The sequence below is a fragment of the Hyperoodon ampullatus genome, assembly GCF_949752795.1.
Source record: "Hyperoodon ampullatus genome assembly, chromosome: X".
Classification (NCBI taxonomy): Eukaryota; Metazoa; Chordata; class Mammalia; order Artiodactyla; family Ziphiidae; genus Hyperoodon; species Hyperoodon ampullatus.
Window position 1 is genome coordinate 40,124,576 of NC_136913.1, and position 137,546 is coordinate 40,262,121.

The 137,546-nt window shown below is 41.9% G+C and overlaps 1 protein-coding gene across 1 annotated transcript; it reads left to right on the plus strand.

Moving 5' to 3' along the window:
• Positions 1-47,621: 47,621 nt before the first annotated feature.
• MAOA (monoamine oxidase A) lies at positions 47,622-121,317 on the plus strand (the record flags this gene model as incomplete). The annotated part of the gene is made up of 15 exons (XM_079728000.1): positions 47,622-47,694; positions 66,532-66,626; positions 76,289-76,426; positions 95,812-95,916; positions 96,835-96,926; positions 103,812-103,953; positions 106,916-107,065; positions 107,496-107,655; positions 108,525-108,621; positions 112,244-112,297; positions 116,475-116,532; positions 118,042-118,139; positions 120,615-120,726; positions 120,929-120,991; positions 121,171-121,317. 15 exons carry the CDS (start codon positions 47,622-47,624, stop codon positions 121,315-121,317), a joined length of 1,584 nt encoding a protein of 527 aa, XP_079584126.1.
• Positions 121,318-137,546: the final 16,229 nt, after the last annotated feature.

Consider the following 137,546-nt stretch of genomic DNA (forward strand, 5'->3'; position numbering starts at 1 on the left):
GAGTCAAGGTCCTTGCAGGTCAAGTCAAGCCCCTAACGCCTTAAAGGATATGACTTGACTTAATGCCTTTAGGCTCAATTTTTCTCCACAGCTAGCTGCTTAGGTATTTTAGAATAACATATCTGAGTTTAAGATGTGGAAGAAGTCACTTGTGGGTAAAAAGTAAAGTCTGCATCAGAGACTTAATGGAGAATAAGTAATTAAATTTTCTAGTTTGTTTCCCTCATTTGCAGACCTAAGATGAGAAATAAGTATAACAGAGATAGAAAACCGAAGGGACTGCCAGCCATTAACTTCAGCTTTTTTTTTTTTTTTTTTTTTTTTTTGCGGTACGCGGGCCTCTCACTGTTGTGGCCTCTCCCGTTGCGGAGCACAGGCTCTGGACGCGCAGGCTCAGTGGCCATGGCTCACGGGCCCAGCCGCTCCACGGCATGTGGGATCTTCCCGGACCGGGGCACGAACCCGTGTCCCCTGCATCGTCAGGCGGACTCTCAACCACTGCACCACCAGGGAAGCCCAACTTTAGCTTTTTAACATTCACAGGAATGAGACACAAGTGACGTCTGGCCAAGGAAAGATTGTTTAGTCTCAAGTCAGGCCAGGCTGCTTTTCGTAAGTGAAGTTGTCCCTACGAAGATGAACTCATTTGGTTACTGAAGATTCTCACCAGGTTGCAGCAAAGACTGAGAAGTTTGTTGAAGAATGCCATTCTCCAAGAGAAACTGCTGTCTAGAAGCCAGCATAAAGGTATCTGAATTTCTTCCTTATTCTCAACTGTAAGATTGAGCTGGTCGTGCAAGGGCAACAGGGGAGGGGGATTGGCTGCACACCAAGGGTAATACTGCTTGCAGATGACACTGAGGCCCTGCTGAGCTACATTTTGGCCAAAATCTTGGCCATAAGCAACTTACAAAACAACCCCGAACAGCCAAAATCTGACAGGCTCAGTTCCCTTTCCTTCAGAAAGAGTCTTGCCCTGGTGCTTTTTGAGCGAACAATTTTTTCCTAGAAAACCAACCACCCACTGGCCATCTGTTTTAGTTCAATCAGCCTCAAAAGACCATAGACAAACCTGTAGTCTGACAGAGTCAGGTTTGTTGACTCACTGCAATAAGTAAGAATGAACAACAGAGGAGTCATGGGGCATCTCCCACCAAAGGAAATGGTAGTTCTTGCAGGATTGGGGGAGTGGGGGAGTGGAACTTAGGTAAATGATGGGCTCCAAAGGAAAGCAGGGCCGTGTGTAAACACATCAACATCAGGTCTGCACTGCTGTGTGGTCCCAAGCTCCTGTGTCCTTAGGGATAACAAAATTAATATAGATGTGGAATGTTGTATCCTGAAACCCCTTATCTGCACCTGGGTTGGAAATCCAGACTGCTTCACTCTGTCGTAGAGACTCAGACATTCCAGGCTAGAGTGGGGAGTTTCATCTTACTGAGCTAATTTCAAAAAGTTAAGTTTCTGATAGTCTATGATCTTACAGAACAAAGTTTCTCACTGAGTAAGAAAGAAGTCGTCAAAGAAGGAGGTTTGGGCTATATTTTATCAAGTGCCTTTTTAGTACATGTTGTTATAATCATTTGATTATCTTTCCTTTAATTTGCTGCTTTAATAGATTGCGTTGATAGATTTCCTGATCTCAAGCCACACTGGTCCCTTAGTCATACTGTATCTTTCTTTTGATATGTTGCCGGAGCCTATTTTCAGTTGTGATATTGTTCTATAGCTTTATTTCTCCCTCTTTTCTCCCTTCCGCTCTCCCTTCTTTCCTTCCTTCTTTTCATATTATCATCATCAGGTTTCCATATTAATGGTACTGTCATAAAATAAACTGGAGCAATGTCCATGTTTTGCTTTAAGAAAAAATAGCATGTTCTTATGATACTTTACAGCTGTGATGACCTGGAGAGAAATGTTTCCTGATAATTTACAACTTACTTAATCTGTTATCTCAACTTGATGAATGGCAAGGCAGATTTTTCCCTTCTCAATCTATGCTAATTTTTACTGTATCATATCCAAGCAGGGCCTATCCATCTCCCATGATTTGTCTGCCAAGTGTTTTCATGAAATTAAGTCTTTGTCCAACTCTGATTAGGTCTTAAAAGTTCTAATGGTATTAAGAGCAGGAAAAGCTGAGGTCATAGTGCTTTGCAAATGAGGAAACCCAAGATAAAAAAGCTTTCACTTGAGTCCTAACAATGTTAGAAAGGCAAACTCATACATGAACAAAAGTTAGACCAGGGGAGAGTCATCAAGGCAAGAGTCTAGAAAAGGCAAGGTCAGTAACACCAGAACAGAACTAGATTTTCTAGTTATTCTATAGCAGCAAAAACTTCCACTGGAAACAGCTAAAGTAATAAAAAGAGATAACCCCTGCTGACAATTTGAGAAAGCCCTTTATTACTGCCTCTCTTATGATTTGATTAAACAAAGAAAGCTCCATGTTATTAGATTAGTTTTGGCCAACTGATTTCAGAGCCAAAGACAAATTACATTTGAAAGTCACTGACATTTGAACATTATTGAAATTTGAGGCCACTTCTACTGTGAGAGAAGAGCAAGCACACAAAGACTCCTGCAGCATGGAGGGCAGCACTACAGTGTCTAAGGTTTGTTTGGAGTTAAGACCAAGAATTTGCTTGGCTAGGAAAAAGAAATACACCTAGAGTCTCATCCCAACTCAGTCACTTAATAACTCTGGATCCTTGGGCAACTACACATCCAAAGCTCCAGTTGTTTGAGTTATGAAGTACAGATGCCACTGAGATGCCTAAAGACAAAATGAGAACAAAAGTAGAAAAGCGTTGTGAGCTATAGAGCACTGCACACTGTAAAGTTATTATTGCTGATGGGCCAAGACCCTGATTCATTTGAGGCAAGTCTTAATGCCAAGAAGGAAGTCTGGTAGTGCCAATTTCAAGATAAGTCCTACCATGACAGGGATAATCCACACATAGTAATAAATCGGTTTTAGAATTTGTTGAAGGGTTTTCTGAGAAATCCTCTTGTTTAAACTCACAGCTCCAGCACTGAAAGTTAACTGTATTCAGAAGAGAATTTACATGTGAAGGAACAAAAAAGAGAGATGAACAAGAATCTAAAAGGTGTCTCAAATCACTGATCTATGGTTGTCCCATGCAGTGATGGTCTCTAAAAAACAAATTACCTCGAATCAAATTTTAATGTCTGGTTTCTTACCTGTCCCAAGCAATGAAGTATCAGGCCGAACTTTCTAGTTTAGAACTTAATGGCAGACACCAGATTTAAATGTAGAAACTTAATTTCATTTAAGAATAAGAAGTTTAGAGCTGGAAAAATCAAAAGTGCCTGGATTAAGTGCTGTCTCTATTAAATCATTCTATTAGCACTTACTTTCAGTTGTTTGCTACAATTCCCACACACGGCTGCACTTAGAAATTTATGTTTCATCTTAATTTAGGACAAAGTAAAATTGGCCCTCTGCTCTAATTCACTGTTAACAAACCACTTTGTTACTCACTTGGACCACTAATTACCAAAGACCAGAGACTGACAGGAGAAGAAAACAGCAGAGAGAGTTAACTAGAGAAAGAGCTATAGTGCCTAAAGAAAAGACCAACATAACTAAGAAGTGAGAAGTATGTATCCTGACAACATTCAGAAAACTTAAATGATGCTTGGCTGCTCTCTTTATCTAGACTGGCTTCCTGACCCACTAGTTGAATACCGACACCTGAGTCTCATTTTTGACTTTATCAAACATGTACTCCCTTTTATCTTTTTTTAAAATAAATTTATTTATTTATTTATTTATTTATTTATTTATTTATTTTTGGCTGTATTGGGTCTTCGCTGCATGTGGGCTTTCTCAAGTTGCAGTGAGCCGGGGCTACTCTTCGTTGTGGTGCATGGGCTTCTCATTGTGGTGGCTTCTCTTGTTGCGGAGCACCGGTTCTAGGCACACAGGCTTCAGTAGTTGTGGCTTGCAGGCTCTAGAGTGCAGGCTCAGTAGTTGTGGTGCATGGGCTCAATAGTTGTGGCTCACGGGCTCAGTAGTTGTGGTTCATGGGCTTAGTTGCTCCATGGCATGTGGGATCTTCCTGGACCAAGGCTCGAACCTGTGTCCCCTGCATTGGCAGGCGGATTCCTAACCACTGCGCCACCAGGGAAGCCCCCCTTTTATTTTTTGACTCAAAGGTATTCCTGTTTGGAAATCATAGCCATCAATAGCCTATTGTGGGAAAAACTGATGAAATCCTAATAAAGTCTTTAGTTACTAGGATTATACCAATGTTGATTTCTTAGTTTTGATAACCACACATGGTTATGTAAGATGTTAACATTAGGGGTAGCGAGGCAAAGAGAATACAGGGACTCTCTGTATTATCTTCCAACTCTTCTCTAAATCCAAAATTATTTCAAGGGCTTCCCTGGTGGTGCAGTGTCTTGAGAGTCCGCCTGCCGATGCAGGGGACACGGGTTTGTGCCCCGATCCGGGAAGATCCCACATGCCGCGGAGCGGATGGGCCCATGAGCCATGGCCACTGAGCCTGCGTGTCTGGAGCCTGTGCTCCGCAACGGGAGAGGCCACAACAGCGAGAGGCCCGCGTACCGCAAAAAAATAAAAATAAAATAAAATAAAATAATTTCAAAATTAAAAAAAATATTAACCAAAAAAGCCTGATGTGTGCCAGCACTGTGCTCCACAAGGCTGTGGTTGGCACTGCCAACAGCTGGATATGCCCTTACTCTGTCAACTGTACAGCCTCTACAATTCAGGAATATAAGGGAACATCCAACCCACCCTGCACTTGTGCTCTGGAAACTGACTCCTCTGATGAGGAGGAGGGATATTTCTAGGAGCAGAGTTCTGTCCACAGTGGGAGGAACAAAGAATTCTGAGAGACTCGTCACTGCCTGTCTCACCCCCACCCCCCTCCAGCATCAACTGGATCCTGGAGTTATCTAGAGGGTCTCAGAAGGAATGTGACTGTCACAGAAACCTTTACTACAGAACAGACTGTTACCACTTTCTCTCCTCTTACAAATGCTCCTTGAAGGAAAGCTCATCTGCTACTCCACTGGCATGTGGGACACACGCTGCCATGTTGATCTGCAGGCAGAGCTCTCCACTGACACACGTTGGCAGTCTGTTTTGATGACTGGAGTTTCTGCTCAGGCAGACCTAGGGGATGCTTAGCAATATCCTTAGCACCCTTGTATTGAAGCACTCCTGCTAAGGATTCATGATAATAATCTAATGAGATGAACCCTGTAAAAGACCTTAGTGGTGGGACTTCCCCGGTGGTCCAGGAGGCAGGAAAGACTCCACGCTTCCACTCCAGGGGGCACAGGTTCGATACCTGGTCGGGGAACTAAGATCCCACATGCCGTGCAGTGTGACCAAAAATTTTTAAAAATTTTTTTAATTTTTAAAAAGACCTTAGTGGGTATTTTACTAGGTAGGGGTATTATGTGCTAGATGATTTTTTAGCTAATTACTTCCTTAAGACAGTAGATTATTTACCCTCTCTTTGTCATAGGGTTCTTGACTCAAGTTTGGGATGTATTAAAGCTAACATTCTCTGCTCCCCTTCCTCAATATATCCTGTAGCCTTTCTTAATATTTAAAGGAGTTTTAAAGCCTCTTGGTTAAGCTGTATTTATTTGCAAGCTCCATTACTGAGCGGTCCAGGAGACTCAGTAAAAGCTTTTTACTGAAAAGGCAAATCACACAGACTAAATCAATCAACTGTTTGTTCTCAATTTATCCAAAACTTTATATTATTCTTTATCCATCAGCTATAGATGGAAGGAAGGTAATATGAAGATTATTGAAGAGTAAAAAAGGAGGGACAAGCTAATGTTTTTTATTATTCACCATAAGATGCAAGGAGCACTGGGAAAATAATGATGAATGAGACAAGCACCCTGCCTTCATGCAGCTTACATGGTTGCAGGGGAGAGAGATAAAAATTAATTAAACATAGACATCAGTAAAATAAGTCATCATAGATACTATGCAGGAGAGAAATAAGGGGCTGATATAGGGAAGAAGGTAGAAGGAAAGGGAAATCTACTTTGGAATGGACTGTCAGGGGAGGCTTCTCTGGGAAGATGACATCGGAGCTGAGACCTAAAGTAAGAAGGAAGCAGCTCCACAAAGATCAAAGATCAGAGGGGAAGAGCATGGCAGGAGCTTATTCAAATCCCTGGGGTGGAAAAGCTGGGCATGTCGGAGCAAGTGAAAATGAGTGGGGCTGCAGCACATCAAGCAGGGGCAAGTGGTCTACGACTGGGTTGGAGAAATGAGCAGGGACAAGTGATGCAGGGCCTTGTAGGTCATGGGATGGAGGTCTGCTTTTGTTCCAGATACAGAGAGAAGCCAAGGAAGAGCTTTGAGCTATGGGGTGACATGATTGGTTTCAGACTTTAAGAAGATTACTTTTGCTGCTACTTGGAAGGAGGCATTAAAGCAGATCAAGAGTGGAAAAGGAAAGCCAGTTCGAGGCTGCTGCAGTGCTCCATACCTGGACTAGGATGGTGCCAAGGGTGAGTGACAAAAGAGGGCAGATGCAGGATATATCTTGAAGAAAGTACTAGACTCTCCTGTGGATTAGATGTATGGGCTGAGGAAAGAAAGTATTATTGATATAATTAATAAAATAATAATACCTAAATCCAATAAATATCCCCTGAGAAACACTGCAGTAGGCACCATGAAATATTCTGGAGCATGCATGGGTGGAAGGCATGGGTGATGGATGGCCCAGAGTGACGAATAAAGGTGGAAAAGGAAAGAGTGTCTACCGTGTGACAGATTGTTAGCATACAGTACTTCACTGAGCCCTTACAAGGCCACAGTGAGACTAAAATCCTTGTGTTCATCTTAGTGAGGAGGAAACCAAAGCTCAAGGACATTATGTACCGTGCCTGAGTCATGCTGCTGGTAAGCAGTAGAGCCAGCATTTAGGCCCACGTCTGTCTGGTTCTAAAGCCTGTCTGTGCTTTCTTCTTTGTTCCAAACAGCCCACAAGGAATTTACAAACCAGTGAGGGCATTTGAAGCTTAGGACAAAAATGTATATGTATATTTATGCCACAAAGTTTTATAAGTACTATAAAATGTAGAAACAAATTTCTAAAACAATTCCAATTGTGTGGGTGTACTGGTACAGAAAATCAAGGCATACAGTCGTCTCTCAAGATTTTCCTGCTAATCCTTGATGGAAAGGTAAGACTGTAAAAGAGTTGCTAAAAGCCAAACTATTTCTGTCTCCCAACATTTTGGACCATTTATCAAGTCCACCAGAAAACAATAAGACTTTGGCATGACCACAAGATATACAGGCCATGGTAACAAGAAGTGCATAAACTCGATTGTGTTGTGAAGTAAATCTGCTGCAGGACTGCAAATCAGTTTTGCTGCAAGTACTGAATCTTCGAGGTTCCCTGAAGTTTGATCTAAGCCTAATACTAAATTAAGTAAACATATTTTTTCTATGGGGTAGGTTTGGTTTTTGACACGTTAAATACAACTTTAGGTTAAATACAAATTTGAGGAGCAATGATAAGGCATGAAATCCACATGAGGTTTTTGCCTCTGACGAGGCGTTGACTCCCTTAGAGAGATCATTCATCACTCAAACACAGAAAGGGCAAAGAAAATTATTCCAAGTTTTTTAATATCATGAAGGTGGCACAGACTCATGAAAATTAAACAATTTTAAATGCAGAGTTTCCTGCAATTCTTTCCACAAAACCTAGAGATGTTGTTTTTCATTCTCTATAGATTGCTGGTTTCACTGCTCTCTGTGTGTCACAAGATAAAGTCAAAATTTTGGAAGGAAATAAAAGACCCTTTTCCCATGAATATTCATATGTAAGAAGCCCTCACGCTCAGCTACCCATCATAGTGGGTTATTGCATTAGTTACCCATGGCTGAGTAACAACTTACCCCAAAATTTGCCTAAAACAACAAATATTTACCCAACACTTTCTGTGGGTCGAAAATTTGAGTGGCTTAGTGGGTGGTTCTGATCCAGGGTCTGCTGTGAGGTCATAATCAAAATGTTGGCCAGGACAAAAGTCATCCTACACTCAAAGAGAAGGAAAGCCTGGGGCTGGGGGGATCCAACTCCAAGCTCACTCATATGACTGTTCGCCAGAGGCCTTAGTTCCTCACCAGACTGGTCATACCATAGGGCTGCTTGAGTGTCCTCAAAACATGGCAGTTGGTTTCCCTAAGAGGAAATGATCCAAGACAGAGTAAAGCAAGGAGGAAGCCACAGTGCGATTATGACTTAGTCTTGGAAATTATATAGCACCACTTTTGCCATATGCTATTCATTAGAAGTGAGTCTCTTAAATCTAGTGCACACTTAAAGAGAAGGAAATTAAACTCCACATCTTGTCTTGAAAGGAGAAACATCAAAGAATCTGTGAACTTATTTTAAAACCACCATAGTCATTGAAGTAAAAAACTAATGTGCTTCCCCATGAAACAGAAAAAGTTGCTATTAAATATTAGTGGTGCTCTGTTGTGATTGCCTGTTAAGAGCAATGAGTTTCTTAGTAAGAAAACAAAATAATGGTGACCTACTGTATCATGTGGGAAATCATTCTGATACAATGGTAGCCATCATCGATATCAGGCAAGCTATTCCAGAATCCCAGAGGTTACAGAACAGGAAGGTTCACAGATCAAATTATGAAGCAAATAATAAACATATAGTTTATTAAATCTATTTGAAACACAATGAGAAGCAAGAAGGAAAAGATGGGATAGTTTAATACACTTAAGATAAGACAAGCAGGGTGGAAGAACCACACACCTGAATCTTCAGAATGTCCTCTCTCTCTCTCCTTCTCTGCGCGCTCAGCCTTTGCCCACTGATGATGCAGTTAGAAAACTATGTATTGTGGGTTCCAGAGACAGGCACTCCTAGACACAGATGTAGCCTGTCAATAAGCTTGCAGAACAGCTATGAGATTCATTTCTTTTGTTTGGGAAGAGCACGTGTGAAGCCATAATTGTACCCTACAGGATGCCACCAATAGGTGGCCAGTTTAGGGGTGACATAACTGTCAACCAGAAGTAGCATCATCATGATTTGGTCTTGGTTTTTCCATTACTTCCTATCCATAAGAACACTCCTGTCTATTCTATTCCATACTCCATTTATTCTATCTATCTTTTAACATATCTTTTAGGTTACTAACTTACTGTCTAAATTTAAAACCTCTTATATGTTCTGTCTGTCACACAAGCTACATGCTTACTCATTATCTATACTTAACAGATCCTGTGAATTCTGCATATATCTAATGAGCTTCTAACTTATTACTATTTATGCTTAACACTTCTCGTGGCTTTCATCTGTCCCATTTAATTTTCTTTTCCATAGCAGAATTGAATTATTGAATTATAGCAGAAATATCAATGATAGCAGTTGTATTATTCTCAAAATACCAAAAAAAGAGACATATTACACTGTATCTAAAAGCAGAGACAGCTCTTTGCTAATTGAGGGAATATTTTTTCTCAATATGTATTTGGATTATATGATCTCTAAAAGAAATGAGTGATAGCATTTAAAAGACGTGAGTAAGTCACTGAGTTCTGGAGCTGCATAGCTGACAGCTCTCCTGGTCAGTAGTAGATCTCTACCCATACACACAGCCTTCCCCCACCACTGCCTGCAGAACAACTGGTAACAAACATCAAGATCTATCGGGCAAAACGCAGGAGATTTAGTGATGACTTCAGGAACTGGACAGGATCCAGAGAACCTCTTGCAGGTTGAGTTCTCTGGAAGCAGAAGCTGTGATAGAGTCTGGGGTACAAGATGCTTATTAGAGATCAATATGTTTACAAGAAAGGGGAGCAGAGGGAGAAGCTGAGCTACAGTGCAGGCCCAATACAGCCCAGTTCAATCCAGTGAGGATCTCTGAAGATAGGACTGTTCATCAGAGTTGTCTCCTATCAGGACAAAAGAGCAGGACCTTTATACCACTGCCACCCTTAGTCACTGGGTATGGGCTGCCCTGGAAGGGCATGAGCTCCCACAAGGCTGCTTTCTGCAGACAGAGACAGACCCTGAAGGCCAAGCCTTCCTTGAAGAAAGAGCTGGGTGGTGCACCTCTTTGTTGAATACGGAGCCACACCAATCTTCTGTGGGATGGGATGTGGTTCTCCTGATAGGGAGGAGAGACTATTCAGACTGAAAGATTTGAAAGATAGTATTCTTGGGAAGCAGAGGCCAAAACTAAGGAGAGAAAAGCCAATTAGGAATTAGGGGGAGCTGGCGAAGGGTGGCCTTCTCCAAGGGAAGACCTATGGCTCTGGGTGCATCCCTTGGGAGATGGAAAAGAAACTCAAATGAAACAAGAACTTTGATTTATATCTCTACTCTCTGTTCCTCTTTTCTAAAAACACTTTATCCCTTTAGGGACAGGGTAGCCAGAGGGAATCCCCCATATCTCTGAGAGAGAGCACTGTGGCAATTTCCGGCCCTGGAAAGTTTCCCGCAGTTAAGCCAAAGGTAGCAGAAAGCACCAAGCCCCTAAGAGAAATGTTCTGGAGAGAGCATATGCAGAAAATAAGACCAAACCTTTTGGCTATGGTTATAGATAAGCAGATGACACCTCTTAAGAAAGAAGGGAGGGATCCCAGCAAACTCCTAGTTCACTTAGGAACTTCCGACATTGTGGAGTAAAGTAGCTTTTTTCTGAGATGTGTGCCTAGGAACCAGAATATAATTCTAATCTAAATTCTGAATTTTTCAGTTCAGTCACAGGTTCCTATCAAAGGTGGGCAGATTAGTCAGGAAACAATAACAAACCCTAAAAGCTCAGTGGCTTAACCCGACAAAAGATTACTTCTCACTCACATTACACAATCAATACAGTCAATGGGAGACTGTGCTATACACTCAGTCACCCAAGGTATAGAAGCTCCACCATCTTGAAACTATGCCATTTAGAAAACATGTTCTCCACCCACTTCTACATGCCAACTCATTATCCAGAATCCAGTGCCGTGGCTACAACCTCAAGGCAATGGAATTTGGGAATTGTAACCTTCCTGTGTATCCAGACAGTAGAAAATGAAATGGCATTTGGTGAGCACATAGCATTGCCTCTTATGTAATGAGGAACAGATGGCAGTTTGGTTCTGAAGAAAATCCTGATGACCCTTAAAACCCACTTCTCAGTCACTCTTATTTTCATCTGGCTTAAATAATCCCAGATTTGGCACTGCATACCAGCAACGCCAAACAACTGCTTTTGGGAAGAAGACATTAAATTATACTTTTGAGACCAATTGGCATCTAGGAACTATTGTCTTAGCTTATCTATAAACCTTGAAACTGCTGGGGTATTAAAAATGATGAGTAGGAAAAACTATATAAATATGCTCAGGTTCAAATAATATTTTAGAAAAAATCTTCACAATTTTAAGAAAACCGGAATCAATAGAGGACTGATGGTCTGTCAAAAACACCAAGGAGCAAGATAAGCATTCTTCTACACTCTTCCTCAGAAGATAAGATTAGGTAGCTCACTGAGGCTGTTTCTGTGGATCATTTCTTCTAAATATATGAATAAAGAGAATTTTTCCAGAACATTCATGTCATCTAAACTGATAGATAAATATGGCATCTGAATACCTTTTATTCATTCCATCTCTTTCTCAGTTAAATAAAACCATGATAGGTATCGTGGGTTGCCTCCTTGAGATGAGTAGATGATTTACTTCCAAATATGTATTGAACATATATTAAGTGTGAGGCAGTTTCTTCTGAAGACATAACAGTGATCATACAGAAGAATTCTCTGCCCATTTAAAGCTTACATTGTAATGGATAAAGATAGACAAACAAATAATTCAGCGAGATAAACCGTGGGTCAAAATGTTGTAAGTGCTACAGAGAAAAACAAAGCAAGGAAGACAAATGGGAGCTGAGATGGGAGCTGTCATGGGCTTCACGTCACTGTGAGACCATTCCTGGTGCTCTCAAGGCAGATAGTGAGTGGGTAAGAGGGCTTGGACATGGAGGTTTTGCCAGAAACGTGCAGAGCTCTGGTCTCCTTTTCATTCCTGTCAATGGTGATACGGAGACTGAGGAATAGATTATTGTAACTGAGAATGTAGAGTTCTGGAACTCCCTCTGAACTCTTGCTCTCCATTGATTTTTCTGTTTTTCCCATTGAACTGTGAATTCCTTGAAAGCAGGGACTGTACCTACTGGGATTCAATAAATGTTGGATGACTAAGCAAATCTCTATGAGATGCATTTTCAAGCGTTGTGGTATAATTGATTAGCTAGCAATCTATAGGAATGGCTTGGTAATTGTGGTGGCGTTACAACGTGTCAGCTTGGCTAGGCTGAACTACATTTTCCAGAATTCCCTTTCTTGTATGTTTCCAGTTAGGGTCAGCAACAGGGGAGAGTCTTGGGAAATTTGGAGCACAGAAGGGAAGCAGCAGGCATTTTGTAGCTCATACATACTGTTGCTGATCTGTCGACTCACTCATTGGTGTGAGGCAGCAGCTGGACCTGCAACTGTTCTACCTTTCCCCGGATTCTCCTGTAGCATCCCCAATTCCTGAGGCAGGTGTATGTGTGTTTTACTCTTCGAGGAAGCATCACAGCCACACCCACTAAGGTCAGGGTCAACAAAAACTAACATGGATTTCAGTCTGTCCTTGTGGGGTTCTAGCCTGCCTTTTCCCTTCCTCACTTTACAGCCATCTTTCCTTCCTGACTCCCTGCCCTGTGGGCTTCACATTCTAGCATCAGACACAAAGATTTACACACACACACACACACACACACACATCCTCGTCTTCTGCCTCTCTAGTTGAACAATAATGAATATAAATTTTTAATTATTAATGTCCCCAGGGAGTTAAGAGAAAATATGGCATCTGTGAAAAAACACTAGGATACTATAACAAAAGAACATTCAGAAAACAAACAGAGAGGAGCTTCAAAATGGCGGAAGAGTAAGACGCGGAGATCACCTTCCTCCCCACAAATACATCACAAATACATCTACATGTAGAACAACTCCTACAGAACACCTACTGAACGCTGGCAGAAGACCTCAGACTTCCAAAAAGGCAAGGAACTCCCCACATACCTGGGTAGGGCAAAAGAAAAAAGAAAAAACAGAGACAAAAGAATAGGGACGGGACCTGAACCAGTGGGAGGGAGCTGTGAAGGAGGAAAGCTTTCCACACGCTAGGAAGCCCCTTCACGGGCGGAGACGGGGGTGGGCAGTGGGGTGAAGATAAAATAGACTTTAAAATAAAGAATGGGGCTTCCCTGGTGGCGCAGCGGTTGAGAGTCCACCTGCCGATGCAGGGGACGCAGGTTCGTGCCCCGGTCCGGGAGGATCCCACATGCCACGGAGCGGCTGGGCCCGTGAGCCATGGCCACTGAGCCTGCGCGTCCGGAGCCTGTGCTCTGCAATGGGAGAGGCCACAACAGTGAGAGGCCCACATACCGCAAAAAAATAAATAAATAAATAAATAAATAAATAAAAAATAAAGAATGTTACAAGAGACAAGGAGGGACACTACATAATGATCAAGGGATCAATCCAAGAAGAAGATATAACAATTATAAATATATATGCACCCAACATAGGAACACCTCAATACATAAGGCAACTGCTAACAGCTTTAAAACAGGAAATCGACCGTAACACAATACTAGTGGGAGACTTTAACACCTCACTTACACCAAAGGACAGATCATCCAAAATGAAAATAAATAAGGAAACACAAGCTTTAAATGATACATTAAACAAGATGGACTTAATTGATATTTATAGGACATTCCATCCAAAAACAACAGAATACACCTCCTTCTCAAGTGCTCATGGAACATTCTCCAGGATAGACAATATCTTGGGTCACAAATCAAGCCTTGGTAAATTTAAGAAAATTGAAATCTTACCAAGCATCTTTTCCGACAACAACGCTGTGAGACTACATATCAATTACAGGAAAAAATCTGTAAGAAATACAAACACATGGAAGCTAAACAACACACTACTTAATAACCAAGAGATCACTGAAGAAGTCAAAGAGGAAATCAAAAAATACCGAGAAACAAATGACAATGAAAACACGACGACCCAAAACCTATGGGATGCAGCAAAAGCAGTTCTAAGAGGGAAGTTTATAGCAATAAATCCTACCTTAAGAAACAAGAAACATCTCAAATAAACAACCAAACCTTTCAACTAAAGCAATTAGAGAAAGAAGAACAAAAGAACTCCAAAGTTAGCAGAAGGAAAGAAATCATAAAGATCAGATCAGAAATAAATGAAAAAGAAATGAAGGAAAAGATAGCAAAGATCAATAAAACTAAAAGCTGGTTCTTTGAGAAGATAAACAAAATTGACAAACCATTAGCCAGACTCATCAAGAAAAAAAGGGAGAAGACTCAAATCAATAGAATTAGAAATGAAAAAGGAGGGCTTCCCTGGTGGCGCAGTGGTTGGGAGTCCGCCTGCCGATGCAGGGGACATGGGTTTGTGCCCCGGTCCGGGAGGGTCCCGCATGCCGCGGAGCGGCTGGGCCCGTGGGCCATGGCCCCTGAGCCTGCGCGTCCGGAGCCTGTGCTCCGCAACGGGAGAGGCCACAGCAGTGAGAGGCCCGCGTACCGCAAAAAAAAAAAAAAAAAAAAAAGAAATGAAAAAGGAGAAGTAACAACTGACACTGCAGAAATACAAAAGATCATGAGAGATTACTACAAGCAACTCTATGCCAATAAAATGGACAACCTGGAAGAAATGGACAAATTCTTAGAAAGGTATAACCTTCCGAGACTGAACCAGGAAGAAATAGAAAATATGAACAGACCAATCACAAGCACTGAAATTGAAACTGTGATTTAAAATCTTCCAAAAAACAAAAGCCCAGGACCAGATGGCTTCACAGGCAAATTCTATCAAACATTTAGAGAAGAGCTAACACCTATCCTTCTCAAACTCTTCCAAAATATAGCAGAGGGTGGAACACTCCCAAACTCATTCTACAAGGCCACCATCACTCTGATACCAAAACCAGACAAAGATGTCACAAAGAAAAGAAAACTACAGGCCAATATCACTGATGAACATAGATGCAAACATCCTCAACAAAATACTAGCAAACAGAATCCAACAGCACATTAAAAGGATCATACACTATGATCAAGTGGGGTTTCTCCCAAGAATGCAAGGATTCTTCAATATACGCAAATCAATCAATGTGATACACCATATCAACAAACTGAAGGAGAAAAACCATATGATCATCTCAATAGATGCAGACAAAGCTTTTGAGAAAATTCAACACCCATTTATGATAAAAACCCTCCCAAAAGTAGGCATAGAGGGAACTTTCCTCAACATAATAAAGGCCATATATGACAAACCCACAGCCAACATTGTCCTCAATGGTGAAAAACTGAAACCATTTCCACTAAGATCAGGAACAAGACAAGGCTGCCCACTCTCACCACTCTTATTCAACTTAGTTTTGGAAGTTTTAGCCACAGCAATCAGAGAAGAAAAAGAAATAAAAGGAATCCAAATCGGAAAAGAAGAAGTAAAGTTGTCACTGCTTGCAGATGACATGATACTATACATAGAGAATCCTAAAGATGCTACCAGAAAACTACTAGAGCTAATCAACGAATTTGGTAAAGTAGCAGGATACAAAATTAATGCACAGAAATCTCTGGCATTCCTATACACTAATGATGAAAAATCTGAAAGTGAAATTAAGAAAACACTCCCATTTACCACTGCAACAAAAAGAATAAAATAGGAATAAACCTACCTAAGGAGACAAAAGACCTGTATACAGAAAATTATAAGACACTGATGAAAGCAATTAAAGTTGATACAAATAGATGGAGAGACATACCATGTTATTAGACTGGAAGAATCAACATTGTGAAAATGACTCTACTACCCAAAGCAATCTACAGATTCAATGCAATCCCTATCAAACTACCAATGGCATTTTTCACACAACTAGAACAAAAAATTTCACTATTTGTATGGAAACACAAAAGACCCCGAATAGCCAAAGCAATCTTGAGAACGAAAAACGGAGCTGGAGGAATCAGGCTCCCTGACTTCAGACTATACTACAAAGCTACAGTAATCAAGACAGTATGGTACTGGCACAGAAACAGAAAGATAGATCAATGGAACAGGATAGAAAGCCCAGAGACAAACCCACGCACATATGGTCACCTTATCTTTGATAAAGGAGGCAGGAATGTACAGTGGAGAAAGGACAGTCTCTTCAATAAGTGGTGCTGGGAAAACTGGACAGGGACATGTAAAAGTATGAGATTAGATCACTCCCTAACACCATACACAAAGATAAGCTCAAAATGGATTAAAGACCTAAATGTAAGGCCAGACACTATCAAACTCTTAGAGGAAAACATAGGCAGAACACTCTATGACATAAATCACAGCAAGATCCTTTTTGACCCACCTCCTAGAGAAATGGAAATAAAAACAAAAATAAACAAACGGGACCTAATGAAACTTCAAAGCTTTTGCACAGCAAAGGAAACCACAAACAAGATAAAAAGACAACCCTCAGAATGGGAGAAAATATTTGCAAATGAAGCAACTGACAAAGAATTAATCTCCAAAATTTACAAGCAGCTCATGCAGCTCAATATCAAAAAACCAAACAACCCAATCCAAAAATGGGCAGAAGACTTAAACAGACATTTCACCAAAGAAGATATACATATTGCCAACAAACATATGAAAGAATGCTCAACATCACTAATCATTAGAGAAATGCAAATCAAAACTACAATGAGATATCATCTCACACCAGTCAGAATGGCCATCATCAAAAAATCTAGAAACAATAAATGCTGGAGAGGGTGTGGAGAAAAGGGAACCCTCTTGCACTGTCTGTGGGAATGTAAATTGATACAGTCACTATAGAGAACAGTATGGAGGTTCCTTAAAAAACTATAAATAGAACTACCATACGACCCAGCAATCCCACTACTGGGCATATACCCGGAGAAAACCATAATTCAAAAAGAGTCATGTACCAAAATGTTCACTGCAGCTCTATTTACAATAGCCAGGACATGGAAGCAACCTAAGTGTCCATCAACAGATGAATGGATAAAGAAGATGTGGCACATATATACAATGGAATATTACTCAGCCATAAAAAGAAACGAAATTAAGTTATTTGTAGTGAGGTGGATGGACCTAGAGTCTGTCATACAGAGTGAAGTAAGTCAGAAATACAAAAACAAATACCGTATGCTAACCCATATATATGGAATCTAAAAAAAAAATGGTCATGAAGAACCTAGGGGCAAGACGGGAATAAAGACGCAGACCTACTAGAGAATGGACTTGAGGACATGGGGCAGGGGAAGGGTAAGCTGGGATGAAGTGAGAGAGTGGCATGGACATATATATACTACCAAATGTAAAATAGATAGCTAGTGGGAAGCAGCCACATAGCACAGGGAGATCAGCTCAGTGCTTTGTGACCACCTAGAGGGGTGGGATAGGGATGGTGGGAGGGAGGGAGATGCAAGAGGGAAGAGATATGGGAACATATGTATATGTATAACTGATTCACTTTGTTATAAAGCAGAAACTAACACACCATTTTAAAGCAATTATACTCCAGTAAAGATGTTTAAAAAAAGAAAACAATCAAAAGAAGTTATTAGAACTCAAAAACAAGATAGCAGAAGTTTAAAAATTCAATAGATGGTTTGGAAAATATAGATGAGGAAGTCTCCCAGAAATTAGAGCAAAAAGATTGTGACTTCTGCCTTGCTTAGTTTCTCTCTGGCTTTTCTTGCTTGCTTGCCCTGATGAAGCCAGCTGTCAAGTTGTGAGCTGCCCTAAGGAGAGGCTCACGTGACAGGAAACTGAGAATGGCCTCTAGCCAACAGCCAGGGAGGAACTGAGGCCCCCAGTCCAAACAGCCCACAAGGAACTGAATCCTGCCAACAACCACATGAATGAGGTGGGAAGTGGGTCCTCCTCCAGCTGGGCCTTGAGATGACTGTGGCCCCAGCCAAGGCCTTGACTGCAGTCTCATGAGAGGCCCTGAGCCAGCTAAGGAGCACCCAGATTCCTGACCCACAGAAACTGGGAGGTAATAAATGTTTGTTGCTTTCAGCTAACTTTTGGGGTGATTTGTAATGCAGCATTACATAACTAATATACTACTGGTAGGTGATCATTAATCTAAAATTAGTTGATCTGTATTCAGATCTGTTGTAAGTAAAGCATAAGCACTTATTACAGACATATCCTAATTCAATCATGTTCAGGTTAGGTGGAAAGCATTACGGTTTTGGAGTATAATAAATGGTGTAAACTTTGTTCTAGTCTCTCTCCCTGACTAACAGTACCATGGAGTAAACTTGGCAGTGAACAAGACGTTCTCAGAAGAGAAAGACAGGTTTCCATGGGTCTAGGACTAACTCCAGAATTTGGCAAATCTGAGAATCCTGAAGTCTAAGGAAAACAAAAGATGCATTTGTTTGTCAGTGATCAGGCTTTCCTGGGAAGTTTTCCTAAATGAATAACTCATATCCTGATATACCAAGATACCTAACCCTAGATGAAATGTGCAATTATTAAGGTTGTGTTATGCATGTATGTATGCAGAACTGCCTTACTATAAGTTACAAATCACTGAGAAAGGCCAAGGTTATGTAATTTCAGGATTAGTCTTAAACCTGAGATTCTTTTCTTACTCTATGTTTTTAAGGAACTATGTCAATATGCCAAGTTGCGATATATTTATAATGTCAAATATGTATGTTGGTCTCATTTTCCTCTTCCAGACATTTGCACAGTATGTGCACCCATCGTGTGATTAATAACTGTTCTATATTTAGGAAATAAAGTCCATGAAAGCAGTGACAGCTGTGGTATTTAGATAATGGTGCAAGGATTTCTTTATAAAAAAATGTGTGTTACATAAGAGCTGCTTTTGTAGTTTTTAAACAGAGATTTCATATTGCAATGAATCTTTCATACATGTTTAAGGATTTTAAAAATATAGAAAATGAAGAAGATGAAACGAAGCCTACATTGTTGAGCTCTAAAGGAATTAGTAGTCTTAGATTACAACGTTCCTCATGTGATAGTCCACCAATATTATGCAATACTCACTTAGTATTGATTTTTTTAGAATTTCTTTTCTCACTTCAACTCTATGACTTGCTAAGTGAGTAGGAAAAACTCACTTGTCTTGTGTGTCTCTTCTTTATTACTCACAGAGAACACTTCACTTCCCGCCACCAAATGGGGGGGGGTTCCCCCACCAAGCAATTCTCTGAGACACCAGCTGGGTGTCCTATAATTCAATCCAATTTAATTTTGACACTATCTACCTAGAGTTAGCATCAGATCCTACAAGGTCTGAGTTCAGTCCCACAAGACTGCCCCACCCCCACTTCAGATGCCAATTACAAGTCCCAGGTTATCAACTGTACTTCTGACCAACCGGCTATAAATTGAGTTCCCACAACCCCCTCCTTGGGTTGGGTAATCTGCTAGAATGACACAGAACTCAGGGAAACACTACTTACCAGTTTATTATTAAAAGGATAAGACAAAGGGTACAGATGAGCATCCAGATAGAAGAGATGCATAGAGCAAGGTATGTAGGAAAGGGCATAGAGCTTCCAGGATCTCTCCCAGCACCTCCATGTGTTCATCAACCTAGAAGCTCCCTGAGCCCCATACCACTGGAATTTTTATGGAGGCTTCATCATTTAGGCAAGATTCATGATTAACTCAATTTCCAGCCCACCTCCCCTTCCTGGAAGATGGGGGATGAGCCTGAACGTTCCAAGCTCGTAGTCATAGCCTGGTCTTTCTGGTGACCAGTCCCCATCCAGGAGCCCAGCAAGCATTGCTTCATTAGAACAAAAGATGCTTTTAGTACTCTTATCACTTAGGAAATTACAAGGGATTTAAGAGCTCTGTGCCAGGAACCGGGGGCAGAGGCCAATATATATTTTTTCTATTACTTCACACTAAGAGACAGAAGCAAATAAAAATACTTGTAAACTACTATAAGAAAACATCGTAATAAAAACTGACTTTAATAACTTAAAACTCTCTAAACACAGGAGGACTGTCAAATTCACTTTTGATTACGAGACTAGGTTTTGAAAATGGAAGAACTGGCTAGAACAATTAGCAGAATTGCTTATTAAAAGAAAAGCGTATTTTTCCACGAAACTTAGGTTGTCTATTTAATGCTTAACTACTTTGGTAGGCAGTGATGGTTTAAACCAGGATAGCATTTACTTCACTTCAGGCCTGGAACATTTTTTTTAATGAGTATCAGAGGAAGACTGCTGAAGAAATGTCTAACAATATACAGGAAACATCTATGCCTTTTCCTCACCTTCCCTTTAATCACCTAAAAGAAAGTTCATGCACTAAGTCCCATGTAACTTATTCATACGAGACAGCCCCAAACTATCATTCTGAGTTAATTCACAATTCTAACATATTTCATTCATTCATTAAACAAATACTGAACACCTACTATAAATCAGCTCCTTATGCTAGTTGTTGGGATTATGACAACAAAATAGAAACAGTTCCTGCCCTCATGAATCTTGCACTGAACAAATGATTCTAATAAAATAGTAGTATTATAAAGCAAATTTTAAAATGTAGTGTCATTATTGGAGGAGAATTAACGGAACACGTGGCAGGGAGACCTAAACCAGTGAAGGCAATCAGGGAAGGCTGACTTTCCAGCCAGGTAAAAGATGATGTCATTCATTAAGATGATAGAGGAGGGAGAGCAGTGATGGCAGGGAAATGAAGAGTTTTATTCTAGGCCTGTTGAGTGAGCTTATGGTGCCTACACACAAGTTATGATATTTTGGTGGCAGTTGGATGAACCTTGTCTAGAGCTCACAAGAGACGTCTGACTTGGGAGTCTCCACCGTATGGCTGGTAAAGGAAGCCACAGGGGTAAATGAGCTACCCAGTCAGAGGACATGGAATGGAAGAGAGGGTGCCTAGGGCAATATAATGAAAGACAAAAACATCCAGAAAGAGGGAGAAGAAAAAGAGTCGGAGAGAGAGCTACCAGAAAAGTAAATAGAAATCCAAGAGTGTACTGCTCCAGAAGGAAAGGGAAAAGAGTGCCTCAGGGAGGGAGGGAACGCTGAGTGCCAAATTAAATGACAACTGGGGAATGTTAATTAGATTAGTGACAAAACACTTACTGATAAACTTGGCAAAACCAGTTTGAGCAGAGTGGCAGAGACAGAATACAGATTGCTAGAGTGGGAGCTGAATTAGGAGAAACATCAAGTATAGACGATTCATTCTAGAATTTTGGTTGTGCAAGGGAGTTGAGAGAGCTTGGACAGTGAGTGGGCAAGAAAATGAGAATGGATTGAATAAGCAATAGGTGAAGCAGATGGGACAAAAAGAAACTTTTCTGTCTTTCCCCTCTCTCTCTCCCCTTTGGTAACCATAAGTTGTTTTCTATGCCTGTGAAACTAACACAGTATTGTAAATCAACTATACTTCAATTTTTTAAAAGAGAGAGCTTTTTTTCCTTTGTCTTTTGAATGGGAGATATTTGCAGATTTACATTCTGATGGGAAAGAGAGTGTAGAAAAGAAAGGGTTAAAAATAAAAGTGGGGGAGGAAGATGGAGATGAAGAGGAAGAGAAGGAATGACAATGGCCAGAAATAATGAGAATACTAAGGAGAGAGAATTCAGAGCTCAGTTTCTACTGCAACTGGAAGGAATGAGGAAAAGACTGGTGCAAGTGCTGAGAAAGGTTTGTAGATGTAATTGCAGGAAGTTGAGAGGATTTTATTATGGGGTTTCCAGGCCACATAAGATTAAAAATAAGAAATTAAAAGCTGTGGACTTATTAGGGGCAAGTACATTGACCATTATAAAAGTAACAGTTGATCTTAAAGGATATTCAATTCATTTATTTAACAAACATTCACCTAGTACTATAATAGGTTTTATGAGAATACTTTGATGAAAAAAACATTGTCTTAATTTTATGAATCGGTGAAAAAAAACAAGCTTCCCCCCTCACTAAATAGTGACCCCACCATGCCACCATTCATCTAGTCGCTTGGAGGAGAAACCCAGGAGTCAACATGAACTCCTTCCTTTCCTTCACCTACCCTCCGCGCGTGTGCACACACACACACACACAGACACACACACATCCCATATCCAACTCACTGGGAAGCCGTGTCAATTCTATTTCCAAAACAGATCTGGAATTTGTCTGGTATTTCCATCTCCACTGCCTCAATCCTGATCCAAACCACTAGCATCTTTTAGCTAGACTATTGCAGTAGCCTCTATTAAAGAATAAAACTTTAACTGAGTAAATTTTTAAAATCTTATTGGCTTTATTCAGCAATTCATGAATTGGGCAGCATCCAATCCAGCAGGATAGAAAGGAGCTCTGAGGAGTCATGCAAGGTAAAAGATTTTATAGACAGAAGGAAGCATAAACCAGGAAGTTGGACTAAGCAAAAAAGCAGATTGATTATTGCAAGATTACTTTCCTTTAGGGGATGGCAGGGGTTTATCAGTCAGATTACCTAACTAGTGCTGATCAGGAGATTCCTGATTGGCTGGTTTAAGATTCCATTACTGGGAGAGCCGAAACTGTAATTAAATTAAATTTCAGTTTGGTAATGTGGGGCTTAGCATAAGCGACTCCATTTTGAGCCTTTTGTCTAGTCTTTAACACCTTCTAACTTGTCTCTTCCCGATATCCAGCAGCTAGAAGGTAGATCAGATCATTATACTCGCCTATGTAAAACCTTCTAATGGTTTCCAACTGCTCAGAAAATAAAATCCAAAATTATCACCATGCCCTGAAAGACCTTACATGTTTTCCTGACCACCTTTCCACACTTCCCTCATTCAAAACACCTCCTCCAAAAAAAAGAAGTTATCATAACCTTAAAAAAAAAATAAAACCACCTCCTCCACACAGGGACAGGGACATAGGCCCCATCTTAGTTCCTAGAATATGCTAAACTCTTTTTCAACTTGGGGGCTTTGAACTTGCTGTTCCTCTGCCTAGAGCATGCTTCCCCTGGCTTTTGCATGACTGGCTCTTACTCAACCTCAGCGTCACTCCTGAAAAAGACCTTCCTTGATAATTTCACTAAAAGTGTTTCACTTTACCACCTATCATAGCACTTTAGTGATTCCCATCATAACACTAAAGACAATCTGTAGTAATTTTATGTGTTTACTTTTGTTGTTTGTATTTCCCAATAGAATGTAAATTCCATGAGGGCAGGGACTATGAGTGTCTTGTCCCCAATTCCTAGAACAGTGCCTGGCATATAGCAAATATTCAAAAACGTAGCCTGAATAAATGAATTGCTCAAAAACTAACCAATAAACAATGCAGAATGAAAGTATACTGAATTACACATAAGATAAAATCTGTGAGAGCATATAAGAAGAGATGAGAAATTCTCCTTGTTAAATAAATGTAATTACAGTGAGATAGTGTTTAAGGCAAAACTAATCTATGCTACTAGGAGTCAGGATGATGCTTTCTCTTGGAGGGGTGCAGGTTCTGTTTCTTTATTTGAGTGCTAATTACCCAGTTGTGTTCAGTTTGTGCACTTTTCTGGATGTACACTATATTTCAAAAAAAAAGTTAAAATTGAGGAAAAACATAGCTTATATGGACCATATGACATCAAGGTACAACTGATGTTCATAATGGTGGCCTAAGTGATCAAAAAGATTAAGTTATGTTTACTGTGAACTACTTTCCAAAACTTCAAGTGTATAACATAGTTTTTAAAAGATTTCTGCTAAAAATAGTTAATATTATGCCACCGAGGTGGGTCTATTATCTGAAAAAATTGACTTAAGTGGAACACCTTGTACTTCCATGATGCTCAAGAAATAAAGTATTAATACATTAACGCCATTAGAACAACCACAAGAACCAGGCCAGGACTACTGCCCCCATTTTACAGAGGAGAACACTGAGGCTCAGGGTAGTTACCTGATTTCTTTATAGTCGCACATGCAGAAAGCCTAGAGTCAAGTTCCTCTGACTCCAGGAGCAGTTAAATTATGCTTCTCACTACTCTTTGTATGAGTACATGGTAATGTGGAAGAGAAGAGGCAAAGCCAAAGGGGTTGGGCCATCTCAGGGAGAAGGGTCAGATAAGAAGATGGTCTGTGAGTCCTGCCAATCTTCAAGGCAGGACTTAACATCTCCCTTGACTCCTCCTCACCTGCTTTGAGTGGCACTGGCATTTTTTTGAGCAATCAAACTATGATTCTTCATTAGGCATTCACCGTGCCTTACCATAGATATAGCTAGGTTCTGAGCACAGCCATCTTTTATTTCTAGGGGCCTCTGCACATCTGTTCCCTAGTTGTAGATCGTAATATATATTTAAAGAGAAATGACCCTGCAAAACGAATATCCTCTGTTGGGGCCTACAGATTTCACCTCAAAGCTGATTTAAGCATTCAAGCCAATGCCTGGGTAACCGCTCTGTCAACATCTAAGTTCAAGACTGACTGATTTATGAACCAATCAAGGACTATCAAGCCCAGATTGAATGAGAATGTGGGACATTAGAGGAAAAGGAAGAAGTGAGACCCACTTTGGTATATAATGGTCTCAGGGAGTCCAGTTTTCCCAGAATCCTATCAGGTCTGGAGGGCTTGGTGCAGGCCTCTCCTTGGGCCAATAAGGTGAGTATGTGTAATTCAGTTAAAACCTACATAGCCACACAGAAATGGCAGTTCTATGTCCCAGGAGGAGCATGAACCTGATCCAAAGTTCTAAGATAAAGCACTAGATAAGACCCAGAATTGATTGGACTTGAGACCAGATTAGGTTTAACAAAGCCATACTCAACTTCTCAGGCCTATAGAAGACCAGATATGTCAGAGAAGAAGTCAGTCGACCCAAAGAACTGCAAGTCTTGCCAGTGTTTTCAACCCTGTAGCAGATGTTGTGATCCATCAGCCCAAATTCCACCTTGAGAACTGAGACATTCATTATCCCCGTGGCCAGGAATGTTGGCGGCTGATAGTTCTTAGCTAAGTCCCAGTCCAGGAATTGCCAAAAGCCAAAAAAACAGCCAACTGCCACAAGGTCACACTCCCTCTCTAGGAGCAAACTTCATGCAAAGACCAGTTATGCTTGGGGTGGAAAGCCTAGTCCCATTATCTCAGGGCAGGATAACAACTCTGAAGGGCCATCCCAGCTTCAGAGCTTCCTGGGAAATCAGCTGAGACCTTTGCTGTGTCTGCAGCACAGGTATATATACCCCCACCTGGTCCTGCTTCCTTCACTTCCCCGCAGACTGTGATCCTGAGATAAGCTATACACTAAGCTCTGGCTCAGTCAGTTTTCTGGGAACAGGGTTCAAACAAACTGTTACAAAATACAGAAGGTATTATAAGTTTGGGAAACAGAAAGACCATGAGTGCAAATAGCTAAAATACGAACGCAGCAGAAAATATCTTCCTTGGAATATTGTTTTGGCAGCGGTAAACTGAGACACTATGAAAGGAGGTCAAAGTTAAACTGTCACCAGAAAAGCCCATTAACAATGCCAGGGAAATACAAATAGAATTCTGGGTAATAAAGTCTAACCTTTTTCTTTTCCTTTGTGCTTTGTCTAGTTTCGCTTGCTCAGAGGGTGCCGCGTGCAGAGTCCTTGCAGCCAGCACTTAAGACCGGGGCTCCTAGGGCGAAACAGCAGCACCGACACGGGGATTCAAGATGGTGGTGGTGGGTCGTGCGCAGAGATACTGCGCCCCGCCCTGCGATCTGGACTGTGAGCAACACGCCGGCGCCGCCTCGCGAGAACTCCACCCGCCTCCCGCTATACAGATCTCTACAAAGCAGCCCCGCCCACAGCGGGGCTTGGCCAGGAGAGCATGTGCGAGCGCTTCCTTCCCGTCTTTGTTCAAGAATAAAAGCTTCGGGAGGGAGACGCAAGAGGGAAGAGATATGGGAACATATGTATATGTATAACTGATTCACTTTGTTATAAAGCAGAAACTAACACACCATTGTAAAGCAATTATACTCCAATAAAGATGTTAAAAAAAAAAACAGCGCTTCTCTGGTGGCGCAGTGGTTGAGAATCCTCCTGCTGATGCAGGGGATACGGGTTCGTGCCCCGGTCCGGGAAGATCCCACATGCCGCAGAGCGGCTAGGCCCGCGAGCCATGGCCGCTGAGCCTGCGCGTCCAGAGCCTGTGCTCCGCAACGGGAGAGGCCACAACAGTGAGAGGCCCGCGTACCGCAAAAAAAAAAAAAAAAAAAAAAAAAGAATAAAAGCTTCCTTTTGCTTCTGAACTGAGCTCTGTCTCCTTCCATTGGCTCCAAGGACGCCAGGCAGAAGGACCCTTGTTGGGGACCAACTCTGGAGGGTAGGTAACAAAACTGCAGTTAAAAAAAAAGATTTAGCTTAGACTTAGTTTTGGTTTTAGGGATGTTTCAACCTACGGCTATTTTACAACTGGAGACCCAGGCAGAAGTGCTGATTTTTCGTTTGTGGTAAATTGTGCATGGATAGACCAAGGGTTGATATTTTTAATGTCTAAGAAGTTCATATACATCAATAAATAAAAGCATGGATACTTCAAAAGATATAAATGTTTAATGGTATGAGTAGATAATTCAGAAGCAAGCAAATGTTAAGAACAATCTCTAGTAATTTAAAATGCAATTAAAACACAGCAATATTTTCTCTATTAAATTAGCATATATTAAAAAATTATAAAACGCCTAACCCTGGTGAGGTTTCAATGAAACAAGTTCTTACTGCCAGTGGGGTGCAAATTGGAACAATCTTTTTGGGAAGTACTTTAACGTTTGATAGTAAAGCTAAGAGATTAATATCCTTTGTTAAAGTAATTCCATTTCTTGGACTCTATCCTCAAGAAACATTTCCAAATATGGAAAAAGCTTTGTTCTACATATTTTTTTCATCACAACATTAATTCAATTTGCAAAAACATGAAAACAAATGTGAGACATTAAGTCTATATATACATTTGTTGGGCTGTTATGCAATCATAAATGATTACAAGGAGTTCATACAAATTCGGAAAATGCCCATAACTTAATGCTAAGTGAAATTTTAAAAGATACATACATTCTGTATTTCCTCTCTGCTCTTGAGTGGAAAACTTCTCTTCCACCTGATATCGCTTTTGAACAATTATATCCCTCATTTAAAATATTTTTTCTCAGCAATTTAAGATACTGAAAACATATTGTGTATCTCAGTTTTACTTAATTTTAAGATGATCCCTGTTGTCTTGGACATGGCTTCATTCACATCTGTCATCTCTAACAATCAGACAGAATGGTTCACTGAAACTTCGATTGGAACACAATACAATAGAAGGTTAAAACACTGTACCACTGTGGGATGACTTCAAGAATTTTAGGGTTTTTAAATAGTCCAAAACCCTGGATCATTGCTCTAACTGTATTTGCTCTAGCAAATGCAGTGAAAAGATTTTATTTACTGAACTACCAAAGGGAATTTGCCTCAAGGTGACTCAACCCATAAAGCCATCAACAGTAGAGCCCAAGGACTTTCTAGCAGCGAGACTGCATCCTGCTGGTGTTAGCTCTGGCAGGAAGAGTTGATTCATCATTAACTAGTTAGTCCCTGTGTTATTTGAGTGGTGTACAGCCAGAAGTGATAGTAATGGCTTTATGTTTTGTACAAACGTTCCAGAGCAAAATCTACAGTGAGGGACTAGAAACACAGACAAACTTCTATTGCATTTGTCTGCATTTTTCAAACAGTAGTTCTTGAGGGAGGAAATGCTCATCAGATAGCTTGGTCTGTGACTTAATTCCTTAGCATCACTGCCCTGGATGAGTTTAATACATATAAGTCTATTCCTTTACCAGAGCAGTACTTGGCAAATCATTTATGTATTATCAAAAAAAAGCGTTCATCATCAAACAATCTGACTGTTTAATTTTACATTTCAAACCCCAAAAATGTGATGAGAAATGTATCATCTATTTGCAAATATAAATTTGCAAAACTTATTCCTATTCCGCGTGCAGAGTCCTTGCACCCAGCACTTAAGACCGGGGCTCCTAGGGTGAAACAGCAGCACCGACACGGAGAATATGTGTTAAAATACCTTGGCTATGAAATATGAAGTCAATGGTTTTCTTATTTTTTAATACTTGAATTTTATTGTCTTATTTCTTCTCAGTGGGATGTGATTTTCTGTAAGAAGGTAATAGGAACCTGGATTTTAAGAGCAGATAACATTTGTTATAACAGTATGATTATTTGTCTCAACCACAGATTTACATGCACTCCTATACCAAAAACGAAAACAAAGGGAATTCCCTAGTGGTCCAGTGGTTAGGACTCTGCGCTTTCATTGCCAAGGAGGGTCTGGGTTCAGTCCCTGGTCGGGGAAGTGGGATCCCACAAGGTGCGCAGCACAGCCAAAAACAAAAAAACAAAAAACCAACTTTCTCCTTAGGTATAATTAGAGCAAGTCCATGTTGTCAAGACAGCACTCAGTATTCAACAGAATATAGCAAAGACGTGGAGGAACTGGAACTCTTGTACATTGCTGGTAGGGATGTAAAATAGTACAACCACTTGGAAAACTGTTTGACAGTTTCTTAAAAGGTTGAACATGTTCCCACTGTACAATACAGCCATTCTACCTGAAGGTTTTATCCAAGAGAAATGAAAGTATAAAACTATGCAAAATCTTGCACATGAATGTTCATAGCAGCTCCATCTGTAATAACCAAAAACTAGAATCAACCCAAATGTCCATCAGGAGGTGAGTGGATAAGGAAATTGTGGTGTATCTACAATTGTCCAATATCTACAGATACCCCATATCAGCAATAAAGAATGAACTGTTGATACACATAATAACATGGATGAATTTCAAAATAATATGATGAATGGAGCCAGATAAAAAAGAATACATTCTATTTTGAGTCCGTGTATCCAACATTCTAGAAAAAGCAAACTAATCTACAGTGACAGAAGGCAGATCCATGGCTGCCTAAGAATTAGGAGTTGGCAGGGGCAGGAGAGAAGGATGGCAAAGTGGCTCAAGGAAACTTTGGGGGCTGATGGATATGTTCATTTTCTTAAGTGTGGTGATGGTTTCAGGTGTGTATACATATGTGAAAACGCATGAAATTATACTCTTTAAATCCGTGCAGTTTGTTATATGTCAATAATATGTCAATTATATGTCAATAATACCTCCATAAAGCCCCTAAAAATTGGGAGTTCCCTGGTGGTCTTGGTGGTTAGGACTTGGTGCTTTCACTGACGTGCCCCCAGATCCTGCAAGCAGCACAGTGCAGCCAAAAACAAATAAAAATAAATAAGTAATAAAAGGAATAATATTCAGTAGAACAAAGGTTGTAAAAAACAATAAGATATGATGACTGAATTTCTTTCAAAAGGGATATAAAATTTATACATCCTGTCTTTTAAAGAGTTGCTTGGAAAGCTACATAAGGACTAGCAGCAGAGCTGGAAGAATCTTATGGAAGGGACAGTTACTTAGTGACTTTCTAGTCACTGAGTCATCAGCTATGTAATAATACCCCTGGGAGAGATAGAGATATTCTAGTAAAATATCAACAATAACAATCTCTCCCTCAGAGATTTGGGGAGAGCAAAGTAGGACACTGAGCAAATAAAATCCTGGCTCCAATATAATCTAAACTTCCTCCATCCAAGAGAGAGGGATATAAAAAATTAAAAGGCCCCTAGAATACACAGCAGGCACTCACCTAACAAATTGCAGCCTATTCTGTAGGCAAGGAAAGGTGGCTAGGAAGTGAATGTGAGGGCACATATCATCCTGCAGAATCTCTTCTTTTCATAAAACTCCACCCATGGCCAATTTCCCCAAGCATCCATTAGTATTTAAAACTTAAACCCAATTGAAAGATTTTACATTTCACTTGGGTAAGAGCTAAGTAGAGAGAGAGAAAGAATGAGAGAGAGACAGTGATAGCAAAGAAAGGCCAGAAGCCTGGGGGTCTGCTATCCCTGATTTAATGTGCCAGCCAAGGAAGCAGATATCCTAAACAAGTTAGGAATATTGGATCTGTCTTCTTCCTCGAAGCAAGGGATTAATCCTACTGAATATATCTTCCCTCTGAGGCTGCTTTGGAACTGTTGTTTCACCCTAAATATTCTCTGGATCCTTTTGGCAAATGGCTTTGAGATAACATGACGAGAATGAGCTTTGGATCTTGTTTATAATGACAAAACAGAAAGAATAGGTTCACACCTCAAAGTTCTGACATGGATAGTGGCAAGTGTGAAACAGGCAAGAAGATGATGAGAAAGACAAACAATACAAAAAGAAATGAGAGGAAGGGAAGAAAAACCCTAAATTTGATTATTTGGGGGTAGGGGAAAAGAAAGGAAAGTGGATTGCCTAGAAAGGCAGACCCTTGAAGCAAATGGGACTCTACAACATTTACTGATAGATACAGCTTCATAAGGAGATAATGATTAATTCGGCCTAAAAGAACAAATGAGACCATCCAGGCAGAAATTTATACAGAGGGAGAATGGAGCCCAGGATGCAGCACAAACAAAGGGGTGACATTATGAAACATTGTGCTGCTCTTGCTGGTACATAGAATGTATGTGTAGGAGGTGGAGAGTGGGGCTGGTGAGTGGAGGGCCAAACAGGAAATTGACATTGGCAATATGATTAACTAGACTACTGATCTTGCTTGGAATTCACCAAATACCAGTATTTTAAAAATTGAAGTGTTAACATTTCAATAGTGATATGTATATAAGTCAAGGATGATTGCTAATGGCTTGTGTGGACTGTCATTCAGAAATAACTTCAGTGATGATGGTGAGCATGTGCTAACCTATGTAAGTATAATTACTGGCATGAAACTCAGACAGCTCCTGTCATATGGAAGTATGCAATCCCCTTGGGAACCTGAACAATGCAAATAGAAATGAATACACAATCTAAGTTGTTGATAAGAGTTCAAGGTGGAAGCAGTCCTGTTGGAACAACTGGAAACTTGCCTGCAGTGGTAACTCCATGTAGCCCACAGATAATAGGGCAGAAAAAAATTTTTGTCTAAGTATTCAAAGGGCTGCTTGCTGTTTCTGCTGGGACATCAGGTATTTATAAGCAAACCATGACTTTGACCTATCAAACTTGGTAGCTTTGTCCTTTGCTCCTCGATTGCAGGCAAGTGAGCTTTCCAAAATGGTGTAGGGAAAGAAAAGACTCTTTTTCCTCTACCCATCTTGGGTTCTCCAGAGGAGGCCCTATAAAATAGACTAAGACAGATGAATAAGAAAAAACAAGCAGAATTTATTAACATGTGCATCATGCATGCACATGGGAGCACTCAGCAATGAGAAACTCAAGGAGTGGTTAAAACTTGGGCTTATATAGTCCCTTAAGAACAGAACAATAAATTTGCAGAGATTTGACAAGACAAAGAAACAGGGTTTTAGGCTTCCCAGGGTAGCAAACTGTTGGAAGGTAAATACAGGGCAGAAACTAATGGAAGGTAAGGGTTATTTGTGGGGGGTCCATTTTGGTGCTGACTTTCCATCTTCTTCATGGCCATAAAACTCTCCTGGGAGAGGGGATTTATGGCAGTCCTCATTTCTCAGAAGTGTCTGCTTTTATTTAGATAAGGAAAGCTCTGGAAGGCTTCATTTTGCTTCTGTTGATTCCCATTTGCCTCCAGATCAAAATAATCTTTATGCCAAAGTGACATTTTGGTGTGCCATATTCTGCTACCCTTCGATGGTAATGGGAAAAGTAATAGAGAATGGATTTCTCTGTCCCCAGGGACAGTGTCCCTGGGAGCATTATCCATGGAATTTACTCCCTCCTAGACTCAGCAGAAGCCAAACATCTGTTCTGATCATTCAAAAAGTAATGACTGAAGGGCTTCCCTGGTGGTGCAGTGATTAAGAATCCACCTGTCAATGCAGGAGACACGGGTTCGAGCCCTGGTCTAGGAAGATCCCACATGCCTTGGAGCAACTAAGCCCGTGTGCCACAACTACTGAACCTGTACTCTAGAGCCCGAGAGCCACAACTACTGAGCCCGTGTGCCGCAACTACTGAAGCCTGCGTGCCTAGAGCCCATGCTCCGCAACAAGAGAAGCCACCGCAATGAGAAGCCCGAGCACAGCAACAAAGAGTAGCCCCCGCTTGCCGCAACTAGAGAAAGCCCGCGCGCAGCAACAAAGACCTAACGCAGCCAAAAATAAATAAATTTATTTTTTTAAAAAAGGTAATGACTGAAATGGTCGTTGGGACCTAAAAATCAATAGAGACTAGAAAACTTTCAATGACTTCTAAGTCAGAGCTATTGACTAAGGCAGATGATCTTAAAGATTTTTGTGTCGTGGACCTTTTGGCAATCTGGATAATAATCTTTCTAGATTAATAAAGTAAAAGATCTAAGAGTACAAAGGAAACCAATTACATCAAAACACAGTTATCAAAGTATTAAAATTTTTATAATATGGGCAATTCTTTATCAGTGCATTAAATAGCAAGGTCTAGCTGTGGACTTTGTGACTAATTTTGAAGTATTGTAAGTAATGTAAAGGATTTACAAGATAGCTGCAAGAACTACTATATGATATAGCAATGCTTGTGATTCTTGTTGGTGACAAAGTCACAGGTATTGCTAATACTTCTATTGTTTGTTACCCACATTCAAAATTGAAAAAAATGCTAATTTCAGTTAGAGGTTAGTGAAAGTGAAACCGAGCAGGACCCTGTGGGGCTCCTGGGCACATAAGCCTTTCAAACAGTTGATAATCAAGGAAGGGAGGGGATGCAGAGACAACTGAGGAGCAGCCAAGAAAATAGTGCAGCCTTGGGAATTCCCTGGCAGTCCAGTGGTTAAGACTCCATGCTCTATGGCAGCTGTCATAGAAAGAGGGTTTAGATAAGGTATTTATACTACTTAAAAAAAAAAAAAGACTCCATGCTCCCAATGCGGGGGGCAGGGGTTCCATCCCTGGTCAGGGAACCAAGATCCCACATGCCACATGGTGTGGCCAAAAAAAAAAAGGAAAGAAAAGAAAAAGCAAATAGTGCAGCCTTGGGTCAAGGTCATGGTTCCGCCTCAAGTGAAACACATAACTATATCTTTGAGCTCTTTACAGAACTAAAACCCCCAACAAATGGAAGATGTTAGCATCTTCCTGAGGCCAGATTAAAGGAACCAGAGAAGCTCATCAAGGGACTACCTGAGGGCTTCCCTAGTGGTACAGTGGTTAAGAATCCACCTGCCAATGCAGGGGACACGGGTTCAAGCCCTGGTCCAGGAAAATCCCATATGCCTTGGAGCAACTAAGCCCATGCGCCACAACTACTGAGCCTGTGTGCCTAGAGCCCGTGCTCCGCAACAAGAGAAGCCACCGCAATGAGAAGCCCACGCATCGCAACGAAGAGTAGCCCCCGCTCTCCGCAACTAGAGAAAGCCCACGCACAGCAACCAAGACACAGTGCAGCCAAAAATAAATAAATTAAATTAAATTAAACAAAAAAGAGACTACCTGAGGCCACATTAAAGGAGTGCAGGCCCTGCGCATACCCTGATTCTTAACAGCAACTCCATCCTTGAACCATTGCTATAAAACTCCTCATCAAATCCTCCCGGGTTGGGACACACATTTTCGAGGGCAAGAACCCACTGTGTCCCCCTTTGCCTGGCAAAGCAATAAAGCTATTCTTGTCTACTTCACCCAAAACTCTGTCTCCGAGATTCGATGTGGCGCTGGTGTACAGAGGCCGAGTTTTCTTCATCAAAAGTGAAGATGTAAGATTTTCCCTTCTCAAGATTACAGATCTTCCTGAATTCTATTAGTTGACCCACAGTTAAGAACCCCTGTCCTAAAAATCTGTGGTCTTCTTGTATGCTCCCCACACTGGGTCTGCTAGTGTGTACTGAGAAAAATCCCCATTATGTAGCAAACTACATGCTTAGAGACAATACCCAAGGCTCCCTAGAGCCCTCCCCTCTTCAAATCATAGAGAAGTGGTCCGAAGACTATGCAGTGTCTGGCAACTCTGCTATTTGCATAGTTTCTGTTCACAACTTTTTATCCATAACTCTCTCAGCTTGCCCTGTCTCTGATGGCCGTATGAGACTCTCATCATTTTTTTTGTTTTGTTTTTTTTTTGAGACTCTCATCATTTTTTTAAATAAATTATTATAATAATCACCATTTCAGATTTTAGTTCCCTCAGGAAATTTTTAAAAAATTTATCTTAATGTATCACAGATGTAAACTGAAAGGATTTCCGTGGACACAGGTGCTCTGTGCTTGTAACAAGAGCTGTTAACTCCAGTTTTTTTTTTTTAATTTGGAACATGAAGCAATTGAAAATAATGAGGCTGACTCATGCTCATACTTTCACCTCCACGCAAAGGATTGTGGTGACTGATAACAGATATCAGGTCACACCTTCTCTTTTTAAACATTCTTTTCCAGCTCAGCAAATTTAGAATGGTATACTCACCATACATATACACTGGGATTACAACCTCATTTTTGAAATATTTTAAGGCACTCGTTCACAAATAGAACATAGAAGTAAACATAGCTCCAAAGTCTCACTTATCAGAGGGTTATTGATGCAGTTGACTATTAATCAGGATCCTGATCAGAAACACATGACAAACTCAGATGGGATTTTTGAATAGGCTTTTTAAGAAGGGAGCATTTACAAAAGTATGAGCTGGATTAAGGGAACCAACAAGGGATGCTAAAGCATGCAGGGACTAGCAATGATGGAGAGCCATTATTTGGTCTGAATGGGCATGGGGAAGAAACAGGGTTAAGGGGTCCCAGCTGACAGCTGGAGCTGTGAAAGATGGCAGGACAGAAGGGGTTAGAGGGAGGCAACCTTGGCCATGACCTCACACAACTTGCGGGGGGGGGGGGGGCGGGTGGGCAGAGATGTTGATGTTGATGGAATAAACATCCTGAACTTTCTCTCCTGCCTTTCACTCTCTTGGTAACCCCCACTCCTATGGCCCAACCCAACCAGAAGCTAAAAGGCAGGGGTGCCCAGGCCATGTATTCCATGGGAATCAGAGCAGGGCAGAGAAGGGTGGAAAATCACAGTGGATAAGGGAGAAATGGAGAATAACCAGCACATGGCCTCAGCTTTTTTGAACAGTATTTACACAAAAGAACAAGTTGAGGAAATTGAAAGCAGTTATATGGTTTATAATTCAAGTCCCTCTTAAGATGATGCTTCTAAGGAAGTCTTGTTTGCCTGTGGTTCCACGTCCATATTGATCAAATTGTAGAGATAATTGTTTGTTTACCTTACCATTTTACATTGCCTTCCTGGTCCCAGTCAGTGGGAATGCCTGGAGCTGCATCTCTTAAGTGAGGCTGATTTGAGCTTAATTTTTTATCTGCTCAAAGGAGAGCACTGCCTGTTTGTTTGTTGTTATTGTTGTTTTAATCATCTTGTTCAAATTCTGTCTTGAAATATTGAAAGTTAAGGGAATGATTTAAAGAGCCTGGACTTCAAATTGCGTAGAGCCACGTGATTCAGAGGGTTCTCCGACTCTTCGTCTATTTAGGTGAAGGGAAGAGTAAACACGTTTATAAATGTCAGACACAGCCCCTCTAGGGGCTATTGATGCAGACAGCCAGAGACGGCATTAAAAAAATTATCCAAAGGGCTTGATTCAATATCATTGCTGACCAGAAGTCTGGGAAAGAACTGATGTTGATGTGCTTGGAAAGACTTACCTTTCCCTGATCCTCTGCCACTGCACACAAGAACCTTTTTAAAGGGGCCAGCAGCTCTTGTGGTCTGAGTATAGAAACTTAACTTCAGCCCTTGACCAGCTGAGATGACAGTTAGTTCCTATCTCACGGCTCTACATTCAGTGCCCCACTCTGAAGTTAAGTCACCTGTCACTTATTAAGAAACTCAACCACAAACGTTTCTATTTCTTCTTGTATGTGGTACACTCTTCTGAGAATTTCATTCGGCCCACATATGTCCTATCTCAGTGATACCGTCTCTGGTTATTACCATGATAATCAGTGTGGTTCCTTCCCACAGTGGGGCTATAACTCAAAGTATTATTCTGATTGTGTTCTATGATTTTCCCTGCCCCCTCTGCTCTCACTGATACACTCAGGGCCAATTTCACTCCTCCAGTCTACACTGTAGATGAAATAAAGATATATTAAGGGACTTAACTGGTGGTCCAGTGGTATAGAATCCGCCTACAAATGCAGGGGACACGGGTTCGATCCCTGGTCAGGGAACTAAAATCCCACATGCTGCGGGGCAACTAAGCCCACATGCCTCAACAAGAGAGCCCATGTGCCACAAACTACAGAGCCCACGCACCACAACTAGGGAGAAGCTCGCATGCTGCAATGAAAGATGCCTCAACCCAGATCCCTCGTGCCGAAACTAAGACCCGACACAGCCAAATAAATAAACAAAACAAGAAACAAAACAAAACAAAACAAAAAGATACACTAAAAATATTCGGAACTTCCCTGGTGGTCCAGTGGTTAAGAATCCACCTTCCAACGCAGCAGACATGGGTTTGATCCCTGGTCGGGGAACTAAGATCCCACATACCTTGGGGCAACTAAGCCCACGTGCCACAAACTACAGAGCCCATGCGTTCTGGAACCCACACACCCCAACGAAGAGCCCGCCTGCCAAAAGAAGATCCCGAGTGACACAACTAAGACCTGATGCAGCCAAAAATAAATAAATAAATAAAATATTTTAAAAATATATTCAAAGAAACTTCTAACTTTCGTGTCAATGAAGAGTCTCAGAAATGTGTGTACCAGCTTTTCTTCTCCCAGAGATTAGATGAGACAGAGTTTAGGCAAAGTGGAAAGAGATGGCAAAGTAGAGGCTCAAATGGAAGGAGGACTAAAGAATGGGAGGAATGAATTTTTCTGCCACAATAACCAGAGTGCTGAGTAAAAGGAATCCCCCTCCCCCTCGCCTTGCCAACTGATAACCTCCAGACAAACAACTTTCAACAATATTGGATGTTTATAAGTTTCCTTTTCCACCCCATCCTTGATCAAAAGTTGGGGATGGGAGGCAAGAAAGGAGAATCTTTGCCCCTGATAAGGTGGACCTAAACAGAAACAGTTGGGAGTATCCTTTTTGAGCAGGGCAACAGTAGACACATATTTACTGTTCCGCATTCATTTAAAGAACTATATCAGAAGGATTAAACTCAGCTGCTCGTGACTGAAAACTCTAAATAATAATGGCTTAAACAAAAAGAAGTGTATCTCTCACGTAAAGAAGTCTGGAAGGGACTTCCCTGGTGGCACAGTGGTTAAGAATCCTCCTGCCAATGCAAGGGACACAGGTTCAAGCCCTGGTCCAGGAAGATCCCACATGCCGTGGAGCAACTAAGCCCTTGCGCCACAACTACTGAGCCTGCGCCACAACTACTGAGCCTGTGCTCTAGAGCCCACAAGCCACAACTACTGAGCCCACCTGCCACATCTACTGAAGCCCACGCGCCTAGAGCCCATGGTCCGCAACAAGAGAAGCCACTGCCATGAGAAGCCTGTGCACTGCAATGAAAAGTAGCCCCCGCTCACCCCAACTAGAGAAAGCCCATGTGCAGCAACGAAGATCCAGTGCAGCCAAAAATAAATAAATAAAGTACATTTATATTTTAAACAAGTCTAGAAATGTACATACTCCTTACATCTTACTACTCTGCCAGCCTCCTTTTATCTCATGGTCCCAGATAACAATGTGAATTCCAGCCTTCATGTCTGTATTCCAGGTAACAGGAAGGAAAGATGAGGGGACAATCCCTCCCTTTAAGAAAACGTCCTGGGAGTTTCACATGATATTTCCAATTATACCTATTTGCCAGAACTTAGTCACACTTAGCTACAAGGGAGGCCGGGAAATTATAGTCTTTATCCTGGGCAGCAAAAACTGTGGGTTCTATTCCTAAGGAAGAAATGGAAAACAGATATTGGGGGATAACTGTCTCTTCCACAAAGATAATCACAGTGATCTTCTTTCATTTTCTTAAAAACAAGACAACAAGTCCCAAATGGGATCACTTATGCTAAGCCCCACGTCATCATACTGAGACTTAATTACAATTTCAGCTATCCTAGAAATGGAATCTTAAACTAGTCAGTCAGAAGTTGCCTGATAAGCACTAGTTAGGTTAGCTAGATAGACCCCTGTCATCCCCTAAGGAAAAGTAACCTTGCAATCACCATTACGTTTTTTTGCCTAGTATAACTTTCTTTTTCCTGTTCCCTTCTGCCTAAAAAAATCTTTAATTTTGTACAGCGCCTTGGAGATCCTTTCTATTTGCTAGATTGGATGCTGCCTGATTCATGAATAATTGAATAAAGCCAATAAGATCTTAAAAATTTACTCAGTTGAATCTTGTTTTGTAACAATTTACAATGGAATAAGAGATGGGTAGAAAATTAGAGGGAGAAACACAGATAAAATAACAGAAACAATGTATAAATTCTTAGCATTTATTCTTTCTAAGAGTGGAGTACACTAAAAAAAAATCAGAACCCATAATGTGGCAACAGATATATATTTTAATACTTTTATACTGCATGCAGTAGAAGATGTAATGCTCACAATAGGATCAGAAGATAGACATTTATTCAAGATTGGAGCCTGGTCAGGGAGGGCTGTTGTCAGAGCTAGTTTCATAATTCGCATGGCCCAGTGCAAAATGAAAATGCAAAGCCCCTTGTTCAAAAAGGGCATCACTAATGCTACATGCAAATGTGGCGATAAAGAACAGAGAACATGCATTTTGTGCTTATCTCCTCAGTTCACGTGCATGCGCCATTGTCTCCTTGGGCTTCATTTACAAAACACAAGTTCAAAGATAAAATTATTAAGTTTCAAGCCAGTGACAGCAGGATGTTAAAACAATGGCAGGGTCCTTCTGAATGTGGGACTGACCAGGTCACATGCCTAGGAAGCCAGACCTGGGTGCTGTGGCAGACATGTGCCACTCATTTTCCCCTTCAAGAAAGGACCCTCTATAAATAACAAGGTACTACTGTATAGCACAGGGAACTATACTCAATATCTTGTAATAACCTATAACGGAAAAGAATCTGAAAAAGAATATATATATATATAAAATAGAATCACCTGGCTGTCCAATTGAAACTAACACAACATTATAAATTAACTGTACCTCAATAAAAAAATTGTTTTTAATTGACAGAAAGAGAAAAAAAAGAAAGGACCCTCTGCCCAGAAGTGAGGAGTGTGGTTAGCTAATGGGCTCTAGGTGTGATTTTCTTCAGGATCTGCCTCAACTTTACAGCCTCCTTGACAATATTCTTGGGGAAGCACAAGCCAATAATTAAGGAAAAGCAGTCTTCTTAGGGCAACTCCCAGTGATGACTGAGCAAGGTGCTGGTACTCCAGACTGGCCATTCCCACCCAATGTGGGGCTCCTCTAGTGGGCACCCTTTGCTTGGAGCTCCCACTAAGCCAGCAGAGACTGTTAGAGCTGCACTGCTGCCTGCTGGCTCCTGACCTATCCTGCTTCTGCCCTTTTCCTTTTCTAATAAAACTTTTGCATTCCTAGCTCCAACTAAGTTTTGCTTCACAGAGAACACAACCTGTGGCAGCCTCATTTGGGATTTGGTCTAGAAGAATGGATAGAGAATATCCAGGCAAAAATTCATATAGAGGGAGAATGAAGCCCAAGAAGCAGCACAGTAAAAAAAAAAAATTATGAATCATTGTGCTGCTCTTGCTGGTGCATAGAATGTGTGTGTGTATTGGGAGCTGGGGATGGGGAGGGAGAGTGGAGAGGAGAGTGGAGGGCCAAACCAGGAAATTGACATTGACAATACAATTAACTAGACTACATATCTTACTCAGACTATACCTAATAACAGTATTTTAAAAATTAAAGTGTTAGAGACTCCCCTAGTGGTCCAGTGGCTAAGACTCCACGCTCCCAATGCAGGGGTCCTGGGTTTGATCCCTGGTCGGGGAACTAGATCCCACATGCCACAGCTGAGAGTTCGCATGCCACAACTAAAGATCCCGCATGCCGCAAGGAAGGTCCTGAATGCAGCAACGAAGACACAGCACAGCCAAATAAATAAATAAATATTTTAAAAAGTTAAAGTGTTTGTTAGCACTTCAGCAGTGATATGTATATAAATCAAGTCTTATTGCTAAGGGCTTATGAGTACTATCATTCAGAAATAACTTCAGTGCTGCTGGTGAGCATGTACCAACCTTTGTAAATGCATTTCTTGGTTTTGATAATGTACTATGGTTACATAAGATGTTACCATTGGGGGAAGCTGAAAAAAGGGTAGACTGGACCTCTGCACTATTTTTGCAACTTCCCGTGAGTCCATAATTATTTCAAAATAAAACTAAAGGGCTTCCCTGGTGGCGCAGTGGTTGAAAGTCCGCCTGCCGATGAGGGGGATGCGGGTTCGTGCCCTGGTCCGGGAGGATCCCACATGCCGCGGAGCGGCTGGGCCCGTGGGCCATGGCTGCTGAGCCTGCGCGTCCGGAGCCTGTGCTCCGCAAAGGGAGAGGCCACAGCAGTGAGAGGCCCGCGTACCGCAAAAATAAATAAATAAAAATAAAATAAAATAAAATAAAACTAAAATTTTTAGCTTAATGTTTCAGTGATTCTCCACCCTATACATTTTGCTTTATACAATTGAGACCACATGCCATTTACATTTTTATCATGCTTTTCTCACTCAATGTAATATAATAATTTTCAGATGCCATGAAAAAATTCCTTGTAAGCATAATGTTTGAAGACTGCATGATCTCCACTGGCATATTTGTGACATATTACTATGCATTTCCTTATTGTTGCGTGTATAGTTGCTCTGAGTACCAATCCACTCTCCCAAAAGTTAGGTGTGAGATGCCAAATTTGGCCCATGGTAGTTTTGTGAGTCTGAAGGTTTTAGTTGAACCCATGAAGACCCCTAATGGAAGTTGCACTAGAAAAGAATACTCAGAGAAATCTTACTCCATCCCTACCCCCTCCACTGCACTGTCATACATTTCTCCATTTATGATTTATCCTTCCTGTGTTTCTTTTTGCAAATATAAGTTAATGTTTTTCTTACATGAAGGTACAAATACACACATACACACACACACATATATATACACATAAAGATATGTATTTTTTCATACTTTGATTTTATCACTTATATTCTGAAAATCACTCATATCAGTTCCTAGAGACCATCTTCATTCTTTTTTTAAATGGCTGCATAGTGTTTCATTGTGTAGACATATCAAAGTTTATGCAACCAGTTTCCTACATATGGGCATGTAAATTGTTTTGAATATTTTGCTGTTAAAAGTAATTCCACAATAAATTATGTTTTTTTCCTATTTGTGGAAGTGTATCATTATGGTAAATACTTAGATTTAGGACTGATGGTTCAAAGGGTGAAAGCATAAGTGATTTTGTTAGATATTACCAAATTCTTCTCTACAGGGGTTGTACCATTTTGCACTTGAACTAGCAGTGTATGAGAATGCAATCCATATCTGCAGACAGAGAAGAGCCTTTTCAAAAACAGTTGATGCTGAATGCATAAAACTAGATCTCTGTGAAACAAAATTAGGAAGTCAAAAGAAAAAAACTATACTGAGATATACATGGCAAATAGAAAGTGAGTTGGATGAAATAAGAATTTAAATTTTTTTAAAAAAACCTAACTGAAATGGCATAGTCAAAATCTACAGTAGAAACAGTAAAGAATGAATTAGAACTGCAGAAAATTAAATGAGTAATATGAAGGATACATATGATTAGCTCTCTCAGAATTCAGAGGAAACGGACAAAGAGATGACAATAATGATAAAGGACATAGAAGGATGCTCTAATAACATAATTACAGGTGTTTCTCAGGAAGAAACCACTTAAAACAGATGTAGTAATACAAGTTAGAGTAGAAGAATAACTGTCCTAGCGTGGGGATTAATAAAAACCCAAAAGTAAAAATCCACAGATTGAAAGTATTTATACCACACACATATGCGCACACACACTCACACTCTCAGACTCATATTATTCTCACAAAATTGTTTAATTTCAGAGATAAATAAAACAATTTCCTATAAGTATTCTGAAAATAAAGACATCTTTTTAAAAGATGTTAAAAGAGATTGCCAAATATAAATTTCCTAGATCCACGTTTAGGAATAATCATCATCCCAATTAAATTAACCAAAAGAGATTTTTTTTTTTTTAGTATTTATTTTTGGTTGCACTGGGTCTTAGTTGCATCAGGTGGGCTCCTTAGTTGTGGCATGCAAACTCTTAGTTGCAGCATGCATGTGGGATCTAGTTCCCTGACCAGGGATTGAACCCAGGCCCCCTGCATTGGGAGCACGGAGTCTCAACCCCTGTGCCACCAGGGAAGTCCCACCAAAAGAGTTTTTAATTGATGAAATGATTCTAAAATTCATTTAAATATATAAGAATATATTAATAGAAAGAATATATAAGAATATAGTAAATAATTTGTAAGGAAGAGCATTGGGAAGGGATTAATCCTTCCTTCTGGTAAAACCTACTAAAAAGCAACAATAAGTAAATCAATGTGGCATTGATGGCAATGTGACAAAATAAGCAGGTCAATATAACAAAAGAAAGAGTTCAAAATCAGATCTCAGTATATGTGTTATATGAGGTAAAACAAATCAGTGGAGAATGCAAGGATTCTTCAACAGATAGTTTTGTTATGACTGATTAACTATTTGTGTGTTTGTGGGGGGGAGGGGTGTTATTTAGACCCTCACCTTACAGCACATAACAAAATACACACCAATAGATTAGGATTAAATAATTCAGTTTTAAAATATCAAACCGTCAAAAAACCAAAGAAAACATAGATTTTATCCCTTCAGCTCTCTAAGTTTAAAAGCAACGGAAGGGAGTTCCCTGGTGTCCTAGTGGTTAGTATTTGGCACTTTCACTGTCATGGCTGGGGTTCAATTCCGGGTCAGGGAACTGAGATCCTGCAAGCCAGTGGCGTGGCCAAAAATAAATAAGTAAGTAAGTAAGTAAATAAATAAATAAATAAAATTTGTTTAAAAGCAACAGAAGAAGTCACTAAAGAATAGATAGATTCACATACATTTAATATTTTTGCATATGTAAAATGCCATAAACAATACTAAAATATAAGTTGTAAAAGCTATCTGCAGTGAAAATACCAAGCAAGTGGTTAATACGTTATTATATAAAGCACTTACAGAAATCAACTACAGAAAGACAGGAGTTGATCATCTACTACAGAAGAAATTGAAATGGCTATTAAATATGTGAAGAAAGTGTTTTATTAATAACCAAAGAAACACTGATTAGAATAGCAATACCATGTTGACTTTCAACTTTTGAGTTAAAGGTTAAAAAGTTAACTTGCTTAATGTTGGAGTTGAGGTAGTAAGAAGACAGCCATTCTTTGACATTGCTGATGAGGTATAAATCTGGACAATCTCTTGGGCAAGAAATTTGGTAATTTCAATCAAAGAGCTTTAAAGATGCCACCACTCTCTTACCCATAATTCTACTTTTAGGATTCTATCTCAAGGAAATTCTAAGAAATATGTACAATATTTTAGTCACAAAAATGTTCAACCCCATGTTATGTATTATATAAAAAATGGAAAGTACTAAATGCTTAATGTAAGAGGATAATGGTTAAGTAAATAACAGTCCGTGACATGAATATAGTGTAGTTTTTAGAAATTAAAATGTGGGCAAGTATTGACTAATTATCCAGGTATTTTATATTCATTTGCTCATTGAAACCTCACTACAGAGATTCTCTTGGCCCTTCCAGGTGTACCCACCACTTTTCTCTAACCTCTTATGTTCCCTGAAGGCTGACCTGTATGGACTGCATCAACAGGTTTCCTTGCCTTCTAACTTCTGATTGGCTTGGGTCAATGGAGAAGACCAGCAGGAGACTGTTGGAGGGAGGGAGGAGAGGGAGGTTGGGTGTTTATATGTCCTGGCTCCCTCTCTCTGGGTTTCCTGTGGACTGACTGCCTTTCTGAACTAAAGGCCACAGCTAGTGTCAGGTAGCCCTTTCTAAACACCTCTGCCACCAGGTTCTGATTACTGCTCTCTCCCCCTACCCCTTTATAGTCATGCCTTCTTGTTGTCACCAGCCTGCGGGTACTGCACGATTCCTTGTGGTTTCTCTCCATCTTCCCACATCTTTTTATTTTTATTTATTTATTTTTTGGCCACACTGTGCCACTTGTGGGATCTTAGTTCCCCAATCAGGGATTGAACCCGGGCCCTCGGCAGTGAAATCTCGGAGTCCTAACCACTGGACCGCAAGGGAATTCCCTTCCCACATCTTTTAAAATACTTCCTTTGTGCTATTCTCTTCAAATGAGGTGTGCCATTTTCTGCTGGAACCTTGACTGATACAACAACTTAAGAGATTCTATGGTTGAGGAGATAGGCACAGAGAAGTTAAGTAATTTGCCTAAGGCTTCAAAGGGAGGAAATAATACTTGTAGAATATGTCACAATTATTTATATATCTATCTTAAAATAACTTGTACTGTTTTTATTACAAAAGGTAAAACATACAATACAAATAAGTAAAATGAAGAGATAAAATACTCATATTTCTGCCCATCTATTCCATCCATTATTTATTTAATAAGATTCCCACATTTTTATCTCTAGCTGAACTCCTACTGCTTTAGAATACAGACTGAGGATCTCACTTTGGCCCAGCTGATCTCAGCAGCTTTGCCTCCTGCGCTTGTCCCCTTGCCATAGCTCCATGGGTTGCCTTTCAGCTACTCCAATGAACTATGTTTCTTTCTACTACAGGGCCTCCATCCACATTGTTCTCTCTTTCTAGGACATTTTTACATACCCCCCCTCCCAAAGTTAACTTCCAGAATGATCTAGACGCCCGAACACTTTATCACTATGGACCTTTCCAAAATAATATTTATCAGAGTTTGAATTGACACACCAAGCATGTGGTTTATTTCCTCTGTAGCTCCTCTAGTAGGCTGTATGTCACTGAAGGTCTCCAGCTGTCTTGTGTCACATGTGTATCCCAAGTACCTTGCCCTGTGCCTAGCACGTAGTATGAAATCAAATATTTGAATGAAAATAAAGCAATGGGACTAATGAGAAAGTTGGACAGAATCACATTAGAAAGGGCTGAATTCTTTATTATTTCCTCTTTCTTTGCTTCAAAGTCTAAGACAATTTAGTCATAAGTCTCAACCCCTTTGCTAGAAAGTAAAAGCTATTAAAACTGTATAAAGAAAAAACTAAATCTGTATTTCTTTACAGTTTCTTCAACAAGATACTATTTGATACAAATGGAGGGGGGAGGTGGGCAGGTGAGCAAGAGAAATGTTTTTAAGTGGGAATGGATACTAGTTAACTTCCTAGAGTTCTCAACACTTACTCAGAATTCATGTCAAAATTACATCTTTTTGAGGGCTCTAGTGATGACAAATTCAGCTCTAGGAGGATAGGGTGGAAATTTAAGGAAGGGACAAAACTAGCAAGACAAGAGGCTGACTGCACAATAAAATATACGCACTAAATAGTCCTCTTTTCAGTAGGATGGGGAAACACGTGTTAATTTGGTTCTGCACCTTAGTCACCCATTGACCTTCGCTTTTAAACTGCAGGTCCCACTTAATCTGTGATAGCTGAGTTCTTAATTTTCTCGCCTACTTGCTTCGATTTTGGTTAAGAACTTCAGCTTGAAAAACCCCATAGACAACCAATAACTGCAAAGTCTCCCCCTGGGGGCAGTTCGCACCCCAACCCCCTCCCGAGGGAGGGAGTGCGACTGCGCAGACCGCACAGGCTCCTTGTGACGTCACAAAAGAGCCAAACCAGGTGGGGGGGGCGGCCCTGCGACCACTTTTAGGTCCGCTTCCTTCAGTACCCGCTTCCCTAAGCCCACCCCCTACCGCCCCCTCAGTCCTCCTCTTTTAGTTAAAGAATAAAATCACCAGGTTGAAACCCCCATGTGGCCACGCCCACACTCTCGCCAGGCCACACCCCCTATTTCGGTGGCGCCGCCAGGCCACACCTGGCGGGAGGGTTCCCCGCGCGCGCGCGCCGCGTACAGGCGGGGAAAGCGGAGCCAGGCCGCTTCAGCGCCTCGTCTCCCCACCCCGCAGTGGGCCCGGCTCTCGGGGCGGGTCTCCGAGGGTGCGGACCCAGGCCAGCTTGGGCGGGAGAGACGCGCGCCCGTGAGGGAGGGGCGGAGGAGAGCAGAACATCGCCCCCCAGGCCCGCCCCCCGCGCGCGCTCCAGAACAATGAGCGCACACAACTCAGCTGCGGCGGAGGTGGCGGCGGCGGGAGCGGGCGCGAGGCACAGCGCGCTCCCAGAGTCGGGGACCCCGCTGCGCAGATCTCGAACCCGGCCTCCGCCTTGTGCGCGGCCTCGTCCTCTACGCGCATGTAGAGCATCCATTCAGAGTGGCGGACCTTCTCCCGTCAGTTTTCCAACCTCCTGTCGAACGCGTCCGCAGCGGACGCGGGGTGCTCCCGGAGACACAGCGCGCCCTCCCAACTCAGCCACGCTCCTGGCCTAAGAATTGACACAGACACCAAGGTTGGCCTCTGGGGCTTTGGCGCCCGCCTCCAGACCGACCGGATCCCTATGTCTGCGACCCGCTCGACCACCTCGGACGGAGCCGCCCCAGCCTCTAACTCGGACACCAGCAACCCCCGGGCATCTATACAAGGATCTGTCCCGCCCTCAGTATCCCCCCGATTGTCCCGACGTCGGTCCGCCCCACCCTCAGTACCCGACTCCACCCGGGTATCAATACCAGGAACTTCTACAACCAAGAACTCCCTCCGAGGTTCGGTACAAGAATCCATCTCGCCCTCGATGCCCAGCTTCCTCAAAATATAGGTACCAGCACCTCCACAACCCAGTAACACTCCCCAAGTGTCACTACTTGGGTTCACCCCGCCCTCAGTATCCGGCTTCCCCTGGGGTTCGGTACGAGGACCTCCTACACCCAGTAGCTCTCCCCAACTGTCAGTACAAGAGTCCAGCCAGGTCTCCATGCCCGACTCCCCCCGGCTATCTGCACCAAGATCTACCCCGCTCTTGGACTCTTCCCGAGAATCGGTACAAGGGTCTGCCCCGACCTCGGTTCTCAGCCCCCCCGAGAGGTCGGTACGAGGATCTATCCCGCTTTTGGACTCCTCCCGAGTGTCGACACAAGAGTCCACCCAGCTCTCAGAGCTAGGTTACCCCCGAACATCGCTGGAAGAATCGGCTCCGCCCCCGGGTTCCCCGGGAGTACCAGTACCAGGGTCCGCTCCGCCCTCAGCGCCGGGCTCCGCCCGGGTATCGGTGGAGGAATCGGCTCCGCCCTCGGGCTCCCCCCGAGAGTCGGTAGAAAAGTCCGCTCCGCCCTTGGCCGGCCCCACTCCTCTACCCACGACCCCGGAGGGCCTCGACCAGAGCATGGAGGGTCAGGAGAAGGCGAATAGAGCGGGACGCATGTTCGACGTAGTCGTGATAGGAGGCGGCATCTCAGGTCAGTGTGGACCGTAGCGCTATAGCCTGAGGGACCCTGGCCGGCCTGGGGTGAGGGACTTGCAGCCGCAAGGTGGCGTTTGGTGGGGGTCTCTCTTGTGCATGCGAGAGTGCAACGGTGGCCAGCCCAGGATCCTGCGAGGAGGGGGTGGGGTTGAGCCGGGTTTGCTGGTGGTGTGTGAACTGGGGGAGGCAGGCACAATAATTTTACTACTACTATGAAATACTAACATTTAATTAGCTCTTGCCGTGCAGTTATATTTAGCAGTTTACGTGGATTTTCTCAATCCTCAGCTGTCCTGTAAGGTGGGTACTTTATTCGTCCCTATTTTACAAAACCTAGAAACGGAGGTAACTCTGCAGATGTCAAATCACCTAACCGGGGAAGTGGCGATGATTTTCTCCCATTTAAGACCCTCACTCCTAATTCCTGAGGTAGCTGCTTTGCCTTCCTAATTTCATGCCCTTTGCCCTAAACAGAACATCAGTATACGGATTTTGGTAGTATTGAGTGTTATTCCAGTCCTGCTCTTCTCAAAGCGCTTTTCCTTAGAAAATTTGGTAACTGGAGAGGAAGGAGGAAGAATCTTTTAGGAAAAGGTTTTTTTAAAAAAAAAAAAAAAGTGGGGGCGGGGGGAGAGAGGTGGGCTCTTAGTTTTAACCTACTCCAGCCATTTTTTTTTTAGAACTTGCAGAAAGTGTAGGGCATTTATTATCCAAAGGGAATCTCTCTGTGAAGCAGGGGCTGAGGGCAGATAAGGGAATGTCCTGTTTGTGTCTTTCCCCACTGCCTGAATCTTACCCTGTGATGAGCCAGCTGGCAAGCCTGGGTTCCTCTGGTCCTGGCTTGGGTTTGTAGCTGACCAGCTGAGTGATGCATAAGGCTTTCCCATATCTTCCTGGAACCCTCATCATGATTGATATATTAAATTTGTCACATGTTGTCATAATTGGTAAAATGTCTGAAATTTAGGAATTGTGTTTCAGCTCTAACTAGGGTCCCACACTAGTCTGTCCACAACCTGGGAGAATGTTAATCATTTCTGAAATATACCTGAAAGAGGGAAAAATAAGGTGGGAGGGAGTAAGTAGAGTGCCCCAAAGTAGCCATTTTTATGTATAATCCTTCTGAGGAGACTCTTTTGGGTGAAGATAGCTTTTGACTTGGCCTGTTTCGGATAACAGTCCTAATCACCAGAGAAGAGATTGGCATGAGCTGTTGCTTTGACAACTCCAGCCAGTGCCAACAAAAACATGCATGTATGTCGGAGCATCAGGAAAGCAGATCCTTGTGGAGAGTACGAAAAAGAAGTACTTCTCTTGTTTCCCTTCATTCATTTATTAGCTTATTTATTAGCTTATTTATTCATTCAACAAACACTTGTTGACTGCCTGCAATGAAGTGGACTGGTGTTTCTAAAAGCCTAGTTCTTGTATGTGAGCCTCCTAGAAGCAATGGGATTGTTCATCACTGGAAAATAACTATGATGATAATGTGTTGTGTAAATTGATTAGGAGTTCTGTCTCTATTCCCATCTCTATACCATTCATATTTCACTATTCAGGGTTCTTTCTGGGACTTTATTCTTGTCTTTTTCTTGTTCTGTGTTCCAGTATTCCTTAAGGAGCGTTTTGTCTGTTACTTTTTCTCTGCCTGATGACTGGCTGTCTCTCCCTTTCCACACTTTACTCCAAGTAGTTGATCGTGAGCAGAATTGGATTTACCATGTAGCTGATGATGCTTATGCTCTATGGCCTTACAACTGCAGGTCGCTTCTGGTTCTCATTCTAAATAAATAACCAGTTTCATACTGAATCTTGTATTTGTCTTTTTGCATTCTTTTTTTTTTTCTTGAAGAGGGCACCCAAATTATATAAGCTTCAGGCTCCTCAAAACCTGGATCTTTCCATGGTCACTATTAATTATTAATTTGTTCATTTCCACTTGGGGGAAGAAGAGAGCATTTCTTGCACAGTAGTTCACAGTCCTATTCCAGAACCCAACTTCCACTTCATCAGTGACAGTGGAACAGGCACTGGGATTCCTTTAATATCATCTCTTATCAGTCAGATTTGATTTTAACACCCAAACTGACCAGAAACATTGCTTCCTGGCTGTGGTGTCTTGCCAGATGGTTCACAACTAAAATGAAAGTAGATGCAAGTCTGGCTTAGGATAAACCCTGCACACAGACTGGGTGTTTCACGAGCAGGTGAGAGGCATTACTTCCCAAGGGTTCTCGAGCTCAGAAACACCTCATCTTTGTGTGTGCTTAGCAGTATCCCATGAATTACTTAATAGTCCCCATATCAGTTTTAAATGCTTTTGGATATTTCTTCTGTCAGAACTGGCACATTTTAACATGTTACCCACATACTTATAATATATGGCCAATACTTTGCATCTGCAGTGTTATTCCTATTATATAACAAAATAGCTCCCAGAAGCGTACACATCCTCAATTCCTCAAAAGCAGTCCATATGAACAGAATTACCTTTCATTTTTTTATAACTATCTCTGCACAAAGAATAGCAGCATCTTAATATATCTCCCTTTTGTCATTAAAAATCATGGAACAGCATGTCTTACAGCCACAAAATCCCTTTTTCCTCCCACTCACCAATTAAGTAATTTTATGTACTCTATTAGTAATTGAGAAGGGAAGCCCCCACCCCGCACTCATTTGTAAGTAGTATAATGGTACCTTCAACATGCTCTGGTCCTTATCCATCATCCATCATCTATCACCAAGTCCTTTTTGAAACTTCTTTCATGCCTTCTGTGACACTATTGGATCCTGAATTTTTATCCCACACTGTTTGCTCCTTTTCCGTTCCTTTCATTGTGCCCATATTCTTGCGACCGACCTTCTACTTTTGAAATGACCTCGAGGTTCAGCTATTCATCACTTTGGGGCTCTTATGCACTCCCTCTCTTTTTCATTCTAAGGCCTCACCTTTCCCTTTATCTATAGGAAGCTCTTAAGTCTCTAGTTTGAGTCCTTTACTTTCTCCCAACTCCTGTCCCATAGCTTATCTGCTCTTGGGTATTTCACACTTGACTGTCTTATTCTTACTTCATATTCAACATGTTCAAAAGCCTCCTTGCCCTCCAACCTAGCTTCTCTTCCTCACTTCCTTGACTCTGTTCTTGGTACCACCATCCTTTCCATCATTTTTGACACATCCTTCTGTTTTATCTTATACACCCAGTCAACAGATCCTTCTAACTCCTCCTTTGGGCTGTTTCCTCTCTTGTGTCTTCCCCATCCCCCGGACAGACCCTTAACCCCTTCAACTCACCAGGTTATGACCATCTTCCCAGTGGCCACACTTTGGGCTCTCCCTTCATGTCCATCCCAGACTTGATTGTTTTAAACACTTCTTTCATCACCTTGTTCTGCTCAGGATGTTCAATAGTATATTGCCAGCCTTTCAAGCTCCACCCACCCCTCCACATATCTAGTCCCACCTTGTTGGACCAGTAGCATTTCCCACCATCCCTAACATAGCTTTAGTCACACTGCTCTCTTGTCTCCAGTACTACACCATGTTTATTTTGTCCCTCCATTCCTTCCCTGTTTTTGTTTTTTTCCTAACACGGAAGTGCTTCTCTCTGAACATTTACATCCTATCCATTCTTCAATACCCAATTAGCGCTCTTTTCCTTGATCATTCTGGTTCTCTTGATTTTTCTCTCCTCTTGTGGAGCTTGTAATCTATATCTGACCATTTGAACTTATTTTATGTCCTCTTTCTTGATGTTATTTTTAATATAGCAGTTGAGTCACTGACTTTACATGCTACTTCTTACTCATAAGCTGACACGGATACAACAAGTGACAGAAACCCAGTGGTATAAGATTTTAAAATCTGCTCCTAACTGAGAATTTCTGAATTAGCTCTCTTTAGGAAGAGAGAATAAAAGGAAAAGAGGGGGGGAAAACGCCCACCTCCAGGGGACAGTGCATACTTCAGAGTCTTTGGGCCAAAGGAGTTTTTAAAAGACAGTCTAGTCCAATCACATAAGATTTTAATCCTCTCGACGGCATCTCCTTAGTAATTATCTGGCTGTAGCTTTGAATGCATCTAGGGAAAGGGAATTCTGTACCCCTCAAAGCAGCTCATTATGGGTAGGGGTGGCCCTGGGGCCTGGACTCGTTCAAGCATTTTGGGAGCCTCTACCATATGCCAGGCAGTAGCTAGATCACGGGGCAAGAAGTATATAATGAGGAGTAAGAAGTGTCCTTGACCACAAGGTGCCCCATCCTCTTGCAAGAAGTGATCAAGTGAGAAAATAATTGACATGCATAGAATGAGAGAAATATTAATATTATGAATCTGAAGAAAATGCCAGGGCCTTGAGAGATAAGTATGATTTTAACAGGTAGAGATAAGAGGATGGAAAAAAGACACACCAAACAAGGGAGTATGGAGGAGCACAGATACGGAGTCAGGAAGCCCTAAGTCATACATGAGTAGTGTTTAACTTAAACCCATGACGAGTTCTACTGGAGGAAGACAGTTGCCTACTGTGCCTCTAGCGATGTGATCCTGGTAGTTGCTGAGATTACTCCAGTGTGCCACATCTTCCCCACAGTTAGCCAGGGCACAGTGAAAACGCTTTCATCATAACACCGGATAGTCCTGGGTGATCAGAATTTTTCCATGTTTTTTTGAAATTAAATTCCAAGTGTCTTGGAGAGAGAGCTTTTTCCAAATAGTGACTAAGCAATAGAACCTCCCTATATTTGTATCCACGAGCTGAGCTCCACTAAAAGAACTGAGAGCATAGCCGCCCGGAACACTGTGCTGTGTAAGAGCAGCTGGGATGGAATCTTTCTCATCATCGGAGACAGAAAAGCTATTTCGTAAGAAGATTGACTAATGTTCTGAATCCTGCCAGCAAGTCCACAACATACCACAGTTTCCCTTTTTGCTGAAATACATCACCCTGAAGAATCATTTCTGCTAGGAGTGATTTAGGCATTTTAACTCAGAACTTGGCAACACATACTGTACAGTTTTGTAGTGATTAAGGAAAGCTTACATTAAAAAATATGCCACTTAGTTTCAGTGCCTTGGTTATTTAGGTACTCTGAGGTTCACTGCCAGCTAAGCATGAATTTTCTGCCTTTCAGAACACTTCTTGGCCCTAATTTTGTTTTCTCAAAAAAATAAGCAAGGATTCTTTTTTTTTTTTTTTGCGGTACGCGGACCTCTCAGTGTTGTGGCCTCTCCCGTTGTGGAGCACAGGCTCCAGACGTGCAGGCTAAGCAGCCATGGCTCACGGGCCCAGCCGCTCCGCAGCATGTGGGATCTTCCCAGACCGGGGCACGAACCCGTGTGCCCTGCATCGGCAGGCGGACTCTCAACCACTGTGCCACCAGGGAAGCCCGTGAGGATTCTTTTACTTTATTAACTTTTAATGTTGAAGAAAGAATACAAGAATTACATTTATTTGGGTTCTGATTCTTTGATATCTTCATAGTTGAATGAGCTTTGGGGTTTATCTGACATTTAATGGGCAGTTTTAGCATTTGGCCAATACTAATTGATATGAATCTATACATAATACTCAGCTAATGTGAAAAATATATTTAACAATAGATCTAGGGACTTCTCTGGCAGTCCAGTGGTTAAGACTCCGTGCTTCCACTGCAGGGGGCATGGGTTCTATCCCTGGTCAGGGAACTAAGATCCCGCAGGCCACGTGGTGCAGCCAAAAAAGGAAAACAAAGCAAAACCCAATAGATCTAAGTATAGTATAATTGTATAAGTATAGTATAACTATAGTATAATTGGATCATAGAGACCAATAATTAAGAAAAGGAAATGTGGAAGTCTGTTATTGGCAAATATTGGGTCATACGATCTTTGTACAGGTGTGACATACACATATTTTACATATGATAAATCTTGCCAGTATTTGGATGCAGGTATACCCAAAAAGACTGAGGTAATATTGTAGTTTCATGTCACATACAGGGGTTTGCAAGAGCGTAGACATGCAATGAGCACTGGTTTGAAGACTACATTTGCATGTATGAGATAGATTTCATAATGACAGTTACTTTTCATTTTAAATTTGAGTGATCAGAACTGCACAAAATGAACCAAAAGAAGTCAGTTACATTTTTAAATGTTGTAAGTGTTTGAGACAAGTTGATTGTTAGGACTGCTTTCTCCTTTTGTTTGAAAAATGTTTTACAGCTTTACCAGCAATTTGTGTTCTCCTTCGGGTGATCTGTTCTTTATTATGTTCTCATCTAGTCTTATGAATTAAGGCAGCTTCAAATCTTTGAACCACAGTTCTGTCAGCTGTAAAATGAGAGGTTGGATTACGTTATGTATGATATATCTTCCAGTATCTTTTTCAGTATAGTTGGCTTCTTAAAGGTCTATGTCTTCAGCTTTCTCTTTTGGACCCTCTCCCCAACACTTCTTCCCTCCATGTTGCATTCTGGAAATGGTTTTCATCATCCATCATACTGACATCCTACACTAACTTAAATCAGGATCTGGGTCTGCCTTACAGGTGCTCGTTCACACCTTTCCCATGGCTCCTCTGAGCCTTAGTTTAAAAGCCCTTTTCTAGTTGTTGCCAGGCCAAAGGAAAGAAATCCTACTTTACAGCAATATTCAGTTGATTTATTAGGTAAGACTGTCAATAAGAACATAAAAACCAGGTGATAAGCTTTGAGAGTTGAGTTAATTACATATTCACCATGTTCAAGGGTCACAGAATTGCAGCCTGTAATAGCTCAAAGGGACCAAAACGGAGGCTCAGGAGGGTCAAATGAATTACCAAATGCCACAAAATTCTTAGTGGCATAACTTGACCTTGGAATATACCCCACCTCACTTAGGCTTGCTTTATAGGCTCATTCATAGAACTGCAGTAAACTTTTATTATTGTTTTACTTTGAGGCTTGACGCTCTAAAAACTAGTGGCTTGTTGTTTCACAGTAATTCATGTTTTAGACTATATTACATTGCATGTGACTGCTTCATGAACATTTTTTTTTTTTGGCCGCCTGGCTTGTGGAACCTTAGTTCCCCGACTAGGGATTTAACCTGTGACCCTGCGGTGGAAGCACGGAGTCCTAACCACTGGACCACCAGGAAATTCCCCTGCTTCGTGAACATTTAAATTTTAAAATATTAGGCACCCTATTAGGATGGATGACTTTTATATGAAGAATTTATTTCCTTTTTGAAAAGTCCATTCCTGGTGGTTTTAGGACAATGTATAGCAATTATTTGAATAGTTTAGATCAGTGGTTCTTAACCTTTTGGAGCAAATGTCCCTTTGAATATCTGATGAAAGCTATTGGACCTTTTCACCAAAAATAAAAGCTTTTTTTTTTTTTTTTTTTTTTTTGTGGTACATGGCCCTCTCACTGTTGTGGCCTCTCCCGTTGCAGAGCACAGGCTCCAGACGCTGAGGCCCAGCGGCCATGGCTCACGGGCCCAGCCGCTCTGCGGCATGTGGGATCCTCCCGGACCGGGGCACGAACCCGTGTCTCCTGCATCGGCAGGCGGACTCTCAACCACTGTGCCGCCAGGGAAGCCCTAAAAGCATATTTTTATGCCTAGCCATTTTTTCCCTGCACCAGGCCAACATCTGATATTATGGAAACCTCTTCATTGTCACTGTCCCTATAATATAAAGATTTGGGGCTGATCCTGAGACTCACAGAATGGTGAAAAATAAGAAAAATAAGAATTCAAAGGATTTATTAGGTCATTAGACAGTTACCAGTAATGAATATGTAAATAGACAATAATAAAAACAGTCAAGAAATCTAGGCTGAAAAATAAGGCACCTGCATTTACTACCTTAAGACCATGATAAATATAACAGTGAACCTGCCATGTTTTGAAAAGAAAGAATTTGGGGAGACGATATTGGTGAAGAAAATGGAAGGCTATGGTAGTCGATGTGAGTTTTAAATAGTTTTCTAAGATTGGTGTTTACAGATTTTACGTACTGAATTGAAGCCATCGATATTAAATACACATTTCAATTTAATATGCATTTGTAATTACTTTATAAAGAACATTGGTCATTGAAGGCATCTGACAAAATTCAGGCCCAAATGGAGGAGTTAAGTTCTCTTAATTTATGTTAGTCCATTTGTCTCTCCAGTGACCATGTGAGGCATGGGACCCCTCTATGTAGCAGGGGTTACAACCATGAACCTGAAGTGCCCTTGGTGTTTGAGGTTGGTTCAGGGCTTCAGTGGCGGCACAAAAAGGGAGAAGGAAATGACAGACAGGAAAGGGTTTCATGGAGAAAATAATGCTTGACAGAAGTGCTGTGGATTTTGGATAAATTCTGAAATGTAACAAGGATGACCTTTCAGGTGACTTTTTTTTTTCAGATTAAATGAGTTAGCTGTGAGCTGTGGCTTAAGTGAAAGACCTTTTTCTTGCATGTCTGCATGTATTCTTCATTCATTCATTTATTTATTCATTCAATAAATATTGATCGAGCACTCACTATGTGATTTGAGCAAAATTTATGGGTTTTGCTTTTTTCCTTCTTTGGGAACATTGCTTCTAAAACTTTAGTATGAACTGTTGTTTGACTGTACATTTTATTTTCCTCGGAGTATTCAGTCCAAGAGTCCAAATGTGCAGTTAGGTAAGAATTCTGTTGGTCAGAGATCACTTCACTGAATAATAGAAAATTAACTTAAAATATTTAATATGTGATGTACACTATACACATTCATAGGTGGTGGTGAACGTCAAAGTTGAAGAAAAATACCACTTTAAGAAATAAACAGGAAGAACTAGGAGAGCCAGCAGAACATAAGCCATAGCTACACTAAAACTTTGCTTCAACACTTAGCTTGTGCTCTAGGCGTTGTTCACTTGGGACCTGCCCAGGTGAGTTTATTACTGTAAATATTTGACAGTATTTTAAGAGCTGAAACCAGCTTTCCCAAAGTGCATTTTTTGAGATGTAATTTTTTTTAAGGCAAAAGGTGGAGAAATGCTAAGTTAAACGAATCTCTTCCCTGCAGGACTTATCAGAGCCTTTAATATGCCAGTGTGCACCATACACTTCCCAGAAGGAGAAACAGCATATGTCCCAACTTCCATGAACATTGATACTTTTCCCCAGAGCATCTTGAGGACTAGTATTCCATAAAACATTTTGGAAATTGCTTCCTAACCACAGTGCATCCTAGTGTGCAGCATCTGAGGACAGCAGTGTGGAGTGCCCTTGGTGTATTTTCAGTTTCAGTGAAAGAATGGGGCAAATAATGAATTAAGGAGTAATTGCATTCCCTAAGTCGTGTGAGATCCATTTATCTAAAGTGAAGATGAATGCTGAACAATAATCAAATAAATTAGGACTGTCTAGACAACGAGTCTGTGAATTCAGGGCAAATTGAAGTTAATTGTTAGCTTTTATCTATTTATCATTTGAGACAGTTCTGTCTTTTTAGCTTATCAAAAGGATCAGAAGATTTGGCATTTTCAAAAGCAGGTAATTATTTCTCTGAAAGGAAGCACAAAATACAGATGGATATAGATATAGGTAGATAGATAGATAGGTGATAGATAATAAGAATGGCTGTATTGTATGTATGTAGGTATTGGGGACAAGTTTGTATGCACATTGATATTCTCCATTGTCTTTTGCTAAAAAAGCGTAATACTGGTTCAGAGACCAGAAAATGTACTAGTAGTATTAAGAATCTGCGAATTTACTTGGGCATAAAGGTTTAAATGACCAGACACCCTGTCCTTGTCAGTCTTTCTTAGTTGCTTGAGATAAATATAATCTAAGTAGCATTAGAAACTTCCCCGTTGCCCTCATCCAGGTGAGCATGGTTTTCTTTTCTTGGTATGTGGTTCCTCTGTTCATTGCAATGAGTGTTTGAGCACCTGCAACACGGTAAGCTCTATTCTAGGGATGCAAAGGTGTCTAACACATATAACACACTAGTTAAGAGGCAGATCTCTGGGCAAGAGGTCATGTTGCCTTGGACAAGGGCAAAAGGCCACAAGGGTTTGGACAAGAGTGGCTAAGATTGCAGTGGTTGGAAGCAGCTGATGTATATAGAGTGCCAGGTGGTGATGTGTGCTAAGAAGAAAAATACAGCAGCTTGTGACAGATGATTATATCACTTGTCCGTATTGAAAGTGGGGTCACTGGACATTTTTCATGGGGAATATGCTACATTTCAAGGTTTGTTCTAATCATTTGTTGTAGAAGGAAAATCAATAGTTGAAGGGTAGCACGAGTCAAATGGACAAATTTCTCTTTTTTCATAATGTGAATGTACTTGAAGAAGTAAGGTAAAGGAAAGAGCCCTTGGTGAGGTAGAGAAGGCAGGGGTACAGATTTATAGCCCAGGAAGCAAAGGACCATTTCCTCAAAGCCTTTGTTGCTGATATTAATTCCTTCTCCAGGTGTGCTGTGTGGCTTAAATCATTTCCTATCCCATTTCTGTGGGGATGTAACCATCTCAGGACATTGGAAGCACTGCAGAATCTGTGGAAACACAGTTTCCATGGGCAGTGGCTTTAAGAAGCTGGAGCTTGGTTTGAGGTTGCCATGGCAACAGCACTGCTGGCTGGATACATCATCTCACCCAGGCTCTCCTGATCTAATAACCAGGATTAACAATTGCCTGAACTCTCATATGAGGTGTGCTTTTAGCAGACTTGGTTTTGTTTTTTTTTTAAGCCTCTCTAATAAATCCATTGACCTATTTTATGTTGGTTTCTCTAAAACCCAGATGGTTGAAGAGAGAGAAACCAGAAGAGGAATTATATTGTTGGGTTTTTTAAAATAAATTTATGTATTTTATTTATTTATTTTTGGCTGCATTGGGTCTTCGTTGCTGGGTGCGGGCTTTCTCTAGTTGCAGAGAGCGGGGGCTACTCTTCGTTGCGGTGCGCGGGCTTCTCATTGTGGTGGCTTCTCTTGTTGCGGAGCACAGGCTCTAGGCGTGGTTTTCAGTAGTTGTGGCTCGCGGTATCTAGAGCGCAGGCTCAGTAGTTGTGGCGCACGGGATTAGTTGTTCCGCGGCACGTGGGATCTTCCCGGACCAGGGCTCGAACCCGTGTCCCCTGCACTGGCAAGCGGATTCTTAACCACTGCACCACCAGGGAAGCCCATATTGTTTTAAACTCATTATCCCTATTTAAAATACTTAATTGCAAAGTGATGAAAGTTTCTCTTGTGCCATAATCTGCTATTTTCCCTATTTCAGGATTTTGCATTTTGAAAGTGATCAGATCCTTATATACATAATAGGGGTTTAACAAACTCTGTGCATTTAGCTTCTCCAGGCTCTCTACTGTCACAGAAAACCACAGGACATTTGGGAGTTCGGGGCTCTTTTCCTCCTAATGGGCTCAGTTTGCCATGATTTGGGAGAGGAAGAGCTCTTGGTGCAGGGGCAGGGATATTTTGCCAGTGCCCACTTAGACCTCTTCCTTCAAACACACCCATGGGAGATTCACAGGCTAGACACTAGGGCACTTGAGAGTCTAGGACACCAATGAATCTCATACACTTGCCGATCTAATAGACTCTCTCCCAGACTTGTTTATCCTTCCCCTCTCTGACCTGAGGCCAGGAGTCTATAGGTCTGACAGTGTGTGTTGGAGCCAGCTTCTACTGTCATGAAAGGACTGATCCTGATTGAACACTTCTCTTCCCAGTTTCACGGTCAATGATATCACATTGGTAGTAATCACACTGGTGATTTTGAATCAGCCATGTGGAGAGTGTATATACACCATGGAAATCCAAATGCTGCAAATCAGGAGTCCCCTCCATCCCCTGAGGCCAGGGATGGTTGTTAACCATTTACCAGCATGCCCCTGTGCTAAACCCTTTCCCTGTCTTGGAGGTGGGGAGGGGTGCCAAGAGAGGTGGGTGGGAAGCAGGCTTCTTCTATTGTCCTAGATTCTGTGTGGCCATTAAATGATAGAAAATGAATGACAGGAAGAGCTATAATGCACAATGCTCTAAACTTTGGCTAATCTATATTTCTTTGGAACAAGATGAAATAGGTTTAATATGAGATTTTCTCTTTTCATAACAAATATTTGATTTGAAAGTAAAAAAATATTTGATTATAAAATCTGTTTTTTAGGGCTTCCCTGGTGGCGCAGTGGTTGAGAGTCCGCCTGCCGATGCAGGGGACACGGGTTCGTGCCCCGGTCTGGGAAGATCCCACATGCCGCAGAGCGGCTGGGCCCGTGAGCCATGGCCGCTGAGCCTGCGCGTCCGGAGCCTGTGCTCCGCAAGGGGAGAGGCCACAACAGTGAGAGGCCCGCCTACAGCAAAAAAAAAAAAAAAAAAAAAAAAAAAAAAAAAAAAAATCTGTTTTTTAGTAGCTACATTGTATTTGGTGACTTATCTTCAGACTTAAAAACTTTTTCTTTTCTAACAATTTTATCCCATTTACCAAAAAAAAAAGACAGGCTTTTATTTATTTATTTTGAAATTTATGTCAAAAGCGCTTAAACTAATCTGTGGAGTTGACATACGATTTTTTTTCTATGAGTGATTACTGAATTTTGTAGTGAGGGGAGGGTAGAATGCATAGTGATACACAGAATAATAACAAAAAAGAATTAAGGAATATAATTCAAGATGCCTGCTTCAAGATGTAAGCAGACATTATCTTAGGTTTTTTTTTTTCCATTCGAATCAACAGACAGCCACAGTCAATATATTAGAAAAAGCCTTTCTGGACTGCAAGTGTTTGCCTGTGCTTTATTTATGACTTACTGAGTTATTTATTCAAAATTAGTTATTAGTTATTATTCAAAAATAACTTTTTCTAATGGCATCTTGATTGTATTTCCATATTCTGTATTTTCTAGCTTTAAATTATCATGGAAGTTCCTTATCAGAGTCTTCTTCACAATAAACATGCAAACAGAAACATTACCCCCCCCAATTTATTCAGCATCTTAAAAAAATATTTTTCTAAATGACTTAAATCTTCCCCCTTCAAATTCCAAGACCTTTTGGAAACCATTTTTCTGGAATCCCTTTTAAATGTTTTAAACATGTTCCTTATTTCTCAAACTAAGAGCTTAAACTTTCCTTGCCAAGATAGGGCCAATCATTTTCCTGTAATGCAGAGACAACCATTTTTTTTTCAGCTTTTTGTTTGTTTGTTTGTTATTTTGGGAATTTTTTTTAACATCTTTATTGGAGTATAATTGCTTTACATGGTGTGTTAGTTTCTGCTGTATAACAAAGTGAATCAGCTATATGTAGACATATATCCCCATATCTCCTTCCTCTTGCGTCTCCCTCCCACCCTCCCTATCCCACCCTCCCTATCCCACCCCTTTAGGTGGTCACAAAGCACCGAGCTGATCTCCCTGTGCTATGCAGCTGATTCCCACTATCTATCTACCTTATGTTTGGTAGTGTATATATGTCCATGCCGCTCTCTCACTTCGTCCCAGCTTCCCCTTCCCCTTCCCCGTGTCCTCAAGTCCATTCTCTAAAACGCCTGTGTTTTTACTCCTGTCCTGCCCCTAGGTTCTTCAGAACCATTTTTTTTTTAGAATCCATATATATATATATATATATATGTTAGCATACAGTATTTGTTTTTCTCTTTCTGACTTACTTCACTCTGTATGACAGACTCTAGGTCCATCCACCTTTTTAATTTTTTTTTTTTTTTTTTTTTTTTTTTTTTTTTTTTGCGGTATGCGGGCCTCTCACTGCTGTGGCCTCTCCCATCGCGGAGCACAGGCTCCGGACGCGCAGGCCCAGCGGCCATGCCTCACGGGCCCAGCCGCTCCGCGGCACGTGGGATCCTCCCAGACCGGGGCACGAACCCGCATCCCCTGCATCGGCAGGCGGACTCCCAACCACTGTGCCACCAGGGAAGCCCCTTTAATTTTGTTTATATCCTTAAATGCCAAAGTGCGAAACGACCTTTGTCACTGGTGTGCTCATTTGTCCTGGCTCAGCTAGCCCTGCTTCCCTCTCCTCCTTTAGCCTCTGGAGTAGTGTTTATTTACTATTGGCACTGAACCCCACTCACCAAACTTGTTGAGAATTACACACTAGATTCAATTTTATTAAGGCTGCAGCCTTATAAGTGAGGGTGTAAGAAGTAAAAATTTTCACTTTTCAGGAGACTTTGTTGTGGGCATATCAGGCACTTGGTATCCTTATCTGGAACATGGGGTAATGAAATCTATTCTGAAGAATGGTTGTGAGAGGCAACAGGAAAGGCACCTGAAATTGATCTGTAGGATGTAAAGTGCTAAACCAACTGCCAGGCTGCCTCTGGGGGCTGGACAGCTGCAGGTCCCACTGCGGCTGGAATTCAGAGCCACCTCTGCTTCTCTTTAGAAGAGGAGCTACTAGAGTAATTCTGGCAAACCCAAGGGTGTTTTTATCTATCTAATTGGTTTATGGTTAGATTGACTAAGGGGAACTGGGAAGAAATTCAACTTTTTGCATCTTGAGTTTCTCTGCTTTTAAATATAGAGTGGTGCTTTGAGCCTAAAAATTATTCAAATCTTTTGACCTAGTAATCTGCATTCTAAGACTTAATCCTACAGAAATAGTCAGACATAACAACAAAGATTTATGCATAAACATGTTTTTCATCACACCTTCATCCTTTTTTTTTTATCATGGTCAGCAGAAGAAGCCTTTGGCTGTGTCCCAGAAAACACATTGCACCAAGGTTTGCAGACATTAGTTTGCATTTATTTAAACAGTCACGGGATGCCTTTCTTTGTGAGCAGATTCCAAATATTCGTTGCACACCTAAATCTTGGGTGGATGTCAGCAATGTAAGGGTACACTGTACTTGAAGGAGTCAAACATTAGCAGACAGCAGTGCTGGATATTATGGTTTAGCCTCCCTGCATTTTAGATCTTACAGACCCAAACTCATCCTTGACTCTGGCTATGTATATTTCATACCATTCTGCATATGAACAAAATACTGTTGTCAATCTGGCTTCTCTGAGAGCAGACATCAAGACATAACTAGCCATGTAAGAGGTTTATTGTAGGAAAAGCTGGTGAAGGGTAAAGGGGAGAGAGAGCAGGAGGGGGCAAGTTGTTTTAAAAAGCAAACAAACAGAAAAACCCAGGGTACTCCTGTATAAATCCTATAATCTAGATTTTGTTGATTGCATCCCAGTGGTATTATTTAACATGTTTTTCTGGCCCCTAAGTATCAGATCTAGAGGCTGGATCACATTAGAATTTAGTTTGTTTGCTCCTTCCCTTTCTCCCCACCCTCCCTCCCTTCCTTCCTTCCTTCTTTCTAACTACTTCATACATGGTGGTATGTGCTTCCATTAAGAGGCAAGTAACATCTGGTTACCTCTTTTTTTTGTCATGTTAGCAGCTGTTGACAATCATTGCACCAGATCTATTAATTCATTAGGGGTTGCAAAATGCTGATGTTCTAATTATTCCTGTCTTCACTTATTAGCTAGCATACTTCTATATGGCGAAACCTCCCTTTGTTAGCTATTTGGTTGCTTCAAGGTTTGGTGCAAATAAGTAGGGCAGAATGAATGCCAAATTCTTTTTTTTTTTTTTTTTTTTTTTGCGGGACGCGGGCCTCTAACTGTTGTGGCCTCTCCCATTGCGGAGCACAGGCTCCGGATGCGCAGGCTCAGCGGCCATGGCTCACGGGCCCAGCTGCTCCGCGGCATGTGGGATCTTCCCAGACCAGGGCACGAACCCGTGTCCCCTGCATCGGCAGGCGGACTCTCAACCACTGTGCCACCAGGGAAGCTCCTTTTTTGTTTTTTTTAATGATAAGTTGGTTCCTTAGCATTCTCCAAAGGTGACCAGTGAGAGGTTTTGTTTGTTTGTTTAGTATTATTACGAGCGGATTTAAGCCATTGCCTTTGTTGTTATTTATTTATTTATTTATTTATTTTTGGCAGCGTTTGCTCTTCCTTGCTGCGCGCGGGCTTTCTCTAGTTGCAGCCAGTGGGGGCTCCTCTTTGTTGTGGTGCACGGGATTCTCATTGTGGTGGCTTCTCTTGTTGCAGAGCACGGACTCTAGGCACACGGGCTTCGGTAGCTGTGGCACACGGGCTCTGTAGTTGTGGCTCACGGGCTCTAGAGTGCAGGCTCAGTAGTTGTGGCACAGAGGCTTAGTTCCTCCACAGCATGTGGGATCTTCCCAGACCAGGGCTCCAACCCGAGTCCCCTGCATTGGTAGGCGGATTCTTAACCACTGTGCCACCAGGGAAGTCCCTGTTATTTTTACTTGATACTCAAATTGTTCCACCTCTAGCCAGTGAGAGTTCACCTAGGTAGGTTTCTGAGCCTTTTTGTCACACTCCTCGTGGTCTCTGTTAGCCTCCTTGCTTTCTGGTGACTTGAGATTCCAGACCCATCTTGTACATTTCCTGCCCTAAATTTGCACTTAATTTCATTGCTCTTTCATCTAAATTTCCTGATCTCCAGGCCCAAAACCCTGGATCTCAGTGACAGCAGCCTGATTACTCATTTGCTTTATTCCACATTACATACATAATGGCCTCAAAATAATAGTTCTAATCCTAGCACCCACAAAATGATTACTGAACAAAATGTTTGCAGCTCTTTTTTGTCTTTAGGATATATACCATTAGAACTGTTAAGTTACTGAGTTTTAAAATCACTAAGAATAGTTCCTCTCCTCAACCACTGGTATACATATTTAGGTATCATTTGTATCATTTTACTAAACTTATCCCTGGTGTCATTCTTATTTCTCTTTCACCCTAATATTCTAACTTTTTTTTTCTCCTTGAAGTATATTTATCTGTGTAGTCTGCTTCGTATTTTTTGTAATAGGAGGATAAAGATAACTAGGTATAAGATAGCATTTGAAGTGCAAAAATGTATTGATAGATTTTAAAATGTGTATACAGACATTTATTTCCTTACTCTGTGAGCTGAGCAGTCCCACAAGCAATGATAGCCCAGTAGTGATGGGCACACCTAGAGCCCAGATCTTGCTTTCTTTTTTTTTTTTTTTTTTTTTTTTTTGCGGTACGCGGGCCTCTCACTGTTGTGGCCTCTCCCATTGCGGAGCACAGGCTCCGGACGCCCAGGCTCAGTGGCCATGGCTCACGGGCCCAGCCACTCCACGGCATGTGGGATCTTCCCGGACTGGGGCACGAACCAGCGTCCCCTGCATCGGCAGGCAGACTCTCAACCACTGCGCCACCAGGGAAGCCCCCCAGATCTTGATTTCTAATACTGTTCTCCAATAAAAGGAACCAAGGCTCACTGAAGAAATAGCTGATTGTAGGGCTGGGCAGAGAAAGACAAGATGAGCCTGGAACATCTCTTAATGCCAGAAAGTAAGGAAGTGCTCAAACACACGCATACACACAAAATGATGAAGGCACGTCAAAGGGACACAAGAGCCTCCCAGTGACCAAAGCTGAAACAATTTGAGCAACAAAATAAATAACATAGTATTGGACTATAACCCAAAGTACAAAACAACTATGTATGACTCCATGGGGATATAAGTCAGTGGTTAAATAAATAAATAAATGGGAGAGAAGAAGCAAATCTCCTGTGCAGATGAATTTCAAATCATTTATGTCAATACTCCATCCTCAAGGAAGTAGGACATACCTCCCTACTTCTTAAGTGCAGGCTGTACATAGACTTCCTTCCAAAGAGTATAGCATGGAAGGGGAAAAAAAGAATAACTTTACAGTGGAGAAACCTGGCAAACATTACCTCAGCCAGGTGAGCAAGATTAACATCAGTGATAACTCATGTTGATAGCATGTACCCTTGATATAATGTTAATCCACAACATTTTCCTCTACTTTTCTGGTATTACTATACTTTTGTTTGTTTGTTTTTTGCCTTTTTTTGGCTGTACTGTGTGGCTTGCGGGATCTTAGTTCCCTGACCGGGGAATGAACCACGGCCACGGCAGTGAAAGAACCAAGTCCTAACCGCTGGACTGCCAGGGGATTCCCTTACTATACTGGGTTTAAAAACCTGTCTTTTACGGGCTTCCCGGGTGGCACAGTGGTTGACAGTCTGCCTGCTGATGCAGGGGATGCAGGTTCGTACCCCGGTTCTGGGAAGATCCCACATGCCGTGGAGTGGCTGGGCCCGTGAGCCATGGCCGCTGAGCCTGCGCGTCTGGAGCCTGTGCTTCGCAATGGGAGAGGCCACAACAGTGAGAGGCCCATGTACCACAAAAAAAAAAAAATCTATCTTTTATGAAGGTTTTTGTTTATGAGTGAAAGCCTGTACTCAGCTTTGAGCCAATAAATAAAGTATGAAACATGGTTCCTGCCTTTGGTAACTTTTAATCTAGCGGGGAAAACATGATATAGCAAGCATGTAATCCAGGTATAAATGATAGGAGGTCATTATAGGGGGGTTTTAAATTGAAAAAAGCACAGAGATACTGGGGGCTGGTGTAAGCCAGGGGGAATTTCCAGGAAAACATACTTCTGTTTATACAATCAGGATTTCTAGAAGAGTGGCATGATAAGGGTTGATTTAGGGGTTCAACAAATTCCCTTACATATGATTATCACCAAAACCCCAAAATATATTTTTTAAATTATTACATTTTTTCAACCAACCTTATGATAGATAATAAAATTAACTTATGATACATAATGTAATATATGCTAGATTATAAAATTGGTGGCTCAGTTCATCACAGTGTGCTCAGAATTTATTAGATAGCACAATCAATGAATTGTGTCTGATACCTGCATTTATATTATATGTAGACCTGTTTAAATGTTGAATATTTCACATGTAGGTGTTAGTATGTTCCTCGACTTTGTTTTCCTTTTTTTTCCTTTTAGGATTATCTGCCGCCAAACTCTTAGCAGAACATGAAGTTAATGTTTTGGTTTTAGAAGCCCGGGACAGAGTTGGAGGAAGAACATACACAGTGAGGGTAAATGATTTTAATACTTACATGTAAAATCTCACACAAACTAGAGATGGGGGTCACTGGAAGTCACAGAGCTGGAGGAAATCTCAAGAGTTTATGCAGTTAAGCCGTTGGTCCTCCATAACCCTAAACTACTGCATTAAATAAGTATCTGTTCTTTTCAACAAGCACCCACCGAAGAGTGACAGCTTCTGACCTTCAGTAGCTTACATTCTAGTGAAGAAAACAAACGTGAACAAATAACTTCAATACAGCGTCATCATTTCCATACTAGAGACCTAAATAGAGTATATAGCGTCTCAGGTGAGGTTACGGTTTGGCTGGACTTGAAGTGACTGTACATTCACCACACACACACACACACACACACACACACACACACAGAGACATACACACACAGTATAGGTTCCTTATTTATTTATCCAAGAATCCACAACTTAAAAGAAGTGTGACCACAGTAAGCAGAGGCAAATGTAGCATATTTCTGTGTAGCTTTTTCTTTAGTCCTTGTTCCCTAAGAGCTGTGCTGCTCCGGTGGGGTCAGCTAGACATAAGGAAGCCCAGTTCTTGCTACATCACTGCCTTTTTATACTTGGGCTTACATCACCATTTTGGAAAAATGCATGCCAACTGGTGTTTACTACTATTTGAAGAAATGGTTGCAGGATGTTAAAATCTGGAACTGATGAAAGTACACAGGGAAGGATGTAAAGTAGAAAGGAAGTATGGACAAAGATGGAAGTTTGGGGAACATGCAGATTTAAAGGGGGTGCAGAGGCAGAGGAGCCAGAGAGAAGCAGTGGAGGCTGGGGAGGAAGACCAGATTAGGGCGGTGCCATGAAAATCAGCAGAGGAAAGAGAAGGGATGATAAATCGAATCAGATGCCAGGGGCATTTGACACAGGATGAAGGCTGAATACAGCCCTTGTGTTTGGCATTGAGAAGGTCACTAATGAGCCCCCTTGCTAGAGCACAGAAACAGAGCGCTCAAGGCTGGGGATTGGCAGTAAGGATAAAACCAGACTGTTGAAGTGACTGGAAGGAGAGGAAGCCTCTATCTAATTAGAAGATGTGTCAGATTTATAACAGAATGGCTTATGCAGTGATAATAACAATGGGTTAAGCAATACAAACATTCAGTTATTTTACATAAGAAGTCTGGTGGTAGGTAGTCCAGGCTGGGGCAGGGGTTCAGCTTTGTCATCGGATCTTTAGGCTCTTTCTGTCTTTCTGCTCAGCCATTCTTTTCCTGTTGGCTTATTGCCTAATGGTAACCAGATGGCTGCAGCATCTGTCAGCATCAAGTCCTCATTCAAGGCAGCAAAGAGCGTGAAGAGGCGGGCCCAGTCTTATCTGCAACAAAGCCTTTCCTTTACCAGAAGACCCCAGCAGACATTTGCTTTAGTCTCATTGGCTAGGTCTGGGGCACACAGCTACCCTGAGCTGCTAGGGAGCCTGGGAAAGCAAGTCCTTAACATTTCCAGGCTGCATAATAGAAGCAGGCATGGGAAAGGGGGAATATAAATGGATATGAAATAGCCAACCAACATCTGAACTAGGATATTGTACCAGCCGTTTCAGTCACACCAAGCCAAGCTCCCCTTCTGTCATTCACTTTCTGCCTTTTTAGATGTACAGGGATGTATCATTAGCCTATTTTTACCTTGCTCAGCTCTAAGAGTACCCTACAGCCTTGCTACTCAAAGTAACCTGTGGGCCAGCAGCCTCTGAATCACCCTGGAACTTGATAGAAATGCAGAATCTCAGGTCCTGTCCCAGACCTGCTGAATCTGACTCTGCATTTTGATAAGATCCATAGGGTATGCTACAGAAGTGCGGCTCTTTGGTGTATGCTCGCTTGCTTTAAATTAATGTGAATCCAGATTAATTGCATTTGGAGAATTTGAGTACCTCCTCAGATGTAGTCCTCTGAGAGGCTATTGGTCTGGGAGTGAGGAGACTGGGATTCTGGCCCCTGTACTGGCCCGACACACTGTCATACCTTGGGTAAGTACTATTAGCACTTTACATGTCACTTTTCTCATCTGGGCAGTGAGATATAATCTAAATGTACTTGAAGCTCCCTCCAACTTCAAGTTCTAATTGAAGGCAATGTGTTGTAGTGCAAAAGAAAGATTGCATATTCTGCCTGTACCAGCTTGTTAGATATGCTTCTCCTGTCATTTTCTGAAAAACATTCCTTTATTTTGGAGATAGGTATTAAGTTGTCCCTTTGCCCTACTTTTCTTATCTCTAAAACCGTTTGGTTATTACATAGGAGCATCCGTCGTGTTACGGATTTTTCAGTTAAGAACAAGTTTCTTTGTACAAGGGAAATGAGAATTCCAACATGCTTATCCCCATCTATGTTATTGTTCCAGTCTGCTTTTTCTTGCTACATCATTTATATATGTCAGCACCATACAGGAACTATTGCGTATTAGGCATCATATTAAAATTCCCTTTAGGTATGTGAGAGAGGAACTCTGAAATGCTTAGAAAGTAGGACTTGACATCTATAAGATTTCAAATAAATAAAAGGGAAAAGCGGGGGGGCTTTACAAAGCAGGGACAGAAATGGTATTTAATCAGAAACTGAATTTAATATTCTTACAGTTGCTTCTACTAGCATAATCAATTAGGATTTGGGGAGGAGATGCCATAAAAATTACTCTGGATCTTTAAGTATCGAAATGTCAAATTTGATATTGTCACTTGGCAACTGTTCAGATAGATCTTCTATTTGTTCAGAGCTTCCCAATTTTTCCTAGTGTGATTCCCCCATAATTCTTCAGGACCAAATTAATTAAGTTGAAATGCCTGCAAGGCTACCACAGGGTTGGTGTATTTGTTTCCTAATATAGTTGCGTGTTTGTGGCCTCTTCAAAGACTGAATAATGAGATCAAACGCAAGACCCTAAAGACTGAGGGGCAACATAGCAGAATATGGTATTACAGTTCCAGTATATTCATGCTGAATCTGGGGCACCTCCTTTCAAATGTTTCGACTTTGTAAAGAAGCATTCTGTAAAACGCCTCATGCTTTTTACTACTTCACTTAGGATTATTTACTTTAAATAGTGTCTGTGTTCTAAAGACATCTTTTTTGGAAACTCCCAAGAATTCTATTACTGTCTTTGTTAAATTTTATTAGAATACTGACTTCAGTTTTGTGCTTCCTGTCTTAAAAAGGATGTTGGAGACTAGAGAAGGTTTGGAGCACAACACCAATAGTCAGTAAAAGGGAGAGTTAGGATTATATGAGGGACAGATGAAAGAAGTCAAAGGAACAGATCACTTCTGGTATTATGGCAGAGTGGAAGCCTGATTGACTCTCCCTCTTAAAATAAAATGTGGAATCAAATATACTGTGCTGCCCTGAAGTTAGAAGTTTGCAGATCTCCTGGATGTTGAACAGACATCTCAAACTTCACACATCCAAACTGAATTTCTTTTCTTCTTCATCAAGAACACTATTCTAGGGACTTCCCTGGTGGTCCAGTGGTTAAGACTCTGCACTTCCACTGCAGGGGTCACGGGTTCGATCCCTGGTTGGGGAACTAAGATCCTGCATGCCGTGTGGCATGGCCTAAATAAATAAAATTAAATTAAATTAAAATTAAAAGCTTATCCCCAGCACAAGAAACCATGAACAAAATGAAAGGCAGCCAACTAGTATGGTAGATAATATTTGGAAGCCATCTATCTGATAAGGGGTTAATAACAAATTATAAGGAACTCATACAACTCAATAGCAAAATAAAGCAAAAGAAACAGGGGCTTCCCTGGTGGCGCAGTGGTTAAGGATCTGCCTGCCAATGCAGGGAACATGGGTTCGAGCCCTGGCCCAGGAAGATCCCACATGCCGCGCAGAGCAACTACGCCTGTGTGCCACAACTACTGAGCCTGCGCTCTAGAGCCCACAAGCCACAACTACTGAGCCTGCGTGCCTAGAGCCTGTGTTCTGCAACAAGAGAAGCCACCACAGTGAGAAGCCCACGCACCACAACGAAGAGTAGCCCCCTCCCGCCGCAACTAGAGAAAGCCTGCGTGCAGCAAAGAAGACCCAACACAGCCAAAAATAAACAAACAAATAAGTAAATAAATTTATATTAAAAAAGAAACAAATCCAATAAACTGATTAAAAAAAAAAGAACACTATTCCAGCAGCCTTCCTGGTAAAGGAGGATGGCAACTCCAAAAAAAACTCGGGAGTCATGTTCAACACTGTGAGACCCCACATTCATTCTGTCAGGAAATTCTTTTGGCTCTGCCTTCAAAATATACCCAGAATTCAACCCTTCCCTCTGCTTCCGTGATGCCCACCTGTGGGAGCCACCATGATCTCTAGGGCAGATTATTGCAATAGCCTCTTAAATAATTTCCCTGCTTTTTACCCTTGCCCCTTATAATCTAGCCTTAGTGCGACAGCCAGAATGAGCCTTTCAAACCTAAGTCAGATCTTGGCACTTCTGTGCTCAAAACCTTTCAAAGGCTGCCCTTCTCACTCAGAGTAAAAGCCAGTGTCCTTTCAATGTCTTGTGACGCGTACCATGATCTGCCCCCTTCCCCCCCACCCCCGCCCTGCAACTTCTCTACTCTCATCTCCAGTTCTCTTTTCCTTGCTCACTCTGTTCCAGACACATTGGCCTGTGTTTTTTGAACACACCAGGCAGATTTCTCCCTTAGAATCTTTGCAGTGGCTCTTTCTTCTGCCTGGAATGCTCTTGTCCCAAATATGCACATAGATAACTCCCACGCCTCCTTCAAGTCTTTTACGCAAATATCACCTTTTCTCAGAGGCCTACATGTCCCTTGTATTTGAAGCTGAAATCTTCTGAAACTTCTCTGCAGTTTCAACCTGCCTTGTCCTTCTCTAGTTGTTTTTTTTTTCTTTTTCACTGTTGTTATCAACTTCTAAGATACTTATTTATTATGTTTGTGGTTCATTTTCTGTCTCTTCCGACTAAATGAAAGCCCCTTGAGAGCAGGGATTTTTATTTTGTTCACTGATGTAACAGAAGTTTCTTGAACAGTACCTGGCACCTTGTAGGCACTCAAGATATAGTTGTTGAATGAACTAATGAATCCCCAAAGCAAAGTAAAAACATGAAGCCTAGGGATTAAATGAGCTCAAAATTTGACTTTCACCTTGAATGTCTACTGAACCCTGAAGACTCTGCAATTCCACTGTGATGGCTGTATGGCATGCAGGGAACAGGAAATAAAATCCAGAACCTGTTGAAGGTAGCGAATTTAATAGGAAACACTCCAAATTGGAATCCCCTGTGCTATACTCTGTACATGAAAGTGAAAGAGAAATAAACCTTACCATTCTAAAAGGGAGAAAAATAAAGCTTGCCTTCATCCATGGCTTCAATCTAAATTTACACTACCTATATGGTGTGAAAAACCTTGGACAGAATATTTAAAGTGCCAAGGTGGCTGGCAGAAATAGACTCAAATCATTTCCACCCAGGCCTCAAATAACTTACACAGAAAAAGTTCTAAGGAAAATCAGCAACTCATAGTCAAAAGTGACAGCATACAAGGAAACAAGGCACTAAAGGAAAATAAACAGAAAAAATGATCCAGAAAGATTTTGCAATAGTTGAAGTATACACAGAATAAAAAATTACTGTAGCATGTTTTAAAGAAAAGACGTGCTTAAAATTAGCAGCAGGGAAAAGAAACTTAAAAAAATGATCAAGTAGTTTAAAAATAATTTCTAGAAATGAAAATGTGCTGATTAAAATGAAAAAACTCAGGGACAGATTAAACAGTGTATTAGACACAGCTGAAGTGAATGAGTGAACTAGATCAGAAGGAATTATCTATAATGCAGTTCAGAGATAAAGATTGGAAAATACGTTATGTGGGGCAAGGGCAGGAGCAGCTAAGACATGAAAGATAGTGTTATGATGGTATGAAAAAATAATGGCTGAGGATTTTCCAGCATTGTTGGAAGGTACCAGGAAACCTAACAAATCCACAGCATGAAAAAGGAAAAGAAATTCTCACCCGGACACAGAAGCTGCAGTATACCAAAGAAAAGAGATCTTAAAAAAATTCTTTTAAGTCTAAAAGTAATTTTTTTTAAAAAGAGAAAGACAAATTATGCATACTCTGAAAAAATCAGTAATTAGACTTATGAGTGACCCTTCAACAGCAAAAATAGATGCCAGAAGATAAACAATATCTTCACTGTTCTGAGAAAGAGAAAATAACCAGAATTTGTTACTTGCTAGAACTATCTTTTTATCAGACTGACAAAAATAGAGAGTTTAGGACCCAGATTAGAGGAAATTATAAAGGCTGTGTTTTAAGAAGAAGGAAAATGATAACAAATAAAAGGTCTGAAATTTAAGAGGAGACAATGAGCAAAGATACTGGTAAATATTTAAATAAAATTCAGCAACATCAACAGAATAAAACAAAATAACATCAAATTTGTTGGGAGACAAATAAACCTGAAGCAAGGTACTTTTATGGTTTACAGATTAGAAGAAGGGTGATCACAGTTGATGCATGAAGGTTTTGTATTTTTCAATAGAAAGACAATATATTGATAAACTTTAGAATATATTAAGTATGCATGTTAATATAGCTAGAAAAAAAATAGGCCTGACAGTATAACTTCCAAACAAGTAGAAGAAAAACTTGAAACAAAAGGAAGAAAACCCTTAATCCAAAAGAAGAAAAGAAATCAGGCATGAAACTGTTAAAGTGGGACAAATAGAAAGCCATAATAAAATAAGTAAAGTTAAGACATTTTAAAAGAAATAATAATATAAATGGGCTAGACTTCTCAGTTAAAAGGGGGGAAATGTCAGAATAAAGAAAACTCTAACTGAAAGATAGAAAAAGATAGTATACAAATACTAATCTAAGCTATTTTACCTATATTAATATCAGACAAAATAAGGTTTAAACAAAAAAATGTTTCATTGAATTAAGTTTCAATACATAGTGATAAAAGACCCAGAAGACCGAACAATTCTAAACTTGTATATACTGAATAATGTAGCCTCAAAATATAAAGCAAAATTGACAGGAATCAAAGATAAATGCCCAATAGTGTAGGGGATTTTTAACATACTTTTCTAAGTCAATAATAAATGAAGCAAACAAAGGCTGAGCACAGTTAATCTTTTTCTAATGGACATGTATAAAACATGCATATTACCTAACAGAAGACTATGTTCTTTTCATGCAGAAATGGAAAATTTTGAAAATCAACCATGTGCTAGGTCATAAAGTAAGCCTCAAGGATTGATATCATATAATCCATATTCTTTGACCACAATGCAGTTATGACAGAAAGATAACTAAAAAAATTCCAGTTGTAGAAATTAAAACATGACAAAACTTTTAGAAACATAGATCTAGACAGAAATTGTAATGGAAATTTGAAAATACTTAAAGCCGCACAATAATGGAAATACTAAAATAAAGTTGTGGATGTAGCTAAAACCATATTAGAGGAAGATTCATAGCCTAAATTTTTCTATTAGAAAAGAACAAAAGACTCAATATGAATAAGCTAAGCATGCAAGGAATTAGAAAATTAAGAGTATAAAAAATCCAAAAAAGAGGAAAAAAGAGCATAAATCAATGGTATAGAAAATACTCAATAAAGATGATCAATGAAACAAAGGTTGATTCTTTGAAGAGTCCTATTAAAACTAGACAAGTGTCTGATAAGATTTTTCAAGGAAAAGGAAAAAGAGACATCTCTAAACAATAAAAGGGATGAAAATGAAGATATAACTACTGATACAATAAACAATAAATAAATGAAAAGAAGAGGTCATGAACTTTAAAGCAATAGTTTTGAAACATATGAAATGTATATATGATGAGAAAATATAATTTATAAAAAATAACACTGATTCAAGAAATAGAAAATGTGAGTAGTGCTTTAACCACAAAATAAATTGAACCTGTAAATTAAATTTTTCCCATAATGAAAACACTAAGCCTAGCTAGCTCTACAGGTGTGTTCTACCTAATGTTCAAAGAAGAGATTATTCTATTTATATACGAACGCCTTCTAGAGAATAGAAGAAAGTATGATTTCTAACTCATGAGATTAACAGTACTGTAATACAAGAAAACAGACAAGGGCTGAAGAAGAAAGGAGAATCATGGGGCAATCTCAGTCTCACTTATAAACACGGATATAAAAATTCTAAACAAAATGTTAGCAAAGCATATCTTGCAATGGAAAGATAATATCAGGTTATATTACCCCAGGAAGGCAAGGTTGCATAATTCTAGACAATCGATTTTCTGGAAATAACAGATTAGGTAAATTATCGCAACCCTCCCACTACGTATAAGGAGACTAGACAAATTACACTGTGTACACACACACACACACACACACACACACACACACCTTCAAAGCATCAGAGAGCTAACAAGATAGTGAAGAATCACTAGACCAACATCCAGAAAACATTGACCTGCATTTTCCACTGGGGGTGGAGAGGTGGGAGTTTGCTGACCACTGAAGACGCAAGTGAGAGACTGAGAAGTACTTTTCAAAAGTCTTACAAAGCTAGGGCAACTGAAGGTCAAGTCCAGAGCCCACCAAAGTGTGTGTATATGGAGGGATGTGTTGGTAAACTCCTTGTGCTTTGGGTTGAACTGCATCCTAGCGCTAAGGGTGAACAGCAAAAGGACTAGGCCACGTTGCATTTCAACCTGCCTTCAAATTGTCTCAGGCACACAAAATGCCATAAAGTTATCTAGTATTGTTAGCGTCCCCAGATGCTGGGCAGAAGCAGACATAAATCCTCTCTGAGAAAGACATAATCCTCCCAGGATTCAGATAATTTCTGTATTTTCTCAAATTCAGTCAGTGGGATGCAATAAAAAATAATCAGGCAAACAAGGAGAAACAGCAACGCGAATTAGAACTGGTATAAACAACAAAATAGAAACAGACCCATAAGAAGTTATTACAAACACATGGAGGAATTATTACTCACCAATGCACAATTTTATTTTATTTTATTAATTTTTTTTACAATTTATTGATTAAATCATGGGGAAATGTGTTACTAAAAAAGCTGGGGAAAATGGAAAAGTGCATTTAAGAAGTGGAAAGTAAATTCTGGTTTATGGAGGAAGGTTTGCATATTTATAAAATATTTTTTAGGTATATGAATCTTTTCATACCTTTTGGTACTCTTTTCCTATGATGCATTCTTCCCTGCAAGTGTTTTAAAATAGGATCAGGAGCCCACCAGTGTGGGCTGATTAAAGATTTCATCTGCTGGAAATCAGAGAATTAGGTCTAATAAAACTCTGGGTGACCCCTCCAGCAACAACCCCAAAGAAAAGCATAGAAAATAAAGCTAAATGCTTTGAAAAGGATCTAGATCGGCAGGGCGTACTATAGTGTTCTTTATTCTTTATGCGTGTTATTGCTGAATCAGCATCACCAATAACTCGACAAATGGGATTGCTTAATGATGAATGTACTATAGGGTTTGAGTAGAGGAGAAAGATTTGCTATTTTCAGCGGCACTTTATAAGAGAGATGTAAGGCACATTTAAATTGTAAAAAATAAACAGGGTTATTTTTTATAAGACATAGAAACATTTGTTTTAGAGTTCTAACTAAAGTCTTCTGGACACTTTTTCTGTTTCTACAGAACCAACATGTTGATTACGTAGACGTTGGCGGGGCTTATGTGGGACCAACCCAGAACAGGATCTTACGGTTATCTAAGGAACTGGGTTTAGAAACTTACAAAGTGAACGTAAATGAGCGTCTTGTTCAATATGTCAAGGTAAGCCTGATGTTTTACTCAACTGACCAATAGGGGAGCATTTTATTTGGGAAAGCATTTGGTTTTGCTTTTAGTTGTTTTTTCTCAAAGCAATCATAAAAGTAGGTTCTCAGCTTTAAAGTAGTACTCTGCCTTTCTTTTCTTCTTCTTTTTAAAAAATCCCTTCAGACTCCTGGAATCACTGCAAGTGGTCATGCTTCAGCTTGGTTCTCCTCCACCTCACCCACTGTGGCCCTTGAAGGCTACAGCCCCACCTCTAGTCCAACTGGAGTAGGAGTGGAGGGCTCCTTCCTTCCCCTCCCTCTGGAGGTGGGGGAGGCACCAGAAATAGACACACACACACACACACACACACACACACACACACACACACACACACACACACACACACACACACACACACACACACACACACCCACCCAGAGCCCAGGCAGCCCCTGAGGCACCTATGAGGCAGTTCTAAGGCCCCAAGGAACACAACAGTTTGAGGCCACTTCTTAAGACTTTGAATGGGTCATTCATCCTCATCCTTACCTGACATTTCTTTGCACACTTTGATAATTTTCTCTGCACCTAGCCATGACTCTTGGGAAGTCTAGCTCAGTTGTGCAGTTTCCTACTGTTTAAACAAGAGATTGTTTAAACTCTAAGTGCTGATATCCACTCAAGAAACAGCAGCTGTTGCCCATGTTATTCTTTCTTACTGAAGCCAAACATGGAACAGCTGGAGTCTGGAAATGTGCCTTGAGAAATCAAGTTTCTGATCTGACATTGTAGCCCATTTCCTGGAACTAGAGTCATCAGGACTGGGGTTATTTACTCATTCTAATGCCAGGATTCCCACACCAGTAACCACATCACTCTCAACGGACACATTTAAGCCTCCATTCCACCCCAGCAATCATGTGGGTCTGGCATCTTCAGGGCCTTTCAGAGCAGGGAATGAAGGATACTTGAAGTATATGCACACCGATGTGCAATCAGGGAGATCAGGAATCTTGGGAAACTCTGATAGCTGGTCTGGGTTGGTTTGGGATGCTTGGGAAAGTCTGGCAGTGAGACACATGAAAAAACAAACCAGTAGCCTTTAGAAAAACTAGGTTCAGAGATCAAGGGAGAAATGAAGAAACTACAAAAGAATTATACAAAGTGTTTACGAATGCTGGCTTCAATAGGCCATGATCAAAAAGGAAAAACTCCTTTGCTTCCCCACTTTGTCATCTCTGCACGGCATGTTGTTTACCCGGACTAGTAAGTTATAACAAAGGTAAGAGTAATAGCAACTAACCTTTATGGAGCACTTTTACCTGTATTATCATATTTGATGTAGGGAGAGAAACCAAATCCTTTGCACTCAGTATGCTTTGCTTTTAGTTTAAACTGCTAATTAAACGGTCGTATAAATTCACTGTCTAGTCCAACTGGGAAGAATATGAGTCTGATGATTATCCTGGAATCTGAGCAAACTTATGCTCTACTTTACAGAGGAGAAAACTGAGGTTCAGTGAGGTAACGTGACTTGAACAAAGGTATAAAACTAGTAGTGGTCTGCCTACCCCCTGAGCATATGCTCTTCATGAATTTTAGGATTTACTTACAAATAAGCACATATTTAAGATGCTAAACACTGTTCTTTTCATTTAAGACAATCTCATCTAATAAAAGCGTGGAGAATAGAAATACTATTAGGGAACTCCCTGACAGTCCAGTGGTTAGGACTTGGTGGTTTCACTGCCGTGGCCCAGGTTTGATCCCTGGTTGCAGAAGTAAGATCCCGCAAGCCGTGCAGCGCAGCAAATAAATAAATAAATAAATACTTACCATTAAAACCGTCCTCTCACATACTTTACCCTGCCAAGGAACACATATTTTCACCCAAGGTAGACAGCAAAGTTAAGGTAAAAAAACTAGTGCATCAGTTAGAGGTTAATTTATTTTATCTGAATAAGTGCCTTTCTGCTAGTGTTTCTAATAAATCATATCATTTCTGCCATGAGAAATACTCAGGGTAGTGGATGTTTTTATAATGACCAGGAAACTAGAAAGCGAGGAGGCCAGATTAGGGAAAAAGCAGAAAGATATTCATCTAACTATTCCAGGTAAGACTGATGATAAACTGTATAGCAAAAAATAATTCCACTTATTTAAGAATATCTCAACTCTCACTGTTCTGTTCGCTTCTAGGGAAAAAAAGGACTTTTCCCCCTGGCATGATAGTGGATTGGGTTAATAGTGCAAATTGTCTTTGTGACACTTTCTGCATCAGCTCTCGTGACAACCCCAGCTTCTGTAATCTAATACAGTGTATTCTTTTCTGTAACACTGAAATGAAGTGGGTGAATCACTGGAAGATTGCCACTGTCTAGTTAAACCAAGCCATATTCTTTATGATCCAGATTGCTTCAGCTCTTAAATTTTCCTGATGTGCAACCTTAAAGAATGCCTCCATTGTTTCTTCTGTCAGCAGACTGTAGTGCATCCAGTTTCAACCTACTCTAGGATGATTTTTAGTATTCACCAGAGAACTATTCTTGACCTTTGCTAGATTGTGCTTACAGTGCAAGTTTTGACATGACTATGTGGCATTCCAAGCCTGAGCCTCAGAAGCACTGGGGACAGATGTTAGGTGGTGTTTTCCAACCTGTCCCTTCCCCCAGAGACTAAGTCTATCTGCTTCATTCTTAGAAGGTTCATATGGTTATGCTAAATTCATTCACTGTTTCAGTAAGTCATTACTGGACAATCAACTCTGTACCAGATATTGTTGTAGGCTGGAAATACAGTGGTGGATACATGATCCAAGTTTCTGCTCACATGGAGCTTGCCATCTCAAGGGAGGAGATAAGTAAATAAATAATATTGGCTAACATTTCTGCCTTTATCCTTCATGGATCTTGTGAATAGAATCTCTATTCTAATTCTGGTTTAGTAGATCCTGATTCTCATGTAATAGGGTTCTTGACTGGTTCCTACAGTGAGCAGGTTTTATGAATGTTGTGAATTCAATACGGCTTTATTTCAGAGACTACATCTGATTTGTGACGTTAATATAAATTAATCATGTCTTTAACCTAAAAGGTGGCTTTGAAGTGGTGTCAGCTAGATATGTTTAAAATGTTCTCTATGGATTCTTTTCTTTCGGAAGGTGTAAAGGAAGCAGGTGGACTTGAATGCCTCTTGGATCGATTGATTGATTACTTGCATTAGTAAAGAAGATGCACCATCATTACGATCGTTTTATGAGTTAGTTTCATTGAGTTGTGGAGACTTAAATTTAGCAGTGCCAGGTCTTGGAGAAGAAGAAAGAAATACTTGATTCCTCTTTTTTTTTTTTCTTTCCATGGGTTCCTCCAGATCATAATAATGCAGGTAGGGTGTCAAGAGGGAGAACACTGCCAGAGATGGAGCAAGGCATTTTGCAGGAACTACTTTAAAGGAGACATTGACATTTTCATGCATTCTCACTTTCTCCCTGCTTTTCACATCCTCTCTAAATAAAAATCAAGACTATAAATATAGACCACACATTTGTTTTTAGAGAATGGTGTGATAAAGATTTATTTTAAACAACATAGGCTTTCCTGATAGTAACAGCTCAGCAAGCAATTTTTCCGAGTATTGGTTCTGTTCTTCCCACAGCCATTTACTCCATGTTTCTATGCCAACGACTGAAATCACAGGCTTTTCAGAACGTGTGTGTTCTGGAATACTAAGTAATTTTTTTTGTTGTTGCTAAGAGGTGAACTTTGTTTTAGCCAGTAGGCTGTATTGAAAGCAGAGGATGTATTTTTTATCAGTTTGTCTTAATGCTTCCAGATATAACTGCGTCTTTGACCTCTTGCTTCTAATAGGGTGTTTCCTTTGGATTGGGGACAATATATTTTTAAGCTGCTTTTAACACCTTTCCATACCAACTCATAGAACTCTTTTCTTTTGTCAAAGAAAATTATACTTTCACTTTCAACCCCTCTCAGTAGGAAACTCAAGAAGCCAAAGGTGTTAGGCTCTTGTAGGGATGTTGATTGTCGTGTCTTTTTTTTTTTTTTTTGCGGTATGCAGGCCTCTCACTGTTGTGGCCTCTCCCGTTGCAGAGCACAGGCTCCGGACGCACAGGCCCAGCGGCCATGGCTCACAGGCCCAGCCGCTCCGCGGCATGTGGGATCTTCCCGGACCGGGGCACGAACCCGCGTCCCCTGCATCGGCAGGCAGACTCTCAATCACTGCGCCACCAGGGAAGCCCTCGTGTCTTTCTTTTAATCACCTAAATTCATCCCTCCTGGCTCTATGCATTGGTGTTGCCTTCCATCTGTAATGTGCCTATACCTGTGTTACATTTGAGCTTCCCAATGATCCTTTGAGGTAATAAGCATTATTTCTCCCATCTTACAAATGAGAAAACTGAGACTCAGAGAGATTAGGAGCCAAAGTGAGGCTTTCCATCTCTTGAGCCCAGGTTCTGTGAGTTATAGCACATCGTTCCTTATTCTGTGAGCAGAGTTAACTTGTGAACCCCTTTAATAAACTGCTCCAAGATATGACAACAATCACCTTACCCCAACAGGCTTTGGAGTCCTAAGATGCTACTTTGGCTGTAAGGGCTCCTGTGGACTCCAGCGGTTGGAGGGGAGTGGGTGTGCCTAGGAGTCATATGTGGTACTGTTCACCAGAGTGGCCTCTTCTCTTGTATCCTGAGCCATAAATCTGGTCCCCCTCTGGCCTTCAGTGAGCGATTGACTCCTGAGAAACCCCGAGGCCAGCCCAGTTAGGCTCAGCAGGCTGAAGAAGACGGATTCTATTATTGTGTTAAAATACTAAGGCTAGAGATCTGGGGCATGGCTTGGAATTGTTGGCTGTATATTCTTTTTCATAAGTGACTTATGTAAACTTAATAATCAAAGTATGATCTAGATAAGAGTATTTTATTTTATGCCATTATACTCTGCCTGGTTTAAAAAAGAAAAAAGAGGATTTAAAGTCATTTGTATAAGTCAGAGTAGAAGATGAAGAAAGACAATTAGGTAAGGACAGCCAAGTGGTAATGGGCCTGTGTTCATGATAAAAAATTCTTTGTTGATCATAGAAATGAAGTAATACAAAAGGGATTTTTTTTCTCTAAACTATAATTATACATAGGATTTTAAAAGCAGAGAGACTCAAAATGTTTATATATTTTCACTCTAATCTATCAAGTATTCAGTATAAAGATATATAGACATAGCTTGCAAAAAACAGTTGCTAGTAACTTCCATTCTTTTTTTCCTCTCCATTTTTAAAAGACCTCATTTACTTCCTGTGGATCATAGGAAAGGCTCAAAGGCTCAAAGGCTCCTTTCTTTTTCCTTTAAACTTTCAGGAGTAAATCTCAGATTTAGTTTCTAGAGAATGAAGTTTCTACTCAGTTGAAGTGACAGCCCAATATATAGCAAAGTCAGGTTAATGATTCGATTTTCCCCTTTCATTTATTTTTTTTTAATTGTGATAAAATAGACATAAAAGTTACCATCTTAACCATACTTAGTGGACAATTCAGCGACATTAAGTACATTCATATTGCTGTGCTACCAGCCACAGAATGCTTTTCATCTTCCTTTCATTCATTTTTAATAGGAAGTAATTCACTACAGAAGGCATTTTCTAGCCATTCATTGAGAAGTAGTCTAAAGTCACCCTCCTGCCTTGGACTGGCCTTCACTGGCAGCATAGAAAGGGGATTAGGTCAGACACAAAGCATTTCTCTCACTGAGGCTGTGGAACTTTTCGATCACCTCCTCAAGTGGGGCCCTGGCATTTTGGTTAACGGCAAAAAGAACCCTGTGAATAGAATGAAACATAAAAGCAGCTTCCTCAAGAGAAACTGCTCTAGTCTCTGTGATTACACAACTCCTAGAGGTTCTGACCTTTCAGGTTAGAATGTAGTTGCCAGTTTGAGGTTCATATCTCCCCCAGCCTCCCCCGTCCTTGCTTTCTACTTCCTCCCTCTGTAGCCCCTACTCGCACCTCAGAGCACACACCCAAATACCCCAACCAAAAGGCTTAATCATAAACTTTTGCAGAGTAGCCTTCTAATAGTTGAAACCTTAAAAAACCCCCTAATGTCCTATGAATCTGTTACCAAACGCAAGTTCCAGGGCCCAATGCACGGTGAGGCCAAACAAACTGAAACATCGGAGTTTGGGGCAGAGAAAGGTTGATGGCAGGGCCAAACAAGGAGAATGGTGGCTCATGCTCAAAAATCCCGAACTCCCCAATGGTTTTCGGGTAGAAGCTTTTATAGGCAAAATTTAGAGTGAGGGCTGCAGGGTGTGTGACTTTCTCCCGATCGGTGGGTGGTGAGGTAACAGGGCGGTGCTCCAGGAATCTCGTGCTCAGCCTGAAGTTACCATCCTCCACCTGGGTGGGGACCTTAGTTCCTGCAGAAACACTCAAAGATATTGTTATGTATATTCCTTGAGCAGGAACCAGGACCCTGCTTTCATCGCTGCACTATTGTTTCTTTTTTTTTAACATATGTATAATTTATTTTATTTTTGGCTGCGTTGGGTCTTCGTTGCTGCATGCGGGCTTTCTCTAGTTGCAGCATGCAGGGGCTACTCTTCGTTGTGGTGCGCGGTCTTCTCATTGCGGTGGCTTCTCTTGTTGTGGAGCACGGGCTCTAGGTGCACGGGCTTCAGTAGTTGTGGCACACAGGCTCAGTAGTTGTGGCTCGCGGGCTCTAGAGCGCAGGTTCAGTATGCACTATTGTTTCTTGGCTGCTCCTCCTTTGTTTCTGCATCCCCCTTCCTTCCCTGATTAGCAACTATTTGAATCTGCCCTTTGGAACTTAGGGAAGGTCTAGGAGGCTGAATGAAGCCTATTTCCTACGAAGTAGAAATGGGGCCATGGAAAGGATTTGTTACAGGGAGGACCCCCCACAGGGTCCTGCTCAGTTTCAAATCCCATATCGTGTCCATTCTGGGCCTCCTGAAGAAGGGAAGTTCTCTTGTCCCACTGACCCTGCCAGAAAGTCTTTCCTGTCATTGCCCTGTCCTGCCACTTAAGAAGATCGATGCTACTATATAGCCTTCTGTCTCAGGTGTGGACTCCAAGCTTTTTCACTTGTGTATCAGACTCAATGAATGAATACCTTTTGAAAACCTAGTGGATCTCAGAGTTTTAGGGACAGTTATTCTTACTTTAGAGATAGGAGAAAGTTGTAAGAATGCAAGTATTTGGTTCAAGGTCCTACAGAAGTGAGTGAGACAGAGACAGACAGACAGACGACAGACAGATGTGAAAGCCTAGTTGATAATTAACCTTAGCAGACACAGAACTTGGAACTGAAAAGACAAATAATGGAAATAATGTTGATACTTTATATCTGAACAGCCCAGTATTGTTTTCATAGCACTTCATTTTATTTTTTGCCTTGTGCTTGGGTTTAGTGCAACTAGAAGAAGAAAATTCTAGGTGGAATCACAGAAAATTTAAGTGTTAATTATAGTTAAATGTAATCAACACTTTGATCCCAAAAGCTGCTGAACTGGGTCCTTTTCATTTAAAAGACTTTACTCATATCAGGTTTTTCACACAAAGAAAATAATTACCGAACTATTAGTCTGTTTGCTTTCATTCCCATAGCTCTCATGTAATTTGTCAGACTCAAACGATACACAGTGAACCTCAGGCCGAGATTTAATTTTGTGTGTTTGCCAAAGTACCCAGTGGCCTAGTTTCCACAGCCATATCCAACAGATAAATGTCTCTGAAAAAAGTATCAGGGTTTAGAGACATGGGAGGAAATCACTACTGGCTCGCACTTCCTGACCAGCAGCAGGTGATAAAAGGAAACCCTGAGACACAGACATGGGTGCAGTCACTCGCTAATCTACATAATTATTTGGGCACCCACCCAAGAAGTCCTGAGTATCTGTGACTTTCCCCCAATCTGTAGTGTATTAAAAAAATACTTTTCTGATGTCCAATGTTGGGAAGATTGTGCTAAGAATCTTATGGCTGCTGGTCCACCCTCCCTCCCAGTGCAAGCTCTTATCACATCTCTACCATCGTGATCGCATGAGCCATCACCGAGGTAACTCCATCCAGTAGAGGGGCAGGGCTGCATCTACCCGGTCACTGGGATACACAAAGTGAATGCTCTCAGTTAACAGCCTCTCTGGCAAGAAGTTTGCTTTGCCCTGGACCCTCTCCACCTGCTCTGATGTATTTTTCCTCTGTACTGCCCTGTTCCAAGGGGGCAGAGCCCAGACCTGAGACAGCACAAAGCACTTGCAGTTTTAGCTAGATGTACAAGTGATTTTGTTGCAGGAAGGGGGACTCCTTCCAGGGCCAAAGAGTGGGTTCTTGTCTAACACTCGGAAATGAGTTGTCCAAGGAGACTTATGTGCTGACAAAGCAAGAGACTTTATTGGGAAGGGGCGCCAGGCCAAGAGCAGGAGGGTAAGGGAACCCAGGAGAACTGCTCTGCCACATGGCTCGCAGTCTGGGGTTTTATGGTGATGGGCTTCATTTCCGGTTGTCTCTGGCTAATCATTCTGACTCAGGGTCCTTCCTGGTGGCACGTGCATCACTCAGCCAAGATGGATTCCAGCGAGAAGGATTCTGGGAAGAGGGTAGGCCATGTGGACTGGCATTTCCTCTCTCCTTTTGACCTTTCCCGAATTCTTCTAGTTGGTGGTAGCTTGTTAGTTCTGCGTTCCTTACCAGGACCTCCTGCTGTAAGATAACTCATGCAGGTGGTTACTATGGTGCCTGGCCAGGGCGGGCGGTTTCGGTCAGTGGTTCCCCTAACAACTTCATTTGATTTCTCCTATTTGACTCAGTATTGTGGGATGATGTACCCTTTTGTGCAGGAGAGGTATGTGTGAGAATTTATTCCCATTTGTAGCATTTGGAAAATATTCTGGTTATTGTAGGTCTTCTTTCTAGCCTATGTTTTCCTGTGTTCTCTCAGGCCCCTACCAGTGCTAGCCAGAATATGAAGAAAGCATGCCTAAGGGAATATTTTCCAAGCAATATTAATCCCAAAAGTGCTTTGCAAAAGAGGAGGTTTGTTGGTCAGATAAATTTTGCAAGTGCTCCATATTGTAATCCTGTCTTTGAGAGCCAAGATGTCCATTAGCAAATTAGGAGTCTTATGAGGACCAGCAATTTTTTTTAAAAAAGCTGTTTAACTATAAACCAGGATTCCCCAGATTTATGACCATGGAACTCATTTTCATATAGCACCCAGAAAGATCAGAGTGAGAAATGCAAACATAGAAAATGGTTTTAGGGATTTAGGCTCCCTAAGAAAGTGAGTCTCCCATCTTTCTCTTCCCTTCACACCTTACACATAGTGCATTCTAGTAAATTTGATGGTAATATTGATTATGGCTATTTTAGAAAAGGTATGCCTGTGAATTGATAAGGAAAAATCTGTGCAAAATTGGCATTCATTCGAAGGTCTTGTCTGAGGCGGGAAAAGAGGGGGTCATTTGTGTAGAAAGAGATTGGACCCTTTCTGGGGCCTGGGGGAGCTAGATGTGATACGAGATGGGCTATAAAAAAGCAAGAATTCCACTCTTCTTTTTATTCCTTCATTTAATAAGCATTTCTTAGAACCTTGGTATTTACAAGGCAATGTAGGAAATGAGGCATAGTCCTTCTTCTCAGGTGTGTTGAGACAAGTCCAGAAGGTAAGACATGATCTTAATTTCTTTTAATACATTGTAGAAAATGGCAAAGTGCCATGGGCAATGAACAAAGTGCTCTAGTGCATCAAAGGAAGCGGAAGTGGTTTCCGACCTAGGCAGCTAGGTGAGATCTTTGGGACCATGTCTCTCTCAGATCAATAGTCACTCATGCCTACAACCTCCAGGCCTAGAAGCACATCCTAATAGGCTCTCGATGGAGGATCCAGCTCAGTGGCACTGCAGGTCCAATCTTTCTAACATGGAGACTGAGGCACAGAGGTAGGGGCCGGGGGAGCCTGAACCAAAAGCATGAAGACATGAACTCTGCCTCTGCCAGGTACCAATTGGGTTTAAACAAATTATACACACACACACACACACACACACACACACACACAGGCATACCTCAGAGATATTGCAGGTTCGGTTCTAGACCACTGCAATAAAGTGAGTATCACAATAAAGTGAGCCACATAAATTTGTTTCCCAGTGCATATAAGAGTTATGTTTACACTATACTGTAGTCTATTAAGTGTGCAAGAGCATTTTGTATTAAAAAAAGTATGTACTTTAAAAATATTTTTTTGCTAAAAAGTGCTAGCCATCATCTGACAGCACAGGATTGCCATAAACCTTCAATTTGTAAAAAAAAAAAAAAGAAAAAAATACACAGCATCTGTGAAGTGCAATAAAGTGAAGCATAATAAAACAAAGGTATGCCTACTGTACACCTACATATATATTAAAAACTTAATACATATATAATGTGGACCTCTGAATATCTTCAAAGACATAGTGAACTTGCTAAATTTATCAAAAGCTGTCCAAATGTACCACCCTGTGATGCATCTCACTTATTATGATCACAAGATTTTACCTTGGAGCAGTGAAAAGCAAGAGAAATCAGACATGGAATCCAGGCATAGTAAAATCAAAAATGTAAGGAAGAAGAGTAAAGTAACTAAATGATTTTTTAAGAAAAAGATTTGAGGAAATAAATATTAATGAAGAAAATGGACAACCATAACAAAAATAATCACTTCCTTTGGTCTTTTTTCTTAAGTTTTAAAAAAATATTTATTTATTTATTTGGCTGTGCTGTGTCTTAGTTGCGGCATGTGGGCTCCTTTAGTTGTGGCATGTGGGCTCTGTTAGTTGCGGCATGCAGGCTGTAGTTCCCTGACCAGGGACTGAACCCGGGCCCCCTGCATTGGGAGTGCAGGGTCTTAACCACTGGACCATCAGGGAAGTCCCCATTTCCTTTAGTCTTTTTTGAAGTTTAATAAAGATAAGGATTAAAAAGAAATGGTGTAGGTATTTTTATTTTTACTTTCCTTCATTCAAACAATTTGACAACATGCATAGCTAAATGAATAATAGGAATTTTATACAAACACTATAATGTGATAAGACCCAAGCTTTAGTGAACATTAGGATTGCCTGGGATTTGTTTTATTTATTTTTTTATTAGTTTCTGCTTTATAACAAAGTGAATCAGTTATACATATACATCTGTTCCCACATCCCTTCCCTCATGCATCTCCCTCCCTCCCACCCTCCCCATCCCACCCCTCCAGGCGGTCTGGGATTTGTTAAAAACAGAGATAGCCTGGCCACACACCCCTAATTTAGTAGGCCTGACGGTAGGATCCCTATACCCTGCACCCTGAGTTATTCTGAGGCAACTTCTACAAATCCAGGAATCTTGCAAATGGAAAGGGTAGGATTCCAGAAAAGTTAATGATGCTCACTCACATTTATATGTTACTCTACAGCAGTGTTTCTCAACCAGGGCACTATTGACTTTTGGAACTGGATAATTCTTTGTTGTAATGGGGCTGTCCTGTGCATTGTAGGATATTTAGCAGCATCCAGTTGTGACAATGCAAACTTTCTCCAGACATTGCCAAATATAACCTGGGGAGCAAAATCACTCCTGGTTGAGAACCACTACTCTACCGGGACCAAAGCCCCTTCATTCTCACTAGAGAGTGATACTGATCTTTCTAGATCAAATCTGGTAACAGTGAAGAGTACCTTTCCCTAAAAACTCTAGGTCCCCAAAGAAAAAGTTCTCAAAAGGGTCTGTCCACCTACCCTCTAATGTCTCAGCTATTCCACTCAAGTACTATACACATCAAACACCAATATCAACTTACATAGACTTCAGTATAAGACACATTTCCCCCCAGACTCTCTATAGGAGTGTATATCACTCAGAATATCCAAGGGATCTCAATATAGCACTTTACCAACCTCCAGATATAGAGCCTGAAGACAGTGTTATAGGAGGGAAGGGAATAAATGCCAATAAAGGGTTAATGAGTTGTTACAGCTGTGGGCAACTGAGGCTCAATTCCCCCTAGTTCTCCCTGAGGAACTGTGTGGAATGTGCCAAAGAACTGCCCCATGAAGAACAGAGAAGCTGAGATAATTTATCCTTGTCCCTCACTGGCTGGGGTTGCCCTTGTGTCCCATGTTGAATGCTGACCATTGGGCGTCTGCTGCAGAGTAAGCTTTAATAATCAGGTGCAAGATGATCCATCCTTAGGATAATCAGTCAAAGTTCAGTGAGATAAGCAAAACTATTAAAGGATTTATTATAGGGATTTGGCCTTACCTAATTGTGGGAGTCTTTGTAAGGCTCTTGTCTTTGCATCTGATGCTGGAGCTTGAAGGGCAGGCAGTCAGGAAGGGAAGATAGATGTATGATGGAGGAAAGCAAGAACAAGCTGGAACCCACAAGCGTGAGCTGGAGTCCAGGTCAGTCTTTGTTGCCTCTGATCTTGACACTATGGATGTCTTGCAGAAGCCAGGATCCTTCATCATAGAGCTAAATACATATACCAGGCCTAGGAGTTGTAGAAGCTGAAGGAGGATCCCAGAAGGGTGGAGTAGTTGCAGGCCCAGACGCTATCTCATGTCATGAAAATCAGCAATAATGTGTGTGAACTACAAAATGAGTGGCTGCTTCACTTTTACTCTCTAAATTTCCCGTAAGAATCTCTCTTGTGACCCTAACCAGAAATATATAGGAAAGAAAACTCTGGGAAATCCAGTTCAGCCTGAACAAGTTGACACAGTACAAAGCCATCACACCATCTGTTTCCACTATCACTTGCTCAGTGGGCCCACATACAAAGTGGCCATGGCATCAAGGCCGGAGACAATGTATGGGCTCAACAATATGACCTTCCACTCACCAAGCCAGATTTGACTTTTGGCTATCATTCGTCATCAGGGAAATGCAAGTCCAAACTGCAATGATATACCACTTTGCATCCACCAGGATGACTGGAGTCAGAAAGACAGACAATAACAAGTGTCAACAAGGATATGGAGATATTGGAACCTTCATACATTGCTGGTGGGAATGTAAAAGGGTGGCAGCTGCTTTGCAAAATAGTTTGGCAGTTCTTCGAAATGGGGTAGGAGAGAATGGAGAGTGACTTTTAACGAGTAAGGGTTCCTTCTTGGGGTGATGAAAATGTTCTAAAATTAGCTGTGGTGATGGTTTCACAACTCTGTGAGTATACTAAAAAGCATTGCATTGTACACTTCAAATGGATGGATTATAGAGTATGTGAATGGTATCTTAATAAAGCTGTTAAAGAAAATCAGCCGCTTATCCTCACAGTGTAATATTTTCATCTTTTTTCTAACTGCCTAGTTCTCCTGAGTTAATGACATTTGTGAAAGAGGGAAAATAGTTTTTTTCAATGCCCTCTCAGTTATCTTTACTTACCCAAGAGCATCCAGAAAAACTCATATTATTTCTATATTAAGTGGTTTGTTTGTAATGTTTGTATATACCTGGAGTCCCTTGGGAAAGATGGCATAACAATGCATTTGAAACCTTTTATTCTTGATGTTATGGCATTATTTATACCTGACTGTAATGGTTCTCTTTTTCCAGGGATGGGATTGCACAACTCAAGTGCCTGTTGTTTTAGCTGTACAAGTCCTAAGAGAGGGGACTGAGCATAAGATGAAAATCAGGTCATGAACTTAGGAATGTGCTGCTAGCCCTTGAAGTTGTGTGAGAGGTAGAGGGAGCGGAGGCATGAAAAATGCAAACCATGAGACTGTGCAAATATAATAATAATAAATCCAGATGATGGATGAGTTCCCCAGGGAAATGGGTGGGCCAAGGAAGGCTGAGGATCAGACCCCGGGGGAGTCAGTAGATGAGAGAAGAAAGGGTCTTGCAAAGAAGAACAGAGGAACCAGATGGCCACTTGGGAGAACCAATACATTAAGATAGGATGTGGGATTCCCTGGTAGTCCAATGGTTAGGACTCCGGCACTCTCACTGTGGAGGGCCCAGGTTCAGTCCCTGGTCCCTGGGGAACTAAGATCCCACAAGCCTCGTGACATGGCCAAAAAAAAAGAAAAAAAGATAGGATAGATGTTTCCATGTCGATTATGATGGCTTCTTCTGGGTAAAGTAGCACTATGTATAATGTTTGAAAAGAATTTGTCTACCTGCATATGAAAAGAGGAAGAAGATGATTTTTTTAACTATTAATACAACACGATATTATTTAATGGGTCTCTTTTTAGATTATTTCTTTATTTAAAGCGTTGTTATGAACTATAGAAAATAAACCACCAAAAGATTTCTCTTACAGGCCTGTCACAAAACGGTGGGACTAGAAGGGTGCCAAGGGATTCATATGAGTTGGGCAGACATGTTCCTAAATCAATGCAGAACATATCTGTTTATTTTCAAGATGATTAAAGAAAAATATTTGGCAGCTTTCCTCCTTGGCCTATGATATTCTTTAATACCACTCATTTCCTTTTTTTTTAATATATAAATTTATTTATTTATTTATTTATTTATTTTTGGCTGCGTTGGGTCTTCGTTGCTGCATGTGGGCTTTCTCTAGTTGCGGCGAGCAGGGGCTACTTTTCATTGCGGTGCTCGGGCTTCTCATTGCGGTGGCTTCTCTTGTTGCGGAGCATGGGCTCTAGGCGCACGGGCTTCAGTAGTTGTGGCTTGCGGGCTATAGAGTGCAGGCTCATTAGTTGTGGCGCGTGGGCTTCGTTGCTCCGCGGCATGTGGGATCTTCCCGGACCAGGGCTCAAACCTGTGTCCCCTGCATTGGCAGGTGGATTATTAACCACTGCTCCATCAGGGAAGTCCCAACACTCATTTCCTTTTGTTTAACTAAACTATAAAAGTACAGAGAGCTGAAATTCTCCAACGTGCCAATCGGTGAATGCTACTTGCTGGCTTATCTTATAGGACCAACAATAAAGAATGATGTGGGAGCCACAAACTATCCTCTCTTTATTTTTGAGCTTTATATAAATGGACTCATACTACATGTATTCTTTGACTTGCTTCTTTCACCAACATTTTTTTTTTTGCCACGCTGCATGGCTTGTGGGATCTTAGTCCCCAACCAGGGATTGAACCTGGGGCCCTGGTAGTGACAGTGCCGAGTCCTAACCACTGGATTGCCAGGAAGTTCCTGCACCAACATATTTTAAAGATATCAATACATCCATGTTGATTGGTGTTGTTCACAGTTTATTCATTTTCACTGCTCCACAATGGACATTAGTGTGTGTCTTAGTCCATTTATATAAAGCTGAAAAATAGGCAAAAGAAAACAGTGTATCATCTACGCATGTATACAGGGCAGATGGAAGAAAAGAAAAGGAATGGTAAACACAAAATTCACTACAGTGGCTCCCTCTTGTGCAGAGGGAGCTGGACGTGATGGGGAGAAGCACATGACGTACTAAATTTCTGGTGATATCACGCTTCTCAACTTGGATGGTGTGCACATGGTTGTTCATTTCTATTATTCCTCTTTAAGCTATCTATTTTTTATCATATATGGCATATTTCATAATAAAATGTTAATAACATAAAATAGCTTGCTCAGTAGCATCAGCGCGTTAAGAACGCCCTCCCCCTGCCCTAATTGGGCGGGCGTCCAAGAAATTTAAAAAATTAAATTAAAATAAAACAACTGTCCTCTCCTGGCAATAGTCTCCCTTTATTATGAACACTGGTAGATTGAAGGTGTGGTTTCTCAAAGGAACTTAAGTATTTGGGGCACAATTCCAGGGACACTGTATTCTACTGGACATCAACTTCTGCTGTGTCACAGACATTTTAGAGATTAAAGGCCACTTAGTAAGGGTAGGAAGGTTTCATAGTATAGGCACAAAATGGAACTTGACTTTTACCCAAGATTTTTTTTAATTTTTATTTTTAAAGAGCAGTAGCCATGTAGAAGTATTCCAGGAGATCCTGCCTCACACTCTTAGGTCTTAAAGGCATTTCTTGCTGAGAAGTGGTTTAGGATTGCAAAACAGCTGACACTTTTGTGAGAAAACTATAGAATCACATTTAAGATACTGAGAAGGTCTGTTCACAAGCAGTTCTCACGCAGCCAAGAGCCATCTCCAGGCCCTCCCATTGCCCTACTTTAGAGATTTACACATGCAAAAAGTAGTCTTGAGTTGTTTAGTTTAGACGCAGGCCATGGAGGAAATAAGCATTCCAGGGGCTTGTGAGAAAGGAAGAGGTACGTGCCTGTTCCCACATACATGCATTTCTTTAGCAAATTTAGATTTTTCTGTGGAATGAAAGTAGAGAAGCCAGGGCTTCCCTGGTGGTGCAGTGGTTAAGAATCCGCCTGCCAATGCAGGGGACACGGGCTTGAGCCCTGGTCCGGGAAGATCCCACATGCCGCGGAGCAACTAAGCCCGTGCACCACAACTACTGAGCCTGTGCTCTAGAGCCTGCGAGCCACAACTACTGAGCCCGTTCGCCTAGAGCCCGTGCTCCTCAACAAGAGAAGCCACCAAAGTGAGAAGCCCACGCACCTCAACGAAGAGTAGTCCCCGCTTGCCGCAAATAGAGAAAGCCCACGCAGCAACAAAGACCCAACGTAGCCCCCACACACAAAAAAAAAGAGTAGAAAAACCAAAAACTGCTAAGAGTGAAACACTCATGAAATCCTTTTATCAACTTGGTGCCTCTGTCAATAGCATAAAAATTAATATCATGGTGGGCCTTTATGATCTTCTTTTAAAATATTCCATGGCTCCCATTTCTTAAAAAGATTGCCAGGCTAGACCCTTCTCTTTCCCTGAACTCTTCACCTCTCCTGCCACCTCTCTTTGTTTATCAAAGCTCAGATCATGGGGTCTTTAGGACCTTGTGTGAAATCATATTCTGGTTGGTATCATCCCGTGAAGAAGTTCATTGGGAATGTGGGACACATTTTGTTGAATTTTATTTATAGTACTTAATGTCTCCAGATGATTAAGCATATTGAAGGTTTTTTTAAAACAATTTTTTTCAAAGCAAAGATCAGTTTGGTATGAGACTATTACTTGAACATAAGGAACATATAGATTTTTCCCGATTTCAATTAAGGGAAGAATTATAACAAGAACCAACTGTTCTGAAGGCTGCCCGTGATCTATTACTTAACCCAGTCTCTCTCCTCTCCCTAGTTATTTTTGTGTCTGCCTGTTTCTCTCAGAACATGCTTCTGCATTTTCCAAAGTTGACCCTGATACCCCAGAGCTTCTTAGTTTCCTTGTTTATTCCTTAGAAACATAAAAGATGTGTGGAAGATTTATAAGTTTCACATTTCAAAGTTCTCATTCTTTTAATCAGGAAGTTTAAGATGTCTCTAGGACAAAGGTATCTCAACATTCCATCAACCATATAGGAAGCTGGAAATCTCAAGGTTTATAAACAAGGGTTTTGGGAGCAGGAAATTTCTGTCCTACTGTTTTCTAGATAATATCTCTGGGCTTTAGTTTCCTCATTTATAAAATGGGAATATTAATAGTTCTTGCCTCCAGAGGGTTGGGGTGAGCATTACATGAGATAATGCACATGAAGAGCTTAGGCCAGTACCAGGCATGGAAAAAGATCGCAATAAATGTTAGTAATAATGGCGGTGATGGTGGTAGTGATGATGATAAAGGATTTGGAGTCTTAAAAAGTTATATTGGAGCACTGCAGCATAGCATTTTCAGATAAGAAATCAGGTCACATAATCTGCCAAGGTTATTTGAGTTTGCTACTGTGGAAGAGAAAATTACTTCTTTGTCACTTAATATCTGCCATATATTCTTACTCAGTTGGAGTGTGTGTGTATGAATGTGCGCACATGAATGCAAATGCTCTTATGTCTCATGTCCCTGCCTTGATGGTCAGGAGTTTTGCTTTAGCCCTTTTTTTTTTAAATCCAGCTCTTAATATTGTTCAGTGCACACAGTAGCCTTTCTACAAATATTGAATATGTTTCTATTTGATAAAATCAAAATCTTGTGGAAAATTGTATTAATAGACAATGTTTTCACCTTATGAAGGTTTACAAGATGTTTTAAAGAAAAAGGAATTAAATTAGGAAATAAAGGGAATTCCCTAGCAGTCCAGTGGTTAGAACTCTGTGCTTCCACTGCAGAGGGCAAAGGTTCAATCCCTGGTCAGAGAGCTAAGATCCTGCAAGCTGTGCGGTGCGACCAAAAAAAAAAAAAAAAAAAAAAAAGGGAATAAAGTCTTAGAAACTATCTAGACATGCTCTCTTTTCCTAAGGATTCACCCTCCCCTCACAGTATCACAGTGCCTGTCACACAACTGAAATGAAGTAAATGGCCGCTAATAATTAGCTGTCTTTGTGTTGGAGGTTTTGGTACCAAGCAATAGAAACCAACTCAGGCTCACAAGAGAGGATTTACTGAAAGGATATCAGAGGGCCCACAAAATCAATGGGAGGCTAAAGGGCCACACTTGGGAATGGGCAGAGACCAGGGAAACTCTAGCAGTTTAGGGGCAGGAACCACAACCATGGTCTTTATAGCAGGAAGCATCTGCTCAGCATGCTGCCATGGGGAAGGAGAACCCAGAGTCAACTTTCTTCTGTGCTTGGGTGACCCATTGCAGGGTCAGAGTCCTCTGAGAGTGTGTGATTGGCCAAACTCATATCACAGACTCACAGCCTGGCCGAGGCGGGAGAAAGAACCTAACCCATCACCTTCTGTAATGGGAGATGGTACCCAGGACTGTCCTTTCTACACATCTATTCACAGAGGAGAAGATTCAGTTTCCCAAGAAGAAACCAAAGTGCTTACTAGGAAAGGGGAACAGATGCTGGACAACCCAAAACGGCAAATGCCCATTATTCTACGTTTCTAATATTTTGATTCTTGACTTTGGGCATGGTCCATAGTCTAGTCAGTCTTTATTTAGCCTGTGTGAACCTTAAGACATAGTTTGAGATATTCCACTTTGTTATTCCAGTCCTGTATGTGGTCCAAAGACAGTCCTCCATGTCAGATCCTGCTCTCATCTGAGTGGGAACATCCATTCAAAGAGATTAGATAGGAACTCAGGAGCTGAGAATATTGTGGCATCAATATGAGATACTAGGATGAGCTACCTTTATTTATTTGTTTGTTTGTTTGTTTATTCTATGTAAGTAGAAACAAGTTCAAGGCTATTATTTCCTGTAAATTAAAAACGGGTAATATAACACCAGGGAAATCTTGCTAATCTAATTGAAATTTGGGGTTGTATAGGTCAAATATATTTACTGTCCATCAAAGGTGATCTTTTTGACACAGTAGAGAATCCTGTTTCCTTGAAAATGGCTCTTAGGCTGGTTGGTTTGGGATTTTTTGAATGTCATCCTAATTTAAGGTATTATTCTTTGCTTTTAAATGTTACAGGGGAGAACTTATCCATTTCGGGGTGCCTTCCCTCCAGTGTGGAATCCCATTGCCTATCTGGATTACAACAATCTGTGGCGGACAATGGATAACATGGGAAAGGAGGTAAAGTGTGTGTGCAGCTTGCACATGACCTGTTACTGAAATATCAATAGCAAATGTTTAGTATCCATCCTTCCACAGTGCAGGGAACATTGCTCTGGATGTTGATGCATATCATTTCCAGTGTACCCAACAACTCTGCCAAGCTGTTAGTATTTCTACTTTACAAATGAAGAAAATCAGTGCCAAGGGGTTACATAATTTCCCCAAGACCACACAACAAGGGACAGGATTCAAACCCACATGTCTCTGATACTAATGTGTGTGCCTGTGTTTTCAACCTATGCCACTGAGATTTTTTTTTTTTTTTTTTTTTTTTTTGGCGGTACACGGGCCTCTCATTGTTGTGGCCTCTCCCGTTGCGGAGCACAGGCTCCGGATGCGCAGGCTCAGCGGCCATGGCTCACGGGCCCAGCCACTCCACGGCACGTGGGATCCTCCCAGACCAGGGCACGAACTCGCGTCCCCTGCATCGGCAGGCGGACTCTCAACCACTGTGCCACCAGGGAAGCCCTGCCACTGAGAATTTATGTGACATATTTTTGCCGGGAGTCCTACATATAGTGATCTTATCCATATGTTATGCCACTTGAGATAGTAAAGGAGAGAAGGATTTGTTTCCCCAAAGTTTTAAAATGGGTGTTAGCTTTCACTAATAATTATGATGTTGACCATCATAATTACATATTAACTTATACATATATTTATGTATTATTATTATTATTTTGGCAACAGCATTAAGGCATAGAATCCAAAGAGCTATCCATCCCAAACCCACCGCTATCTATACATAGAATTCTATGCCAATCACAGTCCAACATAGACAGAGAAACCAGTTTTCAGAGGTTCTCCTGAGGGCCTCTTGGCAGGGCAGTGGGCAGTAACCATCAGACCTAAATGTGGGCCCTTCTTTCTCTGCAGATTCCAGCTGATGCACCGTGGGAGGCACCACATGCGGAGGAATGGGATAAGATGACCATGAAAGACCTCATCGAAAAAATCTGCTGGACAAAGTAACCTTGACTATTTAAAACATTTTTTTATCTTCCCTTCAGATCGTTCCTATCCTATCTTGAACTGCAGTGTTTTTCTTCATAAGTTATAGGAAAAAAGTTAAGAGGAAACTTAATGACCTTTCCATCAGTAGCAACTTTGGGGGCCCTTTAGACACTCAGAGCAGGATTGAACATAAAATGAATCTAAAACATAAGAAGAAAAGTAGGTGAAGGAAGCTGAACTTTTTTTTTAACGAAACGGTTGTATGCTTTGCAATAAAAGAAGTAATTGTGTTTTCAGATAATATAGAGGTCAGCTACAGAAGCAATTTGGAAAGATATTAAAGTAATTTCATATAAATATAGAAGAACTGGAGGGAAGCTAGTCTATATTAATGAAAAATATAGGGCTTCCCTGGTGGCACAGTGGTTGAGAGTCCGCCTGCCGATGCAGGGGACACGGGTTCGTGCCCCGATCTGGGAAGATCCCACATGCCGCGGAGCGGCTGGGCCCGTGAGCCATGGCTGCTGAGCCTGTGCGTCCAGAGCCTGTACTCCGCAACGGGAGAGGCCACAACAGTGAGAGGCCCGCGTATCGCAAAAAAAAAAAAAAAATATATATATATATATATATATATATATATATAAACTATACGTTTTCACTGAGAATCTGTGTTATTAGCTGAGTTACTTACAGATCATTCAGCCAGCATTTTGGGGCTCCTATGTGAAGGCACAGTATGTAGCACTGAGGAATGGTGGTGAACTTGTTAGGCATGGCCCCTAACCTCACGGAGTTGATATATTTTTAGCAGGAGAGACTGTCATTATACACATATTACATAATTCTAGGAGAGACTGAAACTGGGAACCTGACCTGTCTGATGGCAAAGGAGAGATTCCTTGTTGAAGCGATCTTTAAACAGAAACCAAGGAGTTAGTACATCAACTAAGAATGAGCCACAGAGGATGGGAAGGGACAGGAAAGGATGGATGGTGTTGGGGCAAGGAATCTTCCAGGAATGCGCCCTAATGGATGTGGAAAACAGGAAAGATAGATGGTGTGAGAGGATGGTATCTTCCATGAATAAGCCATAATAGATGGGGGGAGACAGGAAGGGTGGATGCTGTGGGAATTAAGAATCTTCATGGAAGGTGCCATAGTGGATGGGGGAAGACAGGAAGGGTGTTTAGAGTGGGGAAGTGTTATCTTGCAGGATGTGTAACAGTGGATGGGGGAGTTAGGAAGAGTGGACGGTGTGCGGAGGTGGTATATTCCAGGAATGATCTAGTAGATGAGGGAAACAAGAAAATGGATGTTGTGAGGGGATGGTATCTTTCAGGAATGAGCCACAGTGGATGGAAGGAGACAGGAAAGATGGGTGGTGTATGCAGATGGTATCTTCCAAGAATGAGCCAGTTGATGGGAAAGAAAGGAAGAGTGTGAGGATGGTGTGACGTGATGGTATCTTCAGGAATGAGCAGCAGTGGATGGGGAGATAGGAGGGTGGATGGGTCGGATTGTGTCTTCCAGGAATGAGCTATAGTGCATGAGGGGAGACAGAAAGGATGTATAGTGCAGTAGGATGATATCTTCCAGGAGTGAGCCATTAACCATGGAGGGGGACAGGAAGGGTGGATAGTGTGTGGGGTTGGTACATTCATGAATAAACCATATTGTATGCAGGGGACAGGAACAGTGGATGGTGTGGCAGAATGGTCTCTTCTGAGAGTAAGCCACTGTTGACAGGGGAAACAGGAAAGATGGATGGTGTGGGAAGATGGTATGTGCCAGGAATGAGCCATAGTGCGTGGGTAGAGACAGGAAGGATAGATGGTGTGGTGGGATGGTGTCTTCCAGGATAAGCCACAGTAGATGGGGGGAGGGTATGTGGTGTGGGGATAGTATCTTTGGGGAATGTACCAGTTGGTGGAGGATATAAGAGATATATTATGTGAGATGATGGTATCTTTCAGGAATGAGTCACAGAGGATGGGGGGAGAGAGGAAAGAGGGATGGTATGTGTAGATGGTATCTTCCAAGAATAAGTCGGTTGATGGAGGAGACAGGAAGAGTGGATGCTGTGGGGAGATGATATCTTCCACGAATAAAGTCAGCTGATGGGTGGGACAGGAAGAGTATGGTGTGAGGGGATGGTATCATCAAGGAATGAGCAACAGTGGATGGTGGAGAAAGTAAGGATGGATGATGTGAATGATGATATCTTTCTGGAATGAGCCACAGTGGATGGGCATAGATGGAGAAAGGTGGATGATGTGACAGGATGGTATCTTCCAGAAATAAGCCATAGTGCATAAGGGAGACAGTAAGGATGGTTAATTTGGTGGATGGTGTCACCAGGAATGAACCACAGTGCATGGGGGAAAGGGAAAGGATGGACAGTGTGGTGGTATGGTATCTTCCAGGAATGAGCCAGTTGATGGGAGAGAAAGGAGGAGTGGGTGGTGTGAGAGGATGGTGTCTTCCAGGAGTAAGCCACAGTGCATGGAGGGAGACATGAAAGATGGATGGTTTGTTGGACTGATATCTTCCAGGAAAGAGCCATAGTGCAAGGGGAGAGACAGGAAGGATGGATCCTGTGGGGGATGTTATTGTTACCAAGTCCAAGCTCTCTTTGCTCGCCACACGACAGGCCAATGAATCGGAGATGAGGTGTTGAGGCAAGGAATATGACTTTATTCAGAAAGCCTGCAGACCGAGAAGATGGCGGACTAGTGTCTCTGAAAAACCATCTCCTCGGAGTCTGGATGCCAGTTTCTTCTATAGAATCAGAGAGGGAGAGGCGGTGAGGAAGTAAAGTAAAAGGGCCGGGCTTCCCTGGTGGCGCAGTGGTTGAGAGTCCGCCTGCCGATGCAGGGAACACGGGTTCATGCCCCGGTCCGGGAAGATCCCACATGCCGCGGATAGGCTGGGCCCGTGAGCCATGGCCGCTGGGCCTGCGCGTCTGGAGCCTGTGCTCCGCGGTGGAAGAGGCCACAACAGTAAGAGGCCCGCGTACCGCAAAAAAAAAAAAAAGGCCATCAGTCTTGCAAAACATCTCCTGGAATGACCAGCCTCTGTGAGGGGATGTGTTAGTTTCTTCTTTCTTGCAGCCATTCATGGGTGGGCGGGGTCAGATTGTCTCCCTGTGAGCTGAACAGCAGAGGGGCAGGGTTCCCTGAGGCAGGCCATTATGTATGATTAGAATAACAAAAGCAACGAAAAGCAAAGGTTAAAGTCAAAGAAACAGGTCCAATGTGGAGTCCGATTTAGCTCTTTCCTGTTACATTACGTTCCAGGATTAACCCATAGTTGATGGTGGGGACAGGATGAGTGTATGGTATCTATCAAGAATGAGCCACTGTGGATGTGGGAGACAGAAAAGATGGATGGTATGGGAGGATGGTTGTTCTAGGAGTGAGACATAGAGGATGGGGGTTGGGGAGGAAGGGTGCATGGTGTGGAGGAATGGTATATTCCAGGAATGAGCCACAGAGTGTAGGGGGAGATGGTAAGGATGGATGAGATAGGGGGATTTATGTTCCTGGAATGAGATGCAATTAATGGGGGCAGACAGCAAGGGTAGATGGTGTGGGTAGATGGTGTGGGAAGATGTTGTCTTCCAGTAATGAGTCAGTTTTGGGGAGAGACTAGAAGTTTCCATGGTATCTTCTAGCAATGAAGGAGAGTGAGTTGGGGGGGGGGGGCAGGGGCCGACAGGAAAGCTAGATGGTTTGAGGGGAAGGTATCTTTCAGGAATGAGCTACAGTGACTGTAGGGGGAAACAGGAAGGGTGGATGAGGTGGGGGCAAGGTACCTTCTAGAACTGAGACAGTGTTGGGGGAGATAGGAATGATGCATGGTGTGAGAGACTCCATCTTCCAAGAATGAGCCACAGTGGATTGTGGTTATATGGGAAAATATATGGTGTGGGAGGATGGTATCTTCCAGGAATGAACCACAGTGGATAGGGGGAGACAGTAAGGGGGTAGATGGTGTGAGGGGATGGTATATGCCAGGATTAAACCATAGTGGATGGTGGGTTGCAGGAAGGATGGATGGTGTGGGAAGATGGTATCTACCAGGAATGTCCGACTGTGGATGTGGGAAACAGAAAAGATGGATGGTGTGGGAGGATGGTATGTCCCAGGAGTCAGCCATAGTTGATGGGGGGGGGGGCAAAAAGGTGGATGGTGTGAGAACATGGTATCTTCCAGGTGTGAGCCATTGTGAATGGGATGATACCATCTCCTCATACTCTTCCTGTCTTCCCCCATCTACTATGGCTCATTCCTGGAAGATACCATTCCCCCCACCTATCCACCTTTCTGTCTTCCCCTACCTGCTGTGACTAATTCCAGGAAGATACCACGTCCTCACACCATCCACTATTCCTTTCTCCCCCATCAACTGGCTCATTCCTGGAAGATACCATACTAACATACAATGAACGCTCCTGTCTCCCCCCTTTCTACTGTGATTCATTCCTGGGCCACACCATCCCCTCTTCCTTCCCCCACCCCATCACTGAGGCTCATTCCAGGAAGATACCATTCACCACATCTTCCAGGTATGAGCCACAGTGGGTAGGGGAAGAGGGGAAGGATGGATGACGTGGGGGGATGGTATGCCTAGGATTAAACCATAGTGCATGGAAAGGATAGGAAGAGTGGATGGCATGGGGGGATGGTATCTTCCAGGAATCAGTGACTGTAGATGGGGAAGACAGGAAAGATGGATGATGTTTGGATGGTATGTGCCTGGAATGAGCCATAGTATGTAGGGGGGAGACTGGAAGAGTGATGGTGTGAGGAGATGGTGTGGTCCAGGAATGAACCATAGTAAAATGGGGGGAAACAGAAGGGTTGATTATATGTTGAGATGATATCTTTCAAGAATGAGCCAGTTGATGGGAGAGGCAGGAATAGTGGATGGAGTGAGGATATGGTATCTCCCAGGAATGAACCACAGTGCATGAGGGGAGACAGGAATGATGAGTGGTGTGTGTTTGGGGGGGAAGGGTGGCATCTTCCAGTAATGCACCAGTTATGTGGGGGGGGGGGTTGTCTACAGGAAGATTAGATGGTATGGTTGTGTGAGGAGATGGTATCTTCCAGGAATGAGCCACAGTGATGGGGGATATAGCAGGAGTAATATAGTGAGGGAACTGGTATCTTCCAAGATGAGATACAGTGGTTAGGAGGAGACAGGAAGCCATTGGAGTGATGGCATCTTCCAGGAAGGAACCACAGCACTTGGTGGGGGAATGCTACAGGAAGAGTGGATGGTGTGAAAGGGTGGTATCATGAGGCATGAACCACAGTGATTGAGGGGAGACAGGTAGGGTGAATGTTCTGGGTGCAAGGTATCAGGTAGGGATGAGCCACACTGGATGGACTGTATGCACGATAGATGAGTGATGTGGGGGATGGTATCTTTCAGGAATGAGCCACTGTGGATGGGGGTGGGGGACAGGTTGGTGCATGCTGGGTGTGAACAATGGTATCTTCCAGGAATGAATCACAGTATATGGGGGATACAGGAAAGATGGATGATGTAGGAGGATGGTATCTTCCAGGAATGACCTGCAATTAATGGTGGGGGACTGTCAGAAAGGATAGATGGTGAGGGGGATGCTTTCCTCCAATGATGTATCAGTTATTGAGAGACAGGAAGAGTGAATGGTATCTTAAAGGAATGAGCCAATTGATGGGGGATACAGGACTGAAGGATGGATGGTGTTGGGGGATGATATATCTTCCACAAATGAGCACAGTGGATGAGTGGAGATCAGACATGTGGGTATGGGGAGGATATATGTTCCAGAAATGAGTCACAATGAATTGGATAAAACAGGACCCAATAGATGGTGTGGGGTGTTGGTATCTCACAGGGGTGAGCCACAATGATGGGGGAAGACTGGAAAGATGGATGATGTAGTGAATGGTATCTTTCAGGAATAAGCCATAGTGGATGGAGGAGACAGGAGATATGGTTAGTGAGGGGGATGATGTTCCAGTAGTGAGCCTTAGTAGATGGGGAAAAATAATGAAGGGGAGGGATGGTTTCTTTCAGGAATGAATCCTGAATGATGGGATGGATGGAAGGATAAATGGTTGAGGCATGGTATTTTCCAGTTATTAGCCACAGATAATGGCGGGAAATGTGAAGGTTGGATAGTGTGAGAAATGCTCCCCCCGCCCCCCCCCCCAGTATAGAGAACAGGGAACAGCTTCTGAAGGCCCTGAGATGGGGAGATTGACATGTTTTAGCAATGAGTGGATAGTATACCTGGACCATAAAGATGCCATGAGGAAGTGGTGGAATGAGAGTTTGGAGAACTTGTTGACAGGTTGATGGTGCAAGATATATTGGCCATATTCAAGACTTTTGCCTTTTGCTCTGAATGTCACTGAAGGATTTTAAGCAGAGTGGGGTTTTATTTGTTTGTTTCTTTAAGTTTTGGACTGTTAAAAGACTTAATTGGCTGTAATGTAGAGAAGGATCATGAGGGCCCAGGAGCAGCCACCATTGTTTTAAGCCAGGTGAGGGACAGTGGTAGCCTGGACCAGGGTGGGAGCAGGGGGGGTGTTAAGGAGAGAAAGTTTGTTCAAATAAATGAAGACAATATCCTTAATGAACTCTGACAAGCATATTAACCCTTTAGATTGCATTGGGATTAGCATGTTTGGACTAACCCATAATTTCCTAAAAGTAAGGGAAAAGTTTATTTTCCCCAAGAGTTAAAATCTGCATTCCTTCAGAAATTGAGTCCATGAGTTGTTTTTTCTCAAAAGCAATAGAACTGTTTTCCAGCCATGCTAAATTGTGTTTTAAAAAGGTAATGTCCTGTGAAGCATGTACGTATTTACTCCTGACTTCCGCTCTTGTTCTGTGACCAGGACTGCTAGGCAGTTTGCATCTCTCTTTGTGAATATCAATGTGACCTCTGAACCCCACGAGGTGTCTGCCCTGTGGTTCTTGTGGTATGTGAAGCAGTGTGGAGGCACCACTCGGATATTCTCCATTACCAATGGGGGCCAGGTATGGAGTGTCCATTCTCACGCTAAACTTCATTTGTGATCTTGCCCTCATCGAGTGCAGTACCTTAATACTTGCTTCTATATTTTGAAACATGAGTGAATTTGAAACATGGATTTTTGAAACGATCTCCAAAAAACTTTTCTGAAAACAAAATTTCTCATTTCCTTTTCTTGTTCCTGAAAATAAGTTCACAACTAAAGAATGTTTCATTTTGAATTCATTAGGTTTGAGGAATTCAGTTCCTTCCTTTTGGAAGAAGGTAAAATTAGACTATTTATGTAGGAGGAGCTAAATTACTAAAATCATCTTATTTCCAAAAATTTCTAGTACTTGTAAAATTGTACTTAAAGTCATCTCTGTTCCAGACATGAGGCTTTTTTGTCCCATTCTGTGTCTCGGAGTTATTATTTTATGTTGACTGTTACAGAATGGAAGTGACTATTCTTTCTTCTAATTCAAGTGATAGATATATTGGTTACTCTTTCAATAGTAAATTCTACATCTTGGCTTCTAAATTTTTGCTGCCCACTAGCATTTGCCCAGCTTCCGTACTACTTCCATTACTGATGAATGAACTCATTTGACTCACTGGCTGGCCACACAGCAAACCAGTGGTGAAACCAGAATCTTAATTCCCTGATTTTCCAGATTCTGAGATTCTTTGTTTCAAGGCTATCGTTTATCGGAAAAAAATGGATATCTCTTTTCTAGGAATGTTATGCCTCGATGGGCTAAGGTTTAATTAGGATCAGTTTACTTCTAACTTATGTTCTGTTTCATAGTGTGAGGTGTAGAGTCCTTGTCAACTGAGTGAAATGTTCCTCTCCTTGGGAGATCTCCAGAAGTCCCCAAGTTGTTCTTGTGGTCCCAAGAGTTATTGCCCATTTGACCCTTAGCTTTAGCAAACTTAAGGCAGTTGCATTTTTTAAGTGTCTTTACACTTAGAAATCCCACATTATTCTTTTTAACCTATATTTTACTTTCTGAGATATCGTGACTCGTATTTTATATTTACATCCCTCATTCAGGGGAGCCAAGATACTTCTAGGCAAACTCCACATGACCTTTTGGAGGGCACAGTTCACATTATGAATCTCAGACCATTATCACAGTATCTTTACAAAGAACTTAGACTTATCCTTTAATAGTTTAGTTCAATAAATACTAGACGTGAAGGAGTGGATAGTGAACACAAATGGAAATAGTTCATGGTCTTTCCACTATACTAACATTCAAAGTAACTCTTGGAAAACAGAAGTCACATTATAAATTAAATGGTCCCAGTTTTGTGAGGAAGGATGGATCATGAATTTAGGGCTAAACTGCTTTGGGAATATTTTTATAAAGAACTGTGGTTGTGTCATTAGAACAATAGCCAGTTATTCAAGTGTAAGAATCATTCTGTGGCTGCTGACACAGGCTTTCTGGAAGAAGGTGATTGTCAAATGTCTGGCTTTTCTTCAGTCTACCCACATGTATTTGTAACCATTCAAAGAATCTTCTACAGCAGGCTAAAAACATTCCCCCTGGTTCTTACAAGATGCACTGTATTAAGAACTGACCTTAGATTAATCTGGAAGCATGACCATGGTGAGTGTAGCACTTGTGGTCTTACAGAGCTGCTCAGGGGAACTGTTTCACAGTGTCTGGAGGAACAGGCAGATGCTTAGTTTTCACCCTTCGGCCCCCCGCAGTGAAACTTCCAGGCATTTTGGCAAAAATTTCTCAAGAGCTGAGGTTGGGATTCTTAGAACATCATTTGGTGATGACCAGGTGATCCTTGAGGACACCATGAGCCTGTTCTGCCTAGACAACCCTGGGCTGGGACTTTAAGAAACCAAGGGGAGTTAGAAACCACATCCCCATCTCAGTGAAACTAGAAAAAAATAATTAATTAAAAAAAAAGAAATCTTCTGAAAGTTTAGATTCCCATACAGACTATGAAGCCAAGGCCCCCCTACCCATTGGCTGCTGGGTCACATGTGGGCCTTTTTGGTTCCAAAAATCACGCAACTTCATGTCTGCTATATTGTTTGTGTCTTCTAATGAGCCTAATGCCAGGGCCTTGCCCACTGAAGGAGATCAATCAAGGGTTGTTGTCTTGAGTTGAACAGTTTTTAGCAAAGAGAAGGTCATTATCGTTTGTGTTTATACTTGGAACATAAAGAATAAAGACAAAAGCTTCACCTATAATCTCACCCTGTCTACTGTTAACATTTTAGTGTATTTCCTCATTAAGATTATACCATATAAGTGGTTTATATATTTCACTTTTTCACTATTAAATTATTAAAAATATCAAAAGAAAGAAAGAAAGAAAGAAAAACCGCATCCCCTGGGAGAAGCGCAGCATCCTCCCTGTCCCAGGGTTCCCTCCATGCACTGCACTCTTGGGCACTTGAAGCCCACAGACTTGCTGTTATTTGCATTCGGTCAAGGTGCCAGTGGTATAGGGGAACCTTCCTTCTGATTCTGTGATTTTATTTTAAATTTTTATTGGGGTATAGTTGACTTGCAATGTTGTGTTAGTTTCAGGTGTACAGCAAAGTGAATCAGTTATACATATGCATATGTCCACTCTTTTTTAGGTTCTTTTCCCACATAGGCCATTACAGAGTATTGAGTAGAGTTCCCTGTGCTATACAGTAGGTCCTTATTGGTTATCCATTTTATATATAGTAGTGTGTATGTGTCAATCCCAATCTCCCCATTTATCCCTCCCCCGCCATTCTGTGATTTTATAAGCTGGTAAGAGCTTTTCGTCACCAGACGCTGTGTAGAGCATGATGATTGGGGTATCTTGGTAGACTGCCTCTGTCCTAATGAGTTCTTCCAATAGTTAAGGGTGCAGAGGGTGGAGGTATGGCCTGTGACTTTCTGGAGGTTTCTGATCAGCAGTAAATATGATCTTCCTTCCTTGGGCTTTTATAACATTTCCTTTCCTGCCTGCCTTCTCCTGTAGGAACGGAAGTTTGTAGGTGGATCTGGTCAAGTAAGCGAGCGGATAATGCACCTCCTCGGGGACAGAGTGAAGCTGAGGTGTCCTGTCACCTATGTTGACCAGTCAGGTGACAACATCATGATAGAGACGTTGAATCATCAACTTTATGAGGTAATTCAGTTTTGTCAAAAAAGAGCGTATATAATGGGACTTCCCTGGTGGTCCATTGGTTAGGACTCCCCGCTTGCACAGCAGGGGGCACAGGTTCGATCCCTGGTGGGGGAACTAAGATCCTGCATGCCGCACATCAAGGCCAAAAAAAAAAGAGAACCTTATATTAAATAGGTCTCCTGTCTTCTGCAGCTTCTAACCAAATATAATCCAAGCAGTGGCGTAATTAATGCTGGCGTATTTCTGACTCGGTCTTCCAAATTACCAGCCTTGGTCAACTGCCTTATTCTGTTTTGTTGCCTCACAGTGGCCTCATACTGTACATTGTTACCGCTTACTGTCATTCAAAATGGCAAATGTGATGTTTCACTCTCCCTGCAAAGATTGCGACTCAACGTTTGAGATGGTATCTTGTGTCTGTGTGTTTTAGTGCCGATACGTAATTAGTGCCGTCCCTCCAACTTTGACTGCCAAGATACACTTCAGACCAGAGCTTCCTTCAGAGAGAAACCAGTTAATTCAGCGTCTTCCAATGGGGGCTATCATTAAGTGCATGATGTATTACAAGGAGGCCTTTTGGAAGAAAAAGGGTAGGTTGCACTTATTCATGTTTAAATTGTATTAAGCGAAGACCATGCTCTTTTAGGAACATTTTATGCTACACACTGAACAGAAAAAAAGATAAGTGTTTCCAGTTGGTAGAGAAAGGATCAGAAATCTCAGTCCGTCCACTCCTCATAGCCCCGGGCAACACAAAATGACCCCAAGAGCGCTTGATGGCAGTGAGGGGGAAGGAAGAGGTCCCTCTGGTCACAGGACCACATTGACCAGACCCCCGGCATATGTCTCATGAGCAGAGACAAAGGAGCACCATGGAAAGAGCACTCCTTTGAAGTTACACATCCCTGGTCTCCACTTGCTTACTAGCTGTGTGGCCTCAAATGATACTTCACCTCTCTCAGCCTCAGCCTCTGTGTCAAATGGTAACAATGAGACCTGCCATTGGGGTGTTGTGAGGATAAAATGAGGCAGAGTCTGGGCAGATATGGTGTCTGTTGTTGCTAAGCCTTCAGCTCATACTCAAAGGATTCCTTCCTGCCACTTCTTCCATGGTTTCACAGGGGTGATTCCCTCTAACACACCCCCCTCTTTCCCATGTATTCCAGGACTCCAGGGCCATCTTCATTTTACTCATACACTGATCATACCTGACCTTTATATAAAGGTCATCGAGATGGGTCATTTTCTAATGTGTCTGGGTGACCGACCAAACATCCTTGTATGGTCAGTGTGCGTATTTAATAGGAAATAACTTCTAGAGTTGGGGCAAAGACCAATAGTTTAAGATTTGCCTTCCTCTTAGCAAAAGAGTTATATATATATATATATATATATATAATCTCCCTCTTAAATCTCTGGTGAGGTTACTCAATCTCCTATTGATTTTCTTCTGGTTAAGATTACTGTGGCTGTATGATCATCGAAGATGAGGAAGCTCCGATTTCAATTACCCTGGATGACACCAAACCAGATGGATCGCTGCCCGCCATCATGGGGTAAGTTAGAGCTGGGTGTTCCGCATTTTTCAAACTCTGTTGGTGTATTGGTGTGTGTGCTGACAGAACATGTTGTTTTGGATTAGAGCTCAAGCAATGCTAAATAACCCTACAGACAATTTATGTCATGTTTCCATGTATGAAAATATTAGAGTAATAGAGTATGTGGCACAAGAACACTGAGAAACTTTACTAAAATTAACACCACTTTGAACTTGTGCCCATATGTTTCTTTCCCCCATAAACTTACACGCGGAGGTCAGAGTGAAAAGCGCAGCTAGACAGGTGGGGTGGTAGACCACCTTGCCTACAGGATGTTGACAACCATTCTGGAATGAGAACTGCTTTATCCTGTAAAACCTTCCAAAGTTATGTTTTCTGGGCTTTATTCCTTTCTCCATTCTAGACATCACTACCTAGCAAATGTCAATATGTTAATTGTTGGAATTCCCTGGTGGTCCAGTGGTTAGGACTCCACGCTTTTGCCACCGAGGGCCCGGATTCGATCCCTGGCCGAGGAACTAATATCCCACAAGCTGTGTGGCACAGCCAAAAAAAAAAAAAAAAAAGTGAAGAAAAATATGTTAATTGTTACCCTGGGAGATAAGATGGATGACTAATGAGAAAGTGCAGTTCAAAGGAGAGCCAGGCCTTGAGTGTAGGGCACTTTTTCCAGTAGGTTACTCTATGACTACTTCACCAGGGATGGGCCAGGGCAAGGTTCTGTGTCTGGAAGAGGAGGACTCTTTTTCTCTCCTACCCTCTCCTCACACAGCTGCTCTGCCCTCTGGAGACTAGGGGTCCAGAGAGGGAATCGGGGCTCCCACAAAGAAATTTCTAAGGAGTGCCGTAGCCTCCCAGTTGCCATGTCTTTTAGTCCTCCTCAAAGCAATACAAACAAAAGGGCTATTTATTCTACCACATTGCAATAAAAGAGCACAGCTTCTATAGCAGTCAGTGACTTTTAGAAACCAGTGGTTTTCCCCTTCACCCCGAGGAGAGTTGAGCTCATGTGCATTGCATCACTGAAGGGAAATTACAAAATCAAAAGGAGCAGACCCATGACCCTAGGGACTTAGAAAAAGGCTATGCTACTGGACTGCCAACAAGACATTTTATCACCACTTCTCTGGCTGTAAAATATAAGAAATAGCACCAGCCTCCCTGGTAAGGGCAGGTGCTCACAATGTAAAGACTATAGGAACATTGCACCCTGTTCATCTCTGACCCCCCTGGGCAAGAAAATACATAGATTGTTTGGGCAGTTTGCCATCGCCTTCTATGTGCCAAAGAAATGCAGGAGGTTGAGGAAGAGGTTTCAGGAGACTTGTCGGTCAAGATCAATCCAACTGTAGATGAAAGAATATTGATGTTGTTCTTGCCCTGGGTATTAAATATTGTGGCATCTGCTCTTCTGGCTTTTCTTTACGTTTATTAACAAGGACATGTATTGCAGAAGCCTTCTAGGTGGTAACGGGCTTATTTAGGCAGTTCCTAGAACGTGATACTCTGATCTGTTTTATCTGGACAATTGCTTCCACCCTGTTCTTGCCTTGAAGCTATATTGCCTCTACCCTGCTCTTTGCTCTAGGCAATGAAAGCCTTGAAGACAGGGGTGGTATAATTGCCCAGCACTGTTTATGGTAACTAGTGCCTTTTGGAAACTAGAAAGGACCTTGTACTTTAGAGCTGTGAAATGTTCCCAACCCAAAGCCAGGATGTTTAATTTCTCCAATAAAACACCAAAGAAAGTTCAATGATAGTTGTCCATTGTTACAATTAGATCAAAGAGGTTATTTCATTCATGACTTGAGATTTGACAGATATAGCCAACCCTAACTGCCCTTTAGAAAAGAAATTGCAAAAAGCACCCAAGATCTAAAAGGGTTTTCAGATAAATCATTTCATCTTTTATCAGATGTTGGTGATTTTCATTGAAATACTGCATAAGTCTAAAATGATTGATTCTTGCAGAAACCTAAAATTTAACTAAAATCATTACCAGCAAGCCACAACATAAAGTGTTAGTTAAATCAACCAAAATCATGACTATGTCCCCAGAAGTTCAATGGTTCAAATTTCTTAAACAGTCCACAGCTTTGTATCTTTGCTTCCCAGAATGATCTCGAATAACAACTCTAAAGGAATTGCCAATCAAATTGAGGAACAGTTTAATTGGGAGGGGGGCTTGAGGGAGAGGATGAAATACCTGTTTTCAGCCCTCGCATTTTCAGTCTTGATCTACTTGTCTTTTCAGTCTAGAACAAAAAAATACAATTTTAAAACTTTTTTTTTTTTTTTTTTTTTGCGGTATGCGGGCCTCTCACTGTTGTGGCCTCTCCCGTTGCGGAGCACAGGCTCCGGACGCGCAGGCTCAGCGGCCATGGCTCACGGGCCCAGCCGCTCCGTGGCATGTGGGACCCTCCCGTACCGGGGCATGAAGCCGTGTCCCCTGCAACGGCAGGCGGACTCTCAACCACTGCGCCACCAGGGAAGCCCTAAAACTTTTTTTAAATGGAGAAATAATTTCATTGTCCTTTAGCTCATTTGGATTTTTTGAAAGCTTTCTAATGATAGTATAACTAAAGATTTCTTGTCACAATTCAATTCTTTAAAATATACATGCAATTAGTAATATCAGTATAATAAATAGAATCTATTTGATTAAAGGGAAGCAGAGAGATTATAACTGAGTTTTACTGAGTCACTGAATTTGAGGACTGTGCTAGGCCAGTTTTCCAGGAAGTCAACTCCGAGATGGAGATTTGGGTGCAGGAGGTTCTTCAGGAACTGCTATGGGGGAAAGGGAAGGAATCAGGATTGCACAGAGGGAGAGGCTGGGCTCCGGTGTTGCCCCAACAGAGGCCAAAGCCATCCCTTGGGAAGCTCTGGAGCGGGGATGGCCCTTCAGAGGTGTCTGCACTGAGGCGAGGGGGTGGGCTTTGGTACCCACCACACTCCGGAGCCAGTCATTCTGGGAAGGGATGGGACCTTGCGCCAGGCAGTTCTCTGCTACAGAGTGCAATTGCTAGGGAGGGGTTTGGTTGTGAGCTGAGGGTAATGAGCATTTGGTCCTGAAGAAGGATCTGGGTGGCCCACCATGGCAGCCACTACAGGCACTTTTTTTTTATGGCCACGCCTCGTGGCATATGGGATCTTATTGCTCCCCAACCGAGGATCGAACCCATGCCCCCTGCAGTGGAGGCACAGAATCCTAACCACTGGACCGCCAGGGAATTCCCAACAAGCACTTATTGATATTTGTTTTTCCAGCTTTTATCAAGTACTTGGCAGACAGCAACAGTCATTACCAGGATAATCATTTAAAGCAACATTAATTCACCTGATGGTTCATTTCCTACTGTATGCCAAGGACTGTGCTAAACTTTTGGGGTAAAATATTGAGTAGGAGGTGACCCGTCCTTTAGGATCCCACAGGCTAGCAGGAAGGACAGAGAGGCAGATAAAGACAGTCTGGCATTTGCTCTAGTAGAGGGAAATAATGGGAGGGTGTGGGAGAGTTTACTAATGCCTGAGTAGGTGGAGGCAAGAACACTTAAAGAGACAACTCTTCAGATAAACCACTGTCGCCTAATCATTCAAATGTAACCTCTCTCTCCAGCTTCATCCTTGCTCGAAAAGCTGACCGCCTTGCTAAAGTCCATAAAGAACTAAGGTAAGTATTTACACCTGAAACGTATAAAAGGTTAGCTTTATATTGTGCTTGTTGCACTAACAACAGGATAACGGCATTATGAAAAACGCAATAATTCATTAATCTCAAAATCCCAACAAATCAACCTTTTTGTATTTCGCTATGCCCCCTTGACTCAGTCCTTGCCCATATGCGTCTATCAATTTAGTGTCACATCTTTGTGTTCAATTTACAGTGGTTGAGAGGTAGGCTTTCCCAGTAAATGGATGGAGAAAAATCATTAAAAAAAAGTTAGCTGTGAATAAAGCTTAAGAGGCCAAGTCCCAATCACCTTGCCAGACCATTAGTCCTTCTCCAAGGTTCTCTGACATGTACTTTTTCTGAAAAGCAAATCCATACATAGGTCTTCCAACCTATTCCAACTTGTATACATAAAAGTATGCTCCTTTGATTATCTGGGATACAGCTCTGATGTTCCCTTCTCCCAAGAGCTTCCTAGTAGAAAACAATTATTTTAGGACAATGACTTTTTTCTTTTTTTCTCCCTTTCTCTCCTTCTGTTTTTTTGTATTTGTTTTGCTTTGTTTTGCACTGGAATCCTTTGTTCAAGTAAAATCTTACCTGGAACTCTTACCTGGAAACACTCATTAGGCTGTTGGGGGGCTGCCTCTGGACATTTCTGGGCTTCCCTTCTTTAGGGTAACCCTAAATCCTTTGTTAGCTTTTGAAGAGGGCCAATACGCATGCAAATGTATACTTCTCTCTGCATTTGATTTAAAAATTAAGCAGCAAATCCACTACCAGCCCTTGCCTTGAGAGTTACTTTGATGACTTTGCAAGTCAGAGAAAGGCTGCAGAAGTTCCCATGTTTGCACACGGATTTGTTTATTTGAGCAGCCATGAGACTTGATGTCAGGAAGGGGGAACCCTTTTATTGTTCACCTACTCACTCAATAGAGGAAGAATTTGGGGGTCCAGTGATGGGGAATGATTTGTTCAAGGCTCCGCAGCTAGCTTCTGACAAAGTCAGAAATAGCATCTAATGTGTGCTTTTTTTCATTACGTCACACTAAGCTTGACATTTTCTTTTGGATTTCCTGCTTTCCCTCCTTATTAATAGTAAAATAAATACCAGCCTGAATGTAGACATTTGGTTATGATTCCACATAGCGGCTAAACTTCTCAAAATTCTTATAAGGCAAAAACCCTTAGAACTCCGAATGTCATTGACTAAAGTAATGGTTCTCAGGACCAACTGCATCAACATTTCCTAAAGAATGTTTGGAAAATTTTTCTGAGGCTGATAGATTATGATTTGGTAGGTTAGGGGTGGGGCCCGAGTACTTGTATTTTTTAACAAGCCTTTTGAGTGATTATGATGAGCAGCCAGATTTAGAAACCCGTGGGTAAATTCAACTTGCACAATGACCTCTTTTGGCCATCATTTAAAGTATGTTCTGTTGGGACTTCCCTGGTGGCGCAGTGGTTAAGAATCTGCCTGCCAATGAGGGGGCACAGGTTCAAGCCCTGGTCTGGGAAGATCCCACACGCCACGGAGCAACTAAGCCCGTGCGCCACAACTACTGAGGCTGCGCTCTAGAGCCCACAAGTCACAGCTACTGAGCCTGCGTGCTGCAACTACTGAAGCCCGTGCACCTGGAGCCTGTGCTCTGCAACAAGAGAAGCCACCGTAATGAGAAGCCCGTGCACTGCAACGAAGAGTAGCCCCCGCGCGCTGCAACTAGAGAAAGCCCGCGCGCAGCAACGAAGACCCAACACAGCCAAAAATTAATTAATTAATTAATTTTAAAAAAATAGTGAAGTATGTTGTGTTATTTTTAGAGTCCAGCTAATCAATCAGTGCATTGCTCCAACATCCTTATCTTATATGACTTTTCTAAAAAAATTTTATATTAATGGGAGGAAGGGATGGAGAAGATAATTTCCTGATGTGTTTGTATGAACTAATCCTTGACTCATTTAATAATGTGAACTATAGTAAATAATGACTTATATTTCTGTTATTACTAGTTTATTGTTCTTGAATGAAAAATTGCCTACGAAGTAGGTTGATTAGATTTTAAGGTTCACTCTGTTTTAACAAAGATTTTATTATTTTTTATATACTGAAAATAAGTTAAGCATTATTAAGTTTTTCAGAATAATGATTGTCAATACTTTTGTTTTCTAATTGACTCAAAATGTCAGAATTATTTCTTGTAACACTCATGTGAAGTAGGTAAGAATCAGTCACCTATCTTATTATAGCATAGGAAAGATGGTACCATACTTGGCTGAGGATGGATTTTGATTCAGTAAATTTTTATTGAGCACTTACTATAGGAGGGATGCTCAGGAGAGTAGACCCTCGACCTGCCATTAATTAGCTGAGTGATATTGAGCCAGTCTCTTCAGTGCACTGAGCCTCAGCCTCCTTATGTCTGAAATGAGGGGCTTGGATTAGACAGAGAGAGACAGTCAGGTGGACAGTAGTCTTGAGACTTCTTCCAGTTCTGCCTTTCCTTTATCATTATTGATCTGTAGTATGAACAGCTCCTTGAAGGAGCTGTATAAATGGTGTAAGTGTGAGCATTTGGATAAATTTATAAAGTTACATTTTTGTCCCACATTATTCAGAGAGATTGGGGACACATTTAAAAAATATTTTCTAATATAACTTGGCAACATTAAATTGGCATCTTTTTTTTTTTTTTTTGGCTGTGCTGCACGGCTTGCGGGATCTTAGTTCCCCGACCAGGGATCAAACCCGGGCCCCATGCAGTGAAAGTGCAGAGTCCTAACCACTGGACCTCCGGGGAATTCCAAAATTGGCGTCTTTTAAAATCTGTTTATTACTAATAACTATAACTTTCCCTTCCCCCCTTTCTTCCCGGCTCAACAATGTTTTGCCGTTTGTCTCTTTAGCTTCTAATGCTTGTCTTACAGATTTGAATTAAACCCTTTGCCATATTTTTTTACAGTTGCTTATTAGCCTGTAAAAAATATTTTGGAGCACTTTTTAAAAACGTTTTATTGGGGTATAGTTGATTTACAATGTTGTGTTAGTTTCAGGTGTATATCCACTCTTTTTTAGATTCTTTTCCCATATAGGTCATTACAGACTTTTGGGTAGAGTTCCCTGTGCTATACAGTAGCTCCTTATTATGTTGGAGCACTTTCAGTATTTAAATTATATAAAGACTAAAGAAGGTAAACACCTAAAGTATATAACTGGATCAGTGGGAATCTGTTCAAACAATTCCCGAAATAGAACCATTCATTTCTAAAATGGGTGATTTTAGTAAATTAGAACTTTTTAATTTCACCAAGAGTGGTTGTGAGTTTAAAATGTATCTGTTTCAAGAAGTGCTTAGATAAATTAAGCTACTGATTTTTAAGATATAAGATGTGCCATGTTCTGTGCTGGTCATTTACATAATGAATTATGCAGGTGACCAAAGACTGTTTGAGGTAACATCACATAGCACATCATGCCCACCCACCCCCCAGATGCCCTTTGGACGCAGTACTGTGTCCACAGACCATTCTGTCAAATGACAGGTTATTAGTTTGGAATAACCGTAGGCCTCTCCTGATGTAGCATATTTTACGTTATGTTTAAAAGATTAAATGGGGACTTCCCTGGCAGTCCAGTGGTTAAGACTCTGCGCTTCCACTGCAGGGGGTGCGATTCGATCCCTGGTTGGGGAACTAAGATCCCACGTGCCATGCGGTGCCACACACACAAAAAAAGATTAAATGAGTTTTATATGTTCATAGATCTTTAAAACATAAATATAGAATAGTTAAAAGACACCATCATACTTACTATAGACTTGTAAAAGAGATTATTTTAGAATTTTACATATTCCAGAAAAGTGACTTAGAATCAATTCCTAAAACTGAATTTAATCTCATTTTCCCCATTTTAACTGAATAGATATGGTATTAGGTAGTGAAAGAGGCAAAAATGTAAAAGAGAAGAAAAATTCTGTTGCATCTTCAAAGCACATGACTGTATTCAGGAAAAGAGTTAATCTGAGTGCAGAGATTCATGGAACTGTTCATACAGAAGGCCATTGATTTTAATTTTTCCCTTAATAAATCTAGTTCATTGGCAAGAGCCCTGGAACTCATTGTGTTTATTCTATACTCATCAGTCATTACTTCCTTAACATTTTTTGGTTCTTTTTTATAGGAAGAGGAAAATCTGTGAGCTGTACGCCAAAGTGCTAGGATCCCAAGAAGCTTTGCAAGTAAGAAATCCCCAGCTTTAATCCCTAGCAGGTTCTGCTCTGTTTGCTCTAAGTGGTAAAGCAAAGCAGATTCTGGTTTCCTGACAGTGTTACGAAGAGAAGAAATATGCTTACTGGAGGTTTAACTTCAGCAATCACAAAACACCATAAAAAGCTGCTGTCAGTGCATGCAATTTCTGATGCAGCAGTTTCCTGGGCTGTTTAAATGTTCACTGGATAACTGGCAGCCAGTTGTAATGAGAGGCAGGAGCTACAGGTATTATCTCCAGGGTGATTGAGATCAGTTCCCAGAACAGAGGCCCTGCCCTCTTGTCAATGTCAAATGACTGCTGCAAAATAAAATCCCAGCTGTATCGTCATTTGTTGGTGAAGACACAGTAGTATATACTTGATAAGATAGACTGAATCTGGACTCTGCCCAGATCAAAGTCATACTAATTTGCTTTTCTATCTGCAGACTCAATTCACACTTGATTTAGAAATTTCAGTGCTTTCAATCCACCATTGAAAGCAATTATGAGAATGAAATTCTTTTTAAAGGCCCTACCAGATAGCTGGGGGCTCTTTCAGGGGATTATCTCTGAACTGTTCAAAGAATAAACTTGCAGAATGTGTTAGGGAAATCAGAGAAGTTTCTCTCATGTCCCTTGGGAGACATTTTTCATCTTTAATTGTTCCCTTTTTAGCAGGATTCCCATCATTCACGTTTCCAGCTGAGAGAAGGGGTTCTGAAAAAAGCCTTTTTCTTAGACACTGTGCTTTTCTTCTACCTTCTCCCTCCCACCCTTTTTTTTCGGCAGTAATGCCTTGGTAGATGGGGAAGTAAAGTCTGTTATTTAGAGAATGTGGAGATTGGAGCAGACCTTTCCAGAACCTGATTGTTGATGGGGTCCTAAAAGACTTCAGAATCTGCATGGAGATGCTCTGTCTTCCAGATATTGGAATAGTTCACGTCTCTCCTGGAAAAGAGGTTGAGAAAGTCAAAGTATACACGTTTTGTCAGTTGGTACCTCACAAAAGGCCATTACTTGGTACCGTCGTGTTTCCCCTTAAGTTAGGAAAACAGCGCTGCTTTTTTTTTTTTTTTTTTTGGTACAGACTATAATTTTATTTCTCACAGAACACTTAAAATCTTCACCCTCATGGATTTTAATCATCTGTAGCTATCCAACGTCTTTGAATACTTTCCTTATATTTTATTAACTTCCCACATTTAAAGTCCCTCTTTCTGGAGGTAGAGAAAATTCATCTCTCAAGATTCCTAAGCAGTGCAGATTCTAACAAGGAGACATACACATGCCTTGAATCTGTAAATGAGAGACAGGAAGAGGTGGCCCTGAGAAGGGGACTAAATATTCTAGCACACGTGGTCGCAGAGCCCAGGAGCAGTGCTGCTTTTTTTTTCATGTAAACTTCCTGTTAAAGTAAAGCACATAAGAGACTTTATTGTTGACTGGTGGCCTTTCACCTTTGTCTTCCCTTTGAAATTTTCTCCCCATTTAACTGCAGCCAGTGCACTATGAAGAGAAGAACTGGTGTGAGGAGCAGTACTCCGGGGGCTGCTACACGGCCTACTTTCCCCCAGGGATCATGACTCAGTACGGAAGGTACTACCCAGACACTATACCAGTTGATACAAGGCATGAGCCAAACTTAAAAATAGAGAAGCAGGGCTTCCCTGGTGGCGCAGTGGTTGAGAGTCCGCCTGCCGATGCAGGGGACATGGGTTCGTGCCCCGGTCCAGGAGGATCCCACATGCCGCGGAGCAGCTGGGCCCGTGAGCCATGGCCGCTGAGCCTGCGCGTCCGGAGCCTGTGCTCCGCAACGGGAGAGGCCACAACAGTGAGAGGCCCATGTACTGCACAAAAAAAAAATAGAGAAGCAAAGCTCAATGGGAATTTTAAAAAATGGCAATCAGCATTCTTATTTCTAATGTCCCAGATAGTTTGTATATTTCTGGATGTCCACAGGAAAAGAAGTATGTCCATACATAGGACAGTAGCTGACAGCATATAAAATAATCGCAGAACACTGGTGAGGATTTCAGATGTCAGCGCTACGTGTGAGAATTCTGCAAGCTGCAGTGTCCTCCAAGGGGCCTTCTTGAGCTCAACTAAACATTTAGTCTCGCACAACTACTCTAGGCTCCTGGACACAAGTCTACATAGAAGGACACGGGCTAAACATGTCTTGCCGGCAGAGCAGCATCAGACATTCCTCTTCACGGGGAAGCATCCTCACTCACGGGGAGTTGACATGCGTGCAAGATGGGAGAGTTCACCTTAGCTTAGAAGCCCCATGCGTCACAGGAGCCATGGTCTCTTATAACAGCCTCATAGGCAGTGTCCAGGGTCCCCGCAAGGGACATGCCCAGTTACAAGATGTACCACACTCAAGAAAGCCCAAAGTTATAGACTCTTCCCAGATATTTACAATTCATGACAGTTTTCCCATCCCAGATACAATTTACCAATGTGAGGATGCAAGAGAGCCATTTTTACCACAGGCAGTGCTGCCTGGCAACATATATGGCATTATACCTTCATCAGGTTTCTAGAGGAACAGAACTAGAAAGTTAACTCAAGGTCACGTGTGTCCACAGAGAAGGAAGAAGGGTTTGTTAACCCTTACCTTACATGAGCTTTTTGTTTGTTTTTTCTTGATTGAATTATTAAATAAACAATGATTTTAGTTCAATTTTAGGTTTATGCCAGAATCAATCATTTTAGACTTGTGCAGTATTTCAGTGAAAGTCATCAATATCTGATGAAAGATTAAATGATTCATGGGAAAATCTACTTAGGTCTTGGGTGCTTTTTACAATTCCTTTTCCAAAGGGCAGTTAGTATCGGCTATTTGTGTCAAATCTCAAGCTGAGAATGAATAGCCTTTGTTAGGGATAACTGTATTGATGAACTGGAGTGCTTCTGGACTCTAGAAGATGGGATTAGGATCAGGAATAGATGAAGCTAAGGATTCCTGAGTTGGAAAAAGGCGTGACAGTGGGTTGAGGTGAAGGCCTTTGGGAGAGAAGGCCTTCTTTGCTACCCTCAGGCAGTCTCTAGATAAATCCATAGAAACTAACTGTACAGAAGGTTTTTTTTTAATTGAAGTATAGTTGATTTACATTGTTGTGTTAATTTCTGCTATACAGCAAAGTGACTCAGTTATGCACTTATACGCATTCTTTTTTATATTCTTTTCCATTATGGTTTATCCCAGGACATTGAATATACTGTAGTTCCCTGTGCTGTACAGTAGAACCTTGTCGTCCATCCATTCTATATGTAATAGTTTGCATCTACTAACCCCAAACTCCCAGAGGTTTGTTTTTTTTTAACATCTTTTTTTTTTTTTTTTTTTTGCGGTACGTGGGCCTCTCACTATTGTGGCCTCTCCCGTTGCGGAGCACAGGCTCCGGACGCGCAGGCTCAGCGGCCATGGCTCACAGGCCCAGCCGCTCCGCGGCATGTGGGATCCTCCTGGACCGGGGCACGAACCCGTGTCCCCTGCATCAGCAGGCGGACTCTCAACCACTGAGCCACCAGGGAAGCCCACGAGAGGTTGTTTTTTAAGGAGATAGACATATAATCCTTCGGGTCTCTCCTTTGCTAGAAATCAGTTTCTCTCCCTGTCTTCCCACTCGCCACCATGGTTCCTCCCGGCACCCTGGGAGTATCTGCATGGCTGGGGTCTGCAGTCAGATGTGATCTCGTGAAGAACTCACCCCTTACTGTAGGTAGCAGAATGGACTGCAAACAGGAAACATGCAGCACATAGATCTGAGTGTGATCTTAATGCACATTCTTATATTTCTAATTCTGGCTGGCTAGAAAAAGGTCATCATCACTTTAGTGATTGATGAACTGACGGCCTGATTCTCTCTCGCTTGAAAGTCCAGATCCTTCGGTGCAGGCCCAGGAAACAAGGAGGAACCTTTCACCTTTGGCTGAGTTGCATGGGAGTTTTGGAAACAATCTGAGTTTCCTTGTCTTCTGCGGGGTAGATGAGGGCAGTGATTGGGTCATTGATCCTCAGCACCTTCCCAGGTAACTCTGTGTGACCTCTCTGTTCCCTTGAAGGGTGATCCGCCAGCCCGCGGGCAGGATTTACTTTGCTGGCACGGAGACGGCCACACAGTGGAGCGGTTACATGGAAGGAGCAGTAGAGGCCGGAGAACGGGCAGCTAGAGAGGTAAGACAGGAAGCCGAGTCGCTCTCCCTCCCGAGTCCAGCAACATAGTTGGCATCTCTTTCCAGATCTTACCACTGATGGTCTATATGTCCACTTCTCTGTCCCTCACTCCACGCACGAGGCTCATCTGTGGCCAGCAGGGCCTTGAATCTGTCGAAGCTACAGAACCTCATTTCATAATACCATGGCCACTTTCTTTCAGGTCTTGAATGCTTTGGGGAAGGTGGCAAAGAAAGACATATGGGTCCAAGAACCTGAATCAGAGGTAAGTTTGGCAGCTCCGTCTGCATAGACCAGGAATTGCACGTAAAAATCTTCTAGCCTCTGATGTCATTGTAGATGCCACTCTCCAGGGCAGATCCACACACTGATTTTACAGATATGTTTTGCCCCTCCTTGTCCGTGTAAGAGTTTTCTGCTAAAGATCTATGTTCGTTCATCCAGGATGTTCCAGCTGTAGAAATCACCCACACCTTCTGGGAGAGGAACCTGCCTTCCGTGACAGGCCTGCTGAAGATCATCGGATTTTCCACATCAATAACTGCCCTGTGGTTTGCGGTGTGCAAATTCAGGCTGCTGACCCGATGCTGAAGTTTCAGCTTCATGCTTTCTGCTTACTCTTTCCCAGCATCATCAAAAGCAAAATGTTGACAAATTGAAAGGCTGTGTCATCGGATCATCTTTAAGTGCACTGATTTAACCCCTCAGTTTAATCTCAGTGTATCACCTCCTTAATTTCCGTAAGATCAAACTCCATCTTGTGATTTGTCTGTACCAGCTCGTATTGATTGGTAGAAGATAACCTTGTGATCAATTTCTTAATTTCAAGAAGTTAAAGTTGACATGCTCATAAGAAACAGTTTCTGTGTCCTGTTTTTCTCCCCTTTAACACAAAACGTCTGATGAACGCAGAAATGAAGCATTTAACTTTCTCCCTGTAGAGGCCGAGTAGGTTAAGGCCTAGCCTGTGACTGTCCTTTGAAGTCCTTAGCAAAGGGTGAAGTGTAGGCCCAGACCCCAGAGACTCACAGCTTCCTGGGGTGAGCAGCTCCCACTTTGGATGAGGGAAAGCAGTGGAGGTAGGATTCAGGCCCTCAGACCAGTGAGGGGACAACATCTTGTGGGCGGCTGCCTCAGGAATCTCCTGACCACTTCTAATTCCTGTGAAGTTTCTAGACATCTAGCCTTCGTGCTGGTTTGTTTGTATTTGTCCTCTTTTTCTTCTTAAAGAGGACAGTGTTTACCAAGGTAGAATGCATAAACTGACTTGCTGTGACTTGTCTGTAGCTCCCCAGGTGAGCAGACTCAAATAGTGGCAAGAGTGTCCCCCAGGAGGCCTCCCTGACTCGCTCTGCGTGAGACCGACTGCAGTAGGCTTCTTCTCATCCTCCTGGAAGGAAGACGTCACTTGGCTTGTTGTCGATAACATTCTCTGCCAATTCCAGGGAAGCAGTAGTTTCCTTTTTTCGGGTACACCCTGGCCTTCTGAAGGCCCCTAGTGGCATATATTTTTTCTTTTTTCCTACAGCCATAGTAAAATTAGGCAGATCTGTTAACTTAAACATGTCTTCGACGTGGTTACCTTAAATACCATCATGCCAATTTCTCTCAAATAAGTACTGAAATACACGACAAATTTCTGATTGTTATTTCTTTCTTTTTTTTTTTTTCGGGCCTGCTTTGAATACTAATTTTTTCAAAGTAAACGCTTTGGGCTCCGTGGGACACTCAGCTAAGAGTATCGAGGGGGCGCCGAGAGTGATTGTTATTTCTTGAGACTATCAAATACTGAAAGGAAATGAGGGCTCTTACTATAACCCCACTTGCCTTAGTCATTAAGATTTATAAAAGACATGAAATTGAGTGATTTTATATATGAAGACTAAGTTCTCTGTCTTAGGAGAAATGTGGGCTCAGAACAGTGCTCACCTCTTATCTTTCCCATTTTAAAAACTGTCAGGGGAGTTCCCTGGCAGTCCCTTGCTTAGGACTCGGTGCTTTCTCTGCCGGGGGCCCTGGGTTCGATCCCTGGTCGGGGAACTAAGATCCCGCAAGCCCTGAGGTGCAGCCAAAAAAAGAAGACTGTCAGATTTTTAAAAACCCCTTCCAAAGGTTTCAGCCATAAAGTATCTTTTTTTTAATATAAATATCTGGGGAAAATCAACACAGATGTGATCAAATAAAGCCGTTGAGAAGATTCTGTGGACTCAGCTACCCAGGTGGTAGATACCCAGTAATACCTTATCCTGCATCATTGATGAATGAGGCCTTTCATTTTAAATGAACTTTCTAGCTAGCTGAAGCTTATTCTTTATGTGCCAAAATTTTTTAATCAATTAAAATTTTGATGGACCTACTTCCACACATTTATTATATAAGCTAGATTCAAATTCCTTTTTTTAAAATTAATCAGGTCAATCATTCTGCATCTGGATTATTTTATACTTTTATCATAGAGTATACTGTTTATAGTAGAATGATACCATTTTTAATAGTGATACCCTTGTCTTTGCCCCTGTACTAAAACAACTAAAGTTGTTTTACAGCTGGTGAGTCTGCTGCTTCTATCTTCTCCCATATTCAGTATTTTGTTTCATATCCTTTTTATCTCCATTATCTCCCCATAACGCAATCTAATCCACTGTCTACTTTTTATCGAATGGGAATTAAACATTGCTAGAGGAGCCAACCCAAGTTTATTACATAATTAACCTTATTGTAAATCCAAAATTACGTCCTCAAAGCAAAGAGCAGGATTTTTCTGCCACTCTTCACCTTGCAATTGAAAAGTGTTTTAGCTAACTTGGGAGTTATGGTATTGTCTTGGATATGCTCCAATACATAAGGACTTGCTGCACTTTATACCAAACTGCTTTGAGAAATCACATCCCTGATCTATTTCAGTCGTTTCTGTTTGCTTACTGAATAACTCGGTTCTGACACACCTTTTGGGAAATGCTGACTTCAACTTAACTGGCAATGGTTTTAACAGTCATCAGCTTGTTAACATATCTAAGTCTCGAATGTTGAAGGACTCCAGAGTATGTGATTTACCCTCTTCTCAAACTTTTTAGCAAACCAATTAATTCATCCTAATTAGATCAGCCCCATTAAGCTACAGATTATCAAAAATTAATGCCAGCCCGGGTGTGCCTAGGCATGAAATTGGAGCTGAGAACTCCCAACATACACGAGGTGGTCCAGCGCCAAGATGCCATAGGTCTTCTTTTCCACCCAGAGATACTCAAGTCAGTTTAGGCAGCTGATCGAACCTGGCCCTGTTAAGTCAGCCGCTTCACAGCTCTGAAGGCTGAGTCAGCCTCACTCCATAGTAAGGTTGAGAATGAGATTTGAAAAGTTAACCTTTTTGTCACAGCTATTAAATAAAGACTTATATTAGCCTGAAGACAAAATATCGAAGGATTGTGAACTGTGTTTAGTTTGTGAACTTGGCGCCTAATGTTCTGTCTGAAACGTGCCCCAGTGCTACACGTGGGAGTACACATGTGTGTATGTATTGCCATTGAAGTACGATTTTGCCTGTGTGGTACTGTTTTGTTTGTTAATAAAGTGCACTATCACCTCTGATTCAGACCTGGCTCCTCTATTTAGGTGACGGTTTGAAGGTTAAATGGCTTCATATAACAGGAGGTCACAATGAGACTTTGTCCATGGAGGATGGGCTTAAAAAGCCACCTGGTATTGACTCCAAATTCTCAAAGTTCAGTTTGACTTGTATTTTTTTCAAGGTTTCCTGGGAGCTGATTAAATGCTAGAATATTGTCTGCCCGACTGGGCCACAGAAAATGTGGAGTTTGATCAGAGCTTTCTCACCTAATTAGCTTATGATTCCTTGAACAAATGCTTTGGTTCTCTGCCTCAGTCTCCCTGTCTGGAAAAGGGTGGGTTGCCTTTGATAGCTTCCAAGGATTCTTTTCACAGCAACATTATGTGATTTATGCATTTGTTGCCAGAATTCTATGTTTGCCTATCAGTACGGCAGGGGCAAGTCACTCAGCCTTTCTGTATCTCGGTTCACTACTTGTCTTAGGTTGGGTTTTCTAGAAAGAGACTCTGACATGCAGAGTCAGGTTAGAAAGTTTATTGGGGATGGCTCTCAGGAAATACACATAAGGGGGTGAGGAAGGCAGGATTGGGCAGGAGTTGACCTACGAAGCAGTTGCAGCTGGGGCCTCAGCAGATCCTAAAGGGGAGCTGGGGAGGCCCTTCAGAATCGTCCCCCATTGAGGCAAAGGGGTCTGGCCTCTGTATCCCCCTCTAGGAAGGGGTGTTACCTTGGGTGAGGAACTGCAGCTGTGAACTGAGCTCCGCCTGGAATCCCTGCAGCTGGGGAATCCAGAGAGGGGCACCCACAGTATCCGCTTTACACGCTCCAAAAATACAGAGAGTTGCCCTTTGTCAGGTAAAAGATATCGTGGACTTGAGCTTTGATTTTACAGGTAGAATGGAGCTCTCTCTGTGAACATATCCCTATTAGGTAAGAGAGTTGCATTTAGAAGATTGTATTTCTGCACTATTTTTGTATTATAGGAGATTGTATTCTTCACTATTTATGTGGAAGAAAAATCAAAAATCAAAATTGGAAGGTACTCTGGAAATGATTCAAACTCTGTCTCAACGAAGGAGCCCCCTCTACAGGTTACTAATAGAAAGATTAAAGGTGGAGGTGTGGGGAATGTGCATTTATAAGCAGGAGTCCAAAATCCAATGTCTTCAGGAGTCAGGCAGCTAAAAATGAACAGCAGCAGGCATGAGACATTAGGGAGTAGTAGGGACTGTGGTTGACCTGGGAAGTATCTGCCCCTCAGAAGAACGTTTATATTCAAATTCCTTTAAAAGACTCCTAACCGAGCAAAACATATGAAGGCTTTACTCACAGGTCCAAATTGTTCTCAGGTCTCAAATAAATGCAAGGTTTGGTTTTTACATCATGTGAATGACAAATTCTTTTTGGATGCCTTTGATTTCCTGAAAAATGAGTACCAAGGCCAGCAACCATTTTGTAAACTACCTAGAATGGGTAAGAAAGACCTGGTTAAGGGCAAAAAGGGGTGAAAAAGTTAGAAAAAAGCCCTCTTAGACCAGAAATTCCCCTCAAGAAATAACCCTTCCAGCAGCCCATCCCAAGACAATTCTTATCTTCTGCTGTGTCAATGCCATGATGATAAGAGCAGTGCCAAAGTTTATTAGAAAAACTGCACCCTCACTATATAAGATAGAAATTGTAGTGCTTTTGTCAGCATATAATCTCTGCTGACTATGATATTCTAGTAAGCAGCACATCAATATTGAATGGCTTAATTTTTTAAAACCACGCTGTCTGCTTTACACCGAGATTGTGGTAAAAATGCAAGACATAGCCCTTAGCCAGGAGAAGCTGGCTGAGACATTGGAGAACCAGGATGGAAACAAAGGAAGGTGTTGGGTAACAGTAAGAATTTCTTCTCCTCTATCAGAACTTAGGGCTCTGTTCCCTGCTTCAGCAGCGAACAAGACAGATAGAGCCTACCCCGTGGAGAACAGCCTACTGTAGACACCAACACATTCACTGTGGCTATGGCAGGAAAGCCTGAGATACTATGAATGCAGGGGGAGTTTCCAGAAGGACATGAGATTTAAGGGGAGGTTTTGAGGATCTGTCCTCAAACCTCTATAAGCATCACTGTGGAGCAAGTCGGTAAGAACACTACACAGGGCAGAGAAAGGAAATAAAAAATAATGAGATGGTATCTTAGTCTGTTCGGGCTGCTATAACAAAAATGTCATAAACTGGGTGGCTTTTAAACCGCAATAATTTATTTCTTACAGTTCTGGAGGCTGGGAAGTCCAAGATCAAGGCACTGGCAGATTCGACGTCTGATAAGGGCCTGCTTTCTGGTTCATAGACTTCTAGCTGTGTCCTCACATGGTGGAAGGGGCAAAGGATCTCTGCTGGGCCTCTTTGTAAGGGCACTAATCCCATTCATGAAGGTTCCACCCTCATGACCTAATCACCTCCCAAAGGCCCCAGCTCTGAATACCATCAACTTCGGGGTTAGAATTTCAACATGAATTTTGGGAGGATACAAACATTCAGACCACAGCAGATGGCATGGCTAAATGTTAAAGAAAACCACAACAAGCACCAGTAAGTGCTGAATATTAAATCCCTTTTGCTCCACTGACTATTGTTCACCCCTACAGTCATCTGTTCCCTTCTACCTGGCCCTTCTCCGCACTCCGAGATCTTTATCAACTAGGACTCACTGTCTCCCAAGGCCCCTGTGCTAAAGGGCTGCCTAAATTTGTTTTAAAAGAGTGCCATCTTCTGGCCAAACACTGCTGTTTCCTTCCAACGGAAAACCTAAAGTGTTCAAGACAATTTCATCCTTCGCTAAACTAAAGAGGCGTCACCTCCAGAATTTCCTCCAAACACATCTACCTGTGATTCTCTTACTTTCCGGTTGTGACACGGATCAAAAATATTAATGCCTAGTATCTACAGCCTTTCCACTGCCCTAATCTCCCAGTAAGATTTTTTGTTAGAACTGCTTGGTTCTTCAGCCTCTGTTGTGTCCATCTTGGTAATGGGTAAGGAAGAACATTGGTGTGAGCTGATAGAGGTGGAATGGCTTTTACCTTAAATCGGGTAGGGAACTAATCTGGGAAAAGCAAGAGAAGGGAAGTGGGGAGAAGAAGAGAAAATTTAGAAAATCAACTTGGGGCTCTGGAGTGCAGGTGGAGAGAAGGAGGGGTTTTCAAAAGCTGCCTTGACAGCCTAGCGAGACAGAATGTAAGGAGGGTTTTGGGGAAGTTTGGCTTGGAGTCATTTGGTGCAATAAACTTCTGCAACTACTCTCTAAGCACTGGGAGTCAAAATTGTGATTACACATTATATTGTACTGGGATTAACTTGGAGGTCCCCCAAACAGCCTATATTATTCTGGGCTATATGAATTCAAAAAATATATGGTTAATAGTGCCTGACATGTTGAACGATGCCTAAGAGTCCTGTAGGTTCCGTTTATGGGATCTCAGTGGAGCTAAACATAAAGAACCTCAGCCACTCCACCCTGAAAAGACCGACACCTAAGCTGGTAAACCGTGCACCCCAGACTAAATAGACACCAAATAGGTCTAGCAGTGAATTCGATTTTATTAAGAAAATGAGTAAAGGAGTTCTGCTTGCCCTGTAAGTGTCTTCAGCCAGCTACCGTGGGTCAGTGTATCAGCATCAGCCAGGGAACACAGGAGGTGCAGACGAGCGCCCATCTGCTGGTGTTGAACTGTGCAGAGCAGGCCATAATGTGCATCCTGAAGTCAAGTTCATTGGGAAGTGTGCCAAAGGGAGTGAGAGCAGATCAGCTTCTCTCACAATCATCATGAATACCTTTGCTATGTCAGCCATTTAATTTTATGGGCTGCATTAGTTTCCTATTGCTCTTGTAGCAAATTACCACAGACTTAGTGGCTTAAAACAACACAGATGTATTATCTTACTGTTCTAGAGGTCAAAAGTGTGAAATGGGTCTTACCGGGCTAAAATCAAGGTGTCAACAAAGCTGGTTCCTTCTGGAGGCTCCAGAGGAGAATCCATTCCTTGCCTCTTCCACCTTCTAGAAGTTGCCAGCATTCCTTAGCTCATGGCCACATCACCCCAATCTCTTGCTACCATGAACGCATCACCTCCTCTTCACTTTGACCCTCCTGCCTCCCTCTTATGGGACACTTAGGATTACACTGGGTCCACTCGGATAACCCAGGATAATCTCCCTATTTTACTATCCTTAACTTACCACATCTGCAAAATCCCTTTTCCCACATGAGGTTCTGGGGTTAGGGTGTGAACATCTTTGCCAGGGCCATTATTCAGCCTACCACGTGGGCCTTGATGTTCTTGAAAGCGAAGAGTTAAATGCCAGTATTGGCCTGTCCTCAAATTCCTGCTATTTCAGGCACCTGAATTTGGAGCATTAAGTAGAACTTTGAATGATTTAAAACCACATGGGCTGTCCTCTGCCCCCACCAATGCCCCATCCCCCGCCCCACCACGCACCTGAATATAGCCATTTCCCAGTTTTGCTTTTTAGATACAAAAAGATCGGAATCTGTGGTCCTGAGAAGTGTATTTGTCTTACATAAGCACAAAACTAGACTCCAATTTTGCACCTTTAATAAACTAGAGAACAGAAATTTCTATTCTCCAATCCAAATAAATTTCTATTCTCTAATCCAAATTCTTTCAGATTCTGCACACAACTGAATACTGTGCTCTTATGAGCACCTTCTTCTCAGGTCTCCCTTTAGGTAACAGAGCTTCCTACCAGACACTTGTCAACTGACCTCCCAAAAGACCACCAGGAAACATGTCGATCAAGCACAGCTAAGTTTATTAGACTCACTGCTGTAAGGGCGAATATCACATTGACAGGGTCTCAGCAGTGTCTCAAAGTGCAGAAATTAGGGCAGGGTTTATAGGTTTATAGAGTTTATAGGTTTACAGGGTTTATAAGTTTCAGTTTGGGGTGGGTGATTTTTTTTTTTACATCTTTATTGGAGTATAATTGCTTTACAATGGTGTGTTAGTCTCTGCTTTATAACAAAGTGAATCAGTTATACATATACATATGTTCCCATATCCCTTCTCTCTTGCGTCTCCCTCCCTCCCACCCTCCCTATCCCTTCTCTTTAGGTGGTCACAAAGCACCGAGCTGATCTCCCTGTGCTATGCGGCTGCTTCCCACTAGCTATCTGTCATGTCTCCCGTTAGTCTTCTATCAAAATGCCCTGTTGTTGTTTTTTTTTTTTTTTTTTTTTTTTTTTTTTGCGGTACGCGGGCCTCCCACTGTTGTGGCCTCTCCCGTTGCGGAGCACAGGCTCCGGACGCGCAGGCCCAGCGGCCATGGCTCACGGGCCCAGCCGCTCCGTGGTATGTGGGATCCTCCCGGACCGGGGCACGAACCCATGTCCCCTGCATCGGCAGGCGGACCCTCCACCACTGCGCCACCAGGGAAGCCCCCTGTTGTTTTTTTTTTAAACCACATCACTCAGTAGCCTGAGTGATCTCTTTAAAAGTGCAAATCTGATCCTCAGTCAGAGACGATATCCCTTCAATAGCTGTTGTTGCACTTTGGATGTGACGGATCATGGTTCCCAAGGCCTCGCCTATCCCTCCTCTCTCCCTCAGAACCTTCTAGCCATCTAGTTCTGCTTATAAATCCTCAGACATAGCCAGTCCTTTTCTGTCTCACTTGCCTCTCTCTAGAAGGTTCTTTTCTCCATTCTTCACTTGGCTAAATCCTTCAGGTCACCGATGACGTATCACTTCCTAGGAGATGCCTTTCCTGACAACCCCTTCCTCACAATTAATTCACCATCATAATTCCTTATCTTTACTTTCCCTCCATAAAGATTTAAAATTACATATTTGTTTAAATGATGTTTGATGTCTCCCCAGATGATAAGTCCCACCCCAAATGGGTTCTACGTATGCAGCGATCTGGAGGCCATCAGCCCTCTGGGCACAGGGATGTGTCTCGCGTGCCTGGAGCCCTCAAGCTCCTCGCTTCCAGGCATGGAGTAACCTTATCCATTTACAAAATATGCCATACAGATACAGTCATTTTTTTTTTCTATGTGATTTGATGTGAAAAAGTTTGGAAAGCACTGCCTTAAAGCTAGTATTTTGGGTACACATAGAGATATAAGCAAGTAAGGATCAAGGATCACCGTTAATATTCAGATTTTACTATGAAACATCATTTGCAGGAGAAAGATTAAAACTGACTGTTGTTTCCCTGGACCACATTTTCATATGGTATCCAGTATCATAATGGTAATGACATCGCTTCAAACGTATCCAACCGCAAACTCAAGTTTGCTGCTCTTTTAATTATCTTACTTCCATTGTAACATGTCCTCAAAAGAAGGAATTTAAATGAGCCAATTAGTAACCGGAGGTTAGTCTGGAAGAAATAATTGACAAGACCAGTCCTCAGATCTCACCAGGGCTCCCTGGATTTAAATTGGAATCCAAGAGAGAAGCATTTATTCATTATTTATTTCACTCAATCATTTATGACATGCCCAGTCTTGAGGGGAAGCTGGGTATCTGGCTGAGATACAAAATTAACAAATTAAAATTAACAAGCACAGAAAGGAACAAATCCAGCCTCACCTCAGCTCACTTCAAGGGCGAGGACTGACACAGGGCACACTCGGAAAGGGCAGCCCCTGGCTTCTCAAAGTCAGGCCAACCTTCTCCTCCACCCTCTGCGCCCCCAGACCCAGGCACACACGTGAATCTGTCCAAAGTAGATATTCCTAGTTAGGTAAAGAGAGAAGACAGTATTGGGACAATATGAGGGTTGTTTAGCATCCGGTGGGTGCTTTCAAGCGCTTGGCAGATAACATCCTTCATGGATCAATGTCTAGGAAAACTGGATCTGCATGGCCAGTCCCCCTGAGACAGAAAGAAGGAGCCTGTGCCTGGCACAATTCCATCTCCGGAGGCAGAGGCAACATAGGGGCACGGCCAGGGTAAGCAAAGGGAAACGACAGTCTTGGTGGTCAGGGAACGTTCGGGGAAAAGATGGGCTTGCCGTGCAAGTGTCCAGCCATCCTCAGTCTAGGTTTCTCGAGAGGTTGGCAGAGAATAACAGCAGCAAATCTTAATCCAGGGCAGGGCACACTTTCAAGTTCAGGCAGGAGGACCCGTACACACACACACACACAAGAAGCAGAGGCTGCTAGGCCTCCCACAGAATTCCCAGGGGACTGCTGATGGCTACTGGGCGTGGAGCCTCTGTCTTGTCCCCTCAGGCAAACCCTTTGTGAGAATATGGGGCCTGAGACCCAGTCCTAGGCCAGTGGTCTGCACTGTGCACCTTAACTACCATGTTCTCACCATGTCTCCCTAGGAAGCAGGGATAAAGCTGGAACCCAGGCACCGCCAATCTCCTACCCTCCACACCCCCCTGCTGAATATGACTTTTCATACCCCTGCTGAGGTCTGGGCCCCTGAATCCACCTGCATTAGTCTCCATGGAACCTCGACTAAATCACCTGCCTGCCCGACCTGGGATCCTGCGCTCTGCCCTGCTCACCTGTCTGGGTCACCCTACCAAGCCAGGTGTTCTAGTGTGATTGGTACTGACAGCCTTGATGGGTTGCCCCGAGGGAAAACCCTCACTGGACCCAGATGACTCTCCTCTCCTTGGCTTCCTGAAGAAAGATATTCTGGAGCTGACTGGCTGAAGACAAAATGTAGACATTCTCCAGGCTGACAATAGGGAAGGATGCCCAAGGGAGAGGAAATAGTACTGCTCACAGGTGCAAGTCCCAGGGGAAGGGTCTCAGGTCACAGTCAGCTGGGTAGACAAAAAGCCAATCAAACTCACTGCAGCCTCCCCCCCCCCACCTATCTTTATTTTAGTTCTCTTACCCATCCACTTTTTCATGTAACTCTTTCAAATAGGGAACCCATCTTTCTGAGGCCGAGCCATAAAGTATCTTTTAGCATCCCCCTGCTGGTCCCTGGGAAGCACTGGACGCACATGGGACCCTCCTCCCTCCATCAGCAGGATCTTGGTGCAATTTATGTCAAAGCGTCCTTCCTATGTTTTCCTCTAGGAGTTTTATAGTATCCGGTCTTACATCTAGGTCTTTAATCCATTTTGAGTTTATTTTTGTGTGTGGCATTAGAGAGTGTTCTAATTTCATTTTTTTACATGGAGCTGTCTAGTTTTCCCAGCACCACTTACTGAAGAGACGGTCTTTTCTCCATCGTATATTCTTGCCAACCTTGCTGTAGATTAGTTGACCATGGGTGCGTGGGCTTATTTCTGGGCATCAGCAGGATCTTGGGAAAGGAGGAGGTCACCAACTGAAAGGGCTCCAGGAGGAAGCCAAGGAGAGACACGAGGAAAAGCTGACATGGAGGAGAAGGGCGGAAAGAGGAACCCAGGAAGTCATGGGGAAGGAGGAATCATTGGGTCTCCCAACATCCTGCAGTCACCTTGGGCTGATGTTGCCCAGAAGTTCATTTTCAGAGTAGATTTTATTCCTGGTTGACTACAACTTGATGCTTATTCACACTAGGGTGAGATGTGCCAGGAATCCACTTGGTGAGTTGAATGTGCATTTTGAGAAACCCCAATCCAACAGGATTTCTGATGTAATATTTCACCAGTGAGACAAAATGAAATAGTTACATTTCAGGCCTGAGTCAGTGTGTCCCTGCTAAGTTCCTCGGATTCCCCACCTACGTAGCAGTTGGCCTTCCCTGTGTCCAACTGTTCATCCACATTCTCCTCATCCACTTACTGCTCACCTATCAACTGCTTTTGGCATGAGCCTTGATTTTCTGTTTTTGTTTTATTAACTTTATATTTACATGTACTGGATGTTGTCTCAAATTCTTTGGGAGGTAGCAGACAATAAATACCTAAATATAGCAGCAGATTGTTTAACCAGGTGTGTGAACTCCAGAAATATATAACAGAAATGCTGAAAGGAGACATTTCTCTACACTCAATCCCATGGCTCCCCAAATTATATCACCAGCCCCAACCTCTCCCCTAAACTGTAACAGATATAGTGAACAGACTACCCAACATTGCCACTTGGATGTCCACAGATATCACCAAGCCACCAGAGTCTCTGGCTTGGACAACTGCCCTGGCCTCTGAACTAGCCTCCTGCTTCCCCTCTTCCTGTACATGACTCCACATTGCAAAGTGTGTCACAGACTGGATTTCCCAAGAAGCCAACACTGAGATGGAGATTTGCATGCACAAAGTTTATTGGAGGGTGCCCTTGGGATCAACACATGGGAGGGAGTGAAGGAAGCAAAACGGGGCAGAAAGTGAAGTTGAACTCTGATGCAATTGCAACAGAGGCATCAGCTGATCCCATGGAAGCTGTGAAGCTGGGATGGTCCTTTGTACGCCCTCATTGCTCAGTCATTGGATGTGGGCTCCCCCTAGGAAGGGGCATATCTTTGGGCCTGGGGGCTTTCTTCAGCCCACAGAAAGGGACACAGCCATGAGTTGTCAGCCTCCCAGCTTCCAGCAGCTGGGGGGATGAGGGCAGCGGTCCTGAAGGTAGGATGTGGGCAGTGAACCACAGTATCCACCACAGAGTGATTCTAGTAAACATCTGTCAGACCTACTCCCCTACTAGAAATCCCCCAGTGGATTGTCTTCACATTTAGAATAAAAGCCAAAGCCTTTACTGTGTACAGCCTAAGACTCCCTACCTGATCTGGCCCCTATCTAACTCTCCAACCTCACTTCCTGCCACTAGTGTTCTGCTGCTGTTCCTCCTGTCACGCTGGCCCCTTTTCTCTTCCTTTATTACTCCAAGCATCCCCTCTCCGTTCTGGACCTTGTGCTTCCTGTTTCTCCTGCCTGGAATGCTCTGCTTCCAAACAGCACCATGCTTCATTCCCTTCATTTAGACCACTGTTTAAAAGTCACTTTCTCAGCAAAGCCTAACCTGACCACCAAATTTCCTAGAGCCATCCCTCACTGCCACATCACTCTCTGCCCACCCCCTCACCTTGCTTACATTTTCTTGATAACACGTCTCTCCACTGACAGAATATATGACAGCATTTATTTATTTACTTACTTACTTATTTACTGTCTACCTATTTGATTTTACATTCAATGAGGAAAGAGTCTTTCTCACTTTGGTTCACGACTCTATTCCCAGCACCTAGAAAAATACCTGGAATAGAGAGAGTATTCAATATATATTTGTTGAGTTACTGTTGAATGATTTTCATTCTTTGATCCACATTGTGGAAAAGGCAAAAGAACATTATCAAGAAGAGGTTGGGACTAGATTGCATGGTAAGGGAGCAAGAAAAAGCTCTTTCGAAAATAAAAATGTCTAAGCTTTGGAAATGCTAGTGATTCAAAAAGGTCAGGTCTTCTAACACATATACATGGAATCTAAAAAAAAAAAAAGGTTCTGAAGAACCTACCGGCAGGACAGGCGTAAAGATGCAGATGTAGAGAATGGACTTGAGGATATGGGGAGGGGGAAGGGTAAGATGGGACGAAGTGAGAGAGTGGCATGGACATATATACACTACCAAACGTAAAATAGACAGCTAGTGGGAAGCAGCCGCATAGCACAGGGAGATCAGCTTGGTGCTTTGTGACCACCTAGAGGGGTGGGATAGGGAGGGTGGGAGGGAGGGAGACACAAGAGGGAGGAGATATGGGAACATATGTATATGTATAACTGATTCACTTTGTTATAAAGCAGAAACTAACACACCATTGTAAAGCAATTATACTCCAATAAAGATATTTTTTTAAAAAGATATATGCAAAAAAAAGGTGCAGGTCCTAAGTATTCTGGATAAGTGATCTTATAAGGCTGGATCAGGCAGCGTAGACAGGGAAGAAAACACTCATAGGTTAAGAACAATTCCCAGGTAGGTTTGAAGCCATGTCCACTACTTACTGATTATGAGACCTTAGCCTCATAGCATCTCTGAGACTCAGACTCCTCATCTGTCAAATGTAGGTGGGGGTGATTTCATGATAAAATGAGATAATGTACAGTGTCTTCTATATAATACATGCTTAATGAAAGGAGCTGTTATTATAATTAACAATAAGCATGATTATTATCCAAAGATAGCCTTAGAAGAAGGTTTTAATTTTTGTCAAGTCAGGTGTATCTTTTAGGATGCTTTAGACTGTAAGTACCAGAAAATCTGTATTCAAACTTTTTGAATTTATTTCTCATATGACCAGCACTCCTGAGACAGGATAGGCTGTAAGCAGGGTGCATCAGGGCTACAACTCGGTTTTCTTGTGACTCTTTTGGCCCTGACCTTTTCTGTGTATGGGCCTCACCCTTAGCTTGAAAGTTAGATGGCTGCAGCCATTACAAGTGTCACATCCAGACACTTGCGATGTCCAGAGAAAGGATGGGATGGGACTTTTTCTTTCATGGGTCTGTTTTTAAGAGTGACGGACTCTCTTCCAGAAGCTCCAGCCCACCCCCATCACCCCCCAAGAAGACTTCTTTTTTGCCCTTAGCCAGAATTACGTAACATACCCAGGCTTAAGGTAACCATTGACAAAGGAAACAGGCCCACCACGATCATTTTAGACTAACCAGTGCCCATCTTTTAGGACTGAGGATGTGGCCAGCCTATTCACCCTGAGGCATAGTGGTGGGTGAATAGCTAAACAAAATCAAGATTCTATTAGGAAGGAAGTAGAAGGATGAATATTGGTAAGTCTAATACCCAACCTTCTGTCCTAACTTGTGGCTCAAAAAAGACATGGCCATTGGGGAACGACCAGTAATGCCTAGAGCTCCCTCCGTGAACCTTGTCCTTATACTGCTCCTTTCTATGCAGGGTTTCATCGCCTACATTGTCCTTTGCTTAAGTAGCGCCTGTGGCATTGGGCACCTAAAACAAAGGAAGCTCAAGGATGCAGGGAGTTGGCAGGGAGGCTCTTATATTTCTGAAAGACACATAACGTATTTCCTGGTTTTAACAGTCCAAGCAGTTTTTAATTTATTTTTGTATTTATTTAATTTTATTTTGGCCATGCCACACAGCTTGCAGGATCTCAGTTCCCCAACCAGGGATTGAACCTGGGCCATGGCAGTGAAAGCATTGAATCCTAACCACTAGGCCACCAGGGAACTCCCTCCAAGCAACTTTTAGAGGACATTATTTTGAAGACAAATTTTGTCCTTGGAGTGCTTCCAAAATATAGGGATGCATAGTCCAAAGGGCCGTCATCCCTGAGTTTCGAGCTCCAGAAAGAGTTATATTTATCCAAACCCAGGCTTCACCAGTGGACTAAGGGCCTGAGCGTTTGACAGCACTGGAGGTCAAACAGCAGAAGAGGAGAAGGGCAGGTAGAGGACAACACGAGACCAGAAAGGAGGAATCAACCATGAGGATGAGGGGCTTAGGGCCCAGGCCAGCTCTAAAGTCTTTTCTGAAACAGCTGGTGGTCTCCTTCTCACTGCTCCCACGTAACTCCGGGACTTTCTGCTTGATTTTCTAAAACCCAGGGAAGATTCTGGTATTAAAAAGATTTTGACAGCAGGTTAGGGAAAAGAAACTAAAATACAATGAAAGGGCCTAGAGGTAAAACAGATATGTCAAAGTCAAGAACAAAGGCTCAGTGCCACTCAGCATTTTGCCTCGCAGGGAAATGGATTTTCAAGGAGAAGAAACTGAACCAGAATGCTTACGGAAGAAATGGTGGAGGATTAGAGATGTAAAGAAAGGTGAAAGAAGAGGTCAAAGTGATCATGGATGGAGGCCAGAGGCTGGAATGTCTTTCCACCGGAGTGGCGGCGTATGACTTGTCAGTGACTCATTGCGTGATCTCAGCAGAAATGCCAAGAACAATCACCTCAGAAAGTAGCAGCCCTGGCTAAGTGCAGGGTTTGATTAGATCAGCTACTTCTAATACAGGAGCTTGGTTTCTAGTGTCCACAGGCTGAGATGTCATTAAGATCACTCCCCAGGAGAATTTTCAACTCAGATGAGTCTTCCTCAGCACTTACACTAACAGGAAACAAACAACAAACCCACCATCACATCACACCAAGTTGCCTATACATTCTCCTAGAGTACACAGCATTCTAGACTATTCTCTTTGGTTACAAGATGTAATTTATTGTGGAAATGAGAACTTGTCCTTCTTAGTTTGGAGCCGAGGTTAAGATGGAAGTTAAGGGATCCTAACAGATTGTCCAGGAGACAAGATCCTAAAAGGTGTACAGTGACAGAGGACCAGGTCGTTGGGGACAAGCAGAAGTTGAAG